At 37.4% G+C, this 144179-nt stretch overlaps 4 protein-coding genes and 2 long non-coding RNA genes across 12 annotated transcripts in view; 3 read left to right on the top strand and 3 right to left on the bottom strand.

Moving 5' to 3' along the window:
* The window catches only part of LOC140167597 (uncharacterized), an 8272-nt gene extending 5877 nt beyond the window's left edge, over positions 1-2395 (top strand). The window contains exons 5-6 of the mRNA XM_072190896.1: position 1; positions 2259-2395. The exon at position 1 is cut by the window's left edge and continues 199 nt beyond it. Coding sequence (XP_072046997.1) covers position 1; positions 2259-2291 — 34 coding nt within the window. The 3' untranslated portion in view covers positions 2292-2395. The remainder of the gene's footprint in view (positions 2-2258) is intronic.
* A 26889-nt stretch (positions 2396-29284) lies between these two features.
* LOC140167258 (probable carboxypeptidase X1) lies at positions 29285-62269 on the top strand. Its single transcript, XM_072190597.1, has 6 exons — positions 29285-29378; positions 45332-45592; positions 54780-54893; positions 56362-56526; positions 57128-57273; positions 61966-62269. The coding sequence occupies exons 1-6, from the start codon at positions 29333-29335 to the stop codon at positions 62110-62112; spliced, it is 879 nt and encodes a 292-aa protein (XP_072046698.1). The 5' UTR covers positions 29285-29332; the 3' UTR covers positions 62113-62269.
* Positions 62270-70715: 8446 nt separating this feature from the next.
* On the bottom strand, positions 70716-72341 carry LOC140167257 (uncharacterized). The gene has a single exon (XM_072190596.1). The coding sequence runs from the start codon at positions 72148-72150 to the stop codon at positions 70999-71001; it is 1152 nt and encodes a 383-aa protein (XP_072046697.1). The 5' UTR covers positions 72151-72341; the 3' UTR covers positions 70716-70998.
* Positions 72342-74220: 1879 nt separating this feature from the next.
* LOC140168264 (uncharacterized) lies at positions 74221-102301 on the bottom strand. 7 transcript variants are annotated; one of them, XM_072191611.1, is made up of 6 exons: positions 102147-102301; positions 100049-100177; positions 93007-93110; positions 91372-91486; positions 82625-82724; positions 74221-76806 (listed from the first exon to the last, which is right to left on the bottom strand). In XM_072191611.1, the coding sequence occupies exon 6, from the start codon at positions 76619-76621 to the stop codon at positions 75464-75466; it is 1158 nt and encodes a 385-aa protein (XP_072047712.1). In that variant the 5' UTR covers positions 76622-76806; positions 82625-82724; positions 91372-91486; positions 93007-93110; positions 100049-100177; positions 102147-102301; the 3' UTR covers positions 74221-75463. The 7 variants fall into 6 exon arrangements, 6 of the variants coding, with proteins under 6 accessions (XP_072047712.1, XP_072047714.1, XP_072047713.1 ...); XM_072191613.1 differs by lacking the exon at positions 91372-91486; XM_072191616.1 differs by lacking the exon at positions 74221-76806 and having other exon boundaries at positions 80983-82724.
* An 11307-nt stretch (positions 102302-113608) lies between these two features.
* Positions 113609-122755, top strand: LOC140167255 (uncharacterized). The gene is made up of 3 exons (XR_011861013.1): positions 113609-113712; positions 120692-120875; positions 122010-122755. It is a non-coding gene; the product is annotated as an uncharacterized lncRNA (long non-coding RNA).
* A 6044-nt stretch (positions 122756-128799) lies between these two features.
* LOC140168263 (uncharacterized) lies at positions 128800-136393 on the bottom strand. The gene is made up of 4 exons (XR_011861180.1): positions 136084-136393; positions 133368-133452; positions 130971-132511; positions 128800-130726 (listed from the first exon to the last, which is right to left on the bottom strand). It is a non-coding gene; the product is annotated as an uncharacterized lncRNA (long non-coding RNA).
* Positions 136394-144179: the final 7786 nt, after the last annotated feature.

Here is a 144179-nt window from a genome sequence, read left to right as displayed (position 1 = left end):
CGTAAGTAGTTATATGCCATCGCATTGTCGCATACTGATTGTTATAAACCGTCCATACGAAATTATGTGAAGTCCCTTACGAGACTCTCCGCGCGAATCCGGGTAGCGACTACAGAGAGGGCTACAGAGGTTGTGCATAAGGCTGCGTTCACATAGAAGTATACTATTCGGGTATACGGTGCACGTTTTGCAGGTGCACGCGTATAGCTTAAATCGAGCAAGACAATTTCATAGTACCGGGTCACATAAGGCTACGATCACATAGAAGTATACTATTCGGGTATACGGTGCACGTTTTGCAGGTATACGCGTATAGCTTAAATCGAGCAAGGTAATTTCATAGTACCGGGTCACATAAGAGGGCACTATTCGAAAAGGCCGTATACCTGCGTATAGTAGTATAGTGGGAATAAGTGGGAATCGTGCGTGTTCGATTTTAGTGCAGCGTATACCGTCCTAATTTTAAAACTAACCATATGTGGGTAAATTCTTTTTTTTTAATAGATGCACTATCTAATTCTGCACATTATGACACCTCATTGAATGAAATGTGACCTCAAGAAGTAAACTTACAAGCATTTGATTAGACGAAGAAAAATTGGTAAAAAGACCTATCATGTTTAGACTCGCTAATCGCTATACGAAATGCGCTCATTCGATCAGGCTGAGTTCACATAGTATACCCTATATGAACTCAGCCTGATCGAATGAGCGTATTTCGTATAGCGAATACCATATACCGTATACTTCTATGTGAACTCAGCCTAAGACGTATCATACCGTAAATATGGCGAACTTCTCAAATGCATTCAACAAAAGCATGATTGCAATCTACTGCGAAAGTTCGTCTCATCGTTTGATTGAATGGACTGCACTGCGCCATGATTACGGTGAAGGACACTCGTTCAAATCCTTTGTTTGGAGCCAATCGATAAAAGCATGCAAGGCCTCTATTGGAAAAGTGACTTTACACTTATAAAAAAACCCGACAAAGTCGCCCTCTGCGCTCTGCAAAAATCGGTAAAAACAAAACTCATCCAAGGGCAATATAGATTCAGCTAGGCCTACTCAGTAATAAACTTTGTTTAATGTCTAATGCGGCCCATGCTCGATCAAAATATTGATCAATATTGGGGACCCTAGACGCAGAAGTGGATACAAAATCTACCATTGTGCGTGTTCAATGGTAGATTTTGTATCCACTCTTGTATCTCAGGTCTTTGATATTGATCAATAAGATTGAACGTGTATGGGCCGCATAAGTTGATGATAATAAAGTAAAACCACTTCTATGTTTTATTTGACATCAATAAGTGACTTAAAATCCCCTTAACCATATCGTGACATATTTTGAATACACGGTATAGACAGCTATTATGAGGAAGATTGCTAGTTTGCTATTGTCGCTGCCCGCGCTCGGCGCCTCGCAGATTCGACAGGATGAGTCTGAAAAAATGATACTCTTGAAAATTGTCTTTGTTCCGCACATTAATCATGTTAATATATAGTGTGCTTGAAATCCTCTTTTAATTTTGAAATTGACCTTATTATTCGCGAACTACATTGATTTAACCAGAAATGACAACGTTCAATCCAGACCAAAATGTCGACATTAAGAGTGTTTTTATGTATCCAACGATTTGAAAATACTGACCATATCACTAAGTTTATTAACCGGAAAATAACCATTAGAACTCATTCTAGGGTAAATTACCCCCATTGTTATGAAACGTAAGAGGGATTTGTAGATTGGCGCGTATTTTGATTACAAAAGAGGAAACATGGGTAAATTTTGCAACTGGATGCTGAATAATGAATAGACTAATGCCTTTTTGGGTTTCCAAAATGCAAAGGTCAATATTTAAAAAAATCAAAAATATGTGAAAGCTGATTCATTTTGAACCACACGAAGTTCCTTTTGTGGTTCATGTTAGTTATCATTTTTTCGAGAGTGTAGTTCTTTCAGGCTCCCCCTGTATATGGACGGTTTACGGCAAGTCAGCAACTATTATTCATTTTTAAACCTGGCATTGGAGACTTTTAGGAGACAAAATGATATTGAAAAGAGTTAGAGAATAAGCTTGAGTTACAAACATATCCATTCCAATCGTTAAATGTCATTTTAAACTTTAAACATGTAAAAATATACCAGCTATTGGAATGCCTTTGGAAACAAACTCTTCAAGTATTTTCTCAGTTTTCTGAACCAAAAACAGTGGATTTATGCAATGATCTGTTACTTTTATCCTACTCTATAGATTGACAGACCTCCGCGATATTATAGACGCTAAATCGACTCATTTCTGCTGTTTCTACAATATATGGACAGGAATCACTTCATTTGAGACGGCCGATGCAGTAATTAAAACAGTAGTTACAATCTGTTAAAACAGTGGCTACACACTGTTAAAGCAGTGGTTACAAACTGTTGAAACAGTGGTTGCAAACTGTTGAAACAGTGGTTACAAACTGTTAAAACAGTGATTACAAACTGTTAAAACAGTGATTACAAACTGTTAAAACAGTGGTTACAAACTGTTAAAACAGTGGTTCCAAACCGTTGAAATAGTGGTTACAAACTGTTGAAACAGTGGTTACAAACTGTTGAAACAGTGGCTACAAACTGTTGAAACAGTGGTTACAAACTTTTAAAACAGTGGTTACAAACTGTTAAAACAGTGGTTACAAACTGTTAAAACAGTGGTTACAAACTGTTAAAACAGTGGTTACAAACTGTTAAAACAGTGGTTACAAACTGTTAAAACAGTGGTTACAACCTGTTCAAACTATGGAAAACAATAATTATAGTATAGTTTAAGTATCTCTTCTAGTAAAACACTTATAAAGAATTGCAGCACAGAATATATATATTATAATCATATCGCTATATATGCTATACTTGGGAATAATTACTTAGGGTGCATTTAGGATTTGGGTGGAGATGTGCAGCAGGGGTTCCAAAAGCTTACCCCGAAAATATACCAAATTGAAGGAAACAAAACCCTAAAATACAGACAATGTTAAATCGGACACCAAGTATGGACGAGGTCGCCTTTCATTATTCAATAGGTAAAACGTCATATTGCTCCGGCCAAAGGTGTTGTATCGGCTTCAAATATGCTTTGATTATAACAGGGCCGTGACACTCGTATTCAAACCCTGTATAAAAAGTGAAGTCACTTTACGGCAGTTTAATTGACACATCGGCAGTTTGAGTGACAGTTGCTATGCTTTTTCAGTACACATAGTAACGCCCTGGTAACGCTCAGGTATATTAGCCTAAAATTTACGCACGTTCGCACAACAACGTTGTACGTACTTCTGCCACCGTGGAACAGACTTATCCGTATTCAATTGACAAGTTCGTATTTGATGGACAGTTGCTGTGCATTTTCAGTACACCAAAGCGGACGTCGAGTGCTATTTTACGTACTCTTAAAAGAAAAAATACAGCTGATTTAGCCAAAGTCAACATCATTATCGCAGATAATATTTTCCTAGCATATTGAGTAACTTCTCAGCTACTTGGTTTTTCACAATATGATAGTAATGGGAAAAAAAAACCAAATGTTCGTCAGTTTTCGCAATTTAATTTTTTTAAACGATGACGTAAACATGCATCATCTCTTCTACAGGTGATACACTCCTACACAGCGCAAGCCATCGCATGCACGATCGCGCATTGAGTGTGTGACTGACTTCATTTGCGCAAACGAGTGGCTTATCCTATAGTATATTAGTACTCGAGAATCCTTGATTATACCTGACATCATATCCACGAATAACTTTCCCCTGTTCAATTATAGATGAAAGAGGTACTTTTGCCAAGTGATACTCAATCTGTAACAACCGATGAAAACAGACGAACATTTGATCATTTTTCCATTAAGTAGCATAATTATGAAAAAGTAGCTGAGGTGTTAGCTTAATATTCTAAGAAAACATTTAAACCAATGACCCCATGTTCACATTTGCTTAATAAGCTGTATTTTCGCTCAAAATGATATGACATTTTTGTCTGCCAATTTGACCCCCTAGCTTACTGAATAAATAACGCAGTTTTCCGAACTTTTCCGTTTTCAGTCGGAGAGCCATCATGCGCGTTTTCCGTTGAAGGTCATATTATTAACGTACGCGACCTTTGCAAATATAACCATCGTACTCTGGGGTGTGCTTTATGACCTCTCCCGCGGCAAACTGCGATTTAAAATGTATCGTATTATGTGTAGCCAATCATCTCGGGCAATATACAAATAAATTCGATTGAAAATATCTTTACAATTCTCAACTTGATTTCCATTTTGTCTACTTTAATATCTTTTTGTCGTTGGAATTCATGATTTTGCGTTTGCTAAACCTTCAAATTTATTTTCTTTGCTAAGAATTTCTAACTCGGATATTTGCTGTCTTAGCCAGAAAAGTAATTTCAACCTTCACAGAAAACATAAACTGATTAAAAACATGAATTAAAATCAGTAAAAATTATGTCCATTTTTATCAATTGGTGTATTAGTTTTTGAATTCAGCATACCCGAATTAACAAAAATAATTTGGTTGCCAGCTTTTAATGCGAACTTGCCGCTTGATGCTTAAATAAGCACATATTTCCAAAATAGAACCAGTCTAAGGGAACCAATTGTATCAAAGTTCACAAGAAAGTCACTTTCTGGAAAGCTATACTGAACAAGATCACCTGATGTAACTGATTATCATACGGTTCATAATAAGCCGCTATGCATTAGAGAATGAATTTGGAGAAAACCTGATGATAATTACAAACACTCGCTGAGCAGCAAGACCTTCCCTCTAAGCTTTTAATCCGATAAGCTGATTATCTATTTGTTTTCATGAATTGGAAGACATTCTTTGATGTATTACTGAGCTCAATCATCTGAAATTACTGGAGCGTGAATCACCCAGGCTGATAGCTCAGCGTAGTGTTTTATTAACAGAAGGTTTTCTCCAAATTCGTTTCCTAATGATGACAAACTGATAACCTTATCTCATGGGCAGGGAAATAATTCCTTGGGAACAAAATCTGCCAAGAAGATTGCATAACACTTTAAAGAACCTGTAGTATAATAATCATGATAATGTTACTCTTATATTTACTCTTTACTCTAAAACAATAATATTGGGGATACGGGGAGCTAAAATGTTACCCTTTGTAAATTTTCCTTCAAAAAATTGCTACTTTCAACGTTCAAGGTGGACCTTTTGTGAATGTTCCTTTTAAAAAAGGATTGATTTCAACATAAACAAGAATTATCTTTAAAAAAAAAAGACAACGTTGACGGATCAGGTGTACAGGCTGTATTAAAATGATTGGTACACATAAGTTTCCAGTGATTATGGACATAACTGTCACATCAAAATGCAACATAGAATCCGCATAATTTGTTGATTAATGTCATAAACAGTCATTATACAATATATTTATGGTCTGGTCATTTTATCATTTAAGGGGATCCAATATTGCGTATGGAAGAATCAGGCTTTCAATAACTATCACAACTGCTGGTTACCAAACTTTTTGATACAGCTTGTACAGTAATTTGTTCTAATTTCTATGTAAAAGGCGAAAATCGTTTCATCCTTAAAACAAATATCACCATAATATTCAATTTACCATGCAGATATATAAGGTCTTGCAGATAGATAAGCATGTTATGTCACTATAACTATCTTGATCTTGATGGGATGCCTACTCATATACACTGCAGCGTAATAACATGGACACCTATCATTGACCTATACTTTCAAAAACCAGGGGAAGATGAGAGAATTAAATGCCCAAATTTGTCATATTGACAGAAAATATAAGCAAACATTACTGGGTAGATATGTATTCAAATTCTATGAATCATGAAGGTTACTGCTTATATCATGTTCAAGAATATTTTTATAAGTTTTATTTGGCCCCGGCTTTAGGCAGTAAATTGGCTGTAGTAAAATATCCAGTGTATTTTTCCTATATGCCCAGCCATATCACTTAGTAAACAATTGCTAACCAATCAGTAAAGCATGTTATAATCATGTGGTGCCCAGTATCCGATAGTAAACATGATGGGAAAAACGGCTAAATTTTTAATACACTCTACAGTCTCATTACAAGATTAAATTGGCTAAATAGTCTTTGTCATGTTGAGCAGGATTAGAACAAGGCATACAAACGAGGGTATGAGATATTAGGAATTATTTCATAGTCTCTTAACAACAGGGTTGGTGGACTACAATATCTATTCAAGACACACGGTATGTAAGGGATACACTGTGCATTTGAGATGTGCGTGGAAGTGGCATTAGAAATGAACTACGTGAACAAAAAGTTACCTTTTTGGATCGGCATTTGGGAGTTGCGTCGCACCCCCGCGCGGCTACGGAATCACCGCCGCTGCAACCAAAACCTTTGGTCTTCGGTGCATGTGGATGACCTACGGTTAACTAAGGTCAATAGGAGAGGAATTTTCCTTACGGCCAGATCCCAAGCATGTTTCAGAGTAACATACTACTTACAGCTATGCGGTACAGTGTCATCACCCCGATATCTTCATGGCAGAAATCACCATGATGGTAGGATCGAATCCACAAGTTCATCAACAGCCACGAATGGCCATTTTGTTCCTGTTTAATAGATTTGAGACTATGGGCCGAGGGACCTCCGACAAAAGGCTATTGACAATAGCCTGGTCACTACCTCCACCAGTGGTCTACACTGCGCTAGTACCGTGTTATGTTTCGTAATCCTGCAGGGTTGACGAACGAGGGTGCATATAAAATCCGATTTTTTGTCAGTTTTGATTTTTATTTCATAACGCACCGTTGTTTGTCAATACGCACACTTAACAATATCAAGTCCTTTTGACACATATATTCAAGTGCAAGATTTACAATTGGTTTTTCTATAAAGCAAAAATAAGGGGAGATATTCATCATTTTCTACCCCGGTATCCAAAGATCTATCGTCTGAATATCAAATAATAGATACACCACTCTACGCTATTGCACAACTCGGTGGCCCAATTCCCCTACCCCACCTGAAAAGGACAAGAGCATGAGCGGTTACTTCAAATTATCCCATTGCCAGCATGTGATTTAATCGTTCAGGAATTCTATAGAGACGGTGAGACACTGCTTATTTTATTGTCACCTCAAACAATGTAGGATTTTTTTTATTCTCTTTGGTCGTTACTAACAATAGATTAGTTATCATTGATTAGGAGCGAATAGAAATGTCAACTCTATTTTGAGTAGTGTTATAGAGCGGCGTGCATAGCAGATACACGTGTATTGATTTAGTTTTCCTGCCTGTACAATATAATTATTTACCTGGCGTAGTCGCTGTGTGTGGCCCTTTGGATGCTTTCTATCGGATGGGAAAAGGTCTGATTCCTTCGGCCAGGTCTTCAGACTAGTGTCAGACGGGATATGGCATGTTTTTGTTGTTGCTGTTGTTGTTGTTGTTGTTGTTGTTGTTGTTTGTCTTAGTTTCCTTTTTTTTCGTTTTTCTTTATATTGGATTGAAAAAACGTTGTCATTAAGGGTTGTTCGGCCCGTACACCAAATGCTTCTTTAACTCCCCGTTCAAACCAACAGTGCTATAGGACCGTGAATCCTGTTGGTTTGAACGGGGAGTTAAAGAAGCATTGAGTGTATGGGCCGAACAACCCTTAACCTTCTAAACAAGAGCAGGGGCAATACAGTAGCGTAGCCAGCGGGGGGCAGAGTGCCCCCTGACAAAAAAAAAAAAAAAAAAGTGCCCCTCTGACAAAAAATGAAAAGAGAAAATCAGGAGGGCAAAGGAAAAGAAAAGGGCAAGGAGCCCTTTTCTAGCAAAATTCAGGGCCAAAATAGTGTAAAATACAAAATTTTCCGCGCTACGCGCGCACATTGTAACAGCAAAGCCCCTTTTTAGCCAGATAATGGGCAAAAATAGTGTAAAATATCATTTTTTTCACGCTACGCGCGCACATCATCCCAAAAAGGCCCTTTGCCCCCCCCCCGACCAAGAAAGCTGGCTACGCCCCTGGGGCAATAGCATGAATAGAGTTAACTTGTCACATGGTTTAAATCGGGTCATCTAATGACGACTCTAGGTCATCCACCCAGCTGAATACCAAAAGTTTTGGTCGCAACCGGGGTGATTCCATATAACCAAAAGGTGAGGTTTTTCTTAGGTTAGGTTAGGTACTGATGACTCTTGATATCATACCCTGCAGATGTAATAAATTGTATCAAGCATAATGTATGTATCAAGCACTATGCAAATGTTCAGGGTACGATAGAAAGAGTCATCGGTACCTATCGGGGCACCAATGGCCCTATAGGACCTAATTAGATGTAGTGCCTTATTGACCGGATTAAATTCAGACTAATTTATTCACAAGTTGCTTTCTTCATTCGTTTTATATTCACGACTCATTTAATGGCTGCCTGACCTGGTTAATAGCATTTTTGCGAAATTTCTCACGAACCTTCTACATAACTTCGTCATTTATTGTATATATAATTTAGGTATGTTTGAATTTAGGGATATAATCAAAACTCGACCGCCGGTCGTTGAACATAGGGATGTAATCAAAACCTACCGCAGGTTACCGGCTGTTGAACCGCGTTTCATTGCTTAGAACAATAGAAACCGGCTCCAACCGGATGGAACCGCCCGGATCCGGCGATCGACCTCCGGTCAGTTTTGATTTCATCTCTTAAGCTTTTACTGTCCCTGTGCAAGCAATGTGTTTATGATAATAATATAATGACCCTTAGGAAAAAGCCTCGTATTCAAGTAACACTATGTATACTTTCAGTCATCTGGCATTTGTTCAAATCATGATTAATTAAATATGGTCAACCAGAAAAACTCACTTTTGGTTAGATAGAATCACCAACGTTGCGGTCAAAACCTTTGGCCTTCAACTGGGTGGATGATTTAGGGTCATCCGAGGTCAATCGATGAGGAAGTTTGATGACCCGATCCTAACCATGTGACAGATTAACTCTAACTCCTGTTGAAGATCGACGTTGTTCGGCTCGTACCCACACTGCTTCTTTGACTCCCCGTTCATACCAACTGGGTTCACGGTCCAAAATGACAATGTCGTCAATGTCAAAACAGTGCCCGCTGCCGTCAAGATGTTTGTAGACAGCTGAATCGTTGCCACTTGAACTGGTGGTCGATGTTGGGACATGCGGCTCTGCAAGGGTTGGCCGGTTTCGCCAATGTAATGTTCTTGGCACAACTGATCTTCCGCGCATTGGACACCGTAAACTACACCACTTATGCGGCCCTTAGGCTGCTTGTCCTTTGGATGCACTAGCGACTGCCGCAGGGTATTAGTTGGCTTGAAGTGGGTAGTGATGCCGTGATCGCGATATACCCTCTTTAACTTCTCTGAAACATCCCCATGATAGGAAATGGTGACATAAGTCTTGGTACCAGAAGACGTGGTGTCTTCGTTGGCTGGTTTAGTGTCTTTCTTACCACGATTGAGGGCCATGCAAAATGTAAAAAAATATGGGGTCTTTGGGTGAGAGCATGATTTTTGGCATTCGGTGAGAGCAAAATGTAAAAAATATTCAGTTTCCATTTGTAAATTCATGTTTAATTGTGCTAGTGTGCGATGCGTAATTCTTCTTTCCCCTGTATATTGATATATTAAGAATACGATTAAGCATCATTAATTTGATCTCGTGCGCTAGTTTGTAATGTTTGAATGTTTCCATGTTCCAGTGTATGATGCGTAGGCCTCTTCCCTTGTTTGCATGATTATAATTATTAGGTCGGCGGGTAAGCATCATTAGAGACCTTGCGAAATGAAGTTAGAAACCACAAACTTTAACGTCTAGAGGATTATAGAGGATTATGTATTCAAAACCACTCTGCCATTAAAGCCGCTTGAAGTTAAAGTTAACGCGAGAATCTATAGTGTGCCGTAAATTATGATGAAAATACGTCATAATTAAGAACAATATAGTTTGGATATTTCCTCATAGACTACATAATTACCACTTATGTATTATCTAGTTAATAGACCAATTATTGGAAATCTAATTTGGTTTGGGTAAAAAACATGCTACATGTTGCTGAAAATTACTGATTGAATTAGATCAAAATATTTTTTGTTCCAAACGTCACACTTGGTATATGCTTTTGTGTGTGCTCATGACGTACACCAAATCAGCTTATGGAACCAAGTTTTGGCTTCGACTTCAACGCCAAGGGGATTAAGTTCCCGTAAAATGGCCTGATCTGCGAATTGCAGCTACTGTGAACATTTTTTTACAACGTTGCGTGTCTTATAATTACACCTCTATATAACCAAATATGCTTGTACTGTTCAGGTATTTTATTTAATTATTTATTTTATTCATTTAGGCCTACATTATGTACCCCAATTCAGCAGAAAGCTGGTCTAACATGTGCCACGCTATGTCAACCAAATTATTCATTATCAAAAGAGGAGGCCTATTTGTTACAAAAAATAAGAACGTCAGAAAAGGAGCATCCAGAAATATGTTAGTTGAAATTCAAAATTCTGGGAGTTTTTAAAGAACAAAATGAGGATCATTCGGGGAGATATATTTAATTCGATCAGAATGCAAAGAGGAGTCCTTGCCCTCCTAAAGGAAAACTCCTGGCAACGCCACTGGGGAGTGGGAAAGTGAGGATAGATGAACAGATGGAGGGAGGGGATGATATGGAGAGGTGGTGATGGTGGTGTGGCGGGGGGTGCTATGGAGAGCAAGCAGATAAAATGGGCTTGTGTCCTGATGGAAATATAAAATTGACAAAGCTAACGTTTACTGGAATAATAATTGAGCTTTTATTATAATAATCCGGGACAATAATATAGGCATATCACAAGAATATTTAATTGAAACATGTTTAGAAGTATAATATTAGCGTGTAGCTCATAACATAGGCCTAATTCCCATTGCATTGGTCATCGCCTAGAGATGTAATCCATGTTTATTCAAACTAAAGCGCTCCACAGACTCCGAGTATTGTACGTACAATATTGTATGTAACATATATACGTTATTTAATCTATTGCCATTCTATTTCCAGTAATGTTTAAGTTCTAACGAATGTTTGATGACGAAAAATTGATAATATGTTACATACAATATCTACCAGAAATATATTATCGATCACCCATTGATACACTTCCCCTAGTTTAAACAACAAGACGCTGTTGGTACAGAAACCAATCTGACGTTCGCGTTGAAGTGAATTTGAGCAAGAAATCGAATCGATATTTTTGAAGTTGCCGTTAAAGTTCCAGTAACTTCATTCCGCAAAGTCTCTATTAATTGATCTCGTACACTGGTATGTAATGTGTTATTTGTACTGTTTACCCCGCATGACTGCTCATATCCATAAGTACCAGACTTGAGTCCTGTTTATCAGGGACAGTCTGTGTAGCTCAGTGGTAAGAGCGCTCGCCCGACAAGCGAGAGGTCTGGGGTTCGAGTCCCCGCACAGGCAGGTATGTCCGGAGTTTTTACTCTGGTATATCTGCCTATGCATGTAATATTTCCATTTGTAAATTCATGTTTAATTGTGCTAGTGTGCGATGCGTAATTCTTCTTTCCCCTGTATTCAGTTTCAGTGGTGTTTTTTTTTTTTGGGGGGGTCATTGGGTGAGAACATGACCTTTTGGGTGAGAGCCGAAACAGCGCAACAGAAACCTCGAAAATCGAATCTCTAGTTCTAAATGGCTTCAAATTTCTGTGTTTTTTCAAAATAAGTGACAAAATCAGTGATAAATGACAGTTGCTGTTAAAATTGAACAAGTAAGGGTCTTTAGGTGACAGATCAAATGAAAAAATAGGGGGTCTTCGGGTGACAGAACATGTGTTCGTAAAAAAATATGGGGTCTTTGGGTGACAGCGACGCTGAAAAAGGTGGTCTTAACAGCCCTACATAAGCGTCACCTCCAAAGTTGGAGTGCCCCCCCCGATGTATCCCTGGATGGATAATTTTGCAAGCCACAATAAAAAATATCGATTATTTCTGCTGGTTATATTAGAAATGAAGTACTGGTTGGACACTTTGGCAGTCGCAAGTGAAAAAAGGTGAAATTAAAACGGATATTCTGACAAAACTGTCATATATAGACCAACACGATGTACCTTACAAAGGTGGGAAATATCTCTCTTAAGCCAACTATATTAGTTTAAACACACAAAAATGATTTCCGAAAAAGCTCACGGGCGAAGTTAAGGCCTATAAAAATAAAAAAATCTTACACTAAAAGACACAATGTCATGCCTAATTTTACCCATTTTGCCCCATGATAAAGTCGTCAAAAGAGTACCAGTGGAGTGCTAGCCATATGCACAATCCTACCAGGTATTGACAAAAAAAATCAAAACATGTTTTTACATGTGCAAATTTCAAAGAAAAAATGGCAAAATCATGGGATAAAACCTTGAAGATGAATTTTCAGCAATAGATGAAGTGACATCATAGAGCTATTTTAATTATTTGTATCCAAAAGTTGTAGAAACGAAGCTGAAGTAAAACATTCAATTTTAGAAAGAAATTAACTTACATTTATCAAAAATGGTAAAAATAAAGAAGTTAGTTTAAATCAGTGATTTCAAAAAAAGGATTTACTAGTAAATCGCGATTTAAATCAAACAACCCTGCTTTATACTATACAAATACACGTACCTGCTTATCCAGTTTGAGATGTTTACAAAACGTTGGTTGTCTCCGCACGAAGTGAATGGTATCAAAAAATAACTTTGATTATATAATCATATTTTTACAGCTGTTAAAAAATGGGCGGGTATATACATATGGTTTTATTATTTATACAGTTAACTTGAGTCTCACATGCGGTAGAGCACAGTTATATAGAGGCGTAATCAGATTTGGAGCCCTCAATTTTTCCTCGAATTCCTACTTTTGCATTATTGTAATGCCCAATGGTGTACTAAAATACCATGCGAAAGACTAAGCGTATAGTGTTTTAATTACAGGAAAAGGTTTAATAATGAAACCATTTTTCTAAAGCCCACTGTGGTTCCCATGAGGGGTCGAAGGTCAAAGTGGGCCAAAACTTAAAAATAGTCCCATCGTGTTGTAATGTATCTACTCTCATCACACGGAATAAACAGTCAGTTGTCATATTTTTCTAAGGTGGTCAGTCAGGAGTTAAGGTGGTATTGGATGCATTTTCTAGAAATTAGGAAACGCTTTGAGCATGTTTTAAACAGATTAATTGAGTAGGGTAAAGTACACTGATCAATATGCCTTTTGTTTGGAGCAAATCGGACATACGGTTTCCATAATACATCAATTTATATGTTCTTTGTATCCTATTGTTTTTGTCAATAATCAATATAGTTAATGAGCTAAAAGGACTGCAAAGGCTCATTAATATGTAATTTTGCCAATATTTTGCTAAAAATCAATGCATAAATGTTCAGGGTCCTTTTATTTTGCATATTTTTGCCCTGAAACTTGGTCAAAGTGTTTCTAATATGTTCTAATGTATTATATAGTGAAGCCGCCCTCTAATTTGCAAAATAAAAGTACCCTGAACATTTATGCATGGATTTTTAGCAAAATATTGGCAAAAATTATATGTTAATGAGCTTCTCCAGTCATTTTAGCTCATTAACTATATTGATTATTGATAAAAACAATAAGATATAAAGAAAATATAAATTGATATATTTGGAAAACCGTATGTCCGATCTGCTTCAAACAAAAGGCATAATGATAGGTGTGCTTTGCTCTACTCAATTAATCTGTATAAAACATGTTTAGAGCACTTTTATAATGACTCCAATACCACCTTAAAGGTCGAATCCTTTTATTTAGTGTTTTCACTATTTGATTTGTCCAGGCTTTGTAGCGTATATTTTTAAATAAATAAATAAATAAATAAATAAATAAATAAATAAATAAATAAATAAATAAATAAATAAATAAATAAATAAATAAATAAATAAATATTCTTTGTCATTTTACACATTGCAACTGACGAGTGTGGATGGGTGAAACCCCATACGAAACAAATTTGTATTACGATGTGGTAATTTCACTAATAATAATATATTTCGCTCCTATATTTTATAGTTGAGCACTGTATCTAGTGATAAATAAATAAATAAATAAATAAATAAATAAATAAATAAATAAATAAATAAATAAATAAATAAATAAATAAATAAATAAATAAATAAATACACGGGAGAAATGTGATATGACGGACGTAGCAGGAACTTTATTGATATTGATAATTGCTAGCTTTCGACTATGTCTTCATCAGGCAACTCAACTACAAAGAAAATTGATACGGGAACTAAATAATAATAAATAAACCAAAGTAAAAAGGTACGACATGAACATGAAAATGCGTGGCACACAATGAGTGACGGTCGATAAACAAGCAGCAAAGAAAATGTACATGTCGGACCAGTGAAACACAGAAATTAAATAAATAATTAAAGTAAAATAAATAATAATTAATTAAATAGGAATTATACTTTTTCCTTTGTTGTTATTTTACACTGGTCCTACACACGTAGAGTCGTGCCTATTGTTTTTGCTCTCGTTTTTTGTGTGTTCCACTCTGCGTGTGTGGTTCCTATTTAATTATTAAAATGCCAAATAATACCAAATACGTATGATTACATGCTGTCTACTGAAGATAGCACAATATCATTATTTGAATGATGACAAAATATATAGCATGAAGTTGAATTATTAGGCCTACAATAATGTGAAAGATCCTGTCTGTCCTCACCATACTGACCATCATCATCATCATCATCATCATCATCATCATCATCATCATCATCATCATCATCATCATCATCATCATCATCATCATCATCATCATCATCGTTGTTGTCGTCATCATCATAATCATCATGATTTCGTCATGTTAATTCTTACACAACATTAACATAATGCACAACAATGCACAACAAACGCACAGGTAGTTAACCAGTTGGTAAAATTATTCAAAACAGCAGGTGTTGCATGGAGTTGAAAATATTCGCATTCTAGTTTTCTTTTATGTATTCCAACTAGAGCGGTTATCACATAATAGCTGAACCATGGGACTTCGGCAGTATATTGCGGTATACCACTGTCACCGGGGTCATTGGATTTCGAGTATGAAAAGGACCCACAATAGGAATATTGACCCAGGTCTTATGAGGAATGTCACCCCCGCTGGGAAAATTATTTTTATTATAGACCTATAATTAAAGACAGAGATAAAAAGAATTTATCGCGTCTGACGTCATCTGTCAATCAAACTCGAGCACGGTTTGTTTACAAGTGTCGTGATGATGACTTGCTTAACGCGGCGGTATAACCGGTCGCCTTATTGTTAATTTTGCACTTTCAAACATGCAAACCATCTCAAAAGTTAGATATTTATAGTAGGAAACTTTCTTTGTCGAAGGCACCATGTCAACAATGCCTAGAAAAAAGCTGCTTTTTGCCTTGTAAAAGTACGTAATTTTTCGCCATTTGCTGCTGTTCCTTTTCTCCGATCAGCACCAGATAGATCGGTCTCGGTCTTCCTTTTACGGGCTATTAACATGTGTTAACCAATCAAGGATCGAAATTTACAGTGACATCAGACGCGATAATTTCTTTTTATCTCTGTCTTTAATTATATTCTTTACTTTTTTTCTTTCATTTGACAGTGGTCATACCTTCTTGGGATTTCGAAAGAATCCAAAATAGGAATATTGACCAGGGTCTTATGAGGAGCGTGACCCACGGTGGGGAGGGGAAATAATTTGAATACATTCTTTACGGGGAGGGGGGAAATAATTTTAATACATTCTTTACTTTTTTTCCTTTAATTTGACACCACTCGGGGGTTCAAACCTTCTTGGCATTTCAAGATATGAAAACGCTGCTTTTTGCCTTGTAAAAGTACGTAATTTTTCGCCATTTGCTGCTGTTCCTTTTCTCCGATCAGCACCAGATAGATCGGTCTCGGTCTTCCTTTTACGGGCTATTAACATGTGTTAACCAATCAAGGATTGAAATTTACAGTGACATCAGACGCGATAATTTCTTTTTATCTCTGTCTTTAATTATATTCTTTACCTTTTTTCTTTCATTTGACAGTGGTCATACCTTCTTGGGATTTCGAAAGAATCCAAAATAGAAATATTGACCAGGGTCTTATGAGGAGCGTGACCCACGGTGGGGGAGGGGGAAATAATTTTAATACATTCTTTACGGGGAGGGGGGAAATAATTTTAATACATTCTTTACTTTTTTTTCCTTTAATTTGACACCACTCGGGGGTTCAAACCTTCTTGGCATTTCAAGATATGAAAAGGACCCAAAATATCAATATTGACTGAGGTATTTTGAGGAGTGTCACCCCCCCGGTGGATTTTTTTTTTTTTTTTTTTTACTTTTTCCTCTTTCATTTGATACCACTCGGGGAAGGAGGGTTATACCTTCTTGGCATTTTGAGATGCGAAAAGGACCCATCTGATATTGAACAGGATCTTATGATGAGTGTCACCCCATGGGTGGGAAATATTTGTATTACTAGTTCACCCGTAGCTGTGAGAGGTAGCTGTGAGAGCAACTGATAGAGCCCTGGCAGCATGATAGATATGAATGACCTCTATATGACCTTTGACCCTAGATGATCTCTGTTTATGACCCTTGACCTTGGAAGACCTCCGTTTTATTTTATACATGCGTTTGAAATTTAGAAATCATTTTCAGCTATGAATGCTGGGAAGACATTGCGGTGTTCACTGTTGTGAAATGTCTGGCAGCTGGGACAGGTGGCCAAATATTTTTTTTTATGCACTGACTTGGCTGCTTCATTGCTTCATGGTATCCAATTGAGGGAATCATTTACATTTTCCCCCCTAGATGACCTTTGACCTCGAAGGGGCCCTTCGAAAACCACCCGGTCAACAGGCTTTTCCCGATACCTGGCCATATCCGAAATATCGGATCGATGCGTCGAAGCGCGACGAAACACATAACCGGACAGACAGACACACACAGACAGACTTCGCTCATTATTTTATTATATTCTTTACTTTGGGCGTCATACCTTCGTGTCATTTCAAGATTAAAACTATTTCAGACCAAAAGGTAGGTCAGTGTAAATAAATAAGCAAGTAAGTAAGATACACTTGTATATATTGTATAGGTCAGCAAAATTAGATAATAAAAAGATAGATTTCGTCTTTTGCCTATCAATATCGTGTCATAATGGATGGGCTGGCCAATATTTTGAGTAGTGGATGCCGGCGCAGATAAAAATATTGGCAGCCCATCCATTATGACACGATATTGGATAGGCAAAAGACAAAATCCTATCTTTTATTCTCATTCTTATTCACTTTTAATGTAATTTTTGCGAGAAAAACTGCCTTTTGTGAGGACATCCCCGTTGTTTTAAATGAACGAAACCATCACGAACATCTAAGCCGCCGAATCGCGTTCTTAGTTCTCGCACATGTATTACGCGAACGCATTATCGCGAGATCATTTAGGAGCAACAAGCGTGCCGCCATTGCGTGGCGGCGCGCGCCCTGACTAATATCACTATCAACTATTGTGAGATATTATACACCAGAAATCAATCAAATTACGTGAATTCTTTACAAGACGCACCCATTGAATAAGAATACTACATAATGTTTTTATAACTAGTTTATATACGTTACCTTTTCACCTCTGTGTGTGGGGGTGCTAGATAGGCAGTTCTAGTTTGTAAAAATTATTTGAAACACCAGGTGTTGTATGGAGTTGAAAATATTCGCATTCCAATAATTCCTACGTTGCGGTAAACGTAAATAGAAAGCAACACTAGAGCTGCTGTGGCTCAGGAGCCACGAATAACGTTTAGGTTATTTGTGGTTTGTGATAGTCGTACTGTTTGAAGCTGTTTGATTCCGTTGTTCTTATATGACCTTTGGTTCCGGATGGCCTCCGTTTGAATATTAATTAATCAATTTATTTATTTATTTATCAATTAAAATAAATTATTAGCATAGTCCTTATACATGTAATAACGGTGGACCGCCTTGATGAGTAAATGATAGCAAACCAGTGAAAAATCCCCAAAACTCAGTCAGTGGAGCTCCGTTCGTACATGTCAATAGCGTCATTATCGATTGCATTAGTCGACCGTAGCGGACAATTCGATCGCTCATTGGATTAATATTATCACGTGGTAAGAAATGTGCATTAGACAATCGATTACTATAATGGTTTAGTACTGCATATTTCGGTTTAATCTACACTAAGCGGGTTTATGGCTGAAAAGGTCACGGTGAATTTGCCGTGGACAAAACTGCACTATGATGGGACTTAAAAGGTCCAGTAAAGGATCCCAGCGCAAGTGTAAAAAAAATAAAAGTGTTTATAAATTATTAAAAAGTGAAGGATAAGTCATTCAAATTGTCATTTGGTGTTTTTGAAATGAAAAATTTGGCAAAAAACGAAAAACAAAAACAGCAAAATTGACGAAGTTGAAGCCCCATTCAAAAACATGATTATACTGTCATTATATAAATGACAGATTCATGTAAAATGCCTTATTATTCTTATTATGCCTTATGTCTTAAATACACGGCTTTTGTCTAAACCTCTAGCAGGCTATGTTAGCACATCTATAACTATGACAAAGGTACCAAACCCTGAATTTTGATGTTTTTAAGCTTTTTACGATCGTCCGGATGAGCAAGTCACTGAATGGGCCTTTAATACACAGAGGTGAAAAGGTAACTCTCTCGTGTGATTATAATAAGCAACGACTCCCGCCTAACACACGCTGCCTGAACAAGCGCTGTATCTTAGTGTGAGCATATTTTTTTGTATTAATCTTTTTAAAGAAATTATCGTTTCTCAGACTCTTGCCTTCGATCATGTAGATACAGCACCTCCATCATTATGCACCAGAAATACGGTTGCGAAGATGTTGGAGGCTAGCTGGTACATGGTGATCCTCGCTCATAGTGAATGTGTTCCAAAGCCTACCTAATGCTACGGGTACATTTCTTTAAAAGGGCATATCTTCAAAAATGGTTAAACGATTGAGATTATTGTTGTGGTTTATTAAAGCTAACGAATAAAGGTTTATTCAAAATATATTTGATCAACTTTTCACAAATATGAGAAAAAGAGGGCACAAGGAGGGTACACCCTGTGTATATCGGTATTTCCCGGTTTGAGTCCTGCTCAAGCTGATCACTGCTGATAGGATATCAATTTACTATTATTGTATTTGAGAGTAAATGGCCAACTCTGTGTAATTCCCAATTATAATCAAAATAGGAAAAGCAGAACAGTTAAGTGTTAAAATTAATGCAAAATTTTAAAATCAAATACAAATAAAAACACTGAATGTTCGCTGTTGATAAATATTCTAAAATCGAGCAGATGTGTGGGCGTTCTAAAACTTGGTGCCTTCTTTCCGTTTGCAACGCCATTTTTGGATGGATTTTGTTTTTAAGCATAAGCTGTAGCAATGCTTAGTTACGATGCAAGCGGTGTAATAAAACTTGTTTACGTCGTATCAATTCGATAGATGAAAAAGCATGCATCAAGTATATTTTTAGCATATTCGTTGTGAATGATAATTAAATTTCGGTTTTCATATTTACCACACAGCAGTTGTTTCCACCTGCTGTATATACACCACTCTGTATTTTTTGGTATTCGCATACGCGTTTGCGTATTTTGTTTTTATAATATATTTTTTATATTTCCCATTCTGCGCGCTGTGTTTTTCAACTTAAACATGTTTAAAGCGCTTTGGGATGCGGTAGACACTACATGTAGATCTATATACCAGAAATACTCCAGAGAAAGTGTACATTTAAGGGGGTACTACACCCCTGTGGTCAATTTGTGACTATTTTTGCATTTTTCTCAAAAAATAATTACACCCTGGTAACAAAAGTTATGTATATTATTGGGGCAAGGAATCCGATTACTACATTGAAATTTCAGTGACTCAAGACAAACGGTTCAGTATATATGATAGGAAATGAGGTACATCCTAGCGGTACCTTATTTTTTATCATAAATAACGAACCGCTTGTCTTGGGTCACTGAAATTCCAGTGTAGTAATTGGATTCCTTGCCCCAATAATATACATAACTTTTGTTACCACCGTGTTATTAGTTTTTGAGAAAAAGGCAAAATAGACACAAATTTATCGAGGGGTGTAGTACCCCCTAAATCAGTCAAAAATAAAATGTGTCAAATTTATTTCTTTTTTTTTTCATCTTGATTCGAATTCCAATACAAATAATTTGAGTACAAAAATATATAATAATCACTATTTCAATAACCCCAGTTTTACCAGTTGGGTTATATTTTTAATAAGCTGCAACAATAGTATTCTAACCAAGAAAATTGTAAAAACTTTCAACGGAAACTGAAGGCAAATAAATAAATATTTACCTGCTAATATTTTCGGTAACTAACAGTTACCATCCTCAGGCAGTAATGACTGGCTGACTGTCTTCTTCACACTTGGATGATTTTGGTGTTTCTAGAAGACAGTCGTATATCCTGGGAAGATCCCGGCCCCGTCTATGTTGAGCTTGACTTGTTTTTCCTGTCTGATGGCTATGGACTCCTTTATCTTCCGAATAGTATTCTATTTAAATTTGAATTTAAAAAAACATCCACTCAAATTTGAATTAAAAATAAAAGAACATCAATAAATTTCAATAAAGTCAAATAAAATCCAAGTGTATGATTAATCAAAATAGCTTCTAAAATGTAAGGTTCAAGCACAAGCGATTTATGAGTTAAGTTTCTCACAATTTAACTGCCCAGCAAACACAAAACGTTTTCGACATCATTCGCAAAAGGTTATAAAAGGTTGTCAGAAAACGTTTAAATGTCGGGTTATATAAAGGGTATATTAAGAGTATAAAACGTTTTCATAACCTTAAAAACATTTTTGATAATCTACTGCTCAGCAAACAAAAATGTTTAGCAGAAAACGTTTAAATGTCGGGTTATATAAAGGGTATAAAAACGTTTTAATAACATTACAAAAACATTCTTGAAAACTTGATACAAAACATTTTAAACAGAATGTTATTTTGGGGTTGAAAAAATATTTTGCGAAAAATGTTTGCCCAAAATATTTTCAATAACGTTTTAAAAACGTTTTCATGACCTTTATATAACCCGACATTTAAATGTTATTAAAAGGTTTTGAAAAAAAACATTTTAAGAACATTTCTGTGTTTGCTGGGTTCAAATATTTTAACATAATGTTATTTAAGTATTGACAAAATATTTGGAAAAAATGTTTGCAAAAATAGTTTACAATAACATTTTTTGAAAACATTTAAAAATATTGTTGTAGTTTTTTTTCATACAAAACGTTTTAAAACGTTATCATGGCCTTTATATAACCCGACATTTTAATGTTATTACCTAAAACCAAAAGCCAAAATATAACTTATTTAAATCGTTTTTAAAACGTTTTTGTGTTTGCTGGGTGTATTATCCAACCAGACCTGCATAAATAATTTTAATAATACATAACACAACTAAAGTGGACACACAAATCCACGGCCGCTTAAAGCCATATTATAACATTTTCATACAAAATAGATTAGCATTTCTTTGCCATAAAACGTTAGTTTTTACTGTCAGATATATCCCCTTTTATTTTTGAGCCGAACAACTACGGCAAAGCAAAGAAAATTGGAATTTACTACCAGCGCATGTCGCCAATACGTATCATTCCTTCGGTCATGTTAAGATACGACCCTTTGTTGTGTAGATCACCGTCCCGCACGCCGTGTACGTACTGTGTGTTATGAACATCGTGTATGCGTTCGACTAATAATTCCATCGTAATAATAAAACGCCGGTTCCATCGTTTTATTCAAAATCTCGGATTTTGACAAAACTACAGCACCTAGAGTCTTGATTTTTGCAGGGTATATTGGTTTAATAAAGTACAATTAGTATGGTCGTTGGACATTTTGACCCGGAAAAAATTGGTACAAAGCTGATTTTTGCACCGAAGAAGCAGAAGGTATCATAGAATATCATATCCAAAGTCCACCAAAATCCACTATGGGGAATTCTTTTTATCCAAGATGGCCGCCAAAATGGCTGCCGCAACATATAATTTAGCTGTATCGCGGCTTCTGAAGCAGATATGATGATAATTTTAGTATCTTTGAATAGGTTTAAGAGGTCAGGGAATTCAAATTTGCACAAGTCTAACACACTGATGTCTCCATTCACACTGTAATCCAAGATGGCCGCCAAAATGGCCGCCACCACATATGAATAGATATATCTCCGCTTCTGAAGCAGATATGATGATGATTCTAGTGTCTTTGAATAGGTTTAAGAGGTCAGAGAATTCAAATTTGTACACATCTAACACACGTATGTCTTCATTTACACTGGAATCCAAGATGGCCACCAAAATGGCACTGCATATGCTTAGATATATCTCCGCTTCTGAAGTTCCCTGCGGATGATGATGATGTTAGTGTCCTGGAATATATTTCAGAGGTTAAATAATTCAAATTTGTACTAATCTAAAACACTGATATCTTCATTCACACAGGAATCCAAGATGGCCGCCAACATGGCCACCACCGCATGATATAGGCCTAATTATGTATAGTTCGGCTTCTGAAGCAGATATGACAATGATATTAGAGTATTTGAACAGGTTTTAGGTGACCCAGAATTAAATTTCGTATTTATCTAAAACCCTTTTGGGAATAAAATACATGGTCATTGATGCATTTTCAGCCTGAATGACTGCTCTTCAAGATAGGTGAATTCATCAAGTGTCATATGGGGAAGAATTATAATCCATATGGGTATATCATTACCATACATGTAGTCAGTTCTTTGGCGTTTACTTATATCCTTCCAAAAATATTTATTTGGAGGGAATCAAGGGAACGTTTTAGCATAAAACAGGGAAGAGTTGGGTTAATAGTTCTTCCCTGCATGGGGAAAAGTGACTAGTGGTGATACTATAGACGAAACCAATTTCACGCATTCCTACACCTCAATGGCTGCCAAAGTTGGGTGAAATGATGCGGCCTTGGAGGGTATTTTAAACTGCATTCTATCACCTGTGTTACACGTAGACAAAAGAATAATGACAGTGTACAACACAAAAGAATCTAACATCGAATTTTAAGCGGCTTTAATAATCCACCCAATTGGGCAGTCACTACACCAGTTTGGTGCATGCAGGGACCCGTCATGGCCGACCAAATCTTGACCATGACTTGGCTCGTTGGATCGATGGGCTGGTGTCTGCTTTGCATATATACAAAATCCATTTTCTTTAAGGACACCTAACTATCTAAGGCAGCATTTTGGGGTTCTAAGAGAAGACAGAACCCCCATTAGCTCTATGAAATAAAATAGTTTGTCTTCCCTTTTAACCGCAGCTTCAGATCAAAATCCTTGATTATCTTCTATGCAATGTCCAAACTGTGCCATGCGATATGCGACTACCATCTACAGAAGAATTTTAATTATAAGGCTGACTGAGGGTGTTAGTCACCACACATAAAAAGAGATGAAAAACAAAAAAAAGCATGAAAACAGCTAGTAGAAAGCTATATAATTTGGGAATATACTAAATTTTTGTATAGAACAAGTGTTAAAAAACTGGAAATCAAAACCAAAAAAGCTGAACTCTTTATGTATACCCCTGTTAAATAATACAGAGCCTCGAGGTGTTTGACAGTCCGAGTTGACTTGACTTGACTTGACTTACTTGAGCCCTTTAAACCCTTAGTCCTTAGATGCAATATTTCCGTCTTCAGGCTGTACCAAGAATTGGATTTTTGTAGGGAAGACAGAATCGAACAACTCACAATTAGCTAAAATAAGGCACTGAGCAGTTGTATACGAAAAGAATAGTTTCCGGATCTGACAAAATCCTACATTTACAGAAGGAGGGAACAAGAAACAAGAAGGAAAGGTATGGCACATGTATATTGTAGCATTAACAGACATAAAAGTTTCCTTTTTGGGTCCACTTTTTGTGGGGTTCAGGTTGGGGAAGGATGTGGCCACAGCCCAATAGCGTTCATGGCGATGGTATCACCAAATAAAGCATCACTTGATCCACAGAAGCTTCCACCTACTGAAAGAGCAGCATATTTTCAGTCTGCGATTTCTTTTGCAGGTCTCAAACAATAACTTGGATCCAAAGCAATGGGGTTGGAAACACTCTGACACCGTACTAGCACTAGAAGATGCAGCACCACAAAGCTTGCTTAAGTTTGTACGATGCAAATGTAAACTACCCTCTAGGAATCCTTGTGGAAATAATGGATGTTCCTTTCGCATAATTGAACAAGTGTCACAGCTTTTGGAGATTGCAGAGGAGAAAATTTCATTTATTTTCCATCATTAAGGGCTGGGGTATGAACATTTGGACGGTATTTATTTTGGGACATTAGAGCACATCAGACATATCGAATTGCATTCTGAATACGAAGAATGTCATTCTGATATCAAATAATTTTGATTTTGGAAATTTGCAATTTAATACACATTTTATGGCAAATCATTAAAATTGATATTTTGATATTTAACAGTACTTGAGTGAACTTTATAAATCTGATGATTTATACTTAAAGTGTATGTAGGTGGGATGAAAAGCCGACGATCAATTGAAAATTTTGACCTTTCGTATTGAAGATATGGATTTTTTTTCCCAAAACACCAAAAAAATTAGGTCTTTTTGGGAAAAAATCCATATCTTCAATATGAAAGGTCAAAATTTTCACTTGACCGTCGGCTTTTTCCTCCCTGCTACATACACTTTAAGAATATATCATTAGATTTATATAATTCACTTCGAGGACTGTTATATATCAAAAATGTGAAAAATATCAAATTTTTATAATTTGTCATAAAATTTGTATTATATTGTGATTTTCAAAAAATGAAAATTATTTGATATCAGAAAGACATGCTTCGTATTCAGAATGCAATTCGATAGGTCTGAGGTGCTCTCATGTCGCACAAAAAATACTGTCGAAACGCAATAAACGCTCATTTTAGATCCCTTAAAAACACAACCATAACAGAAAAACACCCCCCCCCCCTAAAAAAACCAAAAAAAAACCCAGATGGACATGATGGAGGAGCTGCAATTATAAGTAAAGATGTTGAGTAGGTTCAAGTTTAAAACCGCAGAGCAGGATTGATCATATATATGCCTCAGTATGGTTATTTTAGGGCATGTTCTGCGTGTGATCTTAAAGCAATATGAAGATTGTGTCAAAAACACTATTAATGCGTGAAATGCGAGTGGAAACATGGAAACATTAAATGTCATTCATGGAAAAAGTAGCAGTTTCGGACACCCGTACACTTTTGTTGAAAGCAATAACAGTGTAAAACGGGTGCACCAAATGGCTTCAATAAGGCCTTCATATTTCAAAATATTTCGACATCTGTGGGGGGCACCCTAGACCCCCCCTGTACATCGCGGCCATATTTACTGCATACAAAACCTAATTTGCGCCCTCGGTCTATGAATTCCTGTATACGCCCCTGATTAGAAAACAAGGCTAATTTTTTTTTTCATACACTGTACAGTCTCATTGCAAGATTAAAATAGTCCTTGTTATGTTGGGCATGATTAGAAAAAGCCATACAAACGAGGGTATACGATATTAGGAATTATTTCGTAGCCTCTTAACAACAGGGTTGTGGGCTACAATAACTATTCAAGACACATGGTATGTAAATGATAAACTGAGCATGTGAGATGTGGGTGGAAGTGGCATTAGAAGTTCACTCCGTGGACAAAAAGTGACTTTTTTCGGATCGGCATTTGGGGGTTGTTTCCCACCCTCGCGCAGCTACGGCTTTGTTGGACAACTATAATTACTGATGTAATATTGTAAGACCAATCTATTGTATCGTTTTTGTGGAGGGTGTCTCTGAATTGTGCTGATTTCAACATGATTGTATCGAGCGACTATGCATAACAATAGACGCTGGTCAGTAACGTACTGAGTGAGACATATGAAAAGGTTTGACTACAAAAACGATTCTCTTAATGTTATAGCAACGCGAATGTGGTAAATCTGTTGAAAACTACCTTCCAAGCACATTTTTTGAACAAAATGTAGGTTTCAAAAGTCAAAACCTAAAGTGTTCCTTACAATATTTTTCAAATTTTATGTCATTAAATGAAAGAACACACGTATATTGGTCATATACAAGCTTCATTAGAATGAGCAATGGCCAATTATCTTTAAATTCCACATCTTGTGCAAAAAGTTACTGATTTCGCCTGTTTTGTCATACGGTTGTAAATTCAATGAACTATGGCTTTGCTAAAGAGCGTTTACAAATTGATATATAATCAGCGGGGGATTTTTTTTGGCTTCCTCCAAGATGGAAAGACCACAGTTTATTGTCTCCAACCTCCAGGTAAGTGTTCATTTAGAAATTTTACACGTCCACACACACGTTTCAGATGGACATTATATTTTTGAAAAGACCATACATACCAGTGACATACAATACATAAAAAATAACTTGTATAACCCCCTCTCGAAAACTAATGCATTACATATGTACCTTGCTCAATTAGCATTTTGTGCCAATTTTGTTGAGTTTTTGATCATTTGGCATCTAAATCATCTAGTTTCACCTGATATTGGTGGCGTTAAAATGCAAGAGTTCTGAATATGAAAAGAAATTGCCCGAAATTAGCCATTTTCCATTGAAAATTGTCATTGAACCACAAGCTTTAGCACATTTGAAGACCTGAGAGCAAGAAGACCGTAAGTCCACTTGGCCCCTCAACATGTATACACTAAAGTTGCGTATAGTTTCGTAGAGTTTGGTAATGTTTTATACATGTTCAGGGGCCAAAACAAATCTTTCACAACCTTTCATGATGTTGTCACCCTGGAACATGTATTAAACATTATAAAACCCTAAGAAACTATACGTAACTTTAAACTACAGGGTGGGCCATTAAAAGTTCACACTTTTTTGATGGCTTATTTCTCAAAAGTGCAAACACATATTGAAATAAGTTGAACATAGTTGTAAACCTCTATGTCTGGACTGTCATTGCTGAAAAGGGCATTAACATCCATGGTCTAATTACAAAATGGCGGCCATTTGAAGCAAGGGGGTCAAAAACCACTTTGCACACAAGTAAGTCAAATGGAGCGGATGATCACGCGATATATGGTGGTCGCTGGTTCACACCACAATGGATTAGGAACAAAGGAAGAAAAATGACAGTACGCATGAAAGTTCTGTCAATATTTCTCTTGTAAATTAACCATATTTAAATAAATATTTCTTTTTCAAACAGAATATGTAGCCTTCCAGTTGAACAGAATATGTAACAGTAGCTTTAAATAATCTGCGCAGTTAACGTTTGTTTGCAGTCGCATTCTAGATAATGTGCATAATTTTATACCCGAGTCTTCATGATGGTTATTGCACTATAACATAAATCTTATATAGAGATATAACAAGATAAATTTATAAATAGCTGTCAGGAATGTCTCTCTTTCTCTTCGGAAATTATTTCTTCATATAGACACATGTAAACCGTAGCAGTGCTTCAATGGAAACGAGTTATTTGTCTCAAATTGTCATGAAATTAAAAATATTGCACTAGAAAAGTAAGAATACAAGTAAAATCATATTTGACTCTGATAAAAATAGTTCTGTTCTTCATTACTGCTTATCATAAAGTCACGTATTTTTGCATGCCACAGTGAAAATGCTTCTGTCTTTAAAGTGTTCTTATCGTCCTTCAACGTGGCCTCCTTGCTCGCGAATACAAATCATCGCACGATCGTACATATGGTGAACTGCTCTTGAAGTAACCCTGGTGCGTCGGATCCTTGTGAACGCATCTGTAATACGTCTCCTCAGCTCCCGCAAATTCCTTTGCGGACCTTCGGCATACACATACGCCTTGACATCACCCCACAGCCAGAAGTCCAAAGGTGTCAGATCAGGACTCCTCGGAGGCCACTCCACATGATGTCCATGGCCGACAACACGATGCGGAAACAACTCCTGCAATCTGTCTCTAACAGCGATAAGATGGTGGGCTGGCGCTCCGTCTTGAAAGAACCACGCCCTGCGGATGGCCCCGTTCGCTTGCTGTCCAAATATTTGGACCAGTTGAGGCTCTAGTTGATCATTGATTATGTCGAGGTAAACGTTTCCATTTATGTTCTGGTCAACGAATATCGATCCTATCAACCGGTTGTTTCCTGTGACGGCTGCGAGAACACTAACTTTGCGTTTGTCATGTGGAACGTTAAAAGCAAAGTCTCTCGGAGGATTGCCTTTCGGTGCATACATCCGTACGTTTTGAGAAGAGACAGACCCGTCCATTTGCCTCGTCAACAACAACAGCGGTATCAAGAAAGCGACGTGCTCTGTTAACTAACCAGTTACAAAACTGAAGTCGCCGATTTGGATCTCCTGGTTGCAGTCCATGACGCTTAAGGATCTTGTAAGGGTGCCATTCGATATCATGAGTGATGATTCGTCTGAACGTTGTCCTTGGAATATGGGGACAATTGTTCCGTCGAGTACTCAATCTTGGGTTAGCTTGCAAATCCCTTCTAACATCGGCAATGTGATTGGCTGATCTTCCTGTTCGTGGTCTCCCACTGTTAGATTTGTTCCGATTGAGAACAGTTCCATGTAAGTGAAACTTTTGTTTAATATTATAGATGTGTCGGCGACTAGGAAGTCTGGTATTCGGAAACTGGTTCGGCCATGCATTCAGGACAGAGCGCACCTTTCCGGTTCTTGAAATTTCCTCCTCGATGAAAATTCGTTCCTCCTTTGTAAACTGCCGCATTTTGAACAGCAAGAATCACCTCAAAGTACTTACACGTGTCTCTAACATGAATGACAAGAACGCACGCAAGGCATTTTAAATTTTAAAGTTCCCTCCAAAACTAGTGTATTTGTTATGTAAATGAGCATGTCCAATCAGCCTTTTGTGTCAATTTCACAGGTGAATGATTTTCAAACAGTAAACAACTCATACACGCATGAGTCCGATGACCCCGGCAATAAGCATTATTTCATTAAAATTATTATTAAAGTTATTAAAACGAACACAACTAACATGGTTGCTATAATCTTTTGCAGGTTTTGCACGTTTTTCATAATTATAAATCATCGTTACCATGGTCCCCTCTTATTGCATTTCACTCTGTAATATGTGTAGCCGACACATGTTTTACACATATACTATTGTTTTTAAATAATAATGTTCGCAGCTTCAAGATGTGAACTGCACACATTCTACACTTTGCAATATGTATTGGTTAATAGAGAGAGGCCGACTGCTTTTTCTTTTGTCAGGTAGGTTTACTATTTAAAACAAATCCTCCTTATCATCATCATCATCATCATCATCATCATCATCATTATCATCATTATCATCATCATCATCATCATCATCATCATCATCATCATCAACAACAACAACAACAACAATATCATCATCATCATCATCATCATCATCGTCTTAATTGTTGTCATCAACATTATCATGCACATCATCATCATTATCATCATTACCATAAGTCACACCAGGACCATCATCATCCACCAACCTGGATACAATTAATCAAGTTGGCTCAATCGATAAGGCGTTCGACTATGGTGCGAGAGGTTACGGGTTCGAACAATGGCGGTAGTTTGGTACGTTCTCGTGGAAAAATTGAGTTAGCTTGAAATTCCCCTGGACAAGGAACTTTCTGCTTATTGGCCCGTTGTAACCCGAACGAAACTCGTCCGAATGTCAATTGTGGAATGTCTAGGGTTTGCGCTCTGAAGCCGCAAAGTCCCTGAGTTGATGGTAAAAGGTTTATGGTATTTTAATGATATGGGGCCGTAGTGGTCAGCAACGTCCTGTAAAGTGTGCTGAGGCTCGTGGATCAACGTCTAGGCGTTGTGCATGTGCGTAGTGCACTATAATCACTGTTTTATTATAATTCAAAGCTGTTGTTGTAATTTGACAATCTACGACAACTTAATTATTCATTAATTATATTAGAATATTAGAATTATTTTAGAATATACAGGGTGTCCCAAAAAAAGAGGCCCCTCATTGCGCCCTCTTTTTCTCCTATTTCAGAGAAAAGCGGATCAAGTATATGTTGGTATGTAAAGAAGCCTGTACCCGTTAGCTTTAATAAACCGAAACAATTATTTCAATCGGTTCATAACTTTTGAAGATATGCCTTTTTAAGTGCATATACCATGCATGAATATAAAACATTCCTCGATGATAACTTTATAAAATAACTTTATTTTAGGGAATGGGCTTTACCAGTTGGCTTATGAGTTATGGATTTTGTTAAGGGTTATTTTATGCCTTTTTGTTATATTATGTTTCTTACTTTCTTACTTTATTGTTTCTTGCTTTCTTTTTATTGACAACATGAAAGTCATTTCTCTTTTTGGAATAAAAGGTAGCCCTGAAAAGGGCTGTTTAGTTTGTCTTTGGTTCTTTTGAAGTGAGTTTACTGTGCTGCTCTGCCCTCTACCTGGTTGCCTCCTTGACGAATAAAGGTTTCAGCCCATGTCCTCATTGCATCAATTGCGTTGCGTACCATCCTTGTGAACCGGATACTTGCGAATGCAGCAGTTATACGGGGTTGCGAAGATGTTTGAAGCTAGCTGGTGATCCTCGCTTATAGTGAATGCTTTCCCAAGCCTAATGCTATTATCTATCCATGTCATTAAGCGTGTGTTTCTTTTAAATCTTTGATGTAGCCAAACCTCATCCGTGGACAGAGTGAAAAACGGGTACATTTCTCAAAGAGGGCACATCTTCACAAAATGTGAACCGATTGAAATAATTGTTTTGGTTTATTAAAGCTAACGATTTAAGGTTTCTGTACATACCAAAATACATTTGAACAACTTTTCAGAAATAGGAGAAAAAGAGTGCGCAATGAGAGGCCTCTTTTTAGTGGGACACCCTGTATAAGAAATTCAAACATATAGTTAATAACCTTGGTCTACAAATAATACATACGAATAGACATATGTGACGTGTCATGTCAAAAGGAGACACTTTTTTGGACAGGTTATCAATTTTGAGGTTTTTACATATCTTAAATATAGAGATATTTTGCTTCACAACGCCGGTTTGAGATATCGGCCTTTAAAAATATTATTTACAATGATGAGAGTAGGAATTACCTTGACAAATGTCTCAAAAAATACAAGATGCCAGTTATATTCCGGTCTAAAACTATCAGACAATATTTTTAACATTGATAACATCACAATTAGTCATAACATCATAATTAGTGCTTCGGAGTACCGCTAGCTTTATTAGTGTTTCGTAGCACTGTAATAAAAGGAACCATTAGTCACACTGTATCATTGTCATTAGTCATATTGTTTTTTATTATTTTTTATATTTTATTCATAATGTTCTTCATAAAAGGAACCATTAGTCACACTGTATCATTGTCATTAGTCATATTGTTTTTTATTATTTTTTATATTTTATTCATAATGTTCTTCATAATGTAGATTTTTTAATAATAAAATTTCAGACACGATTTCCATTCTTGTCCATGCAGACCGAAGTATGAAAATTTGAAGACTTAGTTATTTTCATTGATAAATCCCTGCGCGTCATACAGGGAATTTGCCATTTGGTCTAATACCATTTTGTCTAATATACATTTGGTCTACATCCATTTCGTCTAAACCCATTAGGACTATATCCACTACGTCCAATAATCATTTGGTCCCATAACCGTTTGGTCCGATAACCATTTGGTCCGATGACCATTTAGTCTAGTAACCAATAAGTCTAAAACCATTTAGTCTAACAACCATTTAGTATAATACCCATTTGGTTTATTACCAATAAGTCTAATAGCCATTTGGTCTATTACCCATTTGGTCTATTTGGTCTACAAGCATTTAGTCTGCTAACCATTTTTTGGCACGTCAAAGGGGGGAGGGCAAAGGTTTCTGGTACGTCAAAAGGGGTGAGGCAAAGTGAGGCAGGGGGGCGCAAGCGATTTTTGGCGGACCTTTTTGAGAATTCACCACCCCGAGGGTACACATAATGATTGCACAGCCCCTAAAGGAGGGCATCTGTTCTTGGTGTTTCATAAACAGTGTAACAGGCATAATACATCTATAATCTACACTATAATCCTTGGGGTCGGGTCAAAATGAAAAAATGGTATGACAAACATGCTAGAGAAAGAGGGGATAACCGACAGATTTGAATACTAACCGACTGAGCTTTGAATACTAACCAAGTTGCCAAGTTATAAGTTATATTAGAGAAATTGCGATGAAGTTTGAAACCACAAACTTTAACGTCTAAAGGATTATAGAGGATAATGTATTCAAAACCACTGTGCCATTAAAGCCGCTGGAAGTAGAAGTTAACGCGAGAAACTATAGTGTGCCGTAAATTATGATGAAAATATGTCATTTTAAGAACAATAGTTTTGCATATTTCCTCATAGACTTCACAATTACCTCTTATGTATTATCTAGTTAATAGACCAATTATTGGAAATCTTATTTGGTTTGGGTAAAAAACGTGGCACATGTTGCTGAAAATTACTGAATAAATTAAATTAAAATAAATTTTTGTTCCAAACGTCACGCTTGGTATATAGTTTTGTGTGTGCTCATCACGTATACCAAATCAGTTTGCGAAACGAAGTTTTGTCATGACTTCCACTTCAAGGGGATTAAGTTCCCGTAAAAATGGCCTGGTTTTACTTCAGCAAGCACTGTGCCATTCTTCTGGAAGAGTAAAGTAGGTGCATAACATTTTTAAATATAACATGTCATAGGTTGTGCCTGGTAAGAGAGGGGTAGGGAGTAGGAAAGGGAGGGTATTGAAGTTGACGGTAGCCAGGGGGCAGCTCCGGAGCTCCCCATGGCACATCTTGTCTTCCTTCTTGACCCTTCCCTGTTGGATGCTGGCCGCCGTGATAGTTTACGCTTTAAGGCCTTTTTCTGCCATATTTTGCCCATTTTTGTAAAAATGTTTTCCTTTGAGAATCGCCCCCACGCCCTCCTAACAGAAAAACCCTGACAACGTCACTGGGGATGGGGAAACAGGAGTGCGAGTGGGTATTATAGTAGGGGGTCAAGTTGGAGACAGGGAGTACAGATAGAGAGTAGAGGGAGGGGGGAATATGGAGAAGGTCGGAGATGGGAAACAGGAGGGGAAGGGGAGAGAGATTGAGAAGGAGGGAAAGAAACCGGAGGAAGTAATAAAGAATAGATATTTCATTAGGCTTTGCGTAGTTAATTGGAATATGAAATTGACAAAGCTGACGAGCCTTTATTAAATAATATATAGGCCTATGACTATCGTAAGAATATTAATTGAAACGTATAGCTAGTTTCAAAATAATGTGATAAGGAGATTAGCGCTGGGTCCTGACATAATCCTCGTTGAGTGGTTATCGCGAGTTCATTTATGTTTATTCAAACGAAGCGCCTGAGATAGAGTCTTTTGTCTTGACGTCGGACTAATAACCAAGTGACTAAACAAAAGAGATACATTTTGATGTAGTCGGTTAAAAGCTCTTACACATGCTCTTCTTTTGAACGCACGTTGATACACATGTCCCGAGTTTAAGCGACACGACGATGTTGGCGCAGTAACCAATCATACGTTCGCGTTGGAGTAAATTTGAAATCCAATCGATATTTCTGAAGTTGCCGTTCCAGTTGAAGTAAATTTTCAAACTTCATTTCGCAAACTCTCTATTGGCGATGAAATGACGTCTGAAACCATGGAGCTATTAAAGATGGAGAAGCAATAGATTGCGTAACGCATTGAACCCTTGTGCCGATTTGATTTCCGACAAGCTATTCATCGAAAGGTACCTTTTGTTCGAAAGTCGAGTGAAAGCGCCTACTGGAACGAAAAGTACCTTTTGTTACCATACAACCCAAGGGTGTGATTGAGTAGCCGTGAACACAAAAGGCACACATTAGCCGCCGATGTACAGTTCGTTGTCACCCACTGATTTTAGGTGCTTCATTTAAATAAATTGAATGCGCTAAGACTGCCATGTCCGCATGTATATGTGACCCGGCAGCACAAACGAGCCGTAAATTCCCTAAATTGTATTCTGAGTTATGGTGTAAAATGTGTACGAAGGTCGTATTCATCGGTCACTTAAGCTGGCGCGACATCTGTCTTATTTTGATAGTCACAACACCAATCAATAATCCTATTATTGAAGTGGATAATAAGCTTCTACCTTAGATGGCTATAGAACTTTTAATAGCTCTGGTCTTTGTTTGCTTTTGCTAAATCCTTTTCAAGTGGTGGGTTACCAGGCATTGTATTTTGTATAGGTATGCATAACCAACAATTAACAATGAGAGAACCTTCTTAAACCTCGTTGACTTGGGGATGATTTGAAATGACCGCCAATTATGACTGTTTGATATTTATTGCCAGCAATGTGGAAAAAGAGACACACATAGAAACGAAAAAAGCTATAAGGACCAAAGTTTAACTAACCATAACTCCGCTTCTGGATATCGTTTGAAGTCAAATGATATACCATTTTTAAGTTTATGATGTTTATTTTTAAACACGAAATAAAACAAAATTGACCGGGGAGGAATTTACGGCTCATTCGCCGTGGACGGTCACATATAGTACTGTATAATGGTAATAGCTACGTATACATGTAACATATAATGAGTACCGGTATAGGCCTATATAAAAGTTGTTTCACAAATAGACATTTTATTTTATTTTAAGAAGGAGATTGGCATAAAAAAGTGGCGTACCGAAGGGGGGTGGGCAGCTCTTCTGTGAGAGGTCTTGGGAGGGGATGAGGGAGGAAGAGGTGGAGGAGGGGATATGAAGAATGAGAGGGGACTGGAGGAAGAGAGAAAGAAGAAGAAATGAAGAGAAATAAATAAATAAATAAATAAATAAATAAATAAATAAATAAATAAATAAATAGAAGTAAATATATAGAAAGGTAAGGAAAAGGATAGGAATGAGAGGGGACAAAAAGTAAGAGGGGATGGAGAAGGGAAGGGAGAAAAGAAGAAGGAGTAATACTATAGCAAGGAAAGAATAAGTACAGAGAAAATAAAAGAAAGGAATGACAAATAAATTATAATAATTATTATAGAAACTAATCATAGCTACCCCCCCCACATAGGCCTAACACTAACAGCACTATAGGCAGCCATTCGATGATGTCAATGCCTTTACCAAGCAAAGGTCACCCAATTTCGAAAATTGGACGTTGAATGTACACTCTCATGAATATTGATTGTCAACATTTTCCAATATGTCAGCGCTCAAACAGGACACAATAGAACAATAGACCATGCAAGGCGTTGTCTGAAACAACCAAATATCTCCCAAATGAGGCGTGCAAGCAACGCACTGAAGGGTCTATTGTTCTATTGTGTCCGATTTGAGCGCTGGCATATTGGAAAATGTTGCCAATCAATATTCATGAAGTCGTGCGATCGACACCTACAGCTGTTGTGACACGATCTATTACCCTCAGACCACATGCGCCATGGTATAACGACATGTTGCGTGAGAAAAAGCGAGAGAAACGCCGTCTTGAGCGTAAGTGGACATCATCTGGACTTGAAGTGCACAAACAGCTGTACCAAGAAAAATGCACAGAGTACAAGGAGGAGCTTGAGAAAACTAAGACCAATTACCACAGAGCTCAAGTTAGTGACTGTGAGCAGGGCAAATTGTTCCATTTCATCGACAAGCTCTCTAGCGCTAAACCAGCTAAAGTTCTTCCAGTTCACGACTCTGCTCATGATCTTGCATGTGATTTTGCCACCTTCTTCACAGGCAAAATTGAGAAAGTGAAGAAAGAATTGGACAGTCTTTGTGACGCAACTCCAGTACAGGATGTTAAAAGAAACGTTCCCCAATTCTGCGAATTTCAGGAGGTGTCACACGATGCGATACGCAAAATCATCATGGACTCCAAGTCTAAGTCTTGCCCTCTTGACCCAATTCCATCCTGGCTGGTAAAGAGGTGTCTAGATGAACTGTTGCCTACTATCTGCGATATTGTGAACTGTTCGATAACATCTGGCGAGGTTCCTAGTTGTTTCAAAGAAGCCCGGTTGACTCCACTGATTAAGAAGCCAACGCTTGATCCGGAGTGTTTAACAAACTACCGCCCGGTATCAAATCTGTCCTTCATGTCTAAGATCACTGAAAGAGCAGTTGCAACTAAATAATCACCTTGACACGCACAACCTACAAGGCGAACGACAGTCTGCGTATCGCAAGCACCATTCAACCGAAACCGCCCTATTACGTGTTTCAAACGACATTCTTCGTGCAGCTGATGTACACGGGGAAGTTGCGCTTGTTTTATTAGATCTAACAGCCGCTGTTGATACCATTAACCACGATATCCTCCTGCAAAGATTGTCAAACCGGTACGGGGTGAATGGTACCGCACTTCGTTGGTTCCAGTCATATCTCTCTGACCGTACACAATCAGTGGTCATTGATGGAATCCAGTCTGGACATTCTCCCCTCCATGATGGTGTCCCACAAGGCTCCGTACTTGGGCCAGTATGTTTCTCAATGTATACTGCACCACTGGAGGACGTTATTAGATCATTTGATGGAATTGAGTTGATGGTGTATGCAGACGACACTCAACTATACATGGTCTTCAACCCTTCTGAAAGAACTGCCGCGATTTCACAACTCGAGCAGTGTGTGCTTCAGGTTAAATCCTGGATGACAGCAAACAGGCTGAAACTGATTGGTGGGAAGACAGAGATTCTGCATATCACATCTAAGTTCCTAAGGAGTTCATCACCAGTTCAGGCAATGTAGATCGGTTCAGAGCAAGTAAACATTGTGTCTTCTGCTCGGAATCTGGGAGTAATCCTTGACAGCAATCTCACCATGATCAAGCATGTGAACAACATCTGTCGAGCTGCGAACTTTGCACTATATAAGATCGGTCAGATTCGCAAGTACTTGGATCAAGTAACAGCGGCAAAGCTTGTACATGCATTCATTTCATCACGCTTGGACTGTTGTAACGGACTGTTATTCGGCTTACCAGAACGCGAGCTTGATAAACTTCAGCAGGTTCAAAACGCTGCAGCGAGAATGGTTGCTCTGGTGAAGAAACGACATCACATCTCCCCGGTATTACAAGAGTTACACTGGCTGCTAGTTCGGAAGCGAATTATGTTCAAGATCCTGCTCCTGACTTACAAGTCACTTCATGGGCTTGCGCCGAATTACATCTCGGAATTACTGACTGAATACAAGCCCATGCGTTCGCTAAGGTCCGGTACTAAATTCTTGTTGGAACCAGTGAAAACATCCACATCATACGGGGATAGATCGTTTTCAGCATCTGCACCAAGACTATGGAATGAACTGCCTATGACAATCAAATGTGCAAAGACTGTACTTAGTTTCAAATCTATGCTAAAGACGTACCTGTTTAATGACATGTGGTCTAACGACTGTGTTATTTTTCATTAATGATCATGATTATTTTACTTGTATTGAATTTCTGGCTCTTGCTCCATGGATGTGAGGTGCACTGACTGGCTCCCTGGAACCATGTCGGTGGGTCTCACATTGTTTGGTCTGTGTGCTCGCAGTCACTTTCTGGTTGGGAAGGGGCTGGGTGCACTCAGTCGAGCCATCTATGAGGTATTTGTGAAATGTATTTATTTATGACAGTGTTAATTACAGTAAAATTTTTGCTTGATATCAAACATGTTCATGATTTATATTGAATTAGTCTTTGTTTTGGCCCCAGCTCCATGTGAGGTGCACTGACTGGCTCCTTGGATCCATGTCAGTGGGTCTCACATTGTTTTGGTCTGTGTGCTCGCAGTCACTTCCTGGTTGGGAAGGGGCTGGGTGCACTCAGTCGGGCCATCTACACGTATGAGGTTTTTGTGTAATGTATTTACAGTAAATTATGCTTGATATCATACATGTTCATGATTTATATTGAATTTATACTTTGTTTTTGGCCACAGCTCCATGTGAGGTGCACTGACTGGCTCCCTGGAGCCACATCAGTGGGTCTCACATTGTTTTGGTCTGTGTGCACGCAGTCACTTCCTGGTTGGGAAGGGGCTGGGTGCACTCAGTCTGGCCATGTATGTGATTATTAATTGTGTGTACTGTATTAATTTATGCTTGTTGAAATATGATTCAACTCTACGTCTCCTGTAATCCTAAGATACCTGGTGAATTAGATAATGCTATTGCAAAACTTCACAACTGTATATATGAAATCAAAACTTGGATGATCCAAAACAAATTACAACTCAACAATGATAAAACTGAATTTTTCATTGCATCGTCTCCTCATAACACACGCTTTATCAACAATGTTTCGCTCGAAATGGGAGATTCAACCATCTTGCCATCAGAGTCAATTCGTAATCTTGGTTCATTTTTTGATACAAATATGTCTATGACAACGCACATCACTAATTTATGCAAAACAACTACATTTCATCTACGTAATTTAACTAGAATACGGAAATATATTGATAAAGATACTTGTAATCATATTGATAAAGATACTTGTAATCATCCTTCGTCTTCAACGTCTTCAAAACTGGGCAGCTCGACTTGTTTTTAATGTACCTCGCAAGCACGATTCGCAACCATTGTTGTCTGCTCTTCATTGGCTTCCTGTCCAACAGCGTATTATCTACAAACTGCTCCTCTACGTCTACAAGACTCTAAACCACTTAGCACCAGATTATCTGAATACTTGTCTTCATATTTATCATCCAACCCGTAATCTCAGATCCGTCAATGATTTCCTTCGTTTGGATTACCCCAATTAGGCTCACCTTAGAGCAGGCGACAGGACATTTACTTTATGTGCTTCACGGGAATGGAATAAACTTCCTATCACAATAAGAGAATCCATCACAATAAGAGAATCTTTTTCCATGATGTGTTTTACTTTGTTGATCTTTATATTTTATGACTTGTATTATGTAAATTTAAGGTTTGTGCTCTATAATGTTATTTACTTAAGGTTTTGCTTTGTGTACCTTAAGATGTTTTTATTTTTACTTTGTAAGCGCTACGAGCTTGTCATAAGGAACAGCGCACCAAAGGTTTTCTGTTATGTTATGTTATGTTATGATGTATTCCTGGTTTGTATTGAACTATACTTTGTTTCTGGCTCTCGCTCCATGTGAGGTGCACTGACTGGCTCCCATGAGCCATGTCAGTGGGTCTCACATTGTTTTTGATCTGTGTGCACGCAGTCACTTCCTGGTTGGGAAGGGACTGGGTGCACTCAGTCTGGCCATCTATTTATTTGTACTATTTATTTGTACTGTATTGATTATTATTATTATTGGCTGAATGATAGTGATGCTTTGTTATTTTTATATTTAGTTTTCTGCTTTTGTTCCATGTGAGGTGCATCGACCTGCCCTTTTGATTCAGGTCGGTGGATCTCACATCTCTCGTGATGTGTCTGCACGCAGTCGCTTCTCCGTGTGGGAAGTGGCTGGGTGCACTCAGTCTTGCCGTCTAACTATTTTTCTGAAATTTATTTATTTTGTTATTTATGAATGTTGTGCTATTTTATCATGTTGTGCAATTCTGTACTAGTAAATATGCTATTTAATTCTGTAATTAATAATTGTATTCACAGCTGGTCTGGCTTTTAAAAGATATGTTTTATTATGCTTGTTGATGTATAGGTGTAGTATTTTTAAGGCTTTTTAATTTTTATACTGATTTCATTATATCTCGATGTATTATTATTTTGTGATTAATTCGTTTTTACTGTAAAGCGCATTGACATGATTGAGGAATCTGCGATTCACAATGCGCTATATAAATGCTGTTTTATTATTATTATTATTATTGTTCAATTGGGCGACTTTATTGTTAGGTGCTTTTATTCATACATTGGGCGTATCGAGCTGCATCGGTTGGTCCGCAACCGGGATCCGCAATTATATTTAATATTTAATATTTAATAGGCCTACAAGTATTATTTCCTTTGCTTTATTGATTGATTCAGAAATAGTATGGCTATATGCTTCTCGAGTTATTAGCAAATATATCACATTTGAGGTCCAGGGTAGACTCGCTTGCCAGTCCTATATACGCGGTGCTTATGTAAATTATTATGGTAGGCCTATTATGATAAAACATGATGTGGACCGCGGCTAATGTCCTTAAAAATACTACAGTAGGAGCGATATCATAATTACTTCAAATCCTTATATGTAGGCCTATTGGCAAACATTGTGTAGATTCTTATATCCGCCACACAGAGCGCACACTTTGCCCACAGATATGTGTTCTAATATCTGTGCTTTGCCTATGCTGCTGAACTCACAGTGATATTTCCCTACCCAAAAAATAGCGCCATCTCTTGATATACGGGAATGTTTGACGGCGATATTTTGAGGCGTTTCCGAAACATCCCGATAACTGAACTATGAAAAACTATCCGTACAACAAATTTCAAAACAAAACCCGGCATGTAGAAGATCATTTTACAACTCTCATATTCCCAAGAATACAATACTGTATTGTAGAAAATAAATGGATTGATATTTGAATAGATTCAAGCAATTTCCGAAGGGCTATTTTGATAAAATTGTCATCAAAGGCCAATATGATGATGACATTTTGTATTCCAATTTTACAATATTTTTGTTTTGTTGAGAATTTTGGAAGTTTTCTAGGGTGCAAGTACAATGCACAGATACAAGCATATGGCATCTTCCGCCTTTTGGCGGATTTTTCCGCCTTTAACCATCAATTTGGTCATATCTTCGGATTTTATCGGACCTGCCTTTTACTACATATTCAACGCCTCGGCATGCGATCGGATGTATTACAACTCACAGACATACTTAAACAGGTAGAGGTTTATAAAAGCGAGTTTCAGTTTGCAGTTAAATACCGAATAATAGCATGGAATGTAACTATACCCCCATGGTAAGCAATTAAACTCTAAAGTTCCTAGAGCGATTTTTTATAAACTCATCACAAGAATACTCTGTTAGCAATATGAACAAAAGAGTTTATCCGAGTATTCATGATACCAGCATGGTAGCCCTCATGATAAATGCCTGGTATTGTCTCTTGAACATGCTTTGGCCGTGCTTGGTACAACCTTGAAAAAAGGTACAATGCAGTCTTTGGTTCGAGTCCAGTAAAGAAATAATAATTTGGTACGTGGTCAATAGGTGAAATATCGCTGTGGAACTGTCCGTAGCGAAATGGTAGAGCAAAGCGTGTTCACTGAGTATAATCAAATGAGCGCACAAACCAATTTGGGCGCTGCAATAGGTTTGTATTGTAGGCGAACCTCTGTTTTGTGTGCATGCGACAACTCAATCACACCCTTGGGTTGGATTACATCAAAGGGTACCTCTCGCTTGTGTAGATGCTTTCACGTGACTTTCGTTTCATCACTTATTGACAGTAGCCTGCCTATTATAGCGTTAATACGCTGTCAGGTCAGTAACCGATTTAATGGCGGAAGCCCTTTTGTCTCAAACAAAAGGTACCTCTCGATGAATAGCGTTTCGGAAACTCAAATAGGCACAAAGGAACAATAGGCGTTACGTAATCTATCTCCTTTCTATATTAGCTCCATGCGTGCAAGTGGCAATTTGGTCATCATGTTATATTGAATGCAATACAAAAGAATTGCATTGGAGCGGAGATAATTTATTCTATTCATTCGTAATCTGATAATTGGTTGGGCCTATATGCGAGACTCGAGTTTATTTTAAATGTTTATTTTTGCGAAGCTGATTTTTGTCAGGCATTGATCAAAATGATCAATTTCACAAAGAGGGAGGTGGAGATACTTGAGACTGACTTACTGACTGAACAAGTGAGGGGACGGGGCGATAGAAAAGGCGAGGAGAGGGAGAGACGGAAAGACTAGAAAAAGAAGAGAGAGAATGGGCCGGGGAGGGAGAGGGGGATACTGATTCTGAGGGGAGGGAGGAACTGAAATAGGGTGTGTTACATTGATACAAAAAGTCAGGAGGGAAGGGCAACACAGACCCGTAGCCATGATTTATTGGGGTGTGATCGGCTCAAAAGTGGACCTTTTGTGATTTAAGGGCTGATTTTTAACGTTTTTTACAGAAAAAAGTGGACCTTTTCATTCGAATTGGCAATTTGTCACATTAATGTGAATCACTTTAACTTCATCAAAGGCCTATTATAGGTATTAGAGGACATAAAAGCGAGAGGGGCACTAGACCACTAAAAACACCGGTATTCCACACACTATGTGTGTAATTCTTTAAATATAATCTTGTCTTATCCAGCCTTGATTGACAGCAGGCATCCACCTATATTGAAATACTAAACTGATTGGTACTTCCAGAGAAGATGATAAAAGAGGAGGTCGCTCGCTGCCCACATCAAATAAATAATGTGTGCATCCGCCTATTGATGGAAACAATGATCTAATCCGATTGATCAACTAATACGATAAGTGGCTTTGCGAGTCACGACTGTCTAGCTCTAAACGACGCATGCCCTGATATCAATTTGTTACGTCAGTTGACCGCGAATTATAATTTCTGTATTGTTTGGCATGACTGGCTGCTAAGTTTGACCCGAGATCCTTGTGAAAAAGACTCACATTTTGGATCCAAATAGCATTTTTGGACACGTTTGGACACAAAACGGGAGTATATGGAGAAACTGACACGAGTTTGAATTACTGATTACACTGGTTTTAAGTTTCCGTAAACTGCCGCAAATATTCAAATAGTTATCATTTAAATTTCTTTTCCTTTGACCTTATATTAATTTGACTGGAAAATTAATTATGCTTGACTTTCCATAACTTAACAATTTTTTGATTTTTTTTAATGGCAGTTGCGATATATATAATGCTTTTTCACTCGTTTAAAAATCATGGTCACCCTGGTTAGTATTATTTTTTTTAAAGAAAAAAAGCATGATTTGACTGCAAAATTGGGACTTTAACGATGTACTTCCGTGTGTGGAATATTTTCTCCACTAGAGAGAACTACCAAATCAGACTAGCGTGTGGCGGATGAACAGATTACCACAAAGGAAGTTTCAAGTGGTGTTTTAAGTACCCCAAACAAAGAAAAGTGAATAGAGGTTAACTGTGGGTAATCGGATTATATGTTCGAGCGATCTCCTCTTTTCTCATCTTCTCTGGTACTTCAAACTTCAATGAATTCAAATTACAGATCAACTCACATAATCCCTTGCGTTTTCGTTTCTGAACAATAGAGCTCCAGAAACTGAAAAGATAAAAAGACCCCTAGGGGTAAAATATCGTAAATAAATGTGTGGATTAAATTCACATTTATGTAATCGGTTTGTTTCAGAACTTCTTTATTGGAACTACTAAATACACTTTTCAAACCGACGCAGCCACAACTAACTTCTAAAAGTGGGACTCAACTAAAATCCAAGTGTTCGGACTGCTTTATTACTGACAAAGCTGGTCATTATCGAATTCAAAAAGACAATAGCGTTTCTTTTCGAAGAACTTGGTTAAACTAAGTTTGCATTTATTAAATCGGCAATTCGATTTATTGGAAACTCATTTTTGTTTGCCGATTTAGCAACCGATAACGCGATGAAAAAACCTTGGGTTTTTAATCGAGAAACCTGTTATTTTTCATTCGAGAAACCAGGTTTCTTGCCGAGCGAAAAAACACATGACCCCATGTTTTTCTTGTAACTTGTAAGGTTTTATACATACAGAGTTCCGAAGAATTACCCCCACCCTAAAATTACAAAACATTTCTTTGAATAACTATGATAACTTGACATGCAGTTTGTTGATTTGAAAAATTCAAAAGCTGTGAATAGAGGAATCATTTTCTACCCACCCAAAGTGGTCTCGTTTCCAAAAACTATTTCCTTGGTCAAAAACAACCACATTTTCTAAAATTATTGTTTTCAGAAAAAATTCTGACTTCTTGCCACATAACATACATAATGTACAAAACGCTCTCGATTTCAATGTTCTAATAAAGAACTTTGGGAATAGGACTCGCTATATATTTTAACCGGCGAATAATCCAGGGAATAATCACACGGCTTGGTAGATGCGTCTTGGTTCACTCGTCTCGACTAGTCCCTCAGATTGGTATTCGGTTCATCGTCTCTTCATCATAGGCCTGAGTAGGGGCGCTAAAATAAAGTTCTTCATAGAACCAGAGGTTCAACCAGGGACTTATTTAGGCTTTTAGAATCAGCCAAGCACGAGTATTATCACACAAACATGAAGACAATCAAAACCCAATTTACTGTTAATTAAGTTATATTTATTACTTACTACATCTTCTTCATTCGGTATGAAACTTTATATTAAAACTAACAAGAGAACTAGGAGTAGAACAAACTCCATTATCCAGTAATAATTAGCGAGAATTGTACTCGCTCTAAACTAAGAAGTTGTGTTAAAATCTTGACGCACACGGAGAGTTTATGGAGAGATGTTAACCATCTGAGTGAATGCCACAGACTACAATTCATTCTCAGTTTGCGTCGTACACAAGACATTCGTTCACAAAAGACCATTGTGACGTTTAACGATAGTCTAATCGAAATGATACGAGAGAGTGATCTCACTCGAGGTGAATGACACCATAGTTTTGAATAAATAAATAAATTAAAATAGAAGGCACGGGCTATAAAATAATATATCGCCACAACAATGTTAACATTTTACACCTTGTTTCTATTTTTAATTCTATTACCCCCACGACCCACTATTCAAAATCGCGCACTGTGATTTGTTGAAACGCGTCACGTGAAAAACCATTAATTAGCGATAAAGTGGCAGGGGTAACGAACTTCTATCATCACAGCGCACAGCAAAGCGCACAGCAAAGCGCACAGCACACCTGCTTATGTAGGGGAGAATGGAATGCCAGGGGTGTGTTATTGTATGTGCATACCTGCTTATAGGGGAATGTTAGGTTGTGTTATTGGAATGTGCATACACTTTGGCTACGCGTAGGCGCTCCATCTTGAGGTAAACAACTTGAAATATTTGGGCAAAAATGTGATATTTTCTCTTTAAATCGCACTATTTTGTGGTAATAGAATAGAAATAAAGGGTGCAGCATTATCCTTTACACGCAAATAATGTGTCCTCGGCAGTAAAACGTTTAAATAATGGGTTCGGCTGCGCCTCACCCATTATTTACGTTTTTACTGCCTCGGACACATTATTTGCGTGTAAAGGAACATGCATTACCCTTTATTTCTTAATTATTTTCATTAACAGCTTATCTAGCTGTGGCGCTGAGCTATGTTTGTATTCTTCAGCAACGACCAGACCCATCTAGAGGGGGTGCTTTGAGGTGGTCTCTTCCATACAAGGAAATATGTTTTTGCCAAGGAGTGGTAGCACCTAAATATGTCAAAACTTGTCCAGGAAGAGACCAGAGAGACCTGTGGTTTGTCGATGACCCAAGTCAATTAATTATGAGACAACATTGGAAGAAGGACATACTTGATGAACTTATGAACCGCACTTCATATTGTGGTAAGAAACTCTTCTTATTATTATTATTATTATTATTATTATTAGTAGTAGTAGTAGTAGTAGTAGTAGTAGTAGTAGTAGTAGTAGTAGTAGTAGTAGTAGTAGTAGTAGTAGTAGTAGTAGTAGTAGTAGTAGTAGTAGTATTATTAGTATTATTATTATTATTAGTATTATCATCATCATCATCATCATCATCATCATCATCATCATCATCATCATTGGCATCATCATCATCATCATCATCATCATCATCATCATCATCATTATTATTATTATTATTATTATTATTATTATTATTATTATTGTATTATTATTAGTGTTATTATTATTATTATTATTATTATTGTTATTGTATTATTATTAGTGTTATTATTATTATTAGTAGTAGTAGTAGTAGTAGTAGTAGTAGTAGTAGTAGTAGTAGTAGTAGTAGTAGTAGTAGTGGAGTAGTAGTAGTAGTAGTAGTGGAAGTAGTAGTAGTAGTAGTAGTAGTAGTAGTGGAAGTAGTAGTAGTAGTAGTAGTAGTAGTAGTATTTCATCATCGTATCAGTGTCTTCATTATTTGTTTGAGACCTTTCCAAACGTTCGTGTAATTTATGCATAAAACGGCCAATCTATCTTTTAGTCCAGGAGCAAGATCTCACAGGGGCCCTAAATAAGGTGTTGGTTCATACCCCACTACATACAAGGTTTGACACCATAGGTAGTTAGTATGGACCCTCTAGATCACTGCTAGGTAGGTAGTGGTCTCAAATTGTATTTTATATATGGACGTATAATCACATAAAATCACAAAAAAATAGGACAAAATTAAGGGGTAGGGGAGATATAAATTCCCATAACTCAACTTTTACTCATAATAATGAATTTATTTTGGTATGAATATGTAGCTAATTGATTGTTCTAACTGCCTAGTATTATTTGAAAGCAAACCTAGGTTTCATTTGATCATGATTGGAAGTGGTCAGTCCATACACTAGTGAAAAATCATTTTTTCACAACAATGCGTAGGGTGGGTGTTTTTGTGACATTGGCTTCAAATTTTACCAATTTGTGCCAATTTCTTTTTTTCAAAATTAATTAAGTTTCCATTTTTTAATTTTGTATTGCTTGCATGTTGGTTTGTGTTGTGTGGGTTTGGGGTAGGTGTGTGTGAGTATGTGGGGTGGGTGCGGGGTGTGTATATGGTTCAGGGTTGGGGTGTTTTACATGTCTTAATATGTCACTCGGCTGAACTATATAAGTTCTATTAACAAAATTTGTTTGGCAAGTTGCCATTCATGTAATATTTTGAATATTTATATGTGTGGGGTGAGATCAACCGCTGTTTGTCAGGAAAATAGACTGAAAATGTAAAAAAATAGTTACTTTTCCACATGTAGCAGCGTGTGTAACAAGGGGTAGGGGAAATATAAACCATCATAACTCAACTTCAACTCATGATAATGAATTCATTTTGGAATTGTAGCTAATTGATTGTTCAAACGTGTTAGTATTATTTTAAAGCAAAGCAAACATTAATTGTCAGGTAGATAGCCATAAACTGTGAGAAAGGGTTACTTTTCTATGTATAACCATGTCAAATATGGCATTATTAAGGGTAGGGGAAATAAAAACCACCATAACTCAACCTTTACTCATAATAATGAATTCATTTTGGTATCAACATGTAGCTAATTGATTGTTCTAACTTTCCAGTATTATTTTTAACAGAAAAACCATAAGATAGACATAAAATATGATAAAAATGTTAATTTTCCAATGTGTAACAGCGTAAAATTTGACAATATTAAAGGTTAGGGGACGTACAAACCAACGTAACTCGACATTTATTCATTATAATTCATTCATTTTGGCATTAATATATAGCTATTTGGCTGTTGTAATCTTTTAAAGCAAAATAACCATTAATTGTTAGCTGGAAAGACATAAAATGTTTACAAAAATGTCAATTTTTCATGTGTAGTACCGTAAAATATGACAATATTAAGGTGTAGGGGACATTCAAATCACCAAAACTCAAGTTTTACTGATGAAAATGAATTCATTTTGGTAACAATATGTAGTTAATTGATAGTTCTGACTTTCTAGTATTATTTAAAAGCAATTAAACCATTAGTTGTGAGGTAGATAGACATAAAATGTACGAACATGTTAGTATTCCATGTCTAACAGCGTAAAATATGATAATATTAAGGGGTAGGGACATACAAATCACCAAAAACAAGTTTTACTGATGAAAATGAATTCCATTTTGGTATCAATATGTAGCTATTTGATTGTTCTCATTTTCTGGCATTATTTTAAAAGCAATTACATGTAAACCATTAGTTATCAGGTAGTTAAACATACAATATGAGAAAAATGTTGATATTCCATGTCTAACAGCGTAAAATATGACAATATTAAGGGGTAGGGGACATACAAATCACCAAACTCAAGTTTTACTGATGAAAATGAATTCATTTTGGTATCAATATGTAGCTATTTGATAGTTCTAACTTTATAGTATTATTTTAAAAGCAATTAAGCCATTAGTTGCCCGGTAGATAGACATAAAATGTATGAAAATGTTAACATTCAATGTCTAACAGCGTAAAATATGACAATATTAAGGGGTAAGGGACACACAAATCACCAAAACACAGGTTTCACTGACGAAAATGAATTCCATTTTGGTATCAATATGTATTTGATTGTTCTCATTTTCAGGCATTATTTTAAAAGCAATTAAACCATTAGTTGTCAGGTAGTTAAACATACAATATGAGAAAAATTTTGATATTCCATGTCTAACAGCGTAAAATATGAAAATATTAAGGGTAGGGGACATACAAATCACCAAAACTCAAGTTTTACTGATGAAAGTGAATTCATTTTGGTATCAATATGTAGCTATTTGATAGTTCTAACTTTCTAGTATTATTTTAAAAGCAATTAAGTCATTAGTTGTCCGGTAGATAGACATAAAATGTATGAAAATGTTAATATTCAATGTCTAACAGCGCAACATATGACAATAGTAAGGGGGTAAGGGGACATACAAATCACCCAAACTCAAGTTTTACTGATGAAAATTAATTCATTTTGGTATCAATATGTAGCTATTTGATTGTTCTCATTTTCTGGCATTATTTTAAAAGCAATTAAACCATTGGTTGTCAGGTAGTTAAACATACAATGAGAAAAATGTTGATATTCCATGTCTAACAGCGTAAAATATGACAATATTAAGGGGTAGGGGACATACTCAAGTTTTACTGATGAAAATGAATTCATTTTGGTATCAATATGTAGCTATTTTGATAGTTCTAACTTTCTAGTATTATTTTAAAAGCAATTAACATTACTCGTCTACTTGTTGAGAAAATCAGTGATACATAAAAACACCGATTTGACGACTGCTAACTTTCTAGTATTATTTTAAAAGCAATTAATTCATTAGTTGTCCGGTAGATAGACACAAAATGTTAATATTCAATGTCTAACAGCGTAAAATATGACAATATTAAGGGTAAGGGACATACAAATCACCCAAACTCAAGTTTTACTGATGAAAATTAATTCATTTTGGTATCAATATGTAGCTATTTGATTGTTCTCATTTTCTGGCATTATTTTAAAAGCAATTAAACCATTGGTTGTCAGGTAGTTAAACATACAATGAGAAAATGTTGATATTCCATGTCTAACAGCGTAAAATATGACAATATTAAGGGGTAGGGACATACAAATCACCATACTCAAGTTTTACTGATGAAAATGAATTCATTTTGGTATCAATATGTAGCTATTTTGATAGTTCTAACTTTCTAGTATTATTTTAAAAGCAATTAACATTACTCGTCTACTTGTTGAGAAAATCAGTGATACATAAAAACACCGATTTGACGACTGCTAACTACATTTTTCCCTTGTGTATTCATGCGCAGATAGTCTTAAATATTGCCCGAATATTCCCGTTTCATTTTAACCTGTATGACATTTACATTAAGAAATTGTATTTAAACACGATTTTGAACACTAAAGTTGCTAATATTATATCAAGTTGTCACATTTTGAATGTAAAGATGGCACTATATGACTGATAAACTTGGGCAGAAGCGGGCAGAAGTCTGATTTAGTGGTATAAACCCTTGAATTAAAATGACCACGTGGTGATACATAACTGGGTGGAATATTTCCTAAAAATTGCAAAAGGTTAATCAAAATTGTTAGGATATAATGCAATATATTTCTTAATTTACATTTGATTCACAAGTTGACAAATATTTTTATCACCAAACTCGATACAAAAAGTCTATGCAAAACATCATACTTTAAAAGTATGTACATAATTATGCTATACCGATAGATAGACATAAATTGTATGAAAATGTTAATATTCAATGTCTAACAGCGTAAAATATGACAATATTAAGGGGTAAGGGGACATACAAATCACCAAAACACAAGTTTCACTGACGAAAATGTAGCTATTTGATTGTTCTCATTTTCTGGCATTATTTTAAAAGCAATTAAGTTTCCCACGAGGGGTTGAAGGTCATAATGGGGCCAATACTAAAAAATGATCCTATCATGTTGTAATGTTGTAATCTCAAATTGTTCCTCTCATCGCTAAGAATTTAAAAGAAGACAATTGTCATAGTTCTACGAAGCTTAGTTCAGGGGTTATAACGTCGAATATATCAAAAATATCATAAATAAAGGTCAAATTTTAAAAATGGTCCAATTGCACCAATTAACGTAAGAAACCTCAATCGAATACTACATTCAAATTTTGGTGCAACGATTTGTATTCCCGTGTTCCCCTTCACAGTTAATGCAGCCAAAGTTGAGTTATGGTAATATTTCTCCTACCCTTAATATTATCATATTTGACACTGTTACACATGGAAGTTTTTTCTCACATTTCCTTTGTATCTACATAACAACTAATGATACTAGAACGTTAGATGAATTCATTATCACGAGTAAAAGTTGAGTTATGGGAGTTTATATTTCCCCTACCCCTTGATATTGTCATATTTAGGGACCGTTCACAAACACTTGTAAGGGGGGCCTGATGCAAAAAAGGGGGGTCTGGAAATGTTTGACCCTCCTAAGGGGGGCCTGAAAAAAATGACCAAAAATGTTCCTGGAAAAATTTAGTTTATATGATTTTCTATGGGGTTGACCCATAATTTTCATGTCAAAAAGGGGGGCCTAAAAATGTTTGAGGTCTGTAAAGGGGGGGGGGGCGAAAACTTTTTGCGATGAAATTTTTTTGCATCAGGCCCCTCCCCGTTACAAGTGTGAACGGCCCTTACGCTGCTAGATATAGAAAATGACTTCTTCTGACAGTTTCTTTGTATCTACCTGACAACTAATGATCGCTTTGTTTATAGAAAGTTAGAACAGCCAATCAGATACATTTTGATACCAAGATGAATTCATTTTCATGAGTAAAAGTTGAGTTATGGCAGTTATAAATTTCCCCTACCCCTTAATATTGTCATTTTACGCTGTTAGACATAGAAAATTTACCTTTTATTCACAGTTTCTGTATATCTGCCTGACAAATAATGGTCGCTTTGCTTTAAAATAATACTAGAAAGCTAGACCAATCACTTGGATATATTTTGATACCAAGATGAATTCACTTTCATGAGTAAAAGTTGAGTTATGGCAGTGTACATTTCCCCTACCCCATACTATTGTCATATTTACGCTGTTAGACATAGAAAACGTACCTTCTTATCACAGTTTCTGTGTAACTACCTGACAACTAATGATCGCTTTGCTTTGAAATAATACTAGAAAGTTAGAACAATCACTTAAATACATTTTGATACCAAGATGAATTCATTTTCATGAGTAAAAGTTGAGTTGTGGCAGTTTATATTTCCCCTACCCCTTAATATTGTCATATTTATTTATGCTGTTAGACATAGAAAAGTTACCTTTTCCTCACAAATACTGTGTATCTACCTGACAGATAATGGTCGCTTTGCTTTAAAATATACTAGAAAGTTAGAACAATCACTTAGATACATTTTGATACCAAGATGAATTCATTTTCATGAGTAAAAGTTGAGTTATGGCAGTTATAAATTTCCCCTACCCCTTAATATTGTCATTTTACGCTGTTAGACATAGAAAATTTACCTTTTCCTCACAGTTTCTGTATATCTGCCTGATAAATAATGGTCGCTTTGCTTTAAAATAATACTAGAAAGCTAGACCAATAACTTGGATATATTTTGATACCAAGATGAATTCATTTTCATGAGTAAAAGTTGAGTTATGACGTAATACATTTCCCCTACCCCGTAATATTGTCATCTTCACGCTGTTAGACATAGAAAAGTTACCTTTTCCTCACAGTTTCTGTATATCTGTCTGACAACTAATGGTTGCTTTGCTTTAAAATAATACTAAAAAGTTAGAAGTTCCCCTACCCCTTAATATTTTTCTATGTTATGCTGATATACGAGGGAAATCAACATCAGTTTTTGTTAGGTTTTTTGGGTTTTTTTTTAAATTTTTGTCTTTTTCCCAGTGGTTTCTCACGTCCTAGACATAAATATTCAAAATATTACATCAATGGAAACTTAACGGATTTTGTAAATGGAAGTTGGTGCAGTGTAGTGACATATTAAAACATGTACACACACACCCCTCCCCATACCCCCACACATACCTTATGTACACCCAGTACCCCACACACACCCCGTCCCACAGACACCCCAACGAACTCATACCTATTATAATGATTGGAACTGTTACAATAATGTTTCCCTATATATTCTTAACATTAAAAACAAGATAAAACATTAAAATGGAAATTAAAAAATTAAAAATGGAAACTGAATCAATTTTGAAAATATAAAGTGGTATAGTTGTGAGATTTGAGGCCAATGTCAAACATTACACATATGGTTTTAAAAAATCAGATTACCACTCATTTATGGACTATATACTTCCAAACATGCTCAAATGAAACCTGTTTTTGTTTAAAAATAATACTAGAAAGTTAGGAAAATCATTTAGCTACATATTGATACCAAAATGAATTCAAAATCACGAGTAAAAGTTGAGTTATGGGAATTTATATCTCCCCTACCCCTTAATTTTGTCCTATTTTTTGTGATTTTATCCCGGGGGGATCACTCGTATACCAAAAACGTCGAAAAAGGGTCGATTTTTGGCCTTGTGGCGGCGTCGACGTTTTTAGAAAAAAGGGTGCTTTTCAGGTAAAGTTTCGACGTTTAGGGTATCTTTTTTCAATTTCAATGGATTTGATTTAGAGTTTACGCCATTTAGGGGTCCATTTTAGTTCCTGTAGGGGTAAGATTTTCAGAGCCTTACGCCAATAAGGGGTGAAATTGTTCTACACTGATTACGCCATTTAGGGTCCATTTTTGAGGTGCTGGGACGAGCATGCATACCACTTTGGTAAGCGAGTGACCCCCGGGGATTTTATGCGATTTTACGTCCATATATATAAAATGACCTGTAATATAAGTGATACCACAATTTGAGACCACTACCTACCTAGCAGTGATCTAGAGGGTCCATACTAACTACCTATGGTGTCAAACCTTGTATGTAGTGGGGGATGAACGAAGTCATTTTTTTTTTTAGGTTGCTGCTCCTGGACTATTTATAAACCGAGCGGTAATGATCTGGACTTGTAAACAAAGAAGTTTCGAATCGCTGGTTCGAGTCCCATCGATGCCTGATCGCATTCCGAAATGAGTCACTTGTCGATAAATCGTGGAATATCCGGCTGTCATAGTAGATCTACCAAGACACAAGTCTCTCTTAGTCCAATAAATTCCCGAAACCATCGTGCAAATCATTTTAAATTTACTGCATTTGGCATAGATACGGTACTTATTCGCCAGGGAAGTGTTACGTGTAATCCGATTATCACTATGTCAACTGGATCACGCTTTTGAGTTCTGCACCACGATCGAAATGATCGCATTACAAAGTCTATGGCATGTACTACCAATTCCAAAAGGTGGTGATCCAGTTACCAGGGAGTTATGTAACCACTTCGCTGGCGAATAGCGCTGATCATTATAGGCTATGGAGGCATTTCAACAGCACCCTTATTTGGTGTTCGTGTTTCTTTAGTCATAAGGATTCAGAAAAGGTATAGTTTGACATATCTACGATGTATAGTTCGATTAAAAATATAACATCGTGACGTCATAGGTCTAATTTTGGCACCACAGGTAGCAAAATGGTCTCTAATTACTGGTCTTTTCATGACAAATCAGAAAAATAATACTTTGCGCTATTTATGATTTTTTGTTACGTTAGTAGCACATCCAAATCGACAACACCCATTGAGTATTATTAAATCAATTTGACCTTGACAAATTGTTGTGTTACCTGGATAAGAAAGCACTCAAGATACTTAAAAACTATGCTTTTTCTGGTTTCTTGCAACAAGACAAATATTTTTTTATCAAAATCAGAGCAAATTTCATTTTCTCCCGGGGGGGGCAAAATTGGACCTATGACGTCACAATGTTGCTCTTTTGCCCATAACTCCATAACCTTACATCATAGATATGTCAAAGTATGACCTTTTTCTACTAAAATGAGGGTACTGTTAAAATGCCTCCATAGCCTAGATTAATTAGCACTATAAGTACTACCACAGATTTTTAAATCTGCCTAATATAACAACTTTAACATGATTGTAGTGCATGTAAACTGAAATCAATTGCACTATCTAGCAAAACTACTAGGTGAGGGAAACAAATCATTTTTATACCACAACATGTACGTATAGACGAATCCAACGAGCCAAGTCATGGTCAGGATTTGGTCGGCCATTTTCGGGTCCCCGCATGCACCAAACAGGTGTTGTGAGTGCCCAATTGGGTGGATTAAACCCGCTTAAAATTCGATGTTAGATTCTTTTGTGTGGTAAACTGTCATCATTCTTTTGTCTATACGTGTAACACGGGTGATAGAATGCATTTTAAAATAACCTTCAAGGCCGCATCATTTCACATTTTAGGTGAGATAGTTGGGTCCCCGTCGCGGCTATGGCTGCCATTGAGGTGCAGGAATGCATGAAATTGGATTCGTCTATAAATATCCACTTGTCTGCTTCATACATTGTTGTTAAAGTGGTCGCGACTTCATACAAATTGGTTAATATTGGTTCTTATCCTCTTTCTAGCCAATGAGTGTCTGACTAGTCCCTGCGACCCTAACGCAGCTTGTAGCAACAACCCTGGAAGTTTTGAATGTACCTGTAATGCAGGATTCAGTGGGGATGGATTAAATTGTACAGGTACATTTTATGAAAATAATTTTTAAGTTGAAAATGTGGCCGTAAAAAGCATGACTATAATTAATAAGAAATTGCTGTTCAAAAACTTTGGATGTCTTCTCGCAGTTTCGTCGTCAACACGTGTAGGCCTATGCTGAAACGATCGTTTGTCCTTTAATGTAATGTATAAAACCTTAATGTATAAAACATTACCAAACTACACGAAACAATACTAAACTTTAGTATATTCATGTTGAGGGGCCAAGTGGACTTACGGTCTTCTTGCGCTCAGGTCTTCAATTATACCTGTAATGTAGGATTCAGTGGGGATGGATTCAACTATAGCGGTAAATGTATTAAAATAATATTAAAATAAGTCAAATAAACGTGAACTTGTAAATACAAAGAGAATAATAATGTGGTGGAAGAAGTACTGAAGTGTAAAAATTAGTTCTTAGAACATTTCGCGTTAAGTTTTTAAGGTGTGGAAAACTTTGCTCAATCTGTTTAAAATCAGTCTTCATATAGTTTCGTTTTATCAGTCGTCTTAGGGCATTTAAATAAAGGCACACAATTTAATGCCCACGTGACCACATGGGCGCATACATTTATACAGCGTCTAGACAGGATGTCTGGAAAAGTGACCTTTGGCACAGCGGGGGTCTTCCTGTGTATTTCAATTGGAAACGCGGGATGCATGTCCAAATTTTCTAGCATATTTGTCATTTTTTGCAACTTTGTAGTATTATTGTAAGAGTTTCCGTCGATAACTTTTTTTTCCGTCGACCAAAACTTTCAACAACATTTAGTTCTTGAAAACATACTAAAAAAACAGAATCTCCCAATTTTTAATTAAGTTGCACAGAGATAAAATTATCTCTTAGCATTGTAGCACATCTACTGATCACTTGGTGGTCTTGGTATGGCGGCGCCCATGGGTCACGTGGGCATTAAATTTGGTGCCTTTTATTTAATACCCTATGGTAACTGTTTATGTTGATAAGTTAGTTTGATGTCTGAATGTATGCCAGTTACTGAAGTATTTGATAACTGGTTCCATTTTATGTTATAACTTATTTCTTGACACTTTTAAAAATCCTTCTCCCACATGGCTAGGGTCTTCAATTCATTTCAAATATATTAACGTCGGAAAAAGATCCTTGGATTTGTATCGAAATTTAGAGGAACTCCAAAAAACTCTATATAATGTTATAAAAAAGATATTCATTGATTGGAGAATAAAGGAAACACAAATAAGAAACTGGAAGAATTCCAAGCTTACTCTTGGCAATCAAGTTAAATTTTGTTTATCGAGCTTCGAAATTTAAGGATACTTAAGAAGAAAGTGTTTGTGGTGCATTAGTTTGTTGAGCTGCAAATTGTACTGAAAAATGTTAAAACTCATCACCTTGAATGACCTCTGATGGTGTTTTGAATAATCTGTGCACAACCCATGCTGTCTTTTAGACATTCTTGTTTCTATTTCTAGTTTGCTCTGACTATTTGGGCATGGAAAGTGGTGATATAAAAGATGCCAATATTAATGCATCGGCGATACAATCAGACACATACCCAGCCACGAACGCAAGGCTGAATGGTGACGGTGCCTGGCAAGCATATGATTCTAATATTGAGTGGATTCAAGCTAACATTGGTAAATCTCATCCTGTATAATTTGTAACGTTTTGAAAGCTAAAAATATTGAGGGCGGTATTAAGATTTATTTGTAAATTTACGAGTGGCAAAAATTGCCGAAAATGAAAAAAAAAACGAACAAAATAACATAAACTAGTTGCGATGCAGGGTACGGAGGCAGCATCATGGAATCAAGCTTTTAGCCCTTTCAAGGTATAGACGAATCCAACGAGCCAAGTGATGGTCAGAATTCAGTCGGCCATTTAGGTGCACAAAACTGGTGTTGTTACTGCCCAATTGGGTGGATTAAATCCGCTTAAAAATCGATGTTAATTGTATTGTTTTGTAAACTTTCATCATTCTTTTGTCTACGTGTAACATTGGTGATAGAATGCAGTTTAATATCCCCGCCAAGGCCACATCATTCCACATTTTAGGTGAAATAGACCTAAGGGGGGACCCAGCTATGGCGGCTATTGAGGTGTAGGAATGCGTGAAAATAGATTCGTCTATAAGGCCGGTTATTCTATTCAATGATATCGTGCTATCATTAATTCATTGTGACAAAACTGCATTCATTGTGTAATTAATATGCATTGATCATTAATTTGGTATAACAGGTTACAAGACTGATGTATTGGGAGTAATAACTCAAGGTGATGGTGGTGTTGGATTGGATAACTGGGTAACGTCATTTAAAGTGTCAACGTTCTTGAGTACTGGTGACACCGAGGTGTTTGTTACGAATCAAGATGGAACCGAGATAGTAAGTATACAGTGATTTGGCCAACAGGGGATGGTACAATTTGTGACCCTACTTTTCATACCCCACCTGACCCGACTTATTTGTTAAGTTTTGTTAAATATTCGCATCGTATTCAGTAAGTAATCAAATATTGAATAAATACCATACACATTAATTCCTTTATTATCGATTAAAACACAGCATTTTTAAGCATGTTTTATCACAAATTTCAAAGCCTCGTTCAGCGATATCAAGTTCAGATACAAGATTGTGATTAGCATTGATGAGTTCTGAGCCCTGTGCAATACTAAATCGCCTGGACTAATTTGCTCAAGCCAATTAATAAGTGTTCGCTTATATCACAATGCATTGACCAATTACCAGGAGAAAAAATCATTAACTGGTTATACCTTGAACTGCTAACTTGGTTGAACTAGAATGCCTGTACGTTGAGGTCAATGTTCATTAAATGCCAAATGTTGCTAGCAGTGAACGAACTAAATACTACATGCAACGACAATAGAAAAGTTTATCACCATGTGTTTATCTTAAGGTGGTATTTGAAGCATATTCTAGAAATTAGTAAATGCTCTGTGCATGTTTTATGCCGATTAATTGAGTAGGGTAAAGCGCACTGATCATATGCCTTTTGTTTGAACATCAGACATGCGGTGTCCATAATATAATAAATAATAATCAATAATCAATACAGCTAAAATCAGTGAAAAGCCTCAAAAATCAATGCATAAAGTTCATTGTACTTTTATTTTGCAGACCTTTGCCTTGAAACTTGGTCAAAGTGTTTCTAATAATATGTTCTAATGTATTATATAGTCTAGCCGCCCTCTAATTTGAATATTTGCATAATTAATGAGCCAATTTTCATGATTAGCTAATTAATTATGCAAAGTAGGGCGGCTAGCTAATTAATTATGCATAAATTATCTGGAAGTCATTAGGAACACTTTGACCAAACCAATATTCTATTAAATACAAATGTGATGAACATTTATGCATTATTTTTAGCAAAATATTGGCAACAATTATATACTAATGAGCACTTTCATGTCATATTATCTCATTAACTGTATTGATTATTGATACAAAACTACACAATTCAAAAAATTTTAAAATGTGTGTATATAAAACCCGTATGTCCGATTAGCTTAAAATATAAAGGCGTATTGATCAGTGTTCTTTGCCCTCTCACTGCGATATTTAATTGCTGGAAAAACTTGGTTCTAGAGAACAACTTTATACGTTTTTTATACGGTTTTTTATACATTTCTTTCCGTAACCCTAAAACATGCATAGACTCAGCAGACACAAAACGTTTTTGACATCAATTGTAAAGGTTAGAAAAGGTTGCCAGAAAACGTTTAATTGTCGGGTTATATAAAGAGTATAAAACGTTTTCATAACATTCGAAAACATTTTTGATAGGCTTCTGCAAATATTCTACAATAACACTTTGAAAACATTTAAAAAAATTATTGTAGTGTGTTTTCATACAAAACGTTTTAATGTTATCAAAACATTTTTACTTAAACCAAAACCCAAAATATAACCTGTTTAAAACGTTGTAAAAACGTTTTTGTGTTTGCTGGGAGCACTTCCAAAATGCCTCAAATACCACCTTAATGCGACAGACAGCTTATAAACGACTGGTTTGGAGATTATGGCGAACGAGGAAGAGCGCGGTTTATAAATAATATTTTCTAAAACATGGTTGTCATTAATTACACTGATTTAGCCTTGTCAATTCGGTAGACTTCAATTACACTTTATTTAGTATTCATTGAAATACTGAATTTTTAAAATTGTTTTGAAACATGTCGTCTATGGCAAGTATATTGCACAATAGAACAGAAAAACCTGGTTTTTCGTAGATAAACCTGTTTTTTGATCGAGAAACCTGGTTTTTCGATCGAGAAACCTGGTTTTTCGCTGAAAAACCAGGTTTTTCGGCCGAGAAACCTGGTTTTTCGGCCGAGAAACCTGGTTTTTCGCCGATAAACTTGGTTTTTCACTGATAAACCTGGTTTTTCAAACGAAAAACCAGGTTTTTTGAATTCGATTGTCATAGTTTTTCGAAAAACCTGGTTTCTCGGTCGATAAACCTGTTTTTTCAAAAACTATGACAATCGAATTTGAAAAACCTGGTTTTTCGATTGAAAAACCAGGTTTATCAATAAAAACTATGACAATCGAATTGAAAAACCAAGTTTATCAGGGAAAAACCAGGTTTCTCGGTCGATAAACCTGGTTTATCAAAACTATGACAATCGAATTTGAGAAACCTGGTTTTCGATTGAAAACCAGGTTTATCAAAAAACTATGACAATCGATTTGAAAAACCAAGTTTATCGGCGAAAACCAGGTTTCTCGGTCGATAAACCTGGTTTTTCAAAAACTATGACAATCGAATTCGAAAAACCTGGTTTTTCGATTGAAAACCAGGTTTATCAAAAAACTATGACAATCGATTTGAAAACCAAGTTTATCGACGAAAACCAGGTTTCTCGGTCGATAAACCTGGTTTTTCAAAAACTACGACAATCGAATTCGAAAAACCAGGTTTCTCGGTCGATAAACCTGGTTTTTCAAAAACTATGACAATCGAATTCGAAAAACCAGGTTTATAAAAAAACTACATTGTATGACAATCGAATGCTCCTCGAAAAACCGGAATTTCCAAACCATTAGTAATGGCGACACACTTCATGGCGCGCGGGCATGGTGTGATCAACGAGGTAGACAGGATAGAGCGCCCTGCTCGCCGAATCTGTGAAGCCGGTTTGGGTGCTGTATAGATACACAAACAGGCGCGTAGCCAGCATTGTCAGTCCGAGGGGGCAAACGTCTTTATCGTCCCTAAAACGTCGTTATCGTCCCTATTCTTTTTTATCGCAATGTCGCGTGTGCGTAGTACGCGAGTCTATTTGTTTTGGTAAATAACGAGCGCGCGTAGCGAGTGAGCCGAAATTTTTGGGTTAAATCTCCCTTCTCCCCTTTTTCTTCTCCTCCCTCTTTCTTTCTTTCCTTTCCTCCTCTTCCTCTCCTTTCCCTTCTCTTTCCCTTTTTTTTTCCTTTTTTTTCCCTCTCCTTCTCCCTTCCCTTCTCTTTTTCCCTCTCCTTCCCTTCTTTTCTCTTTTCTCTTCTTTTTCCGTCCCCATTTTATTAAGGCAAGCACGCCTGAATCTGGTATTTCATCAGTGTTGCCACGCTAAACAACTCTACCACTTTTCGAAATTTCGCCTTCAGTCGCCGTTCCAGATCATCATGACACTAAATGGCGGACGGAAAATTGCTGAAAATTTGCTGGCATGGAGTGTCCAGTACCAGGGGAATCGATGCGTGTACGAAGTTGTGGTACTCGACAGTTTTTTTCAAGCTCCTTGTAGGCCTATGTAGCGTACAAACCACAATAAATCAGCAAATCCACTCGGCTTCATAAGCGTCTGTTGTTTTTATATTCCCCGTCTCTAAAATCAATGACGTAATCAAAATCTACTCAATATTCATATTTTCGAACGTTGTTTGCTCCAGTCCAGGCCCTGCTCCAGTCCTCAATACAACACAGTGAAGCGGCCGTGCGTGAGTACCGGTATTCGAGGCCTGGAGGATCTAGCCTAAGTGCAATCGGGGAGTGCAAGCGTATAGTATTCGATTGTCATAGTTTTTTGATAAACCAGGTTAATCAAAAACTATGACAATCGAATACGAAAAACCTGGTATTTCGATTGAAAAACCAGGTTTATCAAAAAAACTATGACAATCGAATTGAAAAACCAAGTTTATCGGCGAAAAAACAGGTTTCTCGGTCGATAAACCTGGTTTTTCAAAACTATGACAATCGAATTTGAAAAACCTGGTTTTCGATTGAAAAACCAGGTTTATCAAAAAACTATGACAATCGAATTGAAAACCAAGTTTATCGGCGAAAACCAGGTTTCTCGGTCGATAAACTTGGTTTATCAAAACTATGACAATCAAATTCGAAAAACCTGGTTTTAGATTGAAAACCAGGTTTATCAAAAAAAACCATGACAATCGAATTGAAAAACCAAGTTTATCGGCGAAAAACCAGGTTTCTCGGTCGATAAACCTGGTTTTTCAAAAACTATGACAATCGAATTCGAAAAACCTGGTTTTTGATTGAAAACCAGGTTTATCAAAAAAACTATGACAATCGAATTGAAAAACCAAGTTTATCGGCGAAAAACCAGGTTTCTCGGTCGATAAACCTGGTTTTTCAAAAACTATGACAATCAAATTCGAAAAACCTGGTTTTAGATTGAAAACCAGGTTTATCAAAAAAACCATGACAATCGAATTGAAAACCAAGTTTATCGGCGAAAACCAGGTTTCTCGGTCGATAAACCTGGTTTTTCAAAAACTATGACAATCGAATTCGAAAAACCTGGTTTTTGATTGAAAACCAGGTTTATCAAAAAAACTATGACAATCGAATTGAAAAACCAAGTTTATCGGCGAAAACCAGGTTTCTCGGTCGATAAACCTGGTTTTTCAAAAACTATGACAATCAAATTCGAAAAACCTGGTTTTTCGATTGAAAAACCAGGTTTATCGACGAAAAACCAGGTTTTTCTGTTCTATTGTGCAATATACTTGCCATAGTCGTCTGCAGTCGACACCCGCGTGAATTAATAAATCCGAAGAGAGCCTAAACAATTGGTTGTTTTGCTACAGATTTTCCCGGGCAACACTGACAAAGATACAGCGGTGACAGCAACTTTTCCTGCGCCAGTTTATGCCCGTATTGTACGCATCACCTGTTTGACGGGGAAAGGTCTCGCTTATGGATTACGATTCGAAATACTGGGATGCAAAATGTAATGCAATGTAGAGCCAGTGGCGGCGCCGCGGGAGGGGGGGTCGCATGAGGGGGCAAATGCCCCCCAGTCAGAACTCTTGCCCCCCTGTAGCCCCTCCCAGTAAAAACGCAAAATTACGAAAATTTCCATATTTTGCTGTAATTTTGCGCAAAATTTGGTGATTTTACCCCCCTGAAATTCACTTTGCCCTCAATCCCCCCCTGGTGCCGCCACTGTGTAGAGCTTGGATATTCTAGCCATAGTAGCACAAAAAATGTGATCTTTTTTCCTGATAGTTTAGCAAATCTAAGGACTAGCTGTGTAATAATTATGAGCCCTGGGGGAGGGTAAAATTGGGGGGTGGGGGCAAGAAATTTTTGGCGAGCTGAGAGGAGGGCAAGCGATTTTTAGCAAACATTTAAGGGATAAATAAAACGCTCTAAAAAGACTTAGGAAAACAGTACAGAAACGCTTAAATATGCAAATTTTCCTGCTCGCTGCACTCGCGACTTGTATCTAGACTATTATCCCAAAAAAAGCATGCGCAACAGGGGGCAAAGAATTTTTGGCAGGCCTAGAGGGAGGGGGAAAGCGATTTTTGGCGAGCCGTTTGGAAATTTTACCCCCCCGCTCATAATTATTGCACAGCCCCTTAATAGCTTAGCAAACACAAAATTACACTAAAAAGATTTAAAATTGCTCGATGTTTGAGTGTAAATATATATCCTTTATTAGATGCTAATTGTTTGAGTATAAATAATATACACTTCATTAATGTAAATGTTCAATGATATTATATACTGCTTCTTTCGGGGCTCCTGGTCCCGGGCTCCTGGTTTAAAGTATTGGCCTTTGGTGATATGAATTTATGTCACCCCTCCCCCCTCCCCGTGCTAATAGCTTTATCCCCTTTCATGGCGTATATACTTGTATAATATACTTTTTAGCGAGTTTTTAGAATATTGGACTTCTTTTTAATCCTTTATTAGATGCTAATTGTTTGAGTATTATACCCTTCATTAAGATAAGTGTTCAATGATATTATATACTGCTTCTTTCGGGGCTCCTGGTTTAAAGTATTGGCCTTTGGTGATATGAATTTATGTCAGCCCTCCCCCCTCCCCGTGCTAATAGCTTTATCCCTTTCATGGCGTATATACTTGTATAATATACTTTTTAGCGAGTTTTTAGAATATTGGACTTCTTTTTAATCCTTTATTGGATGCTAATTGTTTGAGTATAAATAATATACCCTTCATTAAGATAAGTGTTCAATGATATTATATACTGCTTCTTTCGGGGCTCCTGGTCCCGGGCTCCTGGTTTAAAGTATTGGCCTTTGGTGATATGAATTTATGTCACCCCTCCCCCCCCGTGCTAATAGCTTTATCCCCTTTCATGGCGTATATACTTGTATAATATATTTTTTAGCGAGTTTTTAGAATATTGGACTTCTTTTTAATAAAATCATATTCAAGAACACATACAGAGGAACTGACCAGGTAAACGGGAAAACTTTGGATGAAGCGGGATTCGAATCGCCAGTCTAGTGTTCTAACGTCTGCGCTGTCTGAAGCACCGGTTCGAATTCCACTTCACCTAACTGTTCAAATTGGATCCTTGACATAAGTATTACACTACGCAAAAAAGTTTCTTTATGGTTAGGAACTTTACCCACTATTAAAATCTAGCGACTAATTTTGTACGTGTGCTAAATAATCGCATGCGAGTGATTGTCCTTTTTCGAATTCGTATCTTTTCTCAGGAGTGTCGTGGGGTAGTGTGGGGTAGTGATTGAGGTGTCAAAATGCGCAGGACAATCTCCCGCATGCGATTATTTAGCAAACGTACAAAATTGGTCGCTAGATTTTAATAGTGGGTAAATTTCCCGGGAAATTTCCTAACCATAAAGAAACTTTTTTTGCGTAGTTTATATTGGAAATGTAATGGTAATAAACTTATATTAATGAAATAAAGTTGGTATCTTTGAACATGTTCATTCAGAATGTTGTTAATTGGGAACAGTGGATTTTGATAACAATTCCAACTAAAACGAAGTTGTTTTACTCACTAGTAGTTTCATCAGGCTGCATGGCAACTCATCACATCAGACTGTTTCCTTTTATGGGCAACAGGAACCGCCGTAGGGGACGTGATGAGTCGGGTTTTCTGCTGCCATGAAGCCACACCGTATCATCCGCATTATGCTTGTTCACACAAAGGACAAACTTCTACCTCAACAAAAGGCGGAGGCCATTTACGAGATGATCGAGATCCCCTGCGGTGACTGCTCCAGTTCCTACATTGGTGAAACTGGCCGTCCCTATGGTATTCGACTTAACGGGCTCCAAAAAGAGGTGGGGAAATTTGAATCCAGACCATTTACGCGTGCAAATCTTAAATATTCTGTTACATACAAATCTGCCATTACTGATCATGTGTCCTCTACAAATCACTCCATCAATTGCAATGACTCTAAAGCCATTGATTGTGAAGAATACGAAAGAAGCCATTTGGATCCGCAGAAAAGGACATGACACTCTTAATAACAAGGACGTAACATAATTTGACCAACTCATCACTCCTCTACGGTGGTGCCCATAAAAGGAAACAGTCTGGTGTGAGACGTTGCTAGTCTGATCAGGTCCCCCACTGTAAAAATCGGACCAGCCACATTTGCACGCTACAGAGCCTGAAAAATAAGATCCCGAGAATCACAAATTGACAAACGTATGGGAGCTGCAATGGGGTGCTAACGGGTGCTAACGGCAACGTGGGGGTCGCCGGGTGCTAACGAACGCGTCGCCAGCACAAGCGATAAATAACGCGTATAGGGCGCATTCATGTGCGCCGTACGCGACCGGTAGTTCCTGATACTCGATGACAGGGTCAATGGCCGCTTCCACGCAGTAACATACTTCTGAACTTGCTGTCAGGGTCCTGGACTGGTGAAACCACCACTGGTGTAGTGGTGACGCGTCACTAAAACGTGATTAAAACAACTTCGTTTTTAGTTGAAATTGATCAAAATTAACAAATTCCACAAAGTTCTGGAGTCCAGAACTAATCTGGAGTACTTATTGTTTACATCTAGAGTCCATATACCCAAGTAAGATGTTGTGTTGCCGCTATAATCGTTCCTAGGTTACATCATTTTAAAAAACACTCGAGTATTGTGACAATCAACTTTGAATAATAATAAAATGTTTGACATTTAAAACAGTTTGATAAATCACACATTTGAAATTTAGTGAATTCTTATAATACTGGACTTAAAATTTGTAAATCAAATTCCGGGAGAAAACTTGGATAAAGCGGAACTTGCAACATCTGGCATCTGAGCGGTCAGAAGCATCGGTTCGAAATCCACTTCGGTCAAATTTTTAAGTCGGATCCTTATACAAATAATCAGTGTACTTAAAGCCATATTATAACATTTCTGTAAAAATAGATTAGTATTTATTTTCCATAAAATGTTAGCTTTTACCAGGCGGCATAGGAAGCGCAACACGTGACGTACGAGGCTGGCGAAGATAGGGCTGACAGCCCCATTCAAAATACACGGTTAGCAATTACAAATGGAAAATTAACATACTTGCAGTGGGGTACTTTGTCGAACCCCGACGGTTTTAGAGTAAGATAATATTGCTTTGACACCACATAACAAATTTAGAATTGTTTGTGAAGTATTTGAGTATGTGTTAATCCAATGGCGACCTCAAAACTGGCGATATCGCTTCCATCACCGCCTGGCTTTTACTGTCAGATATGACACCTTTTAATGTTGAGCCGAACAAGTGAGGTAAAGCATAGAAAATTGGAATTTATACTAGCGCCCATGCATGTTACTCCCGCGGTTGTAATACGGTACGATCCTCTGGGGGTGTGTGTGTATGTGTATCCCACACGCCGTGTACGTACTGTGCATACGTGCTCGACTAATATTTCCATCGTAATAATAAAACGCCGGTTCCATCGTTTTATTCAAAATCTCGGATTTTGACAAAACTACAGCACCTAAAGTCTTGATTTTTGCAGATTATCTTTATTGACTAAATTACATTACAATCATGTAAAAACCAGAATTTAAAACATTTTTGAGGGCGTTCTCCTCAGCAAATGTTATAATATGGCTTTAAGTTATATCTATAAAATGCGCTTTTATAAATGCGCACGTGACCCATGGGAACGACATACCAAGACCAGCAAGCGTGACCAAATCCTCATGCATTGACCACTATACAGAAAGGGATAGGAACTCTCACTAGACATTTTGATGAGAAACGGCCAAAATGGAAAGAATTTAAATGTTCTCATTCTTTTGGATGAGAAAATAATCATGTTTGGTTTAAGCTCAGCGGGGATTACCAATTCTCACCAGTTCTCAACGTTGTCCGTTTTCTCATTCAAAACTTCCTCTTGTGTCTAGATAAATATCATCAAATTTAAGTATTAATTGAATTGCAAAATTATTACACATTTTGCAATTCCGAATTTGTAATATGTTATCAAAAACAACATTTTGAAAATGACGACGGCAAAAATATTTAACGACGGAAACGTTTATTCACAATCACAAAGTTTAACAAAATAGACAATTTTGCTGCACAGCAGTCTCATGTTGTTCCGCATTTGTGCATTCAAATATATAGAAAGACCACTCGCTATGTAGAAGGTCACTTCGAGACTTACTGTCTACAAGCTGTTATGGCAGCACGGAGGTGGTCACGTGCGCATTTATAAAAGCGCATTTATATATATAACCGAAGTACACTGATAATATAAATGTAATGATGATCAACTTGTTTAATGAAATAAAGTTGATCTATGTCTTGTAGATTACTAAATTGGTAAACTACTCGTGTCTGGAGTACTTATTGTTTACATCGAGAGTCCACACACCCTCACTAACTGGGCACTCGACTTTGGAAGCGACGGGGATGTGCGGACAGCAGTTCGAAACTAGCTGTCTTTCGGTGAGAGCCTAGACATCGAAAAAAAAAGGGGGTCTTTTAGTGAGGTCTCAAATGAAAAAGGGGTCTTTCCGTAAGAAAGTGGACAATCTGACAAAAAAGGGGCCATTCAGTGAGACTGGGACAAATTTTGGGTCATGATATAAAAGTTGATACAAAATTTTAAAAAAAAATGGCATCATAATTTTTAAAAATTTGAAAATTTGAAGAAAAATAATGAAACAATTCAGTGAACATGGTGAATGATTATCAGAAATGTCCCCAAATTTTTTGAAAAGGGGGTTCTTTTGGTGACAGGAAAACAAAAAGGGGTCATTGGGTGAGAGGGAGGGGGTCAATGTGGCCGCACATTCCCCATTTTTAGTTAGTGCCCCCCCCCCACTCGGGGTGAGCATGAAACACAGGAGATACATGGGTGTGACTCCTCTTTCCAGAATCCTTATGACTAGAGCTATAACAGCAAGTTGAGGAAAGAACTCTCAGATTGCAGCCTCAGCAGCAAGAAATGGTGGAACACTATTAACACCTTACCTGGTAAGTCCACCAGAGTTGATATACCAGTGCTTAAGGATGGCCGTCAAGTCTACACTACATTAAAAGACAAAGCTGAAAAATTCTGCCAAACCTTCAGCATTCAAGAACGTGCTCAATGGAAAAGATAGCCTTCAAGGTCAAGGATGTTAGGACACTTCACAGAAATCCCTGCAATAGTCCTGAAGCAGTGAAGCGCAGAACTTGCAAGACCACTCAGTCTGCTGTTTGAGCTTTGCTTCTCCAAGGGAGTTTTCCCAAGCCAATGGAAGACTGCATCTGCCATCCCTATTCACAAGGGAGATTCGAATCCATCTATGTACCGCCCGTCTCTCTGCTCTGCATCATCAGCAAGATCATGGAGGCTGTTGTACAGAACCATCTTCAGAAATACCTCCTTGGAAACCAACTGATTTCAGATAGACAGTTTGGATTTAGGCCACACCACAGCACAGCTGGCATTACCATTCTGATTCAAAGGGTGGTCCAACTCCCTGGACAGAGGCAACGTAGTGCGCCTGATTGCCCATATCAAAATATAATAGGTATCGGGATAGTATCTGATACTAATACCGGAATAGTACCCGCTACCTAGTGGGATATTAGTATCGGTATAGTATCCGGATATATTTCACATGCAAACCTTTCTTTTTTTTTGCCCATATATGGACATATAGTATCGGGATAGTATCCGATACTGTTACTGGTAGGACACTGACAAATAGTATCGGAATAGTGCGCGATAGTAGTATCGGGAGAGTGTACCTGATACTAGTATCGGGATAGTATCTGCTACTATTTGTTTAGCAGGTTAATTGTTTTGCCCAAATATGGTCATAGAATAAGCCATATCGGCTTCAGAATTTACATACAGTATACGGAAAGTTCACTGAAAATTTCAAATGATTATAGTTATACATACATTAAATGTGAAATGTGTAGCAATTGTTCTATTTCTGCACTACACAATACAGGTATTGAAATTTGTATTGCAAACAGCAATTGAACATGTAACTTATAATCTAAATTGTATAAGCTAAAACATATAATATACAGATTATACAAATTCACAGTATGCATGCATTGAGCACCAATTTTGTCAAAATGGTGCAAAATTCATGCAACTAAATGGTTTGATATGCCTATATTGTACGATGTTCTTAGCATACTAAATTTAGATAAAATATAAGTTCTTTTCAATTGCTTTTGCCCAAATACAACCATACCTGTATTGTGAAGCCCAGAAATAGAACACACTGTCACATTTAATGTTGGTACAACAGTATATAATCATTTGAAAAGGAACTCAGTTCCTTGACCGTATATCAATTTGCTCCAAGTAGATATGGCAGTTATTCTAATTATGACCATATTTGGCGCCAAAACAGGTACTATTCCGATACTATGTATCGAAACAAATAGTATCGGAATAATACCACTATACCGATACTAGTATCAACTAGTATCCTGATACTAGATATCGGGCACTCAGAATACCTCCGGATACTATTTATCAGTATCTTCAGTAACAGTATCGGATATACTATCCCGATACTATATGTCCATATATGGGCAAAAAATTTGCATGTGAAACATATCCGGATACTATACCGATACTAATATCCCACTAGGTAGCGGGTACTATTCCGGTATTAGTATCAGATACTATCCCGATACCTATTATATTTTGATATGGGTGGACATCAAAGGAGCATTTGACAAGGTCTGGCATAATGACCTTTGCTCGAAACGCATGGCAAAAGGAGCATCCGGCAAGCTGCTCACCTAACATGCCTAAGTGGATTAGGAGCTACCTGACAGATCGTTCTATCCAAAGTTGGATGTTTGACATTCTGGTCATTAAAATCTATAAGCAAGGGTTTTTATTAGCCCAATTTTGTCGTCCATTTGGCATGAAGAAAACACGAGGGGAGGGGGTAAATTTGTGGAGTGTGGGCAGGGTAGAAATTCAATACTGCCATAAATAACACAACCTTACAAAAATCAGGTAGGAATCGTGCCACTTCATCACATGATTCCCGTGTCAATGCAATGACATTTCACTTTCGTGTTGTATGTGAAGGCATTACTTTGACAGTTCTCACAAAGGGTAATTTCTCTGTGACAAGGGTATATTTTGGGACTTTCCTCATTACTTGCACTGAAAGCGTTTCTCTTATATGTGACGAGTCACAACGAAAGGTACCTCTTGTCGGTTCCTACACACAGCTCATTTTGGTAATGACGGTCATACACCTTTTAAATAATCCCCTATTGTTGGATAGGATACTAGGATAGCTAGGATTTCTATAGGATTATTATATAGCTCTAATATTTGCTTTGGATAAACCCTGCTCAAGTGGTGGACAACAAAGCATTGTAATTTGTATAGGTGCACATATTAGCCAACCGTTAACAATGGAAGGACATTCCTGAACCCTCGTTGACTTGGGGATGATTTGAATTGACCGCCAATTATGATGGTCTGATATTGATTGATTTTGCTCCTTGCAATGTGGAAAAAGAGACAAATAGCAACCGACAAGAAGTACCTTTCGTTCTGACTCGTCACATATATTCTGCTTACCTTCCTCGAGTCAGTAATTTAGATGTTGTTTTTTATTGTTTTTCTAAATGTTTTAATGATAAGTATAATTTATAAAAAGTATACATTTTCAGAGAGAAAATTGTGCAAGGAATCCAACTAGCATAACAGATTCCTGCAAAAATTAACGGTTTTTGAAAAAATCTCAAAATTTGATTTTACTTTACTGACTCGAGGAAGGTATAGACTAAAGCATGAATTGCAACGTGCTTCTTTCAATATTCATACTAATAGGGTTTCTCATCGGGGTTTCTCATTGGAGTGAATTCCGATGTGGTTTAATGACAAGGGTACATTTTTGGGCAAAACATTTTTCTTAAAGTAAACATGTTTCTTAAAGTACTCATTACAATGAAAGCATTTCTCTTTAACATGAATTTCAATGTGATTTTTCAGATCACTTACTTGGGCAAAACATCTAATTCTATCAAATGAAACGGTTTCTTTTTGGTGTGAGTTCTAATGTAGCGTGCAAGCACACTAATGTCAGCAAAGTATTTCTGACAGTACTCACACTAATAGGCTTTCTCTTCGGCATGAGTTCGCAAATGCCTTTTAAGATTACTGTTCTCACTAAAACATTTCTCAATACTAACACTGGAAGGGTTTATCTTTGGTGTGAATTATGATATGGCTCACAAGGACTTTTTATAGCAAAACATTCCATTACAAAAATGTGAGTACTTTAATGTGGTTCTATTTAGTGAAAGTTCTAGTGTGGTACACAAGGACACCGCGGTCACCAAATTGTTGGCCCCTCACCCCCGATACACACCAAAGCAATGCGGTGGGGTGTGCACTATATTGCAGACGATACCTCTTGGTTAAGGATGGGGTGGTCAGTGCTTAAGGTTACACCCGTCAAGGATTTCTCTTCGGTGTGAGTTCTGGTGTGCTTTACAAGGTCTCTGCTGTAAGTAAAACATATCTGACAGTACTCACACAGAAATGGTTTCTCTTTAGTGTGAGTTCTAGTGTGGCGCACAAGGCCACCTCTGTTACCAAAACATTTCTGACAGTACTCACACTTATAGGGTTTTTCTTTGGTATGTGTTCTGATATGCCTTTTAAGATCAGTGTTCTGACTAAAGCATTTCTGACAGTACTCGCACTGAAAGGGTTTCTCTTTAGTGTGAGTTCTGGTGTGGGTTACAAGGACATTTCTGTAGGCAAAACATTTCTGACAGTATTCACACTGAAAGGGTTTCACTTTGGTATGAGTTCTGATATGCTTTTTAAGATTACATTTCGTACTAAAACATTTCTGACAGTATTCACACTGAAAGGGTTTCTCTTTGGTATGAGTTCTGGTGTGGTTTACAAGGACATGTTTTTCAGCAAAACATTTCTGACAGTACTCGCACTGATAGGGTTTCTCATTGGTATGAGTTCTGATGTGCTTTACAAGGACATTTTTTCCAGCAAAACATTTCTGACAGTACTCACACTGATAGGGTTTAGTGTGAGTTCTGATGTGGTATGCAAGATGACCTCTGTCACCAAAACATTTCTGACAGTACTCGCACTTAAAGGGCTTCTCTTTGGTATGAGTTCTGATATGCCTTTTCAGATGACAGTTCTGACTAAAATATTTCTGACAGTACTCACACTGAAAGGGTTTCTCTTTTGTGTGAGTTCTGATGTGTCTCACTAGTTTAAGTTTCCAGACGAAAAGTTTCTGGCAGTACTCACACTGATAAGGCTTTTCTTTGATGTCCAAGCGGTTATTACATTGGTACCGTTTCTTCCCATGGCTTCCGCCATGGCTAATCACATGTCTTTCCAGATTTTTTTTTGACAAACTTTTCTGACAAAATTCACTTTTGTATCTACGAGCTTGCACATATTTAATAAGATGTCTGTTTATGTGGAGTTTCAATTTGTCCAAAGAATAATGCTCAATTCCACAAAATCCACAAGTAAACGGCTTCAAATGTTTCATTACCATCATGTTGCTTCTTGTTACATGTATTTACATGGAACTTTAGATGTACCCAGCAAAATTCAAAGTCTTTGTTCAATCCTCACTCTTCTCTCTTTGTCCTGATCAATCCTCACTGGCTTCTGTCTTTATTCTGTTTCTACTTATAGTTGTTTCTAGTTATAGTTGTTTCTAATTGAAGATATACATCAGTGGATCAACAAACCTGAAATGTCAAAAATGTTTGTTATTATTGCTAATAAATTTTTTTCGGACCCAACATTGAAGCAGGCTCCATGCACACAGCCGGGTTAAAATATTTCAGACCAGCAGGGATAGACTGCCTGAGAGCTTGAGTGTCTGGTCACACCGATTTCTGATATTTGTATCCTATTTCATTTTTACTTATTTCACTTGTGAATATTTTCCTCATGTGAATATATGAAATTAATTCGAGCTTTCGTTATTTAATATACCAACAGGAGCATATGACCACGATATTCACCAGATGGTCCAGCACATAGCAAAACTGGTATTTGGCTGTGCCAAAAATATTTGCCCCCCCCTCCCCTTTTGACGTGCCCAAAATATCTGTGCTAAAAATCACTTCCCCCTTTTTGACCTGCCAAAAATCGCTTGACCGCCCCCCCCTTTTTTTACGCTGCCAAAAAATGCTTGCCCCTTTTTGGCCTGCCAAAAAATCTTTCCCCCCCCCCATAATTCACCACCCCAGGGGTACACTTAACTATTGCACCACCCCTAAAACGTCTGTTCACATAGGTTTTAAATTTGTCCACAAAAATGGTAAATTGTATCATATGCTTTAATTGCAATCTGTTGCTGTTTGCAACATGTAATACAGAGTAACCATAAAGACGCGACGTAGTTCAATTACTGTGTGCCCCAAAGTGTCATCGCCCAGATATCTTCATGGCAGAAATCGCCATGGTAGGTTGAATCCACCATGGCCATTCTGTTCCGACCTGTTTAATAGTTTTGAGTCGCATAATGGGCCGAAGGGTCGGTTCATAGTGAATATTCGAAGGCAATATTATAACATTTTCATACAAAATAGATTAGCATTTCTTTGCCATAAAATGTTAGTTTTACTGTCAGATATATCCCTTTTATTTTTGAGCCGAACAACTACGGCAAAGCAAAGAAAATTGGAATTTACTACCAGCGCATATGTCGCCAATACGTACCACTCCTTCGGTCATGTTATGGTACGACCCTTTGTTGTGTAGATCACCGTCCCGCACGCCGTGTACGTATTGTGTGTTATGGACATTGTGTATGCGTTCGACTAATAATTCCATCGTAATAATAAAACGCCGGTTCTGTCGTTTTATTCAAAATCTCGGATTTTTACAAAACTACAGCACCTAGAGTCTTGATTTTTGCAGGGTATATTGGTTTGATAAAGTACAATATAATCATGTAAAAAATGAATTTTAAAAAATCAGTGAGGGAGTCCTCCTCAGCAAATGTTATAATATGGCTTTAAGTGTTATTTTAGTGTAATTCTTATAAAAATCTTTGTAACCACGGAATTAGTAAGGGGCAGTGCAATAATTATGAGCCCTGGGGAGGGTAAAATTGGGGGGCAAGAACTTTCTGGCGAGTCGAAAGGGGGGGGCAAGTACTTTTTGGCCATCCGAGAGGGGGGAAAGCAATTTTGGCACACATTCATGGGCGCCTTTTAAATAAAAGGCTTAGGAAAACAGTACGGAAACAGCTTTAATATGCAAATTTTCCTGCTCGTTGCGCTCGCAACATATATATAGACCATTTAAGGTTTGCAAATTGGGATCCCAAAATTTGGCATGTGTAAAGGGGGGGCACAGTTTTTTTGGCGGGGTGAGAGGTGGGGCAAGCGATTTTTTCGATATAGGACACCTAAATATGTCTATGTAGTCAAAAAAGGACCCTCCCCCACCCTGATACCGCTGTAAGCTCATGACCCCATTATGTAGCTTTTATTAACCAGCATGTGTGGCCCTTTTATATTCATGTGACCCCCTCACTCCGGTGAACATGAGTGTATGGAAACTTACTTTAAATAATATGCCATTCAAATTCCAATTTTAAGTTTGAATATTTATTGCAAGAAATAAAACTACAGTTTTTCCCTAGAAACAACATTTCTGATACTAACAGTAAAATACCAAATTCTAATTACACATCCATCGTCACATATGTGATGCGATCAAGCAAAATCAGTCTGAACTTGGAAATATCAGTTTCTTATAGGATAGTAAAACGCATTTTCAAAGCTGCATTTTGCAGAAAACCGCATTGAAATTAACCAACCAGTTCTAAAGCTATGAGCAATTAAAGAGTTTCCAAAACAACAGGAAATATTTCCTTTGTTTGGCTATATCGCATTGATTTTGCTTAATCACATCACATACTTATACTTATAGGGTTTTCTTTGGTATGAGTTCTGATATGCATTTTAAGATCAATGTTCCGAATAAAACATTGAGTTCTGGTGTGTTTGTCTATATCTCAAAATCAATATTTCCGAGTTCCAACTGATTTGCTTAATCACATCACATATTACTCTTATTCATACGGGTGTCACTTTGGTGCGAATTCTGATAAGGATAATTGTGCTAGCAAAACATTTATGACAGTTCACACACTTGTAGGGTTTTTATTTGGTGTGAGCTCTGGTGTGCTGCACAAGGTTACTTTTGATAGCAAAACATTTATGATAGTACTCACTTTTTTTGTGTGTGAGTGCTGTTGGCAAAACATTTATGACAGTATTCACACGTATAGTGGTTTTCTTTGGTATGAGTTCGGATATGCCTTATAAGTTGCCTGATCTGACAAAAACATTTTATATTCTGACAGTACTCACACTGAACATCGGTGTGAGTTCTGATGTGGCTTTTAAGATGAGTCTTCTGACTCTGAGTTCTGGCATGTCTTATAAGATCAGAGTTCAGACAAAAACATTTCTGACAGTATTTACACTGAACGAATTTCTCATTAGTGTGAGTTCTGATATGTTGCACGAAGTGATTTCTGTCAACAAAACATTTCTCACAGTACTCACACTGATAGGGTGTCCTTTTCATCAAGCAATTATTAAATTGATACCATAACATCCTGTGGCTATTGAACTGTCTTTGCAGCTCGCCAGTTTTTGTCATGTGGGTTTTGAAATTTGCCAAGGATGAATGATTAAGTGTGCAATATCCACAAGCAAATAGTTTCAAACGTTTCATTGCCATTTTTTTACATAGTGAACTTTAGATAAACCCGACAACATGTAGATGTAGATGAGATCAAATGACTGTGTGCACCTCAAAACTCACCATGAAATTCAATTCTAGCATTTTTTGTTGTGAGTTCTTCTCATGTGCCTGCTGACATCAGATTTGCGACCAAAATATTTCTGACAGAGCTTGCACTGATAGGGTTTCTCATTGGTGTGAGTTCTGATGTGGCTTTTAAGATGAGCCCTCCGACTAAAACATTTCTGACAGTACTCACACTGAAAGGGTTTTTCTTTGGTATGAATTCTGGTGTGGTTCACAAGGTTATAGTTTCTAGCAAAACATTTCTGACAGTACTTGCACTGAAAGGGTTTTTCTTTAGTGTGAGTTCTGGTGTGGAGTACAAGGTTACTTTTGCTAGCAAAACATTTCTGACAGTACTCACACTTATAGGGTTTTTCTTTAGTGTGACTGCTGGTGTGGTATTTAAGGCCACTTTTGTTGGTAAAACATTTATGACAGTATTCACACGTATAGGGTTTTTCTTTGGTATGAGTTCTGATATGCTTTATAAGATGCTCGTTCTGACAAAAACATTTCTGACAGTACTCACACTGAAAGGGTTTTTCATCGGTGTGAGTTCTGATGTGGCTTCTAAGATGAGTCGTCTGACTAAAACATTTCTGACAGTATTCACACTGAAAGGGTTTTACTTTGGTATGAGTTCTGATATGGCTTACAAGGCCATGTTTTCTAGCAAACCATTTCTGACAATACTCACACTGAAATGGTTTTTCTTTAGTGTGAGTTCTGATATGGTTTACAAGGACATTTTTTCTGGCAAAACATTTCTGACAGTACTCGCACTGAAAGGGTTTTTCTTTGGTATGTGTTCTGGTATGTCTTATAAGATCAGAGTTCAGAGAAAAACATTTCTGACAGAATTCACACTGAAAGAATTTCTCATTAGTGTGAGTTCTGATGTGTTGCACAAAGTGATTTTTATCAACAAAACATTTCTCACAGTACTCACACTGATAGGGTGTCTTTTTCTTCAGGCAATTATTAAATTGATACCATAACATCCTGTGGCCATTGAACTGTCTTTGCAGCTCGCCAGTTTTTGACAAGATTTTCTGACAACACACATATTTGCATCTATGGGCTCGTACATATTTAATAAGATGTCTGTTCATGTGGGTTTTCAAATTTGCCAAAGATGAATGGTTAAGTGTACAATATGCACAAGTAAATGGTTTCAAACGTTTCATTGCCAATATATAATTTACATAGTGAACTTTACATAAACCCAACAGTATTCAAAGATGTAGATCAAGTGACTGCATGCACCTCAAACCCACCATGAAAGTCAACTCTTGCATAAATGTCCTGGAGTGAAGTAGCAAGCAGCACAAGACCACAGTCCTCACTGGCTTCTGTCTCAGTGGATCAAAATCTGAAATGTTAAAACAATTAATAAATGTTAGGTATATCTTTAAACCACACATATTGATTTTATACCTTGATGAGAAGGGTCGATCTGCAAGCAGGGATCTTCTGTACAAAACTGTCCCACCAAATGATCACTTTATAGGTGCATTTAATATAAAAAGCTCATATATATTCCATTTTTAAGTAGTGTTAATGGGATTTTATGTTTCTACCGCCTCATTTGGTGTCACGGGGGGGGGGTACTTGACATTGATAATCTGTGAATCTGTGAACATCGACTGTCAAAAAGCACACGTATAAGCATTGAACTGAAAATGCACCCTACACAATGTATGTACAGCTACGCGCAGACATGGATATATGCTCATGCAACTTTCAACCTCAGGTGACATCACTCAGGTGATATCACTTGAGGTGGTCGCATATTACTCAACCAAAATAAAACAAATGTTGTGTTGGTACTGTGTAGATGGCTGGTTGAAAATCCGTGAAAATCCAGCAAAGATTTTCCAAATTTTTCACAGAAAAATGTCTCCCAGTGTCAAATAGCTTGTTATACATGTAGCCTTGATTTATTGTGTATTCTTGTTTCGAGTTCTCTAGAATTTTGCATATGTTTGTCCAGGAGCAAAATGTCTGTCCCAAATGACAGGTGGCTAGCTAACAACCTGCCCCGCCCCCGGGGGCCCGCCCCTGGGTTTGGTGCAATAATACAATGGGTAGGTAGGTATACCACATTGCAACATAGTATAGTGCGAGTTGTTGCAATGCAATAAACATTATGTATATCAAGTGAACTTAATTACATTACATTTATTGGAGCATTTAGACAAAACTTCATTAACTCCTACAAAATATGTAGCTGAGAATGCACATATTGAATTCACACTAATAGAATGAATCAGGTCAAACACCGCTCTTAATTAAATAATTGGCTGGTGATGGCATTGGTAATTTCATAGTCAATGGCACAGTTCATTAAACTCTATTCAATGATCATAGCTGAGATTTGATTATAACTGCCAAAACATGGATTACAAGGATTACTTGACTTATTTGAGATTTGATATGGAATGATGAGATTACAAAGATTACTTGAGATTTGATTGTAACTAGCAATACATGTATTGATGGCAGATTACAAGGATTAACTCTGAGATTTGATTATGAATATGTGGATTGATATGACAGATTACAAGGATATTTCTGAGATTTGATCATAACTGTCAATATATGGATTGACATATTACAAAGATTACTTCCGAAATTTGATCATAACAGCCAATACATGGATTGATGACAGATTACAAGGGTTACTTTGTGAGATTTGATTATAACTGCCCATGTGTGGATTGATGACAGATTACAAGGATTACTGCCGAGATTTGATCATAACTGCCAATACACAGATTGATGACAGATTACAAGGATTACATCTGAGATTTGATTGTAGCTGCCTATTCAGCATCGAAGTGGTTACGTAATTCTCTTGGTTACCGGATCACGCTACTTTAGTATGCCTTCGAGTGCCATATACTTTATGTGGTGATCATTTCGATCGTGGTTCATTACTCTAGCGCGTGATCCCGTTGACATAGTAACATTACGTAACTTCGATACTGAATTGTATACATGTATTGATGGCAGATTACACGGATTACTTCTGAGATTTGATTATAACTGCCAATACATGGATTAATGACAGATTACAAGGATTACTTCTGAGATTAGATCATAACTGCCAATACATGCATTGATGGCAGATTACAAGGATAACTCCTGAGATTTTATCATAACTGCAAATATATGGATTGATGACAGATTACAAGGCTTACTTCACTTGGGGTTTGTGTACAGTGAAGAGCTGCTGGGTTAGGTGGAGAGTCTACCTGAGACGGGTCATTAATTGGGTAAAAAAGTATATGGAAACTCACTTTAAATAATTAGCCATTCAAATTTTAAGTTCATACTTTTATTGCAACAAATAAATCTGAACTACAGCTTTTCTTTCATCAATTTCAGTATAACTTTCCTTGCCAACACATTTCTGATACTGTACTAACATAAAATACCAAATATTCTTTTGAATAATCTGTCCTTGCATATAATTAATGCTCGTGATTTTAAGCATGTGCAATCTGTGCGGAGCTAATCTACAATTGGGATACACCATGTGGTGATACGGTGACATACAAACAAGGGTGTATGTGAAAATGTTCAATCTGGTTAGCCACTGCACATTTGCAGACCGATTTGTTCTCGATTTTGCCTGAGCAAAAAAAAACAAAGAGGAGATTAAATTTGATGAAAAATCATTGCATTTTAAAGCCTTTAATTTTGTTATTCTTCATTCGAAATGTTGAAATATTATTAGTAATAACTGCAGGGAAGGGTTGCTGTCCATTTTAAGCTGAAATAACAAAATAAAGTGGAAAAAATCCCACTGGTTATTTTGGCCATTTAACATGCAGTTCTATGGGAGGACATAAAGTCAATTATGACTTTATGTCGAACTTTGCTCTGTTGACCTACAAAGACAACACATTTGGCCGTTTCCATTTAGGTGCAAGTTGGGACACATGTAAACATTACAAATATGCAAAAAAATCAGGTTTGAAAAAAATTACCCAACTTCATATTATAAGATCGTATTATGGCTTTAAGTCAGGGGGTCTTTGAAAGTACTCTACAACTCACACTTCTAGATTTTTTCTTCGGAATGACATTACTCGCACTGCAAAAAAAAGTTTTCTCATCGGTGTGAGTTCTGATATGCCTTTTAAGTGCAAAGTTCTGACTAAAACATTTCTGACAGTACTCACACTGAAAGGGTTTCTCTTTGGCATGAGTTCTGATATGCCTTTTAAGATCAAAGTTATGATACAAACATTTCTGACAGTACATGTACTCACATTGAAAGGTCTTATCATCGGCGTGAGTTCTGATATGCCTTTTAAGTGCAAAGTTCTGACTAAAACATTTCTGACAGTACTCACACTGAAAGGGTTTCTCTTTGGCATGAGTTCTTCTATGCCTTTTAAGATCAGAGTTCTGACTAAAACATTTCTGACAGTACTCACACTGAAAGGGTTTCTCTTAGGCATGAGTTCTGATCTGCCTTTTATGATCAGAGTTTTGACTAAAACATTTCTGACAGTACTCACACTGAAAGGGGTTTCTCTTTGGTATGAGTTCTGATATGGTTCACAAGATCATTTTGTCTAGTAAAACATTTCTGACAGTTCTTTTTTGACAGTACTCACACAGAAAGGTTTTCTCTTTAGTGTGAGTTCTAGTGTGGCACATAAGGACACCTTTGTTACCAAAACATTTCTGATGTGCCTTTTAAGATCACAGTTGTAATTACAACATTTCTAGCAGTATCCACACTGAAAGGGTTTCTCTTTGGCATGAGTTCTGATATGCCTTTAAAGATCAGAGTTCTGACAAAAACATTTCTGACAGTACATGTACTCACATTGAAAGGTCTTATCATCGGCGTGAGTTCTGATATGCCTTTTAAGTGCAAAGTTCTGACTAAAACATTTCTGACAGTACTCACACTGAAAGGGTTTCTCTTTGGCATGAGTTCTTCTATGCCTTTTAAGATCAGAGTTCTGACTAAAACATTTCTGACAGTACTCACACTGAAAGGGTTTCTCTTAGGCATGAGTTCTGATCTGCCTTTTATGATCAGAGTTTTGACTAAAACATTTCTGACAGTACTCACACTGAAAGGGGTTTCTCTTTGGTATGAGTTCTGATATGGTTCACAAGATCATTTTGTCTAGTAAAACATTTCTGACAGTTCTTTTTTGACAGTACTCACACAGAAAGGTTTTCTCTTTAGTGTGAGTTCTAGTGTGGCACATAAGGACACCTTTGTTACCAAAACATTTCTGATGTGCCTTTTAAGATCACAGTTGTAATTACAACATTTCTAGCAGTATCCACACTGAAAGGGTTTCTCTTTGGCATGAGTTCTGATATGCCTTTAAAGATCAGAGTTCTGACAAAAACATTTCTGACAGTATTCACACGAAAAGAATTTCTCATTAGTGTGAGTTCTGATTGTGTTGAACAAAGTGACTTCTGTCAACAAAACATGTGATGCGATCAAGCAAAATCAGTCGGAACTCAGAATTATTACATTTTCATTTTCTTATGGGCATTAAAAGCATTTACAAAGCTGCATTTTGCAGAATACCGAATTGAACAGTTAGTTCCAAAGATATGAGAAATTGAAGAATTTCCAAAACAACAGGAAACAAAAGGAAATATAATCAATATTTCCGGGTTCCGACTGATTTTGCTTGATAGCATCACACATTTCTCAGTTATCACACTGATAGGGTGCCCTTTTCTTCAAGAAATTATTAAATTGATACCATATCATCCTGTGGCTATGGAACTGTCTTTGCAGCTCGCCAGTTTTTGACACGAATTTCCGACAACACAGACATGGGCTCGTACATATCTATTCATGTGGGTTTTCAAATTTGCCAAAGATGAATGATTAAGTGTGCAACATGCACAAGTGAATGGTTTCAAACGTTTCATTGCCAACATGTATTTACATAGTGAACTTTAGATAAAACCCAACAATATTCAAAGATGTAAATCTAATTGAGTGCATCTTAAACCCACCATGAAAATCAATTCTAGCATGTTTTGTTGTGAGTTCTCATGTGCCTGTTGACATCAGAATTACGACGAAAACATTTCTGACAGTGCTCGCACTGATAGGGTTTCTCATTGGTGTGAGTTCTGATGTGGCTTATAACATGAGTCCTCTGACTAAAACATTTCTGACAGTATTCACACTGAAAGGGTTTTTCTTTGGTATGTGTTCTGATATGGTTCACAAGGTCATTTTTTTTCTAGCAAAACATTTCTGGCAGTACTCGCACTGAAAGGGTTTCTCTTTGGTGTGAGTTCTGATGTGGAGTAGAAGGTGATGTCTGAAAGTAAAAGATTTTTGACAGTACTCACACAGAAAGGGTTTCTCTTTAGTGTGAGTTTTAGTGTGGCGCATAAGGCCACCTTTGTCACCAAAACATTTCTGACAGTACTCACACTTATAGGGTTTTTCTTTGGTATGAGTTCTGATGTGCCTTTTAAGATCACAGTTGTAATCAAAACATTTCTGGCAGTATTCACACTGAAAGAGTTTCTCTTTGCCATGAGTTCTGATATGCCTTTTAAAATCAGAGGTCTGACAAAAACATTTCTGACAGTACACACACTGAAAGGATTTCTCATCGGTGCGAGTTCTGATATGTCTTTTAAGATGACCCTTCTCGTAAAACATTTCTGACAGTACTCACACTGAAAGGGTTTTTCTTTGGTATGAGTTCTGGCATGTCTTATAAGATCAGAGTTCAGACAAAAACATTTCTGACAGTATTCACACTGAAAGAATTTCTCGTTAGTGTGAGTTCTGATATGTTGCACAAAGTGATTTCTGTCAACAATACATTTCTCACAGTACACACACTGATAGGGTGTCCTTTTCTTCAAGCAATTATTAAATTGATACCATAACATCCTGTGGCCATTGAACTGTCTTTGCAGTTCACCAGTTTTTGACAAGATTTTCTGACAACACATACATTTGCATCTATGGGCTCGTACATATTTTATAAGGTGTCTGTTAATGTGGGTTTTCAAATTTGCCAAAGACGAATGGTTAAGTGTGCAATATGCACAAGCAAATGGTTTCAAACATTTCATTGCCAACATGTATTTACATAGTGAACTTTAGATTAACCCAACAATATTCAAAGATGTAGATCAAGTGATTGCATGCACCTCAAACCCACCATGAAAGTTAACTCTAGCATAGATGTCCTGGAGTAAAGCAGCAAGCAATACAAGACCACAGCAGTCCTCAGTGGCTTCTGTCTCAGTGGATCAATATATCTGAAATGTTAAAACAACATTAATAAATGTTTAGTATACCTTTTCAAACCACATATTGATTTTCTTCTGTACAGAATGTTACCTTACTGTTCCACTAAATGATCACTTAGGGACCGTTCACAAACACTTGTAAGGGGGGCCTGATGCAAACAAATTTTATCGCGACAATTTTTCGGCCCCCCCCCCTTTACAGATCTCAAAATTTCAAGGCCGCCCTTTTAGACATGAAAATTATGTGTCAACCCCATAGAAAAGCATATAAACTCAATTTTCCAAGGAAAATTTGTGGTCATTTTTTTCAGGCCCCCCCCACACAGAAAGGTTTTCTCTTTAGTGTGAGTTCTAGTGTGGCACATAAGGACACCTTTGTTACCAAAACATTTCTGATGTGCCTTTTAAGATCACAGTTGTAATTACAACATTTCTAGCAGTATCCACACTGAAAGGGTTTCTCTTTGGCATGAGTTCTGATATGCCTTTAAAGATCAGAGTTCTGACAAAAACATTTCTGACAGTATTCACACGAAAAGAATTTCTCATTAGTGTGAGTTCTGATTGTGTTGAACAAAGTGACTTCTGTCAACAAAACATGTGATGCGATCAAGCAAAATCAGTCGGAACTCAGAATTATTACATTTTCATTTTCTTATGGGCATTAAAAAGCATTTACAAAGCTGCATTTTGCAGAATACCGAATTGAACAGTTAGTTCCAAAGATATGAGAAATTGAAGAATTTCCAAAACAACAGGAAACAAAAGGAAATATAATCAATATTTCCGGGTTCCGACTGATTTTGCTTGATAGCATCACACATTTCTCAGTTATCACACTGATAGGGTGCCCTTTTCTTCAAGAAATTATTAAATTGATACCATATCATCCTGTGGCTATGGAACTGTCTTTGCAGCTCGCCAGTTTTTGACACGAATTTCCGACAACACAGACATGGGCTCGTACATATCTATTCATGTGGGTTTTCAATTTCTAGGATGGTCAACATTTTTCTGGGCCCCCTTTTTGCATCAGCCCCCCCCTTACAAGTGTTTGTGAACGGTCCCTTAATAGGTGCATTTGTGAATAGCTCATATTTATATATTACATCTGTAAGAAGTGTTAATAATGGCAATCTCTGTTTTAATTTGACATTGACAAGGGAGTATCATCCGTCACATTCAAAAAGCACACATATAAACATTGAATTGAAAATGCACCCCTACACAAGTAATACATGTACATGTATGGCAATTTAATTTCTATATCCTAATCAAGCATTGGCATTATCTGGTGTGGTGCAAAAAATTATCTTGACTCTGCATTATATACAACTGGTAAAAACTCAAAAGGTCAAAAAGTTCACCTGATTTTGTTTTGATTATTCAGCAAGGTACCATTTTCTCATATTTGCTTGTTTGATATACCTTACATTACCTATGTACAGTATTTCGATCTCGAAAATGATCCTCTTTACGTGATCTTTTGTGTTCACAGATGATACCAACTGGTCAATTATACAAGGAGTAGTTTGGTATTATACTACATTATGACATAGTGCAGTGTGAGTTGTTGCAGTGCAATAAGCATGAAATATTATATACGTACCAGATTTTTTACTTTAGCCATATTATAACATTTGCTGAGGAGAACGCCCTCAAAAAATGTTAAATTTAGGTTTTTACACGATTGTAAAGTTGTTTTCTTTAAACTTTCGTGGTCCGGGTACGCGCTGGTGAATTGCGATCGCGTAGAAGTGACAAGGTCTCCTACTACGCGCCGCGCCGAAGACCAATGGGTCAGCCGGCTTGTTGTCAAGTGCATTGATCAGCCAATCAGCGTGATTGTTTATTGTTTTTGTGTTTACGCTCATGTACGCGATACGCACAGGCACGACCACTGAAGTTTAAAGAAAACAACTTTAATGTACTTTAGTAAACAAAGATTCTCTGCAAAAATCAAGACTTTAGGTGCTGTAGTTTTGTCAAAATCCGAGATTCTGAATAAACCGAGATTTTGAATAAACCGCCTGAATCAGCGTTTTATTATTACGATAGAAATATTAGTCGAACGCGTATGCGATGTCAACACAGTACTACGTACACGGCGTGCGGAACACACACACACACACGCCAGAGGGTCGTACCATATTACAACCGCCGGCGTGACATACATTGGCGCTAGTTGTAAATTCCGATTTTCTTTGCTTTCCCTTACCAAACCCGAATACAATTATTGCATTCAGAATGCATTCGGAATGCATTCGTATCTTACCATTGTGGTAGTGATGTGGCATTTTGTGGTATTTCGCATTTGAATGCATTCGAATGCAACAGACCACAACATTTTTTAATCCTTTCGAATGCAATATCTACATTTTTGTGGTATTTTTGCATTCGGATCTGACAACTAAGGACTTAGACTATTTTCAACAAAAATCTTTGCATTCGGTTGCATTCTAATCCAACCACAAATGATGATCACATGTTCATCACATGTTTTTTTCAAATTATGCTACAAAAGTGGCAGTTGATACTGGCAGTTATAGTCTCCACTAGCTTCCTGGTTGTATGGATGTGAGCTGCTGGTATTGTGATATTACCACAGGAAATGTTTGGTTTTTTGTGAATAAAATACATACCAAGGCTCTGGACTATATTTAGATCAATGTGCAGTATTAGTATAGCAAATGGTATTAATTACAACAGTACTCCAAGAGTAGAATATTCATGAATCTAACAATTAAGGTAAGCTTATAAGCTTATATAAATGGTCATTGTGGCATATAGCTATGGGTTCCTGTTGAAATTTACAGTTTTGTAATATTATGCCACATGTAATCCAGGTGTATAGTATCTGTTCTACATGTATGAATCTCTGACGTATGCTGTACATAGAGTACATATGTATATGTACATACGTATACATAACGTACGTACATGTAGTACAAGCAAGTAAGTGAGAATTTGTACACTTTATAGTTCTTTGGGGCTGTGCAATATAATTATGAGCCCTGGTGGGAGGGTAAAATGGGGGGGCAAGAAAGTTTTGGCGAGCTGAAAGAGGGGGGACGTAAGCAAGAGGGGGCAAGCGAAAAGGGGGAGAAATCTTTGGCACACATTTATGGGGTGCCTTTTGAATAAAATGCTGATGGAAACGCTTAAATATGCAAATTTTCCTGCTAGCTGCGCTCGCAACATGTATCTATAGACCACGTCTGCTAATTGGGCATGATGTGCAAGGAGGGGCAAAGATTTTTTGGCAGGCCGAGGGGGCGGGACAAGCAATTTTTGGCAGGACGAGAGGGGGGAGCAAACAATTTTTGGAGCGCTGTTTGGAATTTTACCCCTGGGGGCTTATAATTATTGCACAACCCCTTACTAATACATTTCAATTGTATTTCGATTTTGTAGATGTATGTACGGCGTCCATGTGTGATTGCTACACAGTGTGCGACGGACGAGGGCTCGGAGGATCACCATACAGTGTGTGCCAATTAAACCTCCCACAGCGGAGGATTGCCACACAGTGTGCGGGAATCCCATCAAGGCTTGGAGGATCACCACACGTGTGCGGCAGACAATTGCCACTCAGTGTGCTGGAATCCTTAAGGGCTTGGTGTCGTACAGATCGCCACACAGAATTTCCATATACCAAGACATAGCCCTATGTATAATCTTCCATACTCAATTGTTAATTGTATTTATCATAAATGTAAAAATCATGTGTAAATGAATTGTATTGCAAATGGGATTTTAAATGGGTGGCTCCATTTGAAATCTACACCTTGTGTGGGAGATCATGGTATATGTCTCTTCCATAGGGGATTAATGGATTTCAACTGGAATCACCCTTTGCAAAAATGTAAGAGAATACATGTAGGAACAACAAATATAGTAGATCTTGAGTGTCTTAAAAGCAGGCTTGGGTGATTGTTAAAAATAACAGATATTGATTAATTTTTTAATCAATTATTTTTGATTAATCAAAATATCACCCAACCCTGCTTTAAAGCATCAAGCAAACGTGCTTGATGCAAAAATGCATGAAACAAGGTAAGCTTTTTCTCAATCTTCCTACATAGGCCTATGCATAAAACGTAAGTTTCCATCATTTCCATGAATGCAACAGGAGACTGAATGCAATTATTGTGGTATTAGCATTTGCTCCGAATGCATTCGAATGCATTCCGAATGCAATTATTGTGGTATTAGCATTTGCTCCGAATGCATTCCTAATGCATTCGGCGAATGCATTCTGAATGCATTCCGAATGCATTCGGAGCTCATTTAAATATTTCGTGCATATTGAGGGCAACTCGAATGCTATTTTGCATTCGGAATGCATTCGACAACAAAAGTTAAGCATGGTGACCTTATGGTTGTGGTTATATAGGTTGTGGTTGTTAGGATTCATAATGCATTCTACCACAATGCTGCCGAATGCATTCAGAATGCAACAGGAATGCATTCAAGTTTGGTAAGGGTTACCTCATTTGTTTGGCTCAAAATTAAAAGGGGACATATCTGACAGTAAATGCTAATATTTTATTGAAAATTAATACTAATCTATTTTAAAAAAAATGTTATATGGCTTTAATGCATTTAGACAAAACTGATTGGCCTTTTAATTTATCTCCTGATTATTTATAGCTGATAATGCACACAAGGATTACTTCTGAGATTTGATCATAACTGCCAATACATGTATTGATGGCAGATTACAAGGATTACATCTGAGATTTGATTATAACTGCCAATACATGTATTGATGGCAGATTACAAGGATTGCTTCTGAGATTTGATTGTAACTGTCAATACATGCATTGATGGCAGATTACAAAGATAACTCCTGAGATTTTATCATAACTGCAAATATATGGATTGATGACAGATTACAAGGCTTACTTCACTTGGGGTTTGTGTACAGTGAAAAGCTGCTGGGTTAGGTGGAGAGTCTACCTGAGATGGGTCATTATTTGGGTAAAAAAGTATATGGAAACTCACTTTAAATAATTAGCCATTCAAATGTAAATTTTAAATTCGTACTTTTATTCCAACAAATAAATCTAAACTACAGATTTTCTTTCATCAATTTCTGTATACCTTTCCTTGTAAACACATTTCTGATACTAATAAATCACACTAACGTAAAATGCCTTTTTTTTTATATAAGAATCCGTCCTCACGTATGATTTATGCTTGTGATGTCCAGCATGTACCATCTGTGCTGGGCTAACCTACAATTGGGATACACCATGTGGTGATACGGCGACATACAAACGAGGTGTATGTGAAAATGTCAATCAGGTTAGCCACTGCACGTTGTCGGCAGATCATATTGTAGTGGTACTGTCTCATACAAAAATATGCAAAGGTCACTTGACTTAATTATTTTTAGTGACACCGACGAGTTTGCATGAACAAAAATAAAAAGAGGAGGGATGACATTACTCGCACTGAAAAGTTTTCTCAGCCGTGTGAGTTCTGATATGCCTTTTAGGTGCAAAGTTCTGAATAAAACATTTCTGACAGTATTCACACTGAAATGGTTTCTCTTTGGTATGAGTTCTGATATGGTTCACAAGGACAGTGTGCACCTCAAACCCACCATGAAAGTCAATTCTAGCATGTTTTGTTGTGAGTTCTCATGTGCCTGTTGACATCAGATTTGCGGCCAAAACATTTCTGACAGAGTTTGCACTGATATGGTTTCTCATTAGTGTGAGTTGTGAGGTGGCTTTTAAGATAACAACTCCGACTAAAACATTTCTGACAGTATTCACACTGAAATGGTTTCTCTTTGGTATGAGTTCTGATATGGTTCACAAGGACAGTTTTTCTAGCAAAACATTTCTGACAGTATTCACACTGAAAGGGTTTATCTTTAGCATGAGTTCTGATATACCTTTTAAGATCAGAGTTCTGATGAAAACATTTCTGACAGTACATGTACTCACATTGAAAGGGTTTCTCATCAGTGTGAATTTATGATGTGGCTTTTAAGATGAGTCTTCTGACTAAAACATTTCTGACAGTACTTACATTGAAAGGGTTTGTCTTTGGTATGTGTTCTGATATATGTCTTATAAGATCAGAGTTCTGAGAAAAACATTTCTGACAGTATTCACACTAACAGAATTTATCATTAGTGTGAGTTTTGATGTGTTGCACAAAGTGATTTCTGTCAACAAAACATTTCTCACAGTATTCACACTGACAGGGTGTCCTTTTCTTCAAGCAATTATTAAATTGATACCATAACATCCTGTGGCCATTGAAATGTTTTTGCAGCTCACCAGTTTTTGACAAGATTTTCTGACAACACACACATCTGCATCTATGGGCTTGTACATATTTAATAATAGAATAATCAAGTGTGCAATATATGCACAAGCAAATGGTTTCAAACGTTTCATTGCCAACATGTTTTTACATAGTGAACTTTAGATAAAACCCAACAATATTCAAAGATGTAGATCAAATGACTGTGTGCACCTCAAACCCACCATGAAATTCAATTCTAGCATTTTTTTTTTTTTTTTCTCATGTGCCTGTTGACATCAGAATTGCGACGAAAACATTTCTGACAGAGCTTGCACTGTTAGGGTTTCTCATTGGTGTGAGTTCTGATGTGGCTTTTAAGATGAGAACTCTGACTAAAACATTTCTGACAGTACTCACACTGAAAGGGTTTGGTATGAGTTCTGATATGGTTAACAAGGACATTTTTTCTAGCAAAACATTTATGACAGTACTAACACTTGTACGGTTTCTCTTCAGTGTGAGTTCTGATGTGGCACACCAAGCTACTCCTGTCAGCAAAATGTTTCTGACAGTATTCAAACTGGTAGGGTTTCTCTTTAGTGTGAGTTCTGGTGTGGTATTTGAGTCCATGCATGTTATTACATAGTGAACTTTGGATAAAACCCAACAACATATAAATGTAGATCAAATGACTGTGTGCACCTCAAACCCACCATGAAAGTCAATTCTAGCATGTTTTGTTGTGAGTTCTCATGTGCCTGTTGACATCAGATTTGCGGCCAAAACATTTCTGACAGAGTTTGCACTGATATGGTTTCTCATTAGTGTGAGTTGTGAGGTGGCTTTTAAGATAACAACTCCGACTAAAACATTTCTGACAGTACTCGCACTGAAAGGGTTTTTCTTTAGTGTGAGTTCTGGTGTGGTTTACAAGGTTACTTTTGCTAGCAAAACATTTATGACAGTACTCACACTTATAGGGTTTTTCTTTAGTGTGAGTGCTGGTGTGGTATTTGAGGCCATGCCTGTTGGCAAAACATTTCTGACAGTACTCACACTTATAGGGTTTTTCTTTGGTATGAGTTCTGAAGTGCCTTTTAAAATCACACTTGTAATTAAAACATTTCTGACAGTATTCACACTGAAAGGGTTTCTCTTTGCCATGAGTTCTGATATGGTCCACAAGGTCATTTTTTCTAGCAAAACATTTCTGACAGTACTCGCACTGAAAGGGTTTTTCTTTAGTGTGAGTTCTGGTGTGGTTTACAAGGTTACTTTTGCTAGCAAAACATTTATGACAGTACTCACACTTATAGGGTTTTTCTTTAGTGTGAGTGCTGGTGTGGTATTTGAGGCCATGCCTGCTGGCAAAACATTTCTGACAGTACTCACACTTATAGGGTTTTTCTTTGGTATGAGTTCTGATGTGCCTTTTAAAATCACACTTGTAATTAAAACATTTCTGACAGTATTCACACTGAAAGGGTTTCTCTTTGGCATGAGTTCTGATATGCTTTTTAAGATCAGAGTTCTGACAAAAACATTTCTGACAGTACTCACACCGAGTTTCTCATCGGTGCGAGTTATGATGTGGCTTTTAAGATGAGCCCTCTGACTAAAACATTTCTGACAGTACTCACACTGAAAGGGTTTTTCTTTGGTATGAGTTCTGATGTGCCTTTTAAGATCATAGTTGTAATTAAAACATTTCTGACAGTATTCACACTGAAAGGGTTTCTCTTTGGCATGAGTTCTGATATGCCTTTTAAGATCAGAGTTCTGACAAAAATATTTCTGACAGTATTTGCACTGAAAGGGTTTCCCATCGGTGTGAGTTCTGATGTGGCTTTTAAGATGAGTCTTAGAACTAAAACATTTCTGACAGTACTCACATTGAATGGGTTTTTCTTTGGTATGAGTTCTGATTTGTCTTATTAGATCAGAGTTCTGACCAAAACATTTCTGATAGTATTTACATTGAAATAATTTCTCATTAGTGTGAGTTCTGATGTGTTGCACAAAGTGATTTCTATCAACAAAACATTTATCACAGTACTCACATCGATAGGGTGTCCTTTTCTTCAAGTAATTATTAAATTGATACCATAACATCCTGTGGCTATTGAACCGTCTTTGCAGTTCACCAGTTTTTGACCAGATTTTCTGACAACACACACATTTGCATCTATGGGCTCGTACATATTTAATAAGGTGTCTGTTCATGTGGGTTTTCAAATTTGCCAAAGACGAATGGTTAAGTGTGCAATATGCACAAGCAAATGGTTTCAAACGTTTCATTGCCAACATATAATTTACATAGTGAACTTTACATAAACCTGAACAATATTCAAAGATGTAGATAAAGTGACTGCATGCACCTCAAACCCACCATGAAAGTCAATTCTAGCATACATGTCCTGGAGTGAAGCAGCAAGCAATTCAAGGCTATAGTCCTCACTAGCTACTGTTGGTAGTTTACAATTGGAGATATAATATCTGTGGATCTGAAATGTTAAAACAACATTAATAAATGTTTAGTATATCTTTTCAAATCACATATTGATTTTATACCTAAATGGGACGGGACAATCAGGGATCTTCTGTACACAATATGTTACCTAACTGCTCCACTAAATGATCACTTAATGAGTGCATTTGATATTATAAATAGCTCATATATATTCCAGCTGTAAGTAGTGCTAAAGTTCTTCACCTTATATAAATTCACATTTAAGGGGGTACTACACCCCTGTCCAATTTTGTGCCTATTTTTGCATTTTTCTCAAAAATCATAGCGCATTGGTGACAAGTAAGATATGTATAATATAGGGGCAATGACTACAACTACTGCACTAGAAATTTAATTTCAGCACAGACAACAGTTGTGGAGTTACAGTCAAAAATGAGGGAAAACCAGTATTTGATCAATAAATTAATAACTACTTGCCCTGAGTTGCTGAATTTTCAGTGCAGTAGTTGTAGTCTTTGCCCCTATAATATACATATCTTACTTGTCACCAATGCGCTATAATTTTTGAGAAAAATGCAAAAATAATCACAAAATTAGCCAGGGGTGTAGTACCCCCTTAAGTGTGCCCCCGTTACGCATTACGCAACGCACAACTAGTGTTAGTACTGCGCCCATCTGCGTGCATACCATTCTATATCAATACACTACTTTTTTGTCTTATATAACCTTTGCAAGTATTTTTGTTGGACCTGAGAGCACATCAGACATCCCAAATTGTATTCTGAATATGAGGAATATTGTCTTTTTTATTTTAAGCATCCGTCCTCATGTATAACATTCGCGATGTCAAGTATATGCAATCTATGCAGGCCTAACATACATTCACAATTATACAATGTACTGGTACAGCGACATTACAAACAAATGTGGGTGTTCACGCAAAGATCAGTCGGGTCAGCATTATTATGCTGTCTGAACTTCTCAGTCGATCATATTTTAGTGGGACAGTGGCTTACAAATGTGTGTGTATGTGCAAAGGACGGTTGACGTAATTATCATGTGACTGCAGCCAGTCAACAATTATTTTAGTATAATTATGTTGACACAGTAGTTCATGGTCGGAGCATGAGGAGTATGCCAAATTTGTTAAAAGAAATTTGCATTTTACTTTAGTATGGCTTTAAAGGGTTGATGAGATTGCTTTGGAGCAACAGATTTCTTAGCATATCTGATAATGCCCTTTAAGATTACAGTTATGGCTAAAACATTTCTGATAGTGCTCACACTTATAGGGTTTCTCTTTGGTATGAGTTCTGATATGCCTTTCACGATCAAAGTTCTGACTAAAACATTTCTAACAGAACTCACACTCAAAGGATTTCTCTTCGGTGTGAGTTCCGATGCGACCCATGCACTTCTGATGGCAAAACATTTATGTACAAGTAAATGGTTTCAAGCGTTTCATTGCCAACATGTATTTACATAGTGAACTTTAGATTAACCCAAGAACATTTAAAGATGTAGATCAAGTGACTGCATGCACCTCAAACTCACCATAAAAGTTAACTCTAGCATAGATGTCCTGGAGTGAAGCTGCAAGCAATACAATACCACAGTCCTCACTGGCTTCTGTCTCTGTGGATCAGTACAATGTATATCTGAAATGTTAAAACAACATTAATAAATGTTTAGTATACCTTTTCAAACCACATATTGATTTTATACCTTAATGGGAAGGGACAATCAGGGATCTTCTGTACACAATATGTTACCTAACTGTTCCACTAAATGATCAATTTGTCGGTCGCAAGACATACATGTAGTGGCGTAGAGTGATTTTTCAAAGTTTCCGTTTCACATAGTGGCGTACAGGTTTAGAGTTAACTATTATCCTATAATAGTTATTTTTTATTTACTATTAAAGATACAGTGTAATAGTTTGAACCTTAAACTTCCAATTTCAAATGGAATCGGGTCACTGATGAGAGATAACAATAGACGAGTATCGACTCAGTAACAGTTACTAGTAGCATATCCTTCAAAAACGTTTTGCTCGGAGACGTATTTTGCCCTTCACGTACGCCACTATGTGTTGCGATCGACGAATTAATACTAGTGCATTTGATATTATAAATAGCTATATACGAGGGGGTATCAAAAGTTTTAGAAATCGCCCAGAAGTGAAAGAGCTATATCAATGAAATTTTGTCAGTGCAATCACTGGTCCTTATGTACATTATGGTCCAAAAATTGTCTCATAGGTATGTTTACTTTTTTTTACAGGTGGCACTAGATGCCAATAACCTGCTGCCCCAGTTACTGCGCATAAACTGCAAGATTGAGAAAATTGAGGCAAGCAGCATTATTAAGATCCTGCTTTTGAAGGGTTGCAGTGCCTAGAAAATTGATGATGAAATGAAAGTTATCTTGGTGGTGATTGTGATATGTCACGGTCGCTTTTTGGAAAAGGAATTTTTATTTTATCACGGATGTTCTGGGCACTGTAACCCTTAAAATGGAACTTCATCATGCTGCATGCCTCAATTTTCTCCATTTTGCTGGTTATGCGGTTACATAGGCAGGTAGTGACATCTAGCTCCTGTAAAAAAAAGTAAACATACTTATGAGTCCATTTTGGACCATAATGTACATAAGGACCAGTGATTGCACTGACAAAATTTCATTGATATAGCTCTTTCACTTCTGGGCGATTTCTAAACTTTTTGATACCCCTCGTATATACATGTATATACCTTTGGGTAGACAATGTGATATAGACTTTGATATAGCATTACGATATATGTACACCCTAGAGCTGTTCTTATACATGTACATTTAATTCCTGGGTCAAAACTAGTGCCGTACTATTACGCTGACTTTCGTATTCGGCGAGGAGGACGATTTCGACCTCCTCGTTTGTTTACAAACAGAGAGGTAGACAAAGGGGCCTGTCAAACCTGTTCCGCTTGTCCAAATACTCAAGTATCAAAAGGATGGTCCACAATAGAGACTAAATCAGTGATTCACGCAACATGAATAGGGGATTATTTTTTGACCATGTGCTTCTATTGTCCAATTTGCCATCAAGATTTCGAATGAAAACAGTTCAGACCCAGTACACGATAATGTCAGAAATTAATAATTTGTTCTGGGTCTGATTATTCGGACTAGGTCAAAACATTAATGTTTGGTGGTGTTTGTTTGTTTGTTTGGAAACCCCCGACCAGCATGACCAGTTCATGAGTATGACATTATGCGTTCCCAGTGTTTACACAGCACGGAACGTCCGTAGCGTGGACATGGCCGTGGTACATGTACCGGTAGTCCAAGTTGGTATTTACAATTTAATATGTACAGTTTTATTTATCCATAACCATGATAACACAGTACATGTAAGTTCAGAATGAAGAGTGAGAAGAGATGGGGTTTGGCCGGGGTTTGGCCGGTGTTTGGAATGTTAGAAAGATAAAGAAAATAAAAAGATAAAGTAAGAATAAAGTAAATACAGGGTGTATCAAAATGATTGGTACCGAAGACTTCTCGTTTTTGCCGATTTGTTTTGTATATGTTTGTGCCAGTTTGAGGTTAATTGTTTAAATATTTGTAATTATAGTAGTTTTATCTTCTCTAAGAATTTTAGATCATAAAGATAGCTCATTCTATTCAGAAGTTACATGATTCTAAAGGAAAGTAGGTGTTTTTACACTTTTCATCGTAACGCTGGATCAGTAGCGCACCATTTTCAAAGCTCTATTTTACTGCAAATACCTTGTGAGGATGATATGTTGAAAATCATGGAAATGTTTAATATTTTCCTTCATTCATAATATATATTGATGTAATAAACAATATTTATGGCTTGAGAGTAATATTATTGACTTGAATAATTTAGGTGGGGTGAAAGAAGAGTATGTATGCAATAAATGGTTCAAGCAGTGAACCTATTCATCTTGTGTTGTGTAAGTAAAACCATGATTACGTCGATCTTCGTTTAAATGACAATAGCTCCCAGATGCATCAACCTATCAACTTCAGATTAATAGATCAATAAGTTAATATATGCCCCTTTCTATTTATATTACAAAAACAAATTCAAAGTATAGACCTCTGGAAAAGGCAACCGTTACTACTAGTTTCACAGCATACCCTCACTTATGATCATTGGGTATACCGATCATCAGACGGATAATTTGTCATGGTTTTAACTTAACAGAAATGCATATACAAGTATATACATTCTGTGGTGTCAGAACCATGACAAAGCCACTTCCCAGCACAGTCTTTACTCCAAAAGTAGTCGAAAGTGCTCAACCACTATAAATTGTGGAGGCGTAATATAACAAGTATTGTTTTTCAGGTGACTAACTTTGGAATTAAAAGTGCTCAAACCCATTACAGGTGAGCGTAAGAAACAAATTCAAAGTATAGACCTCTGGAAAAGGCAACCGTTACTACTAGTTTCACAGCATACCCTCACTTACGATCATTGGGTATACCGATCATCAGACGGATAATTTGTCATGGTTTTAACTTAACAGAAATGCATATGGTCATTTTCACGGTAAAGGGTGTAACTTTGGATTTTTAACATTTTAATCCGTAGTGTTCTAATAAAGCCACAGAATTCCATGATTTTTGGCCACATAAGTCATCTAGTTAGCAGCTACCTTGGGTAGCATAATCAGCTTTGGGAGTTACTGCGTTCAGTTTTAGCAGGCTTAAATGTACTTAATATTGCCATTTTGAAAAACCATAAAAACAGTAACATTTTTGTAAAACCCTGTGTTTTCTTCAGTTAGTTCATGGATAATTTTTCTTATCCTGAAAGTACAGTCATATGTTCAGTAAACACTGCCACATTAGATTTAATTGTGAACAGCCCTGTATTTTTGAGAACCGGACTTGATATTTGTCGTTTCGGAGGCTTCATTTTCCGTTAACAATTGTTAACAAACTTTGTGGGTGTAGCTTTGGTTCATAATTCTTGGTTATTTCTTCACTTCTTCTTGATTCATAACAGTTGTTATCTTAACTTGAAATGGGTAACAAAAATTAGTCGATTTGCAAGCTTTTAAAATTTTTATAAAATCTTGACTTCAAAGAGCCGTTTTTCCGTTATCTTTTTTGAAGCCTCCGAAACAAACTGTTCAGCAAGCTTGTGCAAATATAAATAAAAGAGCTCATCCAATCTATTTATCAAAATGTAGCAAAGTAGATCCTCAAGTCACATGTTTTTAAATCGTGGAGATATATATCACCGTTTGAAAATGGGACCCAATACAAACTTTCCGTTAACAATTGAAGCCTCCGAAACAAATGAAGCCTCCGAAACAACAATAAGATTAATTATCATCTATGCATATCTAAATTGGTGTGTTTCATACTGATATCTGCATTGTAATTATTACTTGATATGTGCAGAATGTCATAAATTAAAAAAAAATTGACATTATGGTTAATGTTTGAAAAATATACTGATACCCAAAAAAGCCTGTTTCGGAGGCTTCACATGCAAAAAACACCATACTTAACGAATGGGTGAAAAAATTAACATGTGATAAATCTACAATATCTGCCGCATAGAATCATTGATTCAATACACACAAGAAAATAACAGCTTAGATGATCCCAACACTGTTGTTTTCAAAAAAACTACTTATGCAATGTTTAACAATTGTTAACATGAAGCCTCCGAAAAAAAAAAAAAAATGACTTGCTGTGATAATTTAATTTTTGTCACAACTGAAATTCAATACTTAGAAGCAAAGCATGAAAATTGGTAATTGTGATATTTTTTACCTATTTTTTATGTCAACTTGTAGTAGTTAGCCAAATATTTTACTTTTATGATCACCTGTGTTGTTAACTGAAGCCTCCGAAACACAAATCGCTTGAATTGCCAATTCTAAAAAATAACTCCAATTTCTGTGAAACTTGGCTGGGAGGTTCCTTTCATCAAGTAGTATTTGTACATGAAGTTAGACATTCAAATTATTTTAGGAACCCAATTAAAACTTAAAAAATATGTTTAAGGTTTGGAAATTTCCATTGTAAATGACACTTGATGTTAAAAATTTTCAAAACTGCAATTACAAACATAGCAAAACATGGTATAAAATTTAACTTATATCTGTTGACTTACTTTGGTATGGGATTTCACATGTATTCCAGCTTTCATGTTATAATTTTCTGAGGTTATGTAAAATACATTTTTTTTTAGATTTTAACCAAAATGTTATGGAAATGTCAATTTTTTATTAGAAATCAAAAGGTTTAAGCCTTGAAACATTATTTTACTGGAATTTAAGTTGCTTCTATGCATGATTTCAGTAAACAGAAACATATTTAAGTGGTTTGAAATTTTGACCCTAAAAATCAAAAGTTACACCCTTTACTGTGAAAATGACCATATACAAGTATAAACATTCTGTGGTGTCAGAACCATGACAAAGCCACTTCCCAGCACAGTCTTTACTCCAAAAGTAGTCGAAAGTGCTCAACCACTATAAATAGTGGGGGCGTAATATAACAAGTATTGTTTTTCAGGTGACTAACTTTGGAATTAAAAGTGCTCAAACCCATTACAGGTGAGCGTAAGAAACAAATTCAAAGTATAGACCTCTGGAAAAGGCAACCGTTACTACTAGTTTCACAGCATACCCTCACTTACGATCATTGGGTATACCGATCATCAGGCGGATAATTTGTCATGGTTTTAACTTAACAGAAATGCATATACAAGTATATACATTCTGTGGTGTCAGAACCATGACAAAGCCACTTCCCAGCACAGTCTTTACTCCAAAAGTAGTCGAAAGTGCTCAACCACTATAAATAGTGGGGGCGTAATATAACAAGTATTGTTTTTCAGGTGACTAACTTTGGAATTAAAAGTGCTCAAACCCATTACAGGTGAGCGTAAGAAACAAATTCAAAGTATAGACCTCTGGAAAAGACAACCGTTACTACTAGTTTCACAGCATACCCTCACTTACGATCATTGGGTATACCGATCATCTTACAAAAACTATATTAATTAGCAATTTTATATTTTTGATATATTTTTGAAAATGTCACATAGCCCGGTACCAATCATTTTGATACACCCTGTATATATACCAGTACTGGGTAATAGAAAAGATTAGAAAGTTGAGTATTAATATACCTGTAACATTTTTGACAATATATTGAGCGCCTAAATTGGACATATCTAAATTTCCCAAAATGTAGCATTTCAACTATGTTCATCTTTCAAGTTCATATATGTATTAAAGTGTACATCGTGACTAGCACACTAATCTAACTGAAGTTGACAAGATGTCTTCAACGGTCACCTTGGGTTGACACTGCAAAAGATGTATAATGTTCATAGGCGTATCATTTTCATAGACATTACACGTTGGCAAGAAGTCATACGTAATATTCCCTGTTAGCATGGTTAGTAACAGCACACGGATATATATACAGATATATGAAGGAATATAGAGTCTACCCAGGGTAAGGTTACCCTGGGTACAGGGGCGGCGCCAGGGTATTTTGATAGGGGGGCAAAACAATTTTGGAAATTTTGTATGGAGCGCGACAGCGCTGCCCGTCGCGCTTGCGCGACGCAGGGGGGTGTCTGAGGGGGGATGTGCCCCCCTCAGAATTTAGAAAATTTTCAAAATGAAAGCACAAATTAAGCCATTTGATGCACCATTTTCACCCGTTCTAGGGTTATTTATTTATTTTCCAACCGCATATTTTTATGGATTTCATTCACGGGCCCGACTTTCAACCCGCTGGTTTTAGGCATGGAAAAATCCAGCACCTTTTGACAACAAAATATTCATGGTACAAATTTGCACGAAGTGAAATATGGTGGAAAGCGTTAAATAAAAGTCGCATGAAGCGCTTAAAAAATTTGGCACTTTTAGGCTAAAATGGCCAAATATGAGATTACTTTGGACAGAAACTCACATACAGGCGTCAACATTGGGGAATGATTGTATGGACCATCTACCCTATCAAAATATTGGGGGATTTATACCCCACACCGGGTCAGATCTCGCCTCTGGTGCATAAGCGGGTATGTTAAGTCAGTTGCATTGTAAATATGCGGGTTTTTTTTATATAAATTTGCACGATAAAATGATATGAATGGGGTAGGCCTACCCGTCTTGAGGTTGGAAATATTTCAAATTGAAAGCCGCAATCAAGTGCATAGGCGGGAGGTAGTCGCCCCTAATCACTAAAAGCTGAAAAGGTCCACTTTGCGAGCGTAGCGAGCAAAAAAAAACACCAACAACTTTAAAACCGCATAGGTCAGCATCCCACAAGGGCAAGATGTCCGAAGGGGGGGGTTCCTCCTTCTAACCGTGGACAAGGAGGGGAATGGCTCCTTTTCTTCTTCTCCCTCCTCTCTTTTTCTCCCCTCCCTTTTCTCTCTCCTTCTTCTCTTTCTCTTTTTCCTTCCTTTTACCTCTTTTTGAAAATCATAGGGGGCAATTGCCCCCTTGCCCCCCTAATGGCGCCGCCCCTGCCTGGGTAGACGATCGGATCATCGGATGGGTATTTCCATTCGTGCATATAGCGAGAGAAATTTGTTAGCCCTTACACTTTCGGAGCATGTCATGATGCAATTATTTATATTTGTGAGAAATTTACACAACATGGACGTAGCAGGAACAGTTTGTACATTTATTTACATTGTTCGAGCTTTCGACGTTATTGTCTTCTTCAGGAACTACAAAACAAATGACACAAGAAAAAAATGTGAAAAAATAAATAAATAATAATAATAATAAATGATAAAAAATAATATAATAAAAAGTAAATTAACATAAAATAAAGATCCACATGACAATTTAGTCGGTGGCGGAGCGAGCAAAGTAAAACAAAACACCGGCGATTGGCATGTAGGACTTAAGGGTAGACAAAGTAATGTTGGTCGAAGCAGCAAAAAATTTGGGCTGTAAGATAATCAGTCGTCACTACGAAGCATGACAGTACATGCGAAGTGTAGCACGGTGGCCCAATGGTTAGGGCGCGAGCTTCATGATCGGAAGGTTGCGGGTTCGAGCCCCACCACGGCCAGTGTGTTGCGTCTTTGAGCAAGATAGCTTAATTCCCAATTGCTTCACTCCACCCAAGTGTAAAATGGGGAGCTGCTGGGGTAATCACAATCTAAGTCGCTGAGAGTACCTGCGCATCAGTTGCGGACTTGGTGAAGCGGAAATGATTCTGATATATCCTAATGGCAGCGGAATAATTGTTGAAGTGTGCTGATAATTAAGGCCATGCCTAGCTGAAGCGCACGTTAAATCAAACAACATTTATTTATTTATTTATTTAGACGGCTGATTGGAATTAGTCTAGCATACCTATACATGACATTGACATGACAACAATATCATATGACAAGCGGCTACGGGACGACAGGTAACCTTGTCAATCAAAGCACTCAGCTATTGTTCTCTCTCTGTGCCTGTGACCGTTATCCATTCAATGATCGATCGGAAGTCGGAAGTCGGGGTCACGATGCTGGGCCGAATATGCCGAAATAGTTTGAGGGAAAAAAAGAAAGAAAAAAAAGAAAAGAAACAAGAAAGAAAGAAAGAAGAGAAATAAAATGATGAATAAATATATATATACATAATTAATTGTAAAAAAATAATAATAAATACATTTAATTAATTCATAATTAAAGAGAAAATAAACATTTAAAGTAGAATTATGTATATAGGCCCGCCCTAATGCTTGTACAAATCTCAAATCAAAATTGAAATAAAACAAACACAAAATAAAATTACATTAAATAAAATAAAATAAAAAAAAGCTGAAATATATCATAATAGTATAGGCCTATAGCATTATAATAGGTTAAGAAGTAAAAATATTATAGGCCTACTTATAATAAAGTAAGTAATTGTGTCTTATAAAGAAAACTGTATGATCAAAGTTAAAATAGGCCAATAATAAAAAAGGAATGAGAAATTTCAATCACAAGGAGAAAAGAAATATTTATTTTTGAAGAAATAGGCAGAAAGCCGACGAGAACCCGGTGACGAGAACAGAAAAAGAAAATCTAAAATAAAATAAAAAAAAATAATAGGGCCTATATAAAGAATTACTAAATGAAAGAAGAAAAAATATTTGATAAAGTATTAAAACAAATAGGGCTTTAATGCAAGCAAATGCGTACAAAGAAATGAATAAAGAGAAAAAGATAAAAGCAAAAGAAAAGAGAAGAAAATAAGACAAATTAAATCATGAAAAATCGAATAAAAACGAAAAGAACTACATATTTTGAAGAAAAGGAAAAATAAATTCTCCGTGATGAGAAGAATAAACAAAATGAAAGGAAGAAAGAAGAAAATAATAAGTGTTGGCCTAACAAACAGAAACTAATGATCAGAAATAAAGTAAAGAAAGAAAATTCCACCATCAGAATAAATTTGTATTATTAATATTATTATTATTGGATCAATCGATCAATTAGAATAGATGTCGATTCACAGGATAGCGGTCAATGACGGATTACTGCGTGACAACAATAGCTGAGCGGAAGGTTACCTGTCGTCCCGTAGCCGCTTGTTATCATATGTATACGATCGTGAAACAACGGAAAAGATATCGACACATGTCATGTAAGCTGAACACATAGACTTTTATAAACATAGGAATAACAAAATTACTATGATAAACAAACTTACATAACGGAAATTGATGAGAAAACGTGTTTTGAACGACGGAAACGGCAACACACGCATAACAAAATATTTTGTTTGAAATATAGGCGGCGAACGTACAGCTCGTCGCCCAGGTTCTTTTAAAAGGTTACGCAGTATTTATTAAAACAGTTCTTAAGGGGGTACTACACCCCTGTGGTAAATTTGTGACTATTTTTGCATTTTTCTCAAAAACTAATACTACACTGGTAACAGAAGTTATGTATATTATTGGGGCAAGGAATCCAATTGCTACACTGAAATTTCAGTGAATCAAGACAAGCGGTTCAGTAAATATGATAGGAAATGAGGGTATACATCCTAGCGGTACCTCATTTTCTATCACAAGTGTCGAACCGCTTGTCTTGGGTCACTGAAATTCCAGTGTAGTAATCGGATTCCTTGCCCCTATAATATACATAACTTTTGTTACCAGGGTGTTATTAGTTTTTGAGAAAAATGCAAAAATAGTCACAAATTTATTGAGGGGTGTAGTACCCCCTTAAGGTTACAAATTATATGCAAACTTATTCATCAACATTAAGACCGTAAGGTGTGAGAGTTTTATGTTTAGCAATCAGAGCCGATTCCCTCCGGAGAATGACTACATTGCACTTCTTGTGAATTTGTTCAACTAGCGGTCACCCGTGTTTCGCGGTTAATTCGTAAATAGGGCCTAAATGCAAGTTTACAAAATGCATCACCACCCTCCGAGTTTTTATTGCGAACAGTTTTACCAACTCCCTAATTTATTACTGATTGATCAGGGGCTGTGCAATAATTATGAGCCCCCCCCCCCCCCGGTGGTAAAATTTCCGAACGGCTCGCCAAAAATCACTTGCCCCCCCTCTCGGCCCGCCAAAATCGCTTGCCCCCCCTCTCGGCCCGCCAAAAATTATTTGGGATCCCAAATTCCAAATCTTAAATGGTCTAGATGTAGGCCTATGTCGCGAGCGCAGCAAGCAGGAAAAATTGCAATTTCCTAAACCTTTTTAGGGAACGTTCATAAATACCTTGGTGGGGGGGCTGGAAAATTTGTAGGGGGGTCAAAAAGTTTTGACCTTCCAAAAGGGGGTCAAAAAGTTTTTAACGTGGCAAAAGGGGGGGGTCAAGAAAGTTTGGACACCCATAAAGGGGGGGGGGTCTAAAAAGTTCAATACAAAATTTGTCACAATAAAGCCCTTTTCATCCCGATCATAGGTGTAAATAGAGTAAAATACAGTAAATACATCCAGTAAAGCATTTTTTTAAAGCTCCGGTATATATATGTATGTAAAGCAACTGCAATTGTTTTTCGTCTGTGCCCCAAAATTTTATTTGCCCCCCACCAAGAAAGCTGGATACACCCCTGATACATCCATGCAATAACTTTTGAGACCTTATTTGAAAGCAATTTATTTATATTTTATGATGTCCTGACAATTTAGGCCTATTATTGACATAAGGCCTGTAAGAGTGACACTGATAAATGATAAATTTATTGCGGATCTGTTTGCTTGAATATGTAACAACTAGGTTCAAACTGATAAGTTTAATCCACTATACTAGTAAAATAAAGCATTACTTATAGTGGAAACAAGTGCGGATTATATTAAGTACTAGTATACCTTCATTATGTGTGTGTGTGGGGGGGGGGGGGTAAAAAGTTTGGGTGTATACAAAAGGGGGGGGGCAAAAAAGTTTTCAGTCCATAAAGAGGGGGGTTCTAAAAGTTTAACATACAGACTGAGGGGGGTCAAAAAAGTTTTGACATACCGAAATCAAAATATTCCAGCCCCCCTACCAAAGTATTTATGAACGTTCCCTTATGGAGCGTTTTATTAAAAAGGCGACCTGTGAATGCTTGCCAAAACTCACTTTCCCTCCCCCCTCTCGGCTTGCCAAAAATTGCTTCCCCCCCTTTTCGTCGCCAAAAATTTCTTGCCCCCCCCCCCCAATTTTACCCTCCCCAGGGCCTCGTAATTATTGCACAGCCCTTCAGTCATTTCATTTAATTCATTTTAATCAACTTCTTCTTTGTCCCCCCCCGCGTTGTCCCTATCCTCCCGTTCTTTCCCCTATAGCTCGCATCCTCTTCTCCCTCTTATCTGCTCTGCCTCTTATCTGTCCCAGGTATCATGGTTTTAGCACTTCAACTGCTAAAATATTTGTTAATGTGGAACACAAATTTTTTTTTAGTCAGTATAAGTAGGTCCTATGCTACGGCTATTAATTTGTATTTTTGCCATGTTCCCAAAGTTTGATTGTCACCCAAACACTCTCCTCACTCATTGTGATTTTCCCGTGTTTATTATTCCCACTTGCTTTAGAGGCAGCGTGTTGATACGCGATGTCGCGAGATGACGCAAAAATGATACGCATTTTTTGTTTGACGCGGCGTGTTGATACGGGAAGACGCAAGATTTATTTGTTTGATCAAGAGCTGTAGGCATTCCTGTATTGTGATATTTGTACAATGTGTGAAATAAAATACGTTTTTAACATATATTATGTGTGAATCTGTCTGATTTTTTTACTCTTTCTGATGTTTTAATAAATTTATAATTAAAAGACACAACAAAATATTGTTAATTCCACCGTAAATGATCGTATTAAAATGGTATTCATTTACTTGCCCCTCTCCCCCTGAGAAAAATATCCTTCCGAAACGCCACCACTTTCAGTCTGATTTTCGCGACACTATATACACGTAGTAAACGCCCAAAACACGATACGATTCAATCGGATCATGATAACATGCATATTCATGATCGATAAATGATATATTATTCATAAGTAGTGTTTATTTCCGCATATTAAATAGAGTAGGGGTGTGCAACACTCGCCGATTGACCAATCAGAGACCCGCATTATCACCTTTCAATTCTGACGACAATGTCACACCGATGACCTCTCAATAATTTGTGTGATTTGCGTGACCTCGAAATTCGAACGCACTTTCACCCTAGACTAATTCCAATCAGCCGTCTACACTTCGCAAGTACTGTGTATGCTTCGTAGACTTGATCCACCAGTCCTTCAACTGCTTACGCACGGTCATCGGGTTGTGCTTGCAGGTGAGGACTGGTAACGATTGCGTTCGAAAAGTGTCGAGCGCACGCCCTCATGAATAATTAATTAGTTGTGATCACGTGGGTGTAATAACTTTTTTATGAATGAATTTACTACGAAATACGATGAATTTCAAACAAATAAACAAGATTTAAAAAAAAAAAACAAATAAATAAAGTGTTTACTATTTTAACCGTATTTTAAATAATATCATTTCTATTTTATTGATTAAAAAATAAAGTTACTTTTAAATAACAAACCAAGCAAATCAATTCAGTATCCCATTTTAATAAATTTCACTACTTTTTCAACCCGGTTTCCAAGAGATTTTTTTAAAGTTTTAGTTATCACCTTTGGCTAGTTCTTTGCCTTTGCCGTACGGCAAGTGTACGACTATGTATGAATATGATCACAGATCTTTTTATGGTCTGTGGACTGTGGTATGACTCAATTTTAAAGATTGAACAATATTTTGCATAGGTTTGCATGATTTTTCAAATAATTATTGCATAGCCCCTAAGGGGTCGTAAAAAAAAATTAGCCAGCGATAGGGGTCATAAAATTTTTTACTCCAGTCACCGACATATATGTGACCCCCCCCCTTCCGAAGAAAATGACATCCCCCTTAGATTATACCGTTTGTAAGTCATGTATAAATGTGCAGTTGGGAGTGGGCCTAGGCCTGCGGTACGGGATTGGTAGTCAGTATAGTGTTACGGTACTGTAGTCACAATGTTACGCAACTTACGTCACACAACTAACGTGACGTAACTAACGTTACGTTGCATCATTAATTTACGCAACATAACTTGCGTTGCTTTGTGCAACTTACGTTGCGTAACTTACGTTTCATTGCGTTGTTAAGTTACGCAACGTAACTACGTTATGCAACGTAACTACGTTATGCAGCGTAACTTACGTTATGCAACGTAATTACGTTATGCAACGTAACTTACGTTGCGTTGTTAATTTATGCAACGTAACTTACGTTATGCAACGTAACTTACGTTACGTTGCGTTGTTAATTTATGCAACGTAACTTACGTTATGCAATGTAACTTACGTTGCGTAATTTACGTTGCATTGCGTTGTTAAGTTACCCAACGTAACTGGCGTTGCGTCGTGCAACTAAAGTTGCGTCGCGCAACTTCTGTTCGCGCAACTTAGGTTGCGTAATGTAAGTTTCGTCACACAACTTACGTCACACAACTTACGTCACACAATGTTACGCAACTCACAGTGTTACGCAACTTACGTCACAATGTTATGCAACTTACGTCCTAATAACAGTAGGATAACAGTAGGTCCACGGCTGTAGACTACAGCAAGTGTAACACCATGCATACATAACGATACGATGTGAGTATAATGCCTGCCCCTGACAGTGCGGTACGATGCATGAGGGCCCAGCCATAGACTACGGTAACTTGTAATGCCTAAATGGTGAAATGTGTGCAAGGCCCAGCCGTCTTGGAAAAGGTTAGGTAAACAGAATTACATGTACCGTACAGAGTCATGGTACTACTACTACTGCTACTAGGCCTAGGCCCTAGCAGGACCAGTATTTTGTCATACATTCATGCAAAACATATCATTCTTCTAGGCCTACTCACATTTGAATACTTTGTGGCTAAGCCTAAGCCATAAAGCCCGAGGCCTAGTCATAATTTTGGGACTCCGTTTTTGGATCGAGTCTTTGTCTTGTAAAATTGAGACTTGGAGATCCAAATCATGATTTGGCATGAAGACATGAACTTACCTTTTGTAACATGAAGAATACTATCCATTCGATTTCAAGTGCAGTGCAGCGTCTGATGTAGGAGACGTGCAGTTTGCACAGCACAGTTCTCGGTGAGGCAAGTTACAATGTATTGACAGGTTGGCACTAAACTTTCACAGCGGGATTGACAGTCGTGCAGTGACAAGCATACTCAGATTCAGACATGACAAACACTGGGACATCGTAATGGTAATTTAAATTTGTAAACCAGCACCATCACGATCACACTGTTCATGCTAATGCTATTCCCCGGTGCTATTCATTCATTGTAGGCCTATTCATGGTTTGATTTAATATGACATGAAGACCTGGGCGGGTTCAAGAACATGACAACATTCTGCTCTTCGTGCAGCATATTTGTCAATTACGGTATGCATGTCTGAATCTGATGTACATGATTGATGTATGCCATACTCAGGATACTATCTATCATGCCATGGTATGCAATCATCATGATCATTCATGCATTCATGACCATCACGACAATGAATTTTTTTGTCTGTCTTGAGACCGTGCATGACTGAGCTTTCTGTAGTACTTACATGCTTAGGTGCCTAGCCTGCACTGACCAATGAATAACATACAAATCACTCGGTGTGTGTACAATCCGTATAGTTGAATTTATCAGGCTGCTTGTTGACAGTGCACATCCAATTCCATGAATTCATGAATTGTAACCTAGAAAATGCCGATCGCCGTCTACATGGCACAAAAATGCCTCCTATTTTGCTCTAAAAGAACCCATGACTTCAGATAAACGGTCTAAAAGATAACAAGCAACGTCACCTTCAACTTCTCCAGCCAAAGTTTCACCATTGACAATCAGGTTTGAAATTAAACATATTTTGTTGTTTTTTCTATGCACTTTCACACAGACAAGCTGATGGCATCTCTCTGCTCTGATTTCACAAAAAAATTCAATTTCATGAATAATTAATCATGTAATCATCTCTTTTACAAGCCCTTACTGGCCGTGGCCGTACAACAAGTATTGCACAGGCGTCAACGATAATACTGCTGATGAGTTTGACTAGTTTCTATTGAGCTACTGCGCATGCACCCCGGAATTCCGTCGTGAAAACAATAAAATACAAAAGAAATTTCTCGACACTTTTTTGCATGTTTCGTTCTCAGGCCCCGAACTAGACTGCTGCCCTCAGTCGTCAACCGTCTGGATTGACGACTGAGAAAACTACGTGGAAAAAAAGTGACGGATTTTGCAACAGGATTCCTGTGGCATAGAGCATGCGCAGTTGTGTCCAAATTGACCTTTTGACCGAGTTTGTTGTTTTTAGAAGTTCAGAGCGCGATCTTATCACAGCGGCGCGGTACAGCGACGCGGTACACGGGCGCCGCTAGTCAGTCGCGCTACCGCGCACAACCAAAGTCGCATTGAATATTTTTCAGAAGTCCGTCATGATATGGACTGGAAGATTATCAGTCGTCACTACGAAGCATAACAAAGTACATGCGAAGTGTAGACGGCTGATTGGAATTAGTCTAGCCCCGAACGAGAAACGGCCATTTTATTCCGCCATTTTGAATTGTTTCGAGGTCGGGGCCAAGGGACTCAGGCTATATGCTTCGTAGTGACGACTGATTATCTTACAGCCAATATCATGACAGACTTCTGAAAACTATTCAATGCGACTTTGGTTGTGCGCCGTAGCGCGACTGATTAGCGGCGCCCGTGTACCGCGTCGCTGTACCGCGCCACTGTGACAAGATCGCGCTCTGAACTTCTAAAAACAACAAACTCGGTCAAAAGGTCAATTTGGACACAACTGCGCATGCTCTATGCCACAGGAATCCTGTTGCAAAATCCGTCACTTTTTTTCCACGTAGTTTTCTCAGTCGTCAATCCAGACGGTTGACGACTGAGGGCAGCAGTCTAACTTTCACCCGCGAGTTTTACAATTTCTTGCCGGAAATGGGCATAGGGCCTGCACTTTGGCTTGACATTTGGAAGGGGCGTGAATTCATTTTTGGATACGCCCCTATTATAATTAGGTAATACTCGACTCACACACATTCCCTATATGTATATACATGTACTACATGTAGTCAATCTGTCTGCTTTATCTGTATTGTGCCGTTCTTAAGCAAATACGGTAGTTAAACACGATTCATCAAACATTATAACAATAGCTCTTTTACAGTGTGCAATCATCCCGGGCAATAATTGGGCAATAATAGAGGATGTGCGTGAAATTATTGATTGGCTCCATACAAAGGAATTGAACCGGTGTCCTTCACCGTAATCATGTCACAATGCAGTGCATTCAATCAAACGTTGTCGTCAACCTATTTGATCGTATTTGTGCATTTGTTATGTGTGTGAGACGAGCTGTCGCGGTAGATTGCAATAGCTTGTAATCATGCTTTTGTTGAATGAATTTGAGTACTCCGCCATATTTACGGTATGATACGTCATAATCTAGGTGATTATTTGCATTGGATGTCTTGAATACGCTGGCGAGGTTGTGTAATAATCGGATTAATGCTATAACAGTAGGTGAATACAAGTTTTGAATATATCGCGTTGCAAACCCGGGTTGCAAAGCCCCATTCAGTGATCCCAGCGAAAGTGAAAACGAAAATCAAATTGTTACTTCTATAAAAATTTTTAATGAACAAAATTGGCACAAAACCCAAGAAAACGGCAGTATTGACGAGGTTGAAGCCCCATTCAAATACATGTAGCTAATTTATATATACTGTCAGTATATAAATTACAGATTCACGTAAATGCATTATTTTTGTCTTAAATAGGCCTACGCGGCTTAGGGCTGAACCACTAGCAGAAGACACCAAGTTGATGTTTTATGACCTTTGACATTCTTTTGTGGCGAGTGACATGGTCAGTTCAATTCACGCCGAGTGTCCTTGACAGGTTTAACTCTGCTTCGGTGGTCATGAAAGAATTCAAAAGATAACCTCTGCCCCAACAATCCCAAGCAATTGTCTGAAACTGCTCTTCGGATGATGTATCATAAGAACTCAGTCGTCAAATGATGATAGTCATATAATGACCAAAAGATTATTACTGACTATATCATTGAAGACTGAGTTCCGCACAGTCTTGTACAAAATCTGAATTTTGATGATTTTTACGATCGTCCGGATAAAAAAAATCACTGAATGGGCCGTTAGTTCCCTCCTCTCCTTACACTGGCAATATGGATCAAAGAAAATTAAGGAAAAAAATAAAGAAAACAAGAAAAAAAAAGACAAAGAAAAGAAACAATAAAAGAAACACAAATATGAAAAGTTCGAACAATATTTGGTTTATAAAATTAATGTGACCGTGATGAGGCTCGAACTCACCACCTTCCGATTTAAAGTTCGAAGCGCTAGTGTACCAAATTCTGATGCCTTACCAAGTGAGCTGTACTCCTGAGATACGAAATAAAAATTAAAATAATACACTGTATACCTGCTTGTGTCGGTAATTGATTTGCTCAAATTCCATAATGGTATAATGAAACATTTGGGGTCTAAAATGGATTTTTTATGTAATTGATAAAAACATCGAACGTGTATACAAGAAAAATGGTAGGTTCCTCTATAGTATTTTACTGACCATGGAAATGTACTGACACCGTGCGAGCACATGTCAAAATCGATATAATGTATTGTCCATATAGACGCGTATTTATCATGTTTATTGTCGGATTAACAACAATTGAGCGCTATTAATACACATTAATGTTTTTAGGCAAATAAAATTCCAAAATATGGTACGTTTTCTGCTTTTTGCTCGTCACGTAGTAGGCCTATATTGAAGTTGCGATTATATCTACAAATACGTTTCGTAAAAGATTCCATCAAGACAAGTGGCCGAGTGGTCTAAGGCGCTAGGCTCATAGAGCATCTCCAAAGCGTCGTGGTGCGCCGTGAGTTCGAACCCCGCCTCTGCAAAACTTTAAAAGAAGTAAAATTATATTTTAACTTTTTTTAAATTTCATATTGGGGAAATGTGACTGGGAGAATTTATATATGGCGTGGAGTGATGTGCTCTAGGACCTGGTCACTCCATAATGCTACAGGGAGCACAGTACTTTCAGTGGCGTACCGTGGCCGCCCCAACCCCGGGGGCTGAAGAAAATTCAATTTTGCCGCCCCTTCCTCAACAGCCGAAAAAGGTTGACCCAATTTTTTCTCTGTCGCTTGAAAAAGTGAAGAGCAAAAAAAAAAAACAAACAAAAAAACGGTTTCAGGCGCAAGCGCCCAAAAAGCAACACATTTCGATGTATAGTACCATTTTTTCCAAAATTTTCCGCCCTTTTTAATTACTAATTATTTTTACCGCCCCATCGTTTTTGCCGGCCCTGTTTTTGCCGCCCTTCTTCATCCGCCGCCGCCCTTCATTTTTGCCGCCCCTGCTTTTACCCCGGGGGCTGGCGCCCCCAAAGCCCCCAAAATACGCGCATGACTTTGACAATGGAGTGAAAGACTATTATTATTGATTAGGCGCGGATTTTAAAAGTACAGCTCCTATGCGTGTATAGCAAAAAATTGGAATAGAATGTTTGGAATCATGTAACTAAAGTACTAAATGCATTCTGCAAAATGCGCTCTGACCAATTTATAAAGCATTTCATTAGCTTTAATTTGACATATTGTTTGACATATTTGGAATTATGGTAAATCATTAAATAATATATTTATTAATTAATCAATTATGTCGATTAATTAAAAATTTAATGCAAATATGCATATTTTATCTGACAGAATTGTAGGATTTGACAAGAGCCATCTTTCTTGTAAGTTTGATTCTTATAGCATTACCGGTATCGTATTGCGTCCCGTTATAGTTGCAGAAAAAAAATACGCGTGCAGGACACACATACGCACACACCCCCACACACCCAGAGGATCGTACCGTTTTACAATCGTATAACATTCATTGGCGCTATAGTAGTAGTAAATTTCAATTTTCTTTGCTTTACCTCACTTGTTCTGCTCAAAATTAAAAGGGGACATATCTGACAGTAAAAGCTTACATTTTATGGAAATTATGTTTAACTATTTGCTTAAACAGCACAAAACAGATAAAGCAGACAAATTTACTATACATAGGCCTATACATGTATGGTATCTGTATGCCAGGGACTGTTTAAGAATATAACATTAGATTTATGATATTTACTTCGAGGACTATCAAAAATGTGAAAAATATCAAATTTTAATAATTTGTCATAAAATTTGTATTATATCGTGAATTTCAAACAATGAAATTTATTTGATATCAGAAAGACATTCTTCGTATTCAGAATGCAATTCGATATGTCTGATGTGCTCTCATGTCCCTCAAAAAATACTATCGAAACGCTCAAAACAGATCCCTTAATTTGGTTAATTTTCTTTTCTTGTTTTCTTTATTTTTTTCTTTATTTTTCTTTGATTTATATTGCCAGGGTAAGGAGAGGAGGGAACTAAAGGCCCATTCAGTGATTTTTTGATTGAAATTCAGATTTTGGATACTAGACTGCGGAACTCAGTCTTCAATGATAGTCAGTAATTTTTATATTTTGGACATTATTATGACTATCATTTGAGGACTGAGTTCTTATGATCCGAGGAGCAGTTTCAGACAATTGCTTGGGATTATTGGGGCAGAGGTTATCTTTTGAGTTCTTTCATGACCACTGAAGCATAGTCAAACCTGTCAAGGACACTCGGCGTGAATTGAAAGACCATGTCACTCGCCACAAAAGAATGTCAAAGGTCATAAAACACCACTTTTGTGTCTTCTGCTATATCTAAAGGCCTATGGCTGATTTTGTACCTTTCGTCATTGTCATAGATGTGCTAACATGCTAGTGCAGTGGTTCAGCCGAAAGCCGCGCCGTGTGTCTATAAGACAAAAATAATGCATTTACGTGAGTCTGTAATTTATATACCGGTACTGACAGTATATAAATTAGCTACATGTATTTGAATGGGGCTTCAACTTCGTCAATACTGTCGTTTTCCTGTTTTGTTTTTTTGCCATTTGTTTTTCATTAAAAAAATTTATAAACGTAACAATTTGATTTTTTTTTCACTTTCGCTGGGATCACTGAATGAGACTTTATAGCGCGGATTATTCAAAACTTGTTTTTACCTACTGCTATATAGTATTAATCCGATTATTACATAACTTTGCCAGCGTATTCAAGACATAGGTTATGTAGGGATAAACTGTACATGGGTATAGAGGCCCTGCATGCTTTTATCGATTGGCTCCAAACAAAGGATTTGAACAGGTGTCCTTCACCGTAATCACGGCGCAGTAGCCTACAGTCCATTCAATCAAATGTTGTCAGTGTGCGAGACGAACGATGTATAAATCTGGAGGTCACATCATCACTTATCATATGCTTATTGTAAAAAGTTTGTCCAATGCATATACTGTGTGTATTGTTCCCGGGTATTGTCAATACAGTCAAGCAAACAGGTATTATATTTTGAAAAGGCCGCTATAGTATATTCACAGGGGTGTCTTGAATGGCCAATCATATGGGACATAATCAAATTGCAGTGACTGCTTCCTTTGTTACCACATGTCAGTCATCTTGTGATTATTGGACCATGTAAACCTGCAAAAAACGAGCCAAAGTGCAGGCCCTATGACTGGAGCAGGTGGGAGTTTCACTTTGTTTACAAGTGAAATGCGATGCAGATTGCGATCGTGAACAACCGGAGATTCGGATGATGTTTAATTTTCTTAATTTTGTGAGTAATACTGTATATTCCAAATGAATTCACTGTGGGACTGATACATGAAAATACAAATAACCAACTGAGTAAATTTCACCGAACTGAATAAAATCAAGAAATTATTCAGGGACACTGACAAATTTCAGTACACATGACACTCCGTCTCCGATGTAAGCTTACTTACAAATATTAGTGATAAATATAACATGATTATTATGGAAATGCCACCGGCCATGCGCCGCGAAATCGACGGCATTCACAATTCTACAGATCCTGTCATGCATGGGCCCAAGCCGCCTGGCACAGTGGCATACCATGCTGAATGCATGCATGGTGGGCCTACCGGGGCTACCCCATCATGCCCATAGTACAGGGCGTAGCCGTAGCCAGCTTTCTTGGTCAGGGGGGCAAAATAAAATTTTGGGGGAACAGACGAAAAAAATTGCATTGCATCATACAATACATAGAGACTGTATGTCTTGAGCTTCCCGAAAAGGGCCCTATTGTGATGATGTGCGGCGTAAGCTAAAAAAATGGTATTTTACACTATTTTAGCCCATTATCCGGCTTAAAAGGGCTTTATTGTTACAATGTATTGCAAGATAGCTGGAAAAATTTTGTATTTTACACTATTTTGGCCCTGAATTTTGCTAGAAAAGGGCTCCTTGCCCTTTTTCTTTTCCTTTGCCCTCCTGATTTTCTTTTTTTTCATTTTTTTTTTTTGTCAGAGGGCACTTTTTCTTTTGCACTCTGCCCCCCCGCTGGCTACGCTACTGCCATAGTACGTACAGCTGCCACAGAATAGTCTGTAGGTATCCCAGGCAAACCTTAGTTAACACATTTGCTAGTCTGTCAGCTTGAAATTCGCGAGACGGGAGCCCAAACACAATATGCATACGGTATTTCATGTATTTACATAGAAATTTGAATTTTTTCGAGAACAGGTCAGTGAAGGAAACCTACATAAAAATATGTTTTCTATACTTCACTTGACCCATGAATATATGATTTTTTATGGTGATAATCAAGTCACACATGGAATTTTAGAGGGATTTTGATAGCAGTTCAATTAAAAAAAGCTGCTATCGCCATGAGACTAAGATCTAGAAACACCCCTAAATGCCGTTTTGGGGGATTTTGCTAGCAGAATCTTTTTGATGAAAGTCAATCTAACAATCTTTGACAAGATGTAACTTTGTTACAGAAAGTGCTATGACAAAAATGTTTTCAGTTTTGGCTTTCTTTACTCAAGGGCTTTAATTTGATATTATGTAAAATGATGCAGTTTGATGGCAAATTTGAATTCACCTAGCATACCTATAGTCTGTCATGCCCGACTGTACATCATGACATGTATATGACTGCCGCAATGCAATGATGATTAGTATTATGAAAGTATACATTTTCAGGAAGGAAATAATAAAAGTTGTGATTATGAATGACTACAATTTACAAGATCTAGGATTCAGGATTGGTGTTCTTTGAAAGATTGTAGAACAGCCAATAGGTTCAGTGGGTTAACCATCCTCCACAAGGCTAAGAGGGTCTCCTGCCCCTGCCGGTTGATAAACAAGGATTGCTATAATTATTCGTTCTGGCCAAGAACAGTTCAAGATTGGAACAAACTACCCTACCACATCACCACCATACAAGACTCCAAAGAATCAAGCAAACAACTACACTACAACCTGTATTAAAAGCCATAATGTGAGATTTGCTCCACAGCAACGCCCTCAATTTTTTTTTAATTTCTACTTTTTGCACCATTGTAATGGCCATTGGTGTACATGCCCTGTGAACGACTATAAAGCCTGAACTTGAGTGCTTTTAATTACATTGAAATTTATCATTTATTTAAACCGGGTCACCCCGGTTTTATTCTGAGCTCATCGATCGAGTACTGAATAAATACGTCTCCTGCGTGTGTATATTGAATCATCGAATGACGTACTGTATAAACTGTATGCATATATACCTTGGAAGAACATCTTGTTTGTACATCCCATCAGCTGCGTGTAGCTCCATCAATAATGATATAAATAATACGATTGGCAAGATTATACATTATTGTAGGCGCTGTACGTCAACTTGACGCATAAACTGTGTATATCGCTATTCAGGCCTTGCCGTTTGAGGCGAGCGATCGCTCTCGCTTCGCCACCGCCGCCTAAACTCGATTTCTAGTGAGCGATTTTCCACTCGCCATAGACACTAAATATCACTCGCTGCAAATCTCTCAAAATCAGCCATTGAATCAGCCATTTCAGCATTAAATCGAGTCTGCCCTCTCAAAGCGGAAAAAGTCACAAATTTTAGCCCGCTTCGCGCGCATTTCAACATAAATACATAAATACCGTATTATGACCGAAGCTCTATTTTATTATTATACCCAAGTGGTATTTGTGAAAATTCGACCACTCGCCTCGCTTCGTGCTAGCGAGTGATTAACCACTCGCCTTTAAAATCTAAACGGCACGGCCTGCTATTTGTCTTTAATACGTCTTGTTTGAATCCCATTAGCTGTGTGAAGCTCCCGATAGGCGCTTTCTCTGTTTTACCTCATTTGCGCTCTCTCCGTTTTACCTCATTTGTTTCGCTCGACATTAAAAGGGGTCAATGTGATCAGTAGCTATTCAATGAAAACTGACATTTAGATATATAGGAATCTATTTTTGATGCAAATCACACATTGCTTTAAGGGGTACTACACCCTGCCCAATTTTGTGCCTATTTTTGCATTTTTCTCAAAAATTATAGCACATTGGGGACAAGTAAGATATGTATATTATAGGGGCAAGGACTACAACTACTGCAATGGAAATTTTATTTCAGCACAGACAACAGTTGTGGAGTTACAGTCAAAATGAGGAAAACCAATATTTGATCAATAAATCAATAACTACTTGCTTTGACTTGCTTAATTTTCAGTACAGTAGGTGTAGTCCTTGCCCCTATATTTTCATGTCTCCTGCGTGTGTATATTGAATCATTGTATAAACTGTATGCATATACCTTGGTAGAATGTCTTGTTTGTACATCCCATCAGCTGCGTGTAGCTCCATCAATAATGATATAAATAATACGATTGGCAAGATTATACATTATTGTAGGCGCTGTACGTTAACTTGACGCATAAACTGTGTGTATATCGCTATTCAGGTCTTGCCGTTTGAGGCAAGCGATCGCTCTCGCTCGCCACCGCTTGCCCAAACTCGATTTCTAGTGAGCGATTTTCCACTCGCCATAGACACTAAATATCACTCGCTGCAAATCTCCCGATAGGCGCTTTCTCTGTTTTACCTCATTTGCGCTCTCTCCGTTTTACCTCATTTGTTTGGCTCGAAATTAAAAGGGGTCAATGTGATCAGTAGCTATTCAATGAAAACTGACATTTAGATATATAGGAATCTATTTTTGATGCAAATCACACATTGCTTTAAGGGGTACTACACCCTGCCCAATTTTGTGCCTATTTTTGCATTTTTCTCAAAAATTATAGCACATTGGGGACAAGTAAGATATGTATATTATAGGGGCAAGGACTACAACTAATGCAATGGAAATTTTATTTCAGCACAGACAACAGTTGTGGAGTTACAGTCAAAAATGAGAGAAAACCAATATTTGATCAATAAATCAATAACTACTTGCTTTGACTTGCTTAATTTTCAGTACAGTAGCCTAGGTGTAGTCCTTGCCCCTATATACATTTTGTTCAATCACTCTTTTAGAAGCAACCTTAAATTTGGACTAAGGACATTTTATAATTGTTATTCACTCATTTTATCTATTAAAGTTTTCGTACCCGGCTCGATCGTATTGACAACCTTCTTGTCAGAGGTGAATATAAGGTGAAGATCTATAAAAATTACCTCCTTCCCTCTTGCCGCTTCATTCTCACCGTCCATGACTTGACTAAAACACATCTCCTTGCTCTCGATTCAGTTGTTCATAAGTACATTAAAAACTGGTGTGGTCTTGCCAGACCCGCTGCCACCGAGGTTATTCATATTCCCCACCTGATGGATATCAAGTCAGTGTATCAACTTTACCTTGAATGTCATGTTTCAGCTCATTTGTCTTCAAGAACAAAAGCCGACTCCAAGGTCAATGTTGCTCTTGACTCCCGCCTTGAAAGGGAGAAAAAGTGGGCTAAAAATTTTTCCATCACAACTTATTGTCAAAACGCTATTGATCATGTTGATAATTCGGACAGCAATGTGCCATACAAGAAGCTGAAGACTGACTTGACAAAATCCATCAAGGACGAGGTCACTGAGAGCTGGGTTAACCATTTAAAAATCTTGTGGTCCAGGGCGACATGTTTCAGATTGCACTCTCAGAAAAATCTGATTATCTTTGGAAATCTTTTATTTTCAATCTTCCTAAAGGCATCATGAAATTTATGTTGAATGCTTTCCTTGACACCCTTCCCACTAAAAATAATCTGAGTCGCTGGGGAAAAAAGTTAAACACCAAATGTAACTTATGTGGTCATCACGAGACCCTCCATCATGTCCTTAATCACTGTAAAATCATGCTTGATCAAGGTCGGTATACTTGGCGTCATAACTCTGTTCTCCGCATAATCATGGATACTCTCAAAGATATCAGTGACCAGTCCTGGAAATTCTACTGCGACTTAGATGGTGCCACTAAAATCGCTGGTACCACAATCCCTCCTGATATTCTTCCCACGCAGCAAAGACCAGATCTGGTTCTCGTTAACGAAAGCGCTAAATCCATCATCGTTATTGAGCTCAGCATTCCTTTCGAGCAGAACATCCACAAAACCCATGACTACAAACAAAATAAATATGCCGGTTTAATCGCTGATTTGCAAGAACAGGGTTATGACGCAAAGTTATTTTGTATTGAATTAGGCAGTAGAGGCCTCATCACAAGCTCCAACAAGTGTAACCTGATGCATTTACCCCTTAGTTTCAAAAAGCCAAAAACCAATGAAACGGGTCTTTGATAAATGTTCAAAATCACTCAGTCAACGTGCAATCCTATGTTCTTACTCAATTTTTTATTCAAAATATGACCATGACTGGTCGATTTAAATCATAATGCCGTCTTTTAGACCATATTTTATCGTTTTGTGCAATTGTTTGGGCGGGTCCCTGTCAACATTTTTATGCAATATTACTTCTAATTTATAATATAATATTATTGATGTATTCCTTTATAAACTGCATTTATGTGTTGTATTGTCCTGTTGTTTAATATGCCTGCGGATGTTTGAGCCTGGTCACGTACCTTCTCAACCCTCCTGTCTGGCCTTAAATGTATTCTTTTCAATATATCTGTTTTATGTGTATTATGAATAAAATTGAAATGATGAAACTATATGTACGATCTTATATTTTATGAATTTGGTTAATTTTTTTTCAAACCTGATTTTTTGGCATATTTGTAATGTTTACACATGTCACAACTTGCACCTAAATGGAATCAGCCAAATTTGTTGTGTTTGTAGGTAAACAGAGTAAAGTTTGACATAAAGTCATAATTCAAGAAATTATGACTTTATGTCCTCCCATAGAACTGCTTGTTAAACAGCCAAAATAACAAGCAGTGTTTCTTTCACTTTACCTCGTTATTTCAGCTCAAAATGGACAGAAACCATTTCCGATGATTATGACTAGTATTATTTCAGCATTTTGAGTATATAATGACAAATTTTAAATTTGAAGGAAATTGTACATTAAGCCTTTAAATGCAATATTTGATAAAAAAACACGAAGTATTTACATTTAAATTCAGTCCAAAAACACACAATTTTTTCCCTTAAGGTTGGTCTCATAACTGCTAAATTGTTGGTCTGACGTATATAAAAGTATACATATTTAGAATGGCCAAGACTTGATAAGTTTATCCGTAAGGTCAAATTTGGGCCAAAATGCCATTTTTGGCCCAAAATCCCAAAAATAACGGTTTTTGGTCCACTCCTTTTTCGTTTCAACGTAATAAAAAAATTCTTGGGCAACAATTTTTTTAAATTAATTTTAAAAACTAGATAAAAATATCTAGGAGCCGCTTTTTAATTTTTTTTAAATTTTGACCAACTTCGAGAAATTTGCACCAAAAAATGCTAAATTTTCAAAAAAAACATAAAAAAGGGCAACCAAACAATTTACTTTGGCCTCACTAAAGTAAATTTTGATACTCCTACTTCTATTTTTGTTTCATTTCATTAGAAAAAGTTATTGAAATCTTTAAAACTATAGACCCAATTACAGCAAAAGTATACATATTTGGAAAGCTTATGTTCCAAGCAATGCAACTGTGCAAAATGGAAGTTGGTATTCAGGGTGTGTAAGAAAAAATATAGTGTGATATCATGAAAAAACCTGGTTTTACTTGATAATTTATTGCATTTGCTATTTAGTACTTGTATGAATGAAACAACTCAAAAGAAATCTAATTTTGTTGCAGGTTACACTATGAGCTTTAATAAATTGTATAGTTAGTTAGCTATGCAATGAATAACTAAAGTGGTGATACAGGGTGTAAAATAATAAGTAAGTTCATGCACTTACGGGCTCGAATAGCAACATTTGCACAGTATTTTTCGTGGGATAAAAATCTTGTGAATTGGACGATCTTTAGGGACCGTTCACAAAAACTTGTAGGGGGGGGCCTGATGAAAAAAAATGTCATCATAAAAATTTTTTGGCCCCCCCCCCCCCTTTACAGACCTCAAAAATTTCAGGCCCCCCCCCCCTTAATTTTGACATGAAAATTATGGGTCAACCCCATAGAAAAGCATATAAACTAAATATTTTCCAGGAAAATTTGTGATAATTTTTTTCAGGGCCCCGCTTAGGAGGGTAAAAATTTTCAGGCTCCCCTTTTTTGCATCAGGCCCCCCTTACAAGTGTTTGTGAACAGTGCCTTAGCTTGTTTTCTTTGTTGAAAGGGATTCAGTGCAGAGTGTACTTCCATCATGTATTTAATATTCAATTTCCTGTAAATTTCATGAATACAGGTAACAGTATCATCAACGACAGGCATAATCATGGTCACTGTGACCAGAACCAGCATGATGACAGTACATTGTATCTCAGTTGAGCTGTTGAGAATGAACATCTGCAGGGACTTCTTGCTATACTTTAAATCATGGATGATGACTTCTGTTCAAAACAGAAGCAGAGAAAGAATACATGCAACAGGTAATTTATATTTATGTTTTTTTTTTTTTGGGGGGGGGTTGTGAAGACAAGCATGACAGTGGCATATTTTCTGCTCAAGTTTGTCTGTAGCACTGTATGATGTGTCATCACTCATTTGAACAGTAAACGGAATGAATGAATGAATCTTATCTCCTTAAAATAAACCAAATACAATGAAATTTAAGGCTGTGACCTATCGGGTAATGACGTATTCGGGTACCCGAGGTGAATTTCGGCGTGTAACCTGGTACCCGTATCAAACATATTTTTTTAAGTTACCGGTATTTATTTTTTCGGCTTTGTAGTGTCCCTGGACCTAGAGCTAATTAAATGCTAGGATCATTCAATTTTCATGGCTGACTTATTTTAAAAAAATGTAGACCTATGTCATTTGAATAAATTTGTACTCATATGTCATACTCTATTAATAATTTCAAAATTGATACTAATTCAATGAATGAATAAGTCAACAATGAATTATCCTTAGCATTTAGCTCTAGGTCCAGGGCCACTACAAACCCGAAAAAAAAATAAATAACTTTTTTTTTTAATTTGGGTAATCCCAGAATGGGGATCTACGCCTAATCGCCTATGATATATGTTTTTATTTAATGACTTTTTGTTTATTCTTATCCTTGCATTGCAAGCAAATTAAAAAATATTCGACCGCTTTTTACGGCGACAGTAGTACTACTTCCAACTTCCAAGCTCTTTCGTGCTCGATCTGATGATGTATACTAGTAGTTATTAGTTTGACAGGATGTACCCTTCCTAGGTTATAGCAGAGAAAGTCAAAGGTCACATTTATGGTCCAAGGGGTCAAAAATATCAGAGTGCTCTGATTTTGACAAAAGGTGTATCAAAATGTTTGTTTTCATACAATTCAAAATAGGATTTAACAATTTAATGAATAAATCTAGGATGTTTCACTTTCCATGTGTTACAATAGGTGCAGGTCAATAGGCCTCAATGGTACTTCAGTGACCTATTTTGAGAAGCTTGATGTGAATCAAAAAATGCAGTACTTGGTCAACTTGTTTATGGTGTGTGCCAATGTTATACTGACAATTTCAACACCTTTTGTAAATAGGTTATAATTCCCCCTCTCTCTTTCTCTCTCTCACTGTTTTTCAGAGTCATAGATCCACCATGGATATCCACCTGAGTTCTGATTGATCAGCTCAAGAGAAAATTTCCCTGCTTGTGGTATTAGAGAGTGCATGTGATACATTGTTGTTTGCTGCATACTTTTCAACATCAGCCAGGATGACTTAAAATGCAGGACCTTATGATTATGTCGGCCATCAATGACGTGGAAGCTTCTGATGCTGATGAAGTAGACCTGGTGCCGGGTGGGACCTGGTCCAGTTCGCTGATGTGACTGACCCTCCATAGTAATAACCAATTGAACTACCCCGCCCCCAGGAACTGAGACATTGCTATCAGCCCTAAGCCCTCAAATTAAGGATCTGAAGGAGCACAGCAACTTTTTAGGGCAAGTTGATAATTGCCTTAGATGTTCACTGAAAAGGCAAGGCAGCACAGCACTTTGTAATATTTCAAGAGGGCATCATGGGAACTGTTTAAAATTTGAGAAGGGCACCAAGGCAATTTCTCAAAAGTGAAGAAAACACACAAACATAGATAGATAATTTTATATAATGTAGAGGCAGGGCTGGGGCACCGACTGCCTTGGGTAAAGGACATATTTTGAGAGCCAGAAAGCCTTAACCCACAGTCACCTGCTTCCACAAAATGAGCACAAGTCACCAGAACACTAGAAGATCAGTGGCATAACTAGGGGGGTGGGGGATTTGAACCCTTGCCCCCATGAGAAAGGTAAAGTAGGCCTACTTCTGAGAGTTAATTAACCTCATATTTGGTCAGTTTAACCTCAACTGCACTCCTAATTTTTATGCTGCTTTCAAGCGTGCATTTATTCCACTTTTATACTACATGTCACCAGTTTAGCTTCAATATGCCAAAAATTTTCACGCTGCAAGATTTGTACCATAAACTTCTTTTGTCGCCAAAAGGTGCTGGACTGCTGGATTCACTATACTTCAAGACAAATTTTCCACCCCACCCCACATGTCAAAAAGAAATCTACGCCACTGTTATGGGACACATTCACGGTTTTCTGGTTCTGAACCCTTGATATGTATAATTTCCCATGTATACATCTTGCAAAAGCTCACACAAAAAATTAGGAGGGTGTAATTTCATTTCAATATTGGTCATACAATAGTTTTAAAAAAATACCAATGTATTCCTCTCATCATGACCTAGTATTTCCTATTTAGTTATAGCAGGAAAATAGGAAAAGGACAAATTTTGGCTCCACATGGCTCTAAAACTTACATGGGTGACCTGGCAAATAGGTGAAAGCCTGTTGGACCATGACCTATTGTGTGATGTTATCTAAACTGGCCTCAAAAAGAAACTTATAATTTTTCACAAGGTCAAATCTTAAAATCCTGTCTATAAATTGAATTGAAAAAATTACACAGGATTACTTCAATACTCTACTCTAAGCATGTCAGTAACCAAGCAGTTGTCCAACTGACACAACAGCAAAATGCACTGATATGGAACACCTTCCTGGACCACATTCACAGCCCAGCAGATTTCTTTTGCTGGGTTCACATTATTCGCCTGTGAATGTGGTCCCGAAGCTGTTCCGTGTCAGTGCATTTTACTGTTGTGTCAGTTGGCCAACTGCTTGGTTACTGACATGTGTTTAGAGTAGAGTATTGAAGTAATCCTGTGTGTAATTTTTGTTCATGTACAGGCGAATAATTGGAACCCAGGAAAAGAAATCTGTTGGGCTGTGAATGTGGTCCAGTAAGCTGTTCCGTGTCAGTGTATTTTGCTGTTGTGTCAAATGGACAACTGTTTAGTTACTGACATATGTTTAGAGTAGAGTATTGAAGTAATCCTGTGTGCAATTTTTGTTCATTTTTATGGAGAGGATTTTAAGATATGACCTTGTGAAAAATTATAAGTTTCTTTTTGAGGCCAGTTTACATGCCCAGTATCTATGTTACAAAACTATGCAAACTATCTTTACTTTGATGTATCTATTTATTTAATTTTTAGCTCATTGTGTTAGCACAATGAACTCTAGGCATGGTCCATTTTCCTGTCTGTTTTTTTCTTTCTTTTGCTACATCGTTTGAGCAATGGATCTGGTAATTTGAGGCGGCGATCTTTGCATGATGGTTCATGATTGTTACTTATTTAGCTAAAAAATTCGGACGGAAAGTATCATTTTTGGAGCATTTTCTTACGAAAAGTTTTACCTAATTTCATGGAATAGTCTCATATGCAGACTGTTTGTGGTGCTTTTCATATTACAAACACTGTACAAACTCCTTGATCGTGCGAATTTGTAAAAGAGATGTTGAACTTTACTGTTTCAGTGCGGCTACAATGTCTGCTTTTCAGTGTTGCTTTTAGCACCAATCGGGCTTGTGCTGTCTATAGGCCCTTATGTGCACGAGCCATGAGCAAATAGTGTCTCAAATTCTCCCAAATCAGAACTAATTGGGCTACCAAATTGTTGATTGGCAACCCTGACTATGAACAAACATCTCACTCAATTACACTTTATATCACACATCTTGACCCAATTAGTTATGTAAACATTTACTCAAGGTGAAATGTCCTTTTGACTGGCACTGGCCTAGTATATCAGTATATGGGACCATGACAACCCCTCTCTGACATTACAAAACAGACAAACAGAAAGTCTGAACAGGGAAGTGCTGGGGTAAACACTAGGCTAGTGGCCTTTCCCTGTTCTGAAGATTGAAGGAGCACTTGTTTGAAATATGAAGTCAGGAAAATTAGATGTGTGTGCAAAATTTTATTTATTTATTTATTTCATTTACCATGAAAGTGTTGTAGTTTTTAAGTTTCAAGTTTTTATTTGGAAATTGCTTTTACATCAGTGGCACTCATCTATCCGATGGTGCATCCAAGACATTAAATATACAAACAAAACTGTATTAAACAAATTAAAATCAAAGGATACTCGACAAGCAAAAGGTACAAATAAATAAATGCCTTGAATAAATAAATATCTTGAGAACCGCAAGTATATTTTCAAAATGCTGATTTGTGCTTGATCACAGCACTAGGATGATTTTGAGGTTTGAGAATACTGAAATGTGTTTTACAAAGTTGGTAGCCCTGTATACATTATACATGGCTATACATAGCTATATATGGCTATACATGGCTATGACATGGTTACATATGGCTATACATAGCTATGCATGGCTATACATAGCTATCCATGGCCATACATAGCTATCCATGGCTATACATAGCTATGCATGGCTATACATAGCTATGCATGGCTATACATAGCTATGCATGGCTATACATATCAGGGTTGTCACGTAGACTGAATTTAGTGCCGGCTAAATTTCCATGATATTTGTCCAAAATACTCTCAAGGCCACTTTCCAGCTGTTTTTAGGGTAAAAAGTACAATTTCTCTACTTTAGTGCCGATTGGCAAGTCCTCATATTCCCTTGAGTGCCGGTTGGTCTGCCTGAGTGCTGGTTACTACCGACCGGCACCGACCAGTGTAGTGACAACCCTGATACATATCTATGCATGGCTATACATAGCTACGCATGGTATTCCTGACCATAACCCATAACAAATGAGCTACAGCACCAGTGGTGCTCTTGTTACAAACTTCAGACATGTCTGTGTAGGGGTGGGTGTATGCGTGTCTATCACGTATGTGTGCAATATGACTTTCCACCATTTTACCTAGAACTCTCAAAAAACCTTTAAATTTCAGTTTATTTCACCACTGCACAAGTGACCATACTGGATTTATGCAAAGTAGGCACTACTTGGGAATTTCATAGACTTTTTAATTTTTTTATGTGAGCTAGCTTTTAGGGGATGGATGCGTGTGAAATGGATTGGATTCTGTTGCAATTACTCCAGATTCCAGAAAAATACAACACTAATTTTTTTGAATTAAAGACAAGATCTTTGCCAATTGAAACATGGTGGAGTCTAAGTATCCAAAATCTTTTAAAATACAGACTAAGAGTGAGCTCATAATTAAAATATTTTAAGTTAATGTTGATTATTTGGTTATGGTAAAGAACAGAAAATCTGTTTTATAAAAAAAAGAATGCAATTAGTCTTAGTACAAGTCTTTGGGCTTGATTGTCACAGCCTATGAAAAATGCCATAAACATGCATTATTTTGGCCCTTATTGCCAAAAATTGACCAAAATATTAAAATTTGACTTTCATTAGAACTAAGTAAAGGATTAGGATTTAGGTATGTGTCATTTAGCACAAAGGGCTATATTTTTCTAGAATAGGAACTAGTGATGTAGTCTGTTAACCTAGGGGGTTATGATTTATAAGGGGGGGGGGGGGCCCAAATTTACAAAAAGTTTGTGTCAATAAAATTGCAACAATAGGTTTGAGTGGATCAGATTGAATGATATATAGCTAAGGTGTATCTTGTTCATTTGATCAGATCATGGAAGTACTTACTTCCAAGCAGCTGTACTTACTTCCATGATCAGATATTGATTAATCAAAATTTTTAGTGGTAAAACGGGCACCTTTTTGAAACAGTATTGCTGTTTGATTAAAATTGATTGATTTATTGGGAAAGTCTATCCTGATTAATTTTTTGTACAACAAACTGTATATTTTCTAAAGAAGTCTATCCTGATCAATAATTTTTTGTACGACAAACTTTATATTTATTAAATAAAGAATTAATTTCCTGAACAATAACCTGGTTTGTGGTGTGAATTTATTTTGCCTCATCATACATGTACATAAGGGTATCAAATCAATAAAGCACCATTTCCCCATTTCCTTTTGCCAGCCATTACTACAAGGCTGAGGCTGGTCGACTGCAGATCTGTTGGAACACGCTTTTCAATATGGAATAAATGCTGACCTCATCGTGACATCATCCAAGCAGCAAAGTTCATTTCCTATTGAAAAGCGTTATCCAACGGATCTACAATCATTTCATTCTGCTACCCATGGCCAGAAAATTGTTTATCTAAGTTTGTTGCACAACAGATATTTATTATCGTATTTACCAAATTCCACAAACTTCTGGTCTGTGACGTAAACTTTGACATATGTGGGAATTTTCACACAATCTATTAAAGCTCATGTTGTGTTTGTGCTTTGCCAGTTTTTGAAATACCTTGGGATAGCGGCTTTTTTTAATTTGTGAGTTTTCTCGCAGTCCTATACATGGATGAACATAATTATTCGAGCATTTATTATTTACGTGGCATGTGTTAAGCGGCGGCAAAAGCACAAATATTAATGTTCTGTAAAATGTCCACTTTTACAGTATTTATGTGCGAAGGGGAGGGCTAAATTGGGATGAGCAAGAAACAAAAAAAAAAAAAAAAAACTACTATATCTGGGAGGCTATACAACAGGCTGTATCAAAATGATTGATACACAAATATTTGTGATATTTGCAAAATAGAATTCTCTTGAAATGACAAAAGTTTATATATTGATCCACAATTGGGTTATTATGCCTCCACCGCTAGGCATACTGTTTTTGCAATGTCCGTGCTTCCGTCCGGATGCCATATCTCGGGCATGGATGGGCGGATTGACTTCAGATTTTCAGGATAGGTGGGTCATGGTCAAAAACTCTGGCTACTTTTTTTTGGGCGAGGTTCAAGGTCATATACTGAGGTAAAAGGTCATTTGAGGTCAGGGGCTCATTTTCCTTATTTACCTCTTTTCTCGGAGACTAAAAGGGTCGCATGTTCCTCAAACTTGGTGGGTGGGTGCATCTTGAACCCAGGCAGAACAAGTTTGTATTGGTTAGTGGGTCAAGGTCACCTGAGGTCATGCAGGGGTCATTTGAGGTCAAATTAGCAAAAACTGTCATATGGCCATGAAACTTGGTAGGTACAGTCAATATTTAGAGCCTAATTTTTGGAAGGTCATTTTGGGGTCACCCAGGGTCATCCGAGGTCAAATTAGTAAAACTGTCGTATGGGAATGAAACTTGGTGGGTACAGTCAACATTTAGAGCCTAATTTTTGGAAGGTCATTTTGGGGTCATCCAGGGTCACCCAGGGGTCATCTGAGGTCAAATTAGTAAAAACTGTCGTATGGGCATGAAATTTGGTGGGTACAGTCAATATATAGAGCCAAATTTTTGGAAGGTCATTTCGGTGTCATCTGAGGTCATCCAGGGGTCATCTGAGGTCAAATTAGTAAAAACTGTTGGATGGGCATGAAACTTGGTGGGTACTGTCAACATTTAGAGCCAAATTTTTGGAAGGTCATTTTGAGGTCACCAGGGGTCAACTGAGGTCAAATTAGTAAAAACTATCATATGGGCATGAAACTTGGTGGGTACAGTCAACATTTAGAGCCAAATTTTTGGGAGGTCATTTTGGGGTCACCAGGGGTCATTTGAGGTCAAATTAGTTAAAACTATCATATGGGCATGAAATTTAGTGAGTAGTCAACATTTAGAGCCAACTTTTTGGGAGGTCATTTTGGGGTCACCCAGGGGTCATCTGAGGTCAAATTAGTAAAAACTGTCATACGTACATGAAACTTGGTGGGTACTTTCAACATTTAGAGCCAAATATTTGGAAGGTCATTTTGGGGTCATCTGGGGTCAGCCAGCTTTGTATCAACTTGTGAGTACATGCCACATCACTCCCTTTGGTGGAGAGATCACGGTCGACGCTTATGCGTCAAAAACCGCAACAGCCGAGAACCATGGTACATCTAGTTTTGTGTTGAAGTCTTGTACATACTTGTACTTGAAACATGGGTAAAAATCATTTTGATACAGCCTTATACATAGGTATAGGCCTACATGGCTATACATAGTTATCAAAAAAAACTACCAAATACAAACAAGCATAAGTAAATTTTGGGAGTTATTTTATTTATTACATACACAACATTTTGACTTCTGGATACACAATTGGAATTTAGAAGTTAGTTAAATCTTGTTAAACCCGATATCAATGTATTGTTCTCATCAAAAGGTTTCAGAAAAAGTATAGTTTGATCTGTCTCCGACATACAGTTCCCGAGTTATAGGCCAAAAAGGTCAAATTTTGAGGTCCACTGGTGTCCACAATTGAAAAATGCTCCTTTTTTCATCCAATACATTGTTTTGGATGTTTTGTTCTATAGGTATCAATAGGTCAATGGTCAAAATAGGTCAATATCAACATGCAGGGCTCAATTGATTTTGATCTTTTTGCCCATGTTACTAAGGTAACAAAGCACCGAGATATGGTAAACTTCTTTTTTTCTAACTGTTTTTGCAAGCAGAGCAATCTGAGACCATTTTTATTAAAATCAGAGAATTTTTAAATGTGTGTTCCCCCTGTGGAATCCAAATTTTAACATTTGACCTTTTCCACTCATAACTGTACATCTGAGATAGGTCAACCTAAAATTATCCTTATGACGAGAAGAATACATTGACATGGTTTCTAACGAAATTTGACCAACTCAGAAATTTTACCCCTGCATAAACAGCCTTTTTTGATTCATGCAAATTAGGCACTGTTCCACGCTCCTGTGAGATTTTGGCCCAATGGAGTAATATTCTAAGTCCAACATGCTCCAAGGGCATGTTTTGAATGCACACTGCTCAAGGAGCATATTATGTGCTCCTGGAGCAGTGTGCATTCAAAACATGCTGCTGGAGCATGTTGGACATGCTCCTTGAGCATTGTGCATTCAAAACATGCTCCAAGTGCAGTTATGAATAATCTGGAGTAATATTCTAAGTCCAACATGCTCCAAGAGCATGTTTTGAATGCACACTGCTCCAGGAGCATATATATGTTGGACATGCTCCTTGAGCATTGTGCATTCAAAACATGCTCCTGGAGCATGTTGGACTTAGAATATTACTCCAGATTATTCATGCTTGGAGCAGCTGTTCCTGGAGCAGCTGTTCCTGGAGCATAATTGAGGACCAAAATCTCACAGAAGCACAACTACTTGGATATCCTGTGACATTTGATGTTTTTGCAAGCTTTTGGGAGATGGACGCATGTGAAATGGATTCTGTTGCATTTAGTAGTGGGTAATTTCATATTTAGACTGACCTATGATTACACAGTGTATAGTGCTATCTACTGAAGATAACAGACACACTGATCAGCATGCGGTGTAAAGTGCTATCAACTGAAGATAACGTATATACCACTGATTACAGTGTATGGTGTTATCTACTGAAGATAACAGGCACACTGCTGATCATGCAGTGTAAACTACTATCAACTGAAGATAACAGATATACCACTGATTACATACCGTATACTACATATAGTGCTATCTACTGAAGATAACAGACACACTGCTGATCGTGCAGTGTAAAGTGCTATCAACTGAAGATAACAGTGTACCGTATGGTGCTATCTACTGAAGAGAGCAGACACACTGCTGATCATGCAGTATGAAGTGCTATCAACTGAAGATAACAGATATACCACCGATTACAGTGTATGGTGTTATCTACGGAAGATAGCAGACACACTGTTGATCATGCAGTCATACTATCTACTGAAGATATTAGATATTACAGTCATCTTAGGCTATTTAAATGCAGGCACTTAATTTAATGCCCCCGTGGCCAGATGGGTGCTGACATTACAGCTTGTAGACAGGGTCACATGGGCATTAAATTAAGTGCCTTAAATAGCCTAGGATGACGGAGAGTGCTGATCTACTGAAGATAGCAGACACACTGCTGATCATGCAGTGTAAAGTGCTATCAACTGAAGGGTTATTAATCAATAAATACAGCAACTTAGTTTTAATCCATAAACCTTACCCAGGGTCGGATCCAGGAATTTTTGATAAAGGCGCCTTTTGGTCGATTTACGAAAAAAATGTGTTAAAGGGGTTACCCCTCGAAAACTCAACGGTTTTGGCCCATTGTATGCTGTGCATGGCCGAATTTGTTCCTTTTTTTTTAATTTCTTACAATTTTTGTATTTTTAAGTTACGGCGCCTTTGCTAGTCAAAAAATAGAGGGGCGCACTGCCGCGCCCCTAAATCCGCCCCTGTTACCCTAAATGTCACCCTTACCTGTAACCTAAGCTCTAACTCAGACTCTAAAATAGCAGTCAGTTGGTCACTTTTAGTTCCATTCCATGCATGTTTCAGAATTATCACCTACCAGCCCAGTCTAATTAAAAATGACCCACCACTAAATGCACCAGAATCTATTACATATGCACCCATCTCCTAAAAGCTCACACAAAAATATAAAAAATTACAGAAAATCCAAGTGGAACATTGCCAAATTGGCATAAATCAAAAATGGCCACTTATACAGGGGTGACATTTTAAAGTTGGTCAAATCTTGTTAAAGCCAATGATACCAATTTATTCCCCTCGTCATAGGGATTGTTGAGTATACAGCTCTTGAGTAATAGGGAAAAAGGTCAAATGTCAAAATTGGGGTACCACAGGGAATAAAGATGTAAAAATTCTATGATTGTGAGAAAAACAAACTCGGATTGCTATGCTTGCAAAAACATTTTAAACAAAGAAAAGTTTGTCATATCTCAGGTGGTTGTAAAATCATCAAATTTGCTGAAATTTGCCCTTAAAAGTAGACAATTCCCTAATTTTGGGTTTTAATGGGGGAACAAGGGGGCAAGAGTTCTGAATGGGGGGAATTTCCCCCCAGGCTCCGCCACTGGGCTGAAGGAATAATTTGAAACCAGTTTCATTAAAATTAGAATATTTTTCAACTGTAGCTGCCTGTGGACCCCAAAATTTGACCTATCACCTTTTTGCCTATAACTCAAGAACTGTATGTTGGAGACAGGTCAAACTATACTTATTCTGCATCCTTATTATGAGAGGAGTATGGATATTATCCAGAGTAGAATAACTTTGAAATCTCACATATGCATAAGTGGCCATTTTGGATTCATGCAAAAATTAAGCATTGTTCCACTAAGTGACTTCTGGTGAAATTTATTGATATATTCTTTAATATGTTTTTCTGAAAAGAATGGATGATAAATAGAACTCGCCCAATTTGCAAAACCGCAATGCCCCTCAAATAGCGAGCGAGTGCTATTCGCAAACCGTGATACCCCTCTAATAGCAAGCATCTTAGATCATTGTATGAGGGCCTGCTTGGAAAGCAGTGCTTGCCACTGAAGTATAGGAGTCGAGCTCACAGCCTGTCTGTACTAGGTGGTTATATGAATTATGTTGCAATTAGTGGTGGGTTATTCAGGTTAAGCCCTTATTTACCTTTGACTGGGCTACATGTACCTCTTCCACAACAGTTTAAAAAAACACAATACAGTGTCATTCATGTGAAGTCACAAATTTAGCACTCCAGTTCTTAAATATAGTCTGATAAAATGTCACTTTAATATATTACCAAAGATAATTCATTTCACCTCTTGATTTTTGCTGAATACTGGTACTTTACATTATACTTATATTGTTTGCCAAATGTGTACATTGAATGACCAACAAGAAAATGTATGCTCTATACAAAAAGCATATTTGTTTATGGCAGCTATCATTCATGAGATACATTGTAGATTGATGTCCTGAGGCCCCTTTTTCAAATCATCATGCCCCTGTGAAACAAAAACAAAAATAAGAAGAAGAACATGATTATTTAAAAAGCTTGAATTATAAAACCATTTGATGTATGAGCAATACATGCAATGCATAGATGAAATCTACCAACATGAATTTCAACCAATGAATTTCTTGGATCTTGTATTCTATATCTACCTGTAGAAGTTTAAACTGGAGGTATGATTGGGAGGTCTATTTTTGGAGTCAGGGTACTGTGTCAGAACATTCAGCTAGAACAGATTTGAAAGCTGAAGTTGTCTGATGAGTAACGGGGCAAGGTGGCGCAGCAGTACAGGTTCTACCTCAATAATCAGAGTTTTGCAAGTTTGAGCCCCAGCAGTGCCATCGTGTTGTGCCATTGTATTGAACAAGGCGCTTTACTTCACTTGCCTTTCTCTACCCAGGGGTGAAATGGGGAGCTGTTAGGAATATTGTCCATTTAGCGCCGTCCAAAGGTATGAGCATGCTTTAGGCATTGTATGGCAGCTGACACATTCTAACAACAGCGGAATAAATTTAAAGCGCTTTGATACATGTGAAAGGCGCTGTATAAATGGCAGCATTTATTAATGGTGGATGTAAGCAAGTTGTTCCACTCTTTTACTGAATGAAAGAATTGAACATTGTACAATTCGTATCCTCTGAACATTTTCCATAATACTTGACTTGGCTATGAAACTGCTTAACCCTAACCGCCTCAGGGTTTTTTTGGCAACGGGAAGGGAAAGAAGGAAGGAATAAAGAGAGAAAACAAAGAGAGAAGTTGTTTGGTCTGGGTGGGATTCAATTTATCCCAATTTTCAACAATTTGTTTTCTGTATTTAGTTTTGATGTTGACTGTAGTCTACTTACCAATTTACAGCAACAGATCAATTGTATCTTCACAGACTCTTCATAGAGATAATTAATCCATTTCCACATTGATAAGCTAGGTCAACTGCAAACCAAACACACACAAACATAAAAGCATTTAATATAAAATATGACTAAGGGACCTATTGTTATAACAGCAGGGGAGAATGGGTGTTTTGGAAAAAATATTGACAGGAAAATTTGCTCAAAAGTTTCGGATACCCCTTGTTTTCCCAGGGTGCACCGCTCAGTCCGACACACCGCTAGTCCGACAACACAAATTCCCTATACTTAGAGGTGCGCCAGTCCGAAAATGAAAAGCACGGCGCTAGTCCGAAAAAAAGCATGCGCTAGTCTGAAAATGAAAACCACTGCAACAGTCCGACACGCCGCTAGTCCGAATCTGAAAACACAGTTTTCATTCCGACACACCGCTAGACCGAATCCGAAATACACTGCGCTAGTCCGAATTTGGAAAACACTTCTTCAGTCCGACACTGCGCTAGTCCGAAACTAGCGCAGTAGTTTTCAATTTTGGACTAGCGCAGTGGTTTTCATTATCGGACTAGCGGCGTGCCGGACTGGCAAAGTGTAAATTTTAGATTTGGACTAGCGGCATGTCGGACTGGTGCAGTGCATTTCAGATTCGGACTAGCGGCGTGTCGGACTAGTGGCGTGCCGGACTAGCGGAGTGTCGGACTAGCGGCGTGTCGGACTAATGGCCTGTACCTGTTTTCCGCATTTCTCCATTTAAAACTTAAAATCCCCCTCCTGGTTCAACAAAAAATTTGCATTACCCCTCAAGAAACAAAACATGGCGCTAGTCCGAAACTGAAAACCATGGCGCTAGTCCGAAACTGAAAACTACAGCGCTGAAAAACACTGCGCTAGTCCGAATCTGAGAAACACTGCGCTAGTCCGAATATCATATCAATATCATATCAATAAAATTTTGCATTCGGTAGTGTTAGTGTTAGGCCTATAATTTGGTTCACCAAGTTCGGTAGTGACCTAGGTGCTTATTTTGCTCGCCGCCCCAGACAAACAAGTACCTAGACCAGTGACTTTGACAAGGACGCAAGCAAGCAGATTACGTTCGAGTCTACAGAACATGTTGCATTTGACGCGAGCAATATGACGCAACATCACGCAAACAAGCGCGTCTTTCTCTCCAGACATGAACGCTTATTTCTCCGCGTCCGACCACCCGACCAAAATCAGCTTGGATACGTGGCTTCACCTACTGCCATGGTTAAGTATGGGCACTCATAGGTCTATGCTTGCCGCAGTATCGAATCGCGCGCGTAAAGTTAAACGCAATGTACACGCACGCGCACAGGGGCGATTTGTCAGCACGCTTGCGGCACAACCGCGAAAGAGAGGTAGTCATCAATAGAGGTAGTCATTGACATTGTGACATCAACGCCACCATCTTGTGCATACCGTGGAAACATGGCATGTTGCCTCAGGGGATCGACGCTAAGTCAGGTACCGCGTGAGCAAACTCAAAAATAGCGCAAATAGCGCGGCGTACACAAAAAAGAAACTTCATGCGAAGATAAGCGATGTCGCCAGGTCTGTACGCTGTACCGGCGTCAGCTGAATTCGAGTACGCTTAGAGGGCACAGGCATGGAAAATTCCAATCTGTGTATTAATAATCTAAGATCTTGTGGGTATGAGTACCTTGCACAGAGGAGCAAGATAAAACAGAGCGCATACCACCAGTCAAAGTCCCCGTGTATTGTATGCTACCAGTTCTCGCATATTCATGAGGGCCGATTGTTCGATCGTGCTGTGTCTACGCGATAGAGCGTTGCGTGCTTTCGCGATTACGCAATAGACCATGAAAATACGCGGTAATTGCGTAGCAGTCACCCCTGTCGCATTTCATGGAACAATCAGCCCTCATTAATTGTTGAGGCGGAGACTTTGACTGGTGGTACGACGCGCTCTGTTTTATCTTACTCCTCTGTGGTACCTTGTTGCTAAGATCACCGCGTTGATGCTTGACTGAAGAGGTGCGCACCGCGTTGCAACTCCCGCGTAATCGAGGACGTAATGTCTATCGCATGGCATGCAGTACGGCAGGACCCACTGGATGGCGGATCCCGCGGAAAAGGCTATTGCTGTTGCCAATTGCTCAGACCATTTCGTTCTAATTTCCGGCAGAAACCTAATTAATTAACCTCAGCAAGGTCAAGGACAATGTCAGGAATACGTGTAAGCTCATGAACATATTAAATGAATACATGAATAACGTCCATGTTAACATGTAACATCACGACATGAACATAAGCACATGCCAGTGCATCTACATATTACATGTAAGCTAGCTTACAAAATTAAACATTGGCCCGGGACCGGGCGGGACTCAGTCAGGCCGATCAGACAGTCACATTTCTCTCAGAATTCAGCCACGGCTTCAGCTCACGACACAGGCAACTGCAGACAACAAGGCTAGTGGAAAGGTTTGTGTACTCAACATGCTCAAAGGAATGATCAATCATGATTTCGATCATACATCAGGCGACAGGAATGCACATCCGTATTAATTTACCATGGCATGACCCGGAAGTTTTTGACTGGTTAAAAAAAAAAAAAAAAAAAAAAATTGTAACAACTATCCGATGTCCTCAAAATTTACCCGCAAAATCAGTTTCTAATTTCGCTTTTATCAACATTCGATTCAAAAAACAAGTATAATGTTTTAAATACCTTGTTTCTGCCGTGTGCCCGATTCTGCAGCAATAAAATATATCCATTTGGCCCGGCCATTTGGTTCATCTTTGTTGACAAACTCCGCTGAAATTGAAATCCGTCGATGTGTGTGCCTGCCAAATCTCTTTGTGTTTCGCCGCCGACCCTTCGCCCCGCCCACAATTTCTTAAAACTTTTTACGGATTTTTATCTGCCCAGGCTCCGACGTCATTCTGCCCTAGCGACCAATCTGCCCTGGCGACGGTGTGACATTTTGGTCAGATAAAAACTGCCTTCGTTGCTCACCCCATCTATCTAAGAGATCAAGCGTTACACCGAAGTATTCTGATTGGTCCGCAATGTGAATATGAATATTAATCTCGAAATGTCAACAATATATTTTATTAACATTCACCAAACAAACTGGTATAGTTAATATTTACAAATACAAATATTTACAATTGAAATTGCAATATTAAAGTTACAAGTACAAATATTTACAATTATAGAAGAAATATAAATTAGACTTAATAATAATAGACAATATTAATAGTGGCGCTCAAGTCCTTGTTACATTGAGCCTATATAATGAAAATATGACAGGGGGTCGCTGCTCTAAGCCCAAATGGGAACTTTGTTATTATCTATAAGTCCATGTTCGTTCGTGAATCAAAAGCTGATTTGACGAATTTGGTTATTGGAGTAATACTGTCAAAATCACTTGCACTCATTATAAGTTTGAAAATGTCAGTGTCTACCATACCATCTATATCATACATTTCATGTATTGTAGATAATAAATCTTGGCGAGGGTTGGTATAGAAAGGACATATCATTACAAAATGAAATTCATCCTCCACCTTATTTAAATTACAAAGTGTACAAATTCTATTCTCTGGATTAATTTTTGGAGAGTATTTACGCCCCTTTTCGATCATGAGATTATGTGCGCTTATTCTTAATTTACAGAATGCAGCCCTGGAAGATCTTTTTAGCGATAATAACATAATTTTCTGCACTGAAAGAATTTTTGAATGTACAATATGTTCTGAGTTTAGGACTAAAATTATTAATATGATTAACCCAAAGATTGTTATAGACGATTTGAAGTTTAGATACAATAATTTCATTAAAATTGGAAGCGGTGATCGTATTTGGTTTATCCCAAATGTCAATCCTATTGATAAGGCTAAATATATTTTTTATACCTGTCGACCATGTGAAATTATTAGTACACACTAACTTTCTGTTATCTACAAGTGCTTGAATTACAAGAGAATCATTACCATTCATACATTTTTCGTTTAGCTTCCACCAGTATTTTACAGATAAAGAAAGCATAGTTGTGAGCAGTGGAAAACTACCTAATTCGCCTCTTACTGCATTGTTAGTGGATTTTTTATGAACTCCGAGTATAATTTTGCAAACCTTAATGTGAACATGGAAGAAAGAGATGAGAAGGAACCACAACGACTTCGATCGGCCAAGTTTTAATCCGCTTATCCATTGACGCATGAAAAGAAAAGCTATCAATGGTACTTACTTTCATGTATGATCCATTTACCGCTATCGATGCTTGGCGAAATCATTACTGGAAAAAAACTATAACAAACCCATCCAAGAACAAACAAACGCTACCCAGAAGTAAGATTATGGAATTTCACTGATGCTCTGAACATGTATAGTAGCTTTGTTTTGGGATCTACAGTCAAACTGTTTTCTTGATCGTGTTGTGTAGAAAATGTCCTTTAACACATCGAAAAGGTCATCAAAATCGGCCGTTTATTTGCTGAGTTTCATCTTTAGCAAATAATAATAATAATAATAATAATAAACCAGACTTATATAGCGCCAGAGCAAAGGCATCAAGGCGCTTTACAGAACAAGAATAAAATACACCTTAAAAGTATGCTACTATATCTACATAACTTACACTACCTTAAAAGTACATCATTAAAAAGCATGTAAAAAGAACATGATAAAAGTTATCAAAAACATATAAAAAGCATAGTGAAAAGGCAATCAAACAACAATGTATTACATAAGCAACTGAGTAAAATTCCGTCAGCAAATATACAAAACGGAAAAACAAGTAATTGCACACAAGGAAAGCACAAAGTTTATGAGTCGTAGGCATGGCTGAACAGGTGTGTCTTGAGGCGCGATTTGAATTGTGAAACAGTCTGAGGAGATCGAAGAGCAAGAGGGAGGTTATTCCACAGAACTGGCGCTACGCGTGAGAAGCTTCTGCCGTACGTTTTTGTTTTCCACGCGGATTCCTGGAGGAGGTACTGAGAAGAAGAACGCAAAGTCCTTGGAGGGTGATATGAATGGACAAGTTCAGAGATGTAAGATGGCGACTGCTCATTCAAAGCTTTGTACGTCAGAAGTAACAGTTTGAATATGATCCTTTGACGGATGGGCAGCCAGTGCAGCTGGAACATGACAGGTGTGATGTGGTCCCGTTTTTGCTGAGTGTAATGAGTCTTGCCGCGGCATTCTGTATTCTTTGAAGCTTGTTAAGATCTTTGTCCGGTAGACCATACAGGATGCTGTTACAATTGTCTAATCTAGAAGTTATGAAAGCGTGAACAAGCTTTTCGGTATTTGCAGCGTCGAGGTAACGGCGTAACTTCCCAATTCTATGAATGGCATAAGAAGCGTTCCTACAGATGTTGTTGACATGACTACTCATGGTGAGACTGCTGTCCAGAATGACACCGAGGTTGCGAACTTCCTCAGATGGAGTAATTGAAGAAGTTCCAATTGTAATGTCAACGTTGGATACTCTCTTGGAAAACCGAGAGGTGACGTGCAACAGCTCGGTTTTAGTGTCATTTAACATTAGCTTGTTGGCAGCCATCCACTTACGTATGTCCTCAATGCACTTCTCGAGCTTAGCCAAGGCACTTGCGCGATTAGATGGTTTAATTACAACATAGAGTTGTGTGTCGTCGGCATAGGAAATACTTGCAAGTCCATGATTATCGATGATGTCCTGGATAGGTGAAGAATAGATGACAAATAGTTCAGGTCCTACGACGGAGCCTTGCGGTACTCCCCAATCAAGGCGCGTTGGGTCAGAAACTTCAGTGTCGATGATTACAGACTGCTGACGGTTCATCAAATACGTTGCAAACCACCGGTGAGCCGTTCCAGTGACACCATATCTAGCACTGAGTCTTGTGAGCAGGATGTTGTGATCCACGGTGTCAAACGCCGCGGATAGATCTAATAATACCAGAACAGCCTCACCATGATCATCAACAGCGCGAAGTAAGTCATTTGTCACACGCAGTAATGCAGTCTCAACACTGTGAAACTGCCGGTATGCAGATTGGTTCTTGGTGTGAAGATCATTATCCTTGATGTAACTTTGGAGCTGATTAATTGCTGCACGTTCAATGACTTTCCCGAGAAACGGTAGATTCGACACTGGGCGAAAGTTTTTAAAGTCATCCACGTCAAGACTAGGCTTTTTCAGTAAAGGAGTCACAAGTGCTTCCTTTAAGCAATCTGGAAATACACCAGATTGTAGTGATGTGTTCACAATATCAGTTATCGATGGTAACAAGTCAGGTAAATAGTCTTTAATCAGCTGCGCTGGCAATGGATCCAGTGGGCAGGTTTTTACACGCGACCTCTTTATGATACCAAGAACTTCATCACAACTGAGGGGCTCAAAGTGCTCAAAGTTACTCCTACATGTAGTCTCTCTCTCAATATTAACAGCAGAAGTAGACACATCCAGTGCAACTCGAATATTCCGGATTTTCTGATCAAAGTATTCACTGAAACGATTGGCCAGGTTCTTTTTGAATTGTGAGAAGGAAGGGCTTTCGAAGGTTTGTGAACAGAAAGTTGATTGACAAGTTTGAACATTTGCCGGGTATCGCATGCCGAGATCTGAGCACAATGGTATTCTGTCTTTGCATTGTCCAGATCTTTCTTATACTGACGACATTGATTGCGAAACGCGTCTTCATCGACAGTAAGTTTGGATTTCTGCCACTTGCGCTCAAGTTGTCGCTTAGCTCTTTTAGATGCGCGAACAGACTCGGTGTACCAAGGAGCTTGTGGACGTAACGATACCTCACGGGTTGTGAGCGGCGCATGCTTGTCCAAGAGGTTACTGAGGTTGCTATTAAATGACTGGACCTTCTCGTTGACGTCATCCAAATTGTTATTACTCAGAGAGCCAACAACGTCTTCTCGAAAAAGTCAGAGTCAATAGCACGAAGCTGGCGCGATTTGATGACACGCTTAGTAGCAGGTGGGCGAGACAATAGGATATCACACATTACAGCATAGTGATCTGATGGAAGGTCACGCTTAACAGAAACGCTGGATACCGAGTCCTGGGGGTCACGAGTGATCAGAAGATCCAACGTATGTCCACGAATGTGAGTCGGTTCCGTGACATGCTGTTTCAGACCAGCAGAATACAAGATATCGCTCATTAATTTCATTGATTGACAATCGAGATCATCCATATGTATGTTGAAATCACCAGTTATTACCAGTTCACCAGAAGCGAGAGTGGCAGATTCAAGAAGACCTGAAAACTCTTCAAAGAAAAGTTTGCTGGGTGAAGTTGAACCAGGTCGATATAATACAAACAGTTGGAGAGCATCCCTTTGGCTGCTCGATATGGAGAGTTCCAAACATTCGAACGTGTCAAATGTGTGCGTAACAGACGTGAAATCATAACCTTTGCGCAGTATAACGCAGATGCCGCCACCTCTCTGGCCAATTCTTGGCAATTGATGTATATCATAATCAGAAAGCGTTTTGGTGATGTCGGCAAGGACTGTGTGGTCTCGCTCATCTCCCTTTAACCACGCCTCTGTTATTGCTAAAATGTCTAGCTTGCGATTGATAATAAGATCGCACACATCAGCAGATTTGTTCATCATGGATTGAGCATTCCATGTTGCAATACGGCTTTTGAGAATAACATTTCCAGTGGAAGCACCCTTACATAATTTAATTTGTATCAAGTTTTTTGACCGTGTAGGCTTAGAAAAGTTATTTGCTTGATCGAAGTCATTGATACGGTTGGTGACGCAAACTTGTATAGATCGGCGTTTGTTTCTACCAGCACGACATCCTCTTCTGGTCTTTTTTGCAATTTTAAGTTCTTTCAATTGCTTGTATATCGACGGCTTAAATAAGGTAAGATTTTGGTGACTTTTTCGATGAAAAATAGATGCAAAATGTTCTTAAATAATGCACAATGTTCCGGTTGAGTCCGGTACATGAAACCTGTTTAATTTAATAGTTTATATGTGTATAATCGTAACTAGCTAACTCGTTTCAGTGCCAAAGACTGCCAACTCTGAGAAAAAAGTCATCAAAGTTCGGGAAAATTGGGCGAAATGGAAGAAAAAGATGTAGGCCATCAATGACCGATGATCACGTCACCAGAGAAAATCCTGTAGAGTGCTTGCACGGAAGGTCATTAGTTCAAATCATCCTTCAGACACGCTCCAGAAGACATGCAAATACATAGAGTACAATACCAATCACCTATTTAACGCGGGGTATTGATCAAAGTAAATCCTCATGAATAACAATGTCAATTAAATGTCGGTAAAGGGAGTGGACAAAGTGAATGTGTTCGTTGTGGTTCCTTCTTATCTCTTTCTTCCATGATGTGAATAGATTCACTTGGAAGTTTATCACATGTTGTAAGAAAGTTTGAGTCGTTCAGTTTGTTTAACAAATATGGTGCCCAAACCTCACATCCATAGCTAAGGATTGGTTGGATGAGGGTCTGAAATAATTTCATGCTACATTTGTAGGAGTCACTTATAAAATTATCCCTAATTTTATAATATGCTTTCATTGCTTTGTCTTTAAGTCTAATCATTGCTTTTGTAAATGAACCAGATGGTACAAAATGATACCCAAATAGCAATATTCATTAGTTATGTTGATGTTACAATTACCATAATTAAATTTACAACCTTTCAAAACATGACCACCTTTATTGAATATCATGACATTTGATTTGTCAATGTTAACTAACAGTTTCCACTTTCTGCAATAATTGTGCAATTTATCAAGGGCATGTTGAAGGCCATTTGCACTTTCAGATAAAATGATTAGATCATCAGCATACATGAGACAACTGAGAGGTGAGTTGTTAAGACTCACTGGAGCGCAATTAGCATCAAATATTTTTGGAAGATCGCTAAGAAAAATATTGAAGAAAATTTAGCTAAGGACACAGCCTTGTTTCACGCCGACTGTGGTGTTAAACGCATCAGTAAGTTTGTTGTCACATTTTACAGCGAAAGAAACAGATGTATACATGTTCTTAATTATTTGAAAAAAGGTGCCGCCAATACCCGTTTGGCTTAATTTATATAAAAGAGCATTTCGCCAGATGGTATCAAAGGCGGCAGAAAAATCAATAAAACATACATATAAATAAGATTTACTAGCACGATGAATATATTTATTAATAAGTGTTTTGAGAACTAAAATGTGGTCACTGGTTCGAGAGCCCTTTCTAAAACCAATTTGATTATGTGGAATTATAGTTTCCTTATCACAAAAGACATTTAAACGGTTATATAACACTAAACAAAATAATTTACATAAATTACTCGATACAGCGATTCCTCTGTAATTTTTTGGCTGATTTTTGTCGCCTTTTTTGTGAAGTACTGTTACTGTGCTAAGTCTCCAGGAAGAGGGAAAAATTCCTGCCTAAAAATTGAATTAAAAAGACAGGTTAAAGATGGTGCAAGAACTGATATACCCTCTTGTAACATTTCGTTATAAATACCGTCAACTCCAACTGCCTTTCCTTTTTTTAGAGTTGAGATTGCTTCTTTGACTTCGTTGATGGTAATAATAGCATTAATGTTATTTACATCATTAGTAATAATAGAATCAATATTATTTACATCATTTTCATTAAAATTTGACACAAAATTATTTATATAATCTTCAAATAGTGTATCATTATGAGAAACATTTCTATTCATGAGAGTCAGAAAGTGTTCCCACCACTGTTTAGGTGTGATAGGATTCTGGGATGAAGACTTTTTGGTAGTGCATAAACCTTCATAAACTTTCCAAAATCCCTGCGGATCATTGGTTTCTAATTTGTCAAGCGTCCGAAAAATGTTATCTCTAAAAGGCGTCTTTTTAGAGTTCAAAAGTTTCTTATATTGTTTACATAATTTACGGTAATCATGCACTAAAAAAAGATTATGTGGCTGACGTTTAATAGAGCGAGATATCGATTTGATTTTACGATACATAGATTTACAATCTTGATCATACCACTTATTTTTGGAACGTTTTTTGCGGGTAGTAGGCCTACTCTTCTTCTTTAAACCCGCTTTAGTTCCGACACACTCAAGTAAATCATAAAAATCATCAATACAATTCTCAACTGAGTTTTCCGTCCCGTTTTCCGTGTTGGATGATTGTTCCAAATAAAAACGGTCAATTTTTGACTTTATATCAGGCTGTTTCAAAGCCCAGCGCCATTGTTTACCTGATGTAATAGACCAGATAAAGTGATCGGGGGGATCATTAAGTATGCAAGTGTCATCATTAGCAAAAATGGTTTTATACTCGCACCAGCCTGTTTTTAAGGTGCATGAGATCATGCAATGGATGGAATAAGGAATCAGTTCATGGACTTTGAAATATTCAATATCGTTGAAAAGATCAGTATGGCATAACAAGTAATCAATTAAGCTAGGGTTACCCCAGTGATTATAACATGTATAGTTGCCACATAAATCTCCGAGTTTACGACCATTTACAATTCGGAGACCACTACCTTTACACATGTCTAAAAGAAGTTTACCATGTGTGTCGATCATTTTGGTATCCAAATTTCTTCTACAGATAGGTGTATCGATCGTATAATCGGAATGAACGTTTAAATATTTACAAGTATCATTTTCTACAAAATCAGGTTCAACACTAGTTCTAGCGTTAAAGTCACCCATTAGAACGCAATTGCCATGTTTAGAAAAATTAGTGATGTCTTTTTCAATTAATGTGAAAATGTCATCACTACGTAAATTATAACTTGAACCCGTAGGACTAATGTAGATGTTGCAAATATAAATATCATTTAAAAA

Source organism: Amphiura filiformis, chromosome 13 (genome assembly GCF_039555335.1).
Source record: "Amphiura filiformis chromosome 13, Afil_fr2py, whole genome shotgun sequence".
Lineage (NCBI taxonomy): Eukaryota > Metazoa > Echinodermata > Ophiuroidea > Amphilepidida > Amphiuridae > Amphiura > Amphiura filiformis.
Note: the sequence above shows the minus strand (reverse complement) of the source record. Positions and strands in the feature narration are given on the sequence as shown.

Bases quoted from the DNA above. Each gene is read 5' to 3' on its own strand.
- LOC140167258 (XM_072190597.1), top strand. From the start codon at position 29,333: ATGTATTGGTTAATAGAGAGAGGCCGACTGCTTTTTCTTTTGTCAG. The intron at 45,593-54,779 runs GTAAGAAACTCT...TCCTCTTTCTAG, and splicing joins GAACCGCACTTCATATTGTG to CCAATGAGTGTCTGACTAGT. The intron at 56,527-57,127 runs GTAAATCTCATC...TTGGTATAACAG, and splicing joins GTGGATTCAAGCTAACATTG to GTTACAAGACTGATGTATTG.
- LOC140167257 (XM_072190596.1), bottom strand. From the start codon at position 72,150: ATGATGGTAATGAAACATTTGAAGCCGTTTACTTGTGGATTTTGTGGA.
- LOC140168264 (XM_072191611.1), bottom strand. From the start codon at position 76,621: ATGAAACGTTTGAAACCATTTACTTGTGCATATTGTACACTTAACCAT.